The sequence below is a fragment of the Onychomys torridus genome, chromosome 6, assembly GCF_903995425.1.
Source record: "Onychomys torridus chromosome 6, mOncTor1.1, whole genome shotgun sequence".
In the NCBI taxonomy this organism is placed as follows: Eukaryota; Metazoa; Chordata; class Mammalia; order Rodentia; family Cricetidae; genus Onychomys; species Onychomys torridus.
In genome coordinates, this window is record NC_050448.1 from 80,947,121 (window position 1) to 81,091,299 (window position 144,179).

Sequence of the window (144,179 nt, forward strand, 5' to 3'; positions counted from 1 at the left end):
AGAGATGATGAGATTTCATTTATGTTGGAAATGTCAAAATGAAACTCATTTTATAAAATACTATATATTCCTAATAAAACACGAGCCAAATTCCACTAAAGCCTGTTTTACCTGCTTTCCCCTCCTCTCAGACTTTGTTTCTTGCACTCTTTCTTTCTTGAGCTATAAGTGGTTGTTTTTCCCCTTTCCTGTCCCTCTGCCAACAACAGATGCTTTCTTGTCTCTCTAGGAGAACCCACCATGTTAAACACAAATATCCCTTCAATTCAAGGCCACCGAACTCCCCACTCCGCTGTTATTCAGCCTTTTCAGGAATGTAGATTTTATTTCCTCACACTCCAATAACTTCTAATTTCATTCTTGGCCAGTTCCACCTCCATTGCACTACTGTCATTAATGGCTCTCCTGACATTAGTCTAAGTGAAAGCCTCAGACACCTATTAAAAATTCTTAAATTGTCAGGCAGTGGTGGTGCACACTTTTAATCTCAGCATTCAGGAGACAGAGGCAGGCAGATCTCCGAATCTGGGGCCAGCCTGGGCTACGGAGTACCAGGATAACCAAGGCTACATAGAGAGATCCTATCTCAAAACAACAACAACAAAAGGGTTCTTACATGTTTAGTGCAAAGAACAAGCACCCAGTGAATGTTTTTATCGTCACAGTAGGAGTGGACATGGCCAACTGTCCCCACCCCTTGACCAGAGGTCCTATGATATTCCCCAGCCACTGTTTCCTCCTTCCTCCCCAAAAGATGGACCATCCTGATTGCCCATCTATATGTTAGTTTTGTCTATTTTTAACTTTATGTAAATTGAAGCATCTCTTTGGGGTCCAGTAACTCTTGTTCAACATCATATTTGTACAGTATGAGCATTATATTGCACACAACAGGGGTTTATTTACTTTTATTGCTGCATAATACACAATTGTATACTTTTGCCATGATTCACCTATTTTCTGTTAATAACATGTGAGGTTGTTTCCACATTAAGGCAGCTTCAAATAAGTTTTTTGTTAATCTCTTCCTTGTCTTCTTGGTGCACATGTATTCTTAATCATCTGTTTTTAAAGGAAGAAAACACCATTTGGGCCAATTAAGACACAATAACATCAATACGTTGGAGGACAAGGTTTTCATGAGCAGTTCCTTCTCTTGTGAGAGATGTATACGCTGTGGGTCTCATAAGAAAAGGAACTTGGAGACAGCCATGTCCTTTCATGTTCTTTCACACAAGGATCTGAGGAATGGGGAACAAAAACAAACTATATACTTAAGTGTAAGTTGCTTGCACCCAGAGTAAAGGCAACTCATAGACCCTCTGCTTCGAGTAGTCAGTTTAATGTCAGAGTTGGCTGTCTAGTTCCTCATAAACTATAGAGCTGAGAAATGTGGAGTCACCTAGGGACAAGATATGGAGAGACTGAAGAGGACTGTGGATCCCAGACACATTTTTGTGGGTCTTCGCTTCCTTTTGCATTTAATTCCTGAAACCAAGGTGAGAAAGACCTTGGTAGACACAGAAAGTTCAAGCAGAGTCTGCCCATCCCTCTCTTACAGATACTTGCTCTGTCCTGGGAGTAAGATAGGATGCACCACAGAACCCCAGGGGGTGCTTATCACCGTGTCCTGGTTAATAACTGCAGTTTAAAATCTGGGCCAATTTAGAAGTCAGTGGAGGGGAGGAGAGAAGAAAGGCTGGGCTGCTGGGTAGGGTCGGTACCTTAATCCACCTCTCCAATCGCTTCTGATGAGTCTCCGGGAAGACACGGTAAAGGAAAGAGAACTAGAAGTAGCCAGCTCTCCAAAGAGTTGCAAGATCAGACATTTAGCTGGAAGTGGGGGAGGTCTGAAAACTCTGCACCTTCTCTGGTTAGTTTGAAAACAACTGGGAGGTGCATCTCCCAGTCCTTGCCCTGGAGGTAAGGGTCTCTTCAGGCACCTATCAGTACGTTTCCGAAAGTGGAGTTTCACAGAAGGTGGCAGTGAGATGGCACCGCCCCTCCCGGACTCGCGGTCTAGCGCCCTCTGTCACCCCAAGCCTTGAGGCGCAAGGGGGTAGGGTGGGGACCCGGGGAAGAACAGCCAGGCCAGGTGCACTAGGGGTTGGGCAGGAGCCCGGAAGGTGCGCTGCCCCGCCCCAGTCGCCCCCTTCCCGCGCCTCCCGCGTGAAAGTGAAAGTTCCAGGGCCCCCGCGAAGGTCAAGGATTGGGGGGCGGGGCCGGCGCGGACGTGGGAGCCGGCGCCGGGTACTGGAGGGGCCATGGATGGGCTCGGCCGCCGCCTCCGAGCCAGCCTGAGACTGAAGCGCGGCCACGGGGGTTAGTGCGGGCCACAGCGCGCGGGGGAGAGGGCGTGGGGACCTGGGCGCCAGGACTGTAGGCTCAGTGCGGCACTGGGGGCAAAGTTGAGGAGCTGTTTGGGCGGATCTGGGAGAGCCGGGCAGGAGGCAGGTGAGCTCAAGGAAGCAGGTAGAGATCAGCAAGTGGACAGACCTGCTGGGTCCGAGAAGAAGCCTGGTGATTAGAAACTTGCAATGGTTGCGGGGCTCTGGGTCGTGGGCCACGTGTCCTTCCATCCAGGAAGCTTGTGGTGCAGCCACTTTATGGCTAAAGAGTTTGGGCTGCCAAGCCCTCCGGGAGGCGCTTCGCTTCCTTACTAAGCTAGCTGCCTAGGACTGGACTGGCGTTTGATCAGTTCCTAGGAGCCAGCTTGTCCTTGTTGATAACCACGCAACAAAAACTCAGTATCTCAGCACTGGCCAAGGCGGGGGTGGGGTTGGGGGGAGCAGGTAGACCAACCAGCCCAGCTGTTTTCTCAATCCTGACCTTGAGTCCTGACCTGTGAGATGGGAATCTTTTCCTTGTTCCGGGTGGATGGTAGCAGTGAAATGAGATGTCTCATCATGTTTCCTTTCTTCGTATCTGGAGCACTGGAATTTGGAAGAAAGGCGATTAGGATTTACTAAAGTGTCCATTCATTCAACAAACATCTGTTGCTGTTTATGTCTGGCCAGGGCTATGGCTGAGCTGCCACCCCTGAGTTTGCACAGAGCCCATGCTTCTGAAAAGAGGACCGAACGGTTTTTAAGGGTCATCCCCACAGAGCTCACCCATTCCAGAATTTGCAAGTGAAGAGGTCAGTGGGCCCTCTCCTAATAGGCCCCAGAGTTGGAGAGCCCCAGAGTTGAGGTCATTCTCGGAACTGCAGTGACTTGTGACTGCTCTGCTCTTTGTCCTCTCTCACTTCTGCCACCCTCCCGCCTGCTCCAGCTGTGGCGCTCCAGCTGTGGTTGTCCCTTCCATCTACATGCAAAGGAGGGGTCTGCAATCGCTGGAGCAGTATGTAGGGAGATGTGTCTTTTCTTTTCTCTTCTCTTCTTTTCTTCCTTCCTTCCTTCTTTCCTTCTTTCTTTCTTTTTTTTTTTTTTTCCTGGTTTGGTCTTGGTTTTCTTGGGCTTCCTAGATCTGGGTAATCTGATGAATGGCTGGAATCTGCTTCCCGGGCCTCAAGAGGACACATTTCAGTTGTTCTCTTGCCCTACCCTTTAGAGCAGCATAAGGTTGCAATGGTATCTGGAGGGGCTTCCTTGTGGTTGAGGAACAGGAAGTCAGGCCCATACGTGCCTGTTCACAAGTCAGGTCATATGGGTGTGGCTTTTTCATCTTTCTTGCTATCCTCCTGCTTCCTGGGGTATTTCCCCTTCAGGCTCAGGCAGTTGTTTCTCAGAGGTGTGTGTGTGTGTGTGTGTGTGTGTGTGTGTGTGTGTGTGTGTGAAAAGCACTGGTAGGGAGGAACAAACAACAACTTTTCAGATCAAGGTTCCCCAAAGTCCTCTCTTTCCTTCAGGTGGCTGTGGGAGGGACTTCCTGGTGGAGGAAGGAACATAACCAGACTCTTGACTTCCCTAGAACGGTGGCTCCTTCCTCAATTAAAAATGAGGATAAATCCATTCCAGGGCATTGGGGATTAAGTGAGATGCCTTATAGTATGCAGGACTTTGATGCGTATTAGTTCTTCTCAGGCTTTTTGGCAATAACCCCTTTTGAAAGGGGGAGAAGGAGAAGGCACTCTTTTGTTAATCCTCTTGAGCCTCAGCCCAAAAGGTCTACTAGTTACTTTGCTTTGGTCTAGGATTTCTGAGTCTGCTGTTCCCTCATTTCTCCTGATAAAGCAGGAGGAAATGGTATGAAAATGCTGCCCCAAGGACTTAGGAAAAGACTTATTTCCTGAGGTTCTGGAATGATCAGGAAGATGATTCTGGCTCTGCAAGCCATTTGCTTACTGCCTCACCCCCAACACATACACACACACACACACACACACACACACACACACACACACACACACACACACACACACACACACACACACACACCATGGAATGTTGACTGTGTTATACACCAGAAGGCCTAAGCCTGGAACCCTTATAATGCCCATCTTCTATAGATCCTGATCATTTTAAATCACCTGAGTAATTAATGCCTCAGTTTTCACTTCTGTATTAGGCAGGTGCAGATTGTGTAAGGTGTCTATGCAGGGTACAAGAAAGACATAAAGACTGCCTGGGACATCCTGGTTCATCCCTCTCACTGATCCAGCTGTCATTCTATTTATGATTGATTGGGGCTTCCCCAACAAAGTCAGCTTTGGACCTCTGAGTCCCTACTTTTACTGGTGCCACAAAGGCCCATTTTTAGAGCTCTTAGGAGCAGAGTGACAGCCTTCCTACCATAGCAACACACTCCCTCCTAGAGGGCTGCTAATTCTTTGCAGGGGTGGCAGACATAGGCAACAGATGTTTTTGCTTCCTCCTTCTCCATTAAGCAACTCCCTGGCAAAGGCTCTTCCCTCTTATCCCATGCATTTCCTTATTCAGGACTTTCTGTGAGAAACCTGGGTTATCAATGACTAATTTCCCGCTGCTCCTCAACCTCTAGACTCAGCACTGGGTCTGCAGCTTAGGATGTTGACCTGGCCCAACCAGGAAAAAGGCTGAGCAGGAACTGTGGAGGGGTGAAGATACTCTGTATCCCTTCTGATGCTGACACAACCAATAGGCTAGGGACAATTTCCTGAGTCAGTGCTTCCTTTAGAAAGAGGGAATCTGCTGGAGCCCTGGAACAGTCTCAGGGAAAGAGTTCTCTGCCTTAGACTAGGACATGTTTCGGGTGGGGAGGGGGGGGGGCATTGCCTTTATAGTTTTTGTTTTTTTTTTTTAATCAGTATCAGAAACTCTCATAGGTGGGCTTTGTCCTTTCCTTCACCATCACGAGAGGATCCATGGGGTCTGTCAAGAGACTCCCTCTCTTGCTAGAAGTTATTTAGAGAATCATTGGGCAAGTCTACTTATCTGAATCAGGGCAAGGCAGTGGCATCTTGGCTGCAGGAAGTGTCCAGTCCTGTGTTCTTGGTTGAGATCCTGAAGTCCTGTGTTTTAGAATTCGCCAGTTGGTCTGATAGGCCTTTGCAGCTTCTGATGAGCAACTTGAGAAGTTAATGGAGGGCAATCAAAGATATGGGATGTAAAATACCTATGCTGAGATCCAGGAGGTGCTGGAGTCCTTGGTCTGATTTTTCCAGTTATCCCTCACTGCCGGAGGTTGTAAATAAACTCACCACATGGTCTGCGGCACGGGAATTCAAAGCCCTTAGTCCAGAAGCAGCTGTGCCTTGAGATGTTTGCTCATAACCTTTTCTCTTACCACACCCTGGGGCTCTTGGGAGGAGCCAAGAGCTGAGCTGTAGTGCCAGGATGCTGCCTCTGTCAGTGCCCACGTTAAGCTGCCTCGTGGGCCCTTTCACATCCTTCTTGCTCAACGACGGTGTACACAGGATGGAAACTGCTCTCTGCCTTTGGGAGACAGCACATGGTCCAGCTTATTAAAGCTGTGATTGGAGACCAAAGCAGAAGGCACTTTCTCAGGCTTTCTGTGGCCAGCCTGAAGGAGAAAGAACATTCATGCCCCCAAAGCCCAGAACGATGGAAGGACAAGGGGTAGGCCGAACCCTCAGGCTGCTCCGAAATCGCTTACCACGACTTGGAGCAGGTCAGAACTGGATTGCCTACTTCCTTTTTGGGGTGATCCTCTCATGGGCTGTTTCCTCCTAGAGTGCTCCTCCTTCTTTTTCCTTTACACGCTGAAATCCACATGGTCCCCATGTGTCAGGCCAGGAGGATTGCCTTATCAGTTGGCAGAACTAGTCGTGTCTACTGTGGAGCTCTTGGTATGGTCATAAGAAAATGCCCTATGGGCTCATCTGGTTGTTCAGTACGAATTTACTCAGGGCACATAAAATGCTACCAGAACGGCTACCGAAGGCAGGCCGTGCAGTGTCAGGCATCAGGCCTCCAAGAACCTACACAGCGTGGCTCCTCAGTTTCTACATCACTGCTTTCTTTTCTCCCTGCGTCACTCTGCAGTTTCAAGTTTCCCAGGACAGGTATGGAAACTGCCCACTTGGCTTTGGTCCTGCCCAGTGACTGGTGGTACCTGGTCAGGCTTGGGTATCAGCACTGGCAATGTGGCCTTGAGGCATGCAAGTTGCCCAGGTTCTCACACACTGTACAGAATGGAGGAATGGAATACTCAAGGGGCCCTTGCACCTCTGTTTTAGGACCTTCCCAGAACAATCCTGGGGAAGCTGTCCCAGAACCAGAAAGGACCCAGGAACATTCCCTGTCTAGCTTTGCTGGAGGCCAGCACTTCTTTGAATACCTTCTTGTTGTTTCTTTAAAGAAAAAGCGTTCAGGGGATGACTATGAACCCACGATCACCTACCAGTTTCCCAAGGTAAGGATGGAGGAGAGGTGGGGCCTGAGGACAGAGGGGGGAGGACAGAGGTGTGTTTAAAAGGCGGTGGAGTTCTACTGCGTACCACCCTGCCAAATCCTGAGCTCTGAGTTTGCTGCTCTCATTTCCTTTCTTGCCCAGCCCTAGCTTTCTGTTATCATGCAGAGAATCTAGGTCTGACTGCTTTGTGGTGATGAACAAACTGAACCTCTGGAGCAGGAAAACCAGCTTCCTGCTCTTGCCCCTTTGGGAACCTCCTAGGTTTTCCAAATTCCACCTCAGTCACCTTTTCCTACAGAAAAGCTCAGCTTCTGCCAGAACTCCCAAGAAGGCATGCCCTTCCTGGTTCTGTGGTAGAAAATCAAGCAGACCCAAGATGTAAACACAGGCTAAGATCAGACTCCTAATGTATTAGAGCCATCCTTGTCCGATTATGCACTGGGTGAGGTGCAGTGCACCACACTCATCAACCCCTCTTGTTAGCAGCTCAGTAACTGGATAGGTTGCTTCTTTTCTCTGATGTGGTATTTTTCTGATGTCACCCTCTCGGAGTCCAGCTGACCTGTCTAACCTCCTTTTTGAGTATGTAAATCCTCAGGATACTGAATTCCAGCCCAAGGTTATGTTGATGTGGCCTAGAACAAATTGTTCTCTCTTTGGGGTCATTCCAGCTAGACCTAGCTAGAATGCAGACAATGTGGTACCAGGCAAAGGCACCTGTGTACTCCATACTAGGAAAGAAGGCTGATAGCCTTCTGACCCCTGCCTCTCTGCCTAAATCCCCTTGCCTTTTCCTTATAGAGGGAGAACCTGCTCCGGGGTCAACAGGAGGAGGAGGAGCGTCTGCTCAAAGCCATTCCTTTGTTCTGCTTCCCTGATGGGAATGAGTGGGCACCACTCACAGATTATCCCAGGTAACCACTCAGCCTGGGGAGATGGGTATCAGATTTGGATGAAAGGACAAACGTGTGGCCCTTGTGGTCCCCTCATTGGATGAGGATACTGAGTTTTTGCCAGGAAAAATTTTGCCTAGGGTTCTTTATGCCAAAGATCTTAGTGGTGACTTGACCTCTATCCAAAGACGCTTAAGTGTCTCTAACCTGTCCTAGGAGAAGTAGTTACTATTTTTTGACTCTGCCACTGACAGAAGCTGGACTGGAAAGGAAGTCTTTGGGCTCTAATGAGAAGACAATATCAAAAAAAGCTCCTTACATCACGAACACTGGAAGTCGACTGTGTCTTCAAATTTTAGATAAGAAATAACTTCTCTGAGCCTTACTTGCTTCATCTTTAAAGTGCTAATACTAATTGAACTTCCTTCAGAGGGTTATTTTGAGTCTCAAATGAGGCGATGCATTTGGACCTGGCACCACTAAGTGCTTACTAAGTGACTGTGGTGATTATCCTCATGATTAATCAGCAGCGCCCCTTTGTCCTCCTCTCTACCTCTCTGATGCTGACTCCAGTCTTGTTTTAGAAATCCAGTGAGCAAATACACATGATTGGTTTGCTCTCTCTTAGGGAGACCTTCTCATTTGTCCTGACCAACGTGGATGGAAGCCGGAAGATTGGATACTGCAGGCGCCTTCTGGTTGGTGCTACTCAGAACCACCCCTTCCTCTCTGCAGACTGTTCAGCTCCACAGCTGGGCTTGCCGAAGCCTAGGCTACCAAAGTTCAGGCTCAGTGGCGGTGGTGGTTATAGGGAGAGTATAGCCCAGCACATGCTGCCATGTTAGTGTCCCTTCTGGAATCCCACAAGAACAAGGACATACTGTCCCTGCCCTCCCCTGTCACTAGGCTCTGGCCTGTGCTCTCTCAGCTCAAACATTTCTACACACAGTGAGAGGCTCCAGCTGAAGCCTCTTGTAGTCTTCTCTACCCAGACCTGTTTGCCTTGTTCCCTGGAGCCTCCCAGACAGTCTGAGATTTGAACAAGGTTTAATTCTTGGTTTTCAGGACAAGGATTCTCCAGACACCTTTCCAATGCTTTCCTCTCTAGACATTTCCTCGTGGCTATGACACACTAGTGTTTGTTCTCACTGACCTTCGGCTCATGTTGGTCATGAGTCATTAGTGTTTACCTTTGGGTTTCTGGCCCCCAAAGACTGCCACTCACACCTTCTTCCTCCTTTTTTTTCCTTCTCCTTCTCTTCTCAGCATATACCCATTGTATGAAAGTGTGTAATCCATGTACTTGAGTTGTCCGTACTTACTACCTGCATCACACCATTTCCCTTCCTCCTCCCAAATAGTCACCTTTCTAATTTCATGGTTTTTATTTTTTTCTTTATTTTTACTTATGTGTATGAGTGTTTGACTGCATGCATGTAAGTGCACTGTGTGCATGCCTGCTGCCCATGAAGGACAGAAGAGGGAGCTAGGTCCTCTGGTAGTTACAAATGGTTGTGAGCTACCATGTAGCTGGGAGCCAAATCTAGGTCTTCTGCAAGAGTAGCAAATGCTCTTAACCAGTAAGCCATCTCTTCAGCCCTCCTGTTTCTCTTTTTTAAAAACTTTACTTATAATTATATGTGTGCAATATGTGCATATGTGTTTCGGTGTGGGATATGTGCATATGCATGTATCTGTGTGTAGGATATGTGCAAATGTGTATGGGTGTCTTATGAGGCCAGAAGAAGGGATATTCCCTGAGCTGGAGTAAAAGGTGGCTGTGAGCCATCCAATGCCAGTGCCAGGCATTGAGTTTAGATCTTCTGGAAGAGCACTGTGTGCTCTTAACCACTGAGACATACCTCTAGCCCCTCATGTCATTTATTTATGTGTTATTTTTCTAAAATCCAAATCTTGCATATTTAATATAAAACACGTTTGTCTTTCTGTACATGGTTTCCTTTGCTTTAGATAATAATTACCAGCTACATCCACTTTCCTCAAAATGTCATAATGCCATTTTTCTTGTTAGCTGAATAATACTCCACTTTGTTTATATGACACATTAGCCTTATTTTTCATTTGTTGACAGACACTTAGGTTGGTTGCATAATGTGGCCGCTGTAAATAGTAATCATCTTTTGACTTTGGTGACTATTTTGATCCTTCTTCTGCCTGTTCCATGAAAAGAACCTCTGCAGGCCTTTCTCCATCCAGCCACTGACCCCATCCACAGCACTCTACCTTTTGCCCCATCCGTCTCCTGTGGGGGAACCCTGGTGGAAGCTGCAGACTGAAGGAAACTCTTGTCTCTCCCTAGCCTGCCGGTCCTGGCCCTCGCCTTCCCAAGGTATACTGCATCATCAGCTGCATCGGCTGCTTCGGCTTGTTCTCCAAGGTAGGGTTAGGACAAGATTCTTTGGAGCCTGTTAGGCAGGCCTGTTCAGCTTTCTGGCTCTGCCTGGCTGCTTGCCTTTGCAACTTGAGCCCATAGCAGAACGCCTTCCTGATAGCCCAGCCAGCATCAAGGATATTGGGTAAACCCAGGACAGGAGGGATCTGGGCTCAAACCTATTTAAACAAAATCTAGAAGGCAGTTTCCCCTGCAGAGAGAACTATTGTCCGTTCTTCCAATCTTCCTGGTTGGTATGAGGCGCAGATGAAGTATAACACGAGAAAATCCTTCATCAAAAGGAGGGTACCACGAAAGTCTAAAGGCAAATATACAGTGAAGATCCTGAGATTCACCCTGACTTTGATGAGGCTAGAAGAGAAATTGAGGATTTGTGTTGCTGGGGATAGGACCAAGGCAGAGTCCCTAATTCTGGACATGGTCTGTTTTGGTGGCCAGAAGGACTCTGGATGTAGGAAGGGAACTCCATGGGCTTCTGTCTGGGTGGATCTTACTTCTGTGAATCACTGTGAGGGCTGGTAGCAGCCTCACCCTGATGACAGTCCAGAGGAAATGGGACAGTAATACCCAGAAGGTTAGGCTTCTAGGCTCCTACTCCAGTCAGTGCTAACATGGAAGATTACTTGTTAGGCTTTGCAGTTTTTATGTCAGTGTTAAGAGAAGGAAGGTATATAAGAGACAATTAAAAAAAAATCTTGGGAAAGTAGGTTTCCATGAGATGGAAGCCAGTTGGTGAGAGCCTTGGGATATTCAGTAGAATCCCTCTAAGCCTTGCTTCCTGTGGTCCTTCCCCTGTAGATACTAGATGAAGTAGAGAAGAGACATCAGATCTCCATGGCTGTCATCTACCCATTCATGCAAGGTCTCCGAGAGGCAGCCTTCCCTGCACCTGGAAAGACTGTCACCCTTAAGAGCTTCATCCCCGACTCAGGCACAGAGGTGGGTTAACAAGTGTGGGACTCTCTCCCTGGCTGGAGAGGGTGGGCTTCTGTGGGACCTCTCAAAGCTCTTCTTTCATCAACAGGTTAATGTATAGGGAAGCTGAGCCTGGCATTAGGATTACTGGTAGATCCAAGATGTCACCCAAATTATGCTGCACCTTCTAACCTGATATCCACTAGTACCTACTTACTGTTCAGTCTACTGAATTTTGTCCGTGATCATGGATGGTGCTTAGTTTGTCCCTAGTGTCCAAACTCACAGTTGCTCTTACACCTTCCCCCTATTCTCTGTGTGTTCTGTATCTCTACCATACAGTCTCCATCTGTTTTACTTCTTATCATTCATCCCCACCCATACGTCCCCACCCATCTCATGAGGGACTATTGCTCCAAGTCACTAAAGAACTAGAGGCAAGGCAAGTGGAATTCCAGCCAAGATCTGTGGGACTTTGGAAATTCCAGCTGCACCTCTGAACCTGGTCATTCCCACAGAAGAATGAGGGAGTCACTAGGAATTTTTAGTTACTGGAAAAATAAGTATTAAAGGGAAAAACAAGTACTGAAGTGTCTGTCAAGATATGTGTTTTCTGAGTAGAGTGGTAAGTGAAATGAATCTGGCTCCTGATCTTGGGGAGCTAAGAGTCTCATGCAGAAGGCACACCAGTAAATGTGTACATTAGTAAACACACCAGAGAACATACAGTTAAAGATTAGGCAATCACACTGAAAGAAAAAGCAGTGTGTAGCATGAGAAAAAAGATGAGGAAGTCTTAAGATGACCACAGTGAGAATTTGGGGCTAAGGGAGAAGAATGAATTGAGGAGAACAATTCATGTGTGGCCTGGCCCATGCCAGGCTTTAGGAAGGAGAAGAGCTCTACTCCGGGACATGTACATGGTGAAGCATGTGGAGATGGCCATGAGTCCCAGGCTGGACCTCATGGGTCATACTGAAGATTCTACCCAGAGCAGAAGGAAGCCACTGGTGGGTGGGCCAGGATCAGATCTGTCCTGTGGGAAGAATGGGATAGGCCTGGAGTGGGTCTGTGACTTTGTATTGATGAAACCTTCCTTTCTGGTTGCCCCACAGTTCATCTCACTGACACGGCCCCTGGACTCCCACCTAGAACATGTAGATTTTAGTGCTTTGTTGCACTGTCTCCATTTTGAGCAGATTATTCAGATATTTGCCTCTGCAGTATTGGAAAGAAAAATCATCTTCCTGGCAGAAGGTCTCAGGTAAGCTCAGCCACTGGCTGACCACACTAAGCTGTGCCCCCAGATTCAAGGGATGATATTGGGGCTTCTTAAAGGCAGTCTGATTGTTGGGTCCGTGTGTGCATCTTCCAGCTCCAAGTTCCCGGATCTGCATTTTAGGCCTAGAGAAACAGGTAGTGCAACTTGTCTGGCCATCTCCAAACTTGATTGCTGCCTGCCTATAATCTAAGAAGGACATGGAGTGTATCTGGTATAATACAGGTGGGGCCAGCTAGGGTGAATGCAGACATGATTCTGCCCTTGCACGGCCAGGCTAAGGGAGGGAGGAGGGTGGAGAAGAGGACAGGAAGCTGTGTAATCGCATGGAGTACAAGCTCATCTACACATTTATGAACTCATTCAACAAATATTTATTGCATGTCAGCTGTTTGCCAGATGCCAAGCATTGAGGAGATAGCAAGGAGACTGTTTGCCCTGAAGGAGATGAAGGGTTATGTATTGGTTTTAAGCATTGGTATTGAAACCAGCAGACTGACTTTCAAATCTTGTTCTTCTACCTTTAGCTACAGTTTCGCTTAGGTCAGCTTCTTAACTTCTTCAAGTCAAGATCTCCTTATCTGTAGGATGAAAATGATTGGATTTGCTTTATATGGTTGTGATGAGGATTAAAGGTGATGATGCGCAGTGGTAGACACCCAGGATACCACCAGGTGCAGACTGGTGAGGACTACCTGCTACTCTCTGTCAGTTCACAGTTGAGTTTATACCTGTGTGTAGAAGCAGGAAGCTGTCGTGTGTTGATGGCTACCTTTGAGAGAATTGAAGTCTGGAAAGGATGTGGGGACACACGGGACAGGCAGAGAGGAAAAAGAATGTTGAAAAGAGTAGGGGTTGACTATGTAGCCCTGGGTGACTTGGAACTCACAGGGATCTGCCTGCCTCTACCGACTGAGTGCTGGGATGAAAGGCCACCACAGCAAGAAATAATAATTTCGAGCTGAAACCTGGTACTGTCCTTTGGGGAAGAAGGAAAGGAAGCTGAGGAAACTCAAAGGAGTGTCATGAGTTTCGGAAGAAAGGAAGTTCGGCAATGTGTTAAAAATAGTAATGTCAGCAATAACCAAAAATAAAAGCATCATAGGCTAATTCTTGTGAAAGGGGACATCATTTTTGTTTCAGAGGAGGCTCTTCTACTCCAGGCCTATGTGGAAGAAGTTTCTGTGGCAGCTGGGGCTCAGGCTCCAACTAGGTTCTTTCTGTTTTGATCAGTGTTTGGGGTGTGAAGGCTGCATGCACATTTACTTACCAAGAATGAACTTTCTCCAGGAAATATTAACACTTCCTACTTTCTTCCCACATGGAATTTTCAGAAAATAGAGGCTGGTGCAAGGAGGGGACTTCCAGACAGCCTCATTTTTTAGCAAGGCACTCAGAGACTTGGTCTTTCTAACTCAGGAAGTGCTAGCTTGATACCAAGGTTTCCGCATCTGTGTTTGTATTGGCCTTAGATGTGGTGCAGTTTGGCAGGAGAAGTTTAAAGCCATGAGAGCTAGTAGAGAAGAGGAAAGCCAGAGTGGGGCTGTGTATGATGGGGGTAAGGAAGGAGGCTGAATTGTGACTTCGATAATAATGACATGGGGAATCCTTATAGCAAAGTCTTGAGGCGTCACCTCTGTGGGACTTTCCGGAATCTCTGAGTAGTGGTTCCTGGAACCCAGGAATTTCCCAAACTAACTCAGGCACCAACCTGGTAGCTTTTAGTAACCTCAGATGGCTATAGGAAGCCATAAGGGGACATGGCTGTGTATGACGGTTCTGCCTCTTCACCAAAGCCTGGTGTTAGCTGGCTTGTTCTTCACTATGCTGTGAGTCCTTCAAAGAAGGGCCAGTGTTATTCTTCTAGTTATCTCTGTCCATTGCAGAGTAGAGGCTCACTCATATCCTGCTTACATGAAGACATGTCTTCTGAGCCACTCTTATTTTTAGCCAGTAATGATTTGGGAGAACTAGCTGGGAATAGAGATTAAAGGGGGCCCCACCCTGATTTCTACCCTTCTCCTCTTAGCAACAAGTAGCTACAAGCTCTATGATCAGCATGACTTCTAGACTTGAATTTTTCTTTACCGAGCATAGGAACATTGCCAGGAACTTCTGGAAGTGTGGGGCTCTGAGCCAGTGTATAGGAAGAGAAGCCGTGCTGACCCATTCTCTGTTCTGTGTTCCAGTACCCTGTCTCAGTGTATTCACGCTGCAGCTGCTCTGCTCTACCCCTTTAGTTGGGCACACACGTACATCCCTGTGGTCCCCGAGAGCCTTCTGGCCACTGTCTGCTGCCCCACCCCTTTCATGGTTGGGGTACAGATGCGCTTCCAGCAGGAGGTTATGGACAGTCCCATGGAAGAGGTAAGCTGCATCAGAGAGTACATGGTTTACAGCCAGGAAGGCTTTGATTTGTATCCTAGCTCTGCTGCCAACAGCTGTGTGATTCGGGACACATTACTTAATCTCTTTAAACCTGAATTTATCAGTAATATGGGAATAACTGTTTCCAGTTGCTAGAGACTGAGGAAAATGGCATGACTATGCTACTAGCCTGGCACTTGATACATAGCCAATGTTCAGTGAATGTTGGCTCTCTTCTCTTGAATGATTGCTTTTCAGACTTAGGAAGCAAGATGTTGCTTATTCTGAGTTCATGAGACTATCCTATTAGCCCATTATCCCTATCCGGCTGTGACTTAGGTGATCTCTCAGTTAAACGCATGATCACAGCTGGCTTGTGCAACACACACCACATTGGAATTCAAATTCCTTGGAAACAAGCCCTTTTGTAAACTGTTAAGTCTTGAAAATGAAGAGATTTGCAACAAGTACCATCTTTTTGAGTAGCTCAGAGCTCATTGGGGGTAATGATGATTATATAGATTCAAATCCCCTTTGAATTTGCTGCTTCTTGTTTCTTGGTAATAATCCTGACACAGAAAGGGGTTCAGCTGTGTAAGTGGGCACTAATCACATACATCTACCCCCAAAGCTGGACAAACAACTTGAAACATGTGCTCTGATCTAAGGGCAGTACATCACTATAGCTGAATACAGGACTGCTTGGGAAGGTCAGCCCTGGCTAACCATTAACTCACTGTGCAGAGACGGGGTTAGCTATTGAGGCATCATAATGCAAGCACTAAGGAGGCCCAGAGGTAGTCCTAGTGGGAGAATTTCCACTTTGCATAAGAGGGTGGTAAGTTCCAGCAAACCTACTTTGTAGATGAGGCAACAGTGGAACTCAGAAAGAGGCCAAAGCCCTTCTCTAGAAGGTGCTCCAGGGAGGGAGAGGAGTAGGCTGTTTGCTTTTGTTTCTCCAGCTCTTGTGCTGAGTACACATGCCCTGTGAACAACCCTTAGCCTTATGATTAACTGGAGCAGGGTATCAGCCCCACTTTAGCAATAAAACCTAAAATGTCTCAACTCCAGAAGTTATGTAACTTCCCTCCTCTGAAGCTGAGGCTCCTCCCACAGTCAGGCAGGAGGACAAACGAAGGCCAGTACAGCTCTGGGTCTTGCTAATCAAGAGCTTTTGCTTATTTTATTCCTTTGCAGCTGCCCTGAGAAATGGGCAAGACTGATAAAGGAGAAAGTCCAAAAGGGGTGCATGCACAAGTGCTCTTTGGGCATAATGCAAGGATCTCTGATTCTCCACATAAGCTCTCTGAAAGAAATTACGCTATACACAGTATGACCAAAATACTGAAAAGACTTCTGGGAACAACCTCAAAAATTATTTATGCATACATTTCTCCTCACTCCCAAATGAACAGCTTTCCTTGAATGAAGCATTCAAACCTATGTAGACATGTTGTTTCAGGCCTGGACTAGTTCAGCTTTTTCCCTCTGATGATGGATAATTACAGTGCAGGCTGCGTTTTGGCAAATTTTCCAGTTTCTCTTTCCTTATATTTGAAAGTAGGGAACATGTAGGGATCCTTCATTCTATTGTCAAGATCCAGGTAGGAAACTGAACTTAGGGACCCAACATAGTCCTTAAATGGCAGCACGGGATTTGGAGACCTATGATTCATTTGGTGACCAAATCCCTGTCAAATGGTAGAGGCTAATACTGTCATTGTTGCTGTTTTTGAATGTTAGTTTTAACAATAGTACCAGTTGGTTGTAGTATCTCTTGCTTATAGGAGGTGAAAGTGGGAGGATCAGGGTTCAAGACCACCCTGGACTATATAAGATCCTATCTCAAAGCAAAACCAAGGAATAATGATAGTGTTCATGAGTTTTCAGATGTCAAAATCTAATCATTTAAAATATTTTAATTTAAATATTGGAAGTGGTCCAATTACCAAAGAATACTCTGAGGAATCAGCAGCATTGTGTTGTGGGTCTAAATTGCAGGATTCTCAGGCTGTGTTATGATGGTCCAGGAACTTGGTTCTGTGCTGGTCTCATTTGCAGCTGGTACATGCATAATCCCCCTTGCTTCTTTTCCTTTTCCCTTCCTGTTGACCCTGGGCTCATGTTCTTCCCTTGCTGAGTTTCCTACTGAAAGGCTCAAGGCTGTTATTAAGCTTTTAATTAATTGAATCCAGGCCAACAGCATGCTAAACATGTTCTCTACCATTGACCTCCACTTCCAGCCACTCTGAGGGAGTTTTTAAGAACTCTAGGCAGTTGTACATAAGAGTTGTTTCAAGTATGAAAAGATCAAAACATGGCTACCTCTGTCCAGTACTCTGTTGAGTGGACCAGAGGACAGATGCTGAAGGAGAGCAGGAGAGAAGAGGAATGTGATCCCAAAGACCACAATTCAGGCTTGAAAACTGGTCTGCTATTTTTCAGCACCATGACCTCTGGGAACTGTATGCAAGGGGGCACACTAACGAAACTGCTGACGTGACTGCTCCATGGTATGGTTAATGATTTTATTGTAGATATGAGAGAACTGCCAGAGGCATCTAGAAGACTCCAGAGCAGAGACAGAAAGAAGTAGACTAAACAGAGTCAGCATATTGAACATAGGCAGGGCTAGGGAAACAGGAGAGAGAGAATAGTGGAGAGTGAGATGGCAAGAGATGGAGAATAGAACATAGCAAGACAGACAGATAAACACATATCCAGGACTATGGGGGTCCAGCCCCTCGATAGTTCTCTCCCAGGGTCCGGGAAGAATCTACAACCAGCTGATAATTAATCTTTGATGAAAAGAAATGAATCTATGTACAGGAGATTCCTTAGTTCATACACTTTATTATTCTGTGATAGTTTTCTCTCTACACAGCTTCTATTCTGCTCTCATGTCTAGCTCCTTTCTTGCCTGATTTCTCTATTTATCTACTGTCCCCTCTAGGTTCTATCTTAATTCCTTCATCTAGTTCTGTCCCTTCTAGGTTCTCATCCATCTAGTTCTTTCCCCTATCAGCTCCTCTCCCATCTCTTCTCTCATCTGGCTCTTCCTCATCTCCCATCTCATTCCTCTAGTACTCTCTTCTAGTCCTTCAATCTAGTTCTTCCCCATCTAGTTCTTCCATTCTCTTTTCTCTTCTCCATCCCATGCCCTGGAAGTCCCAGTATATCAAGGAAGGGTCCGAGGTAAATTGTGTAAAACTATTACTTAATGTCCACCTGACCTAGGCGGTGTCCCCTTCTGGAATTTACCTTAAGTCAGGAGACTTGTATGTGGGCTGCTATCACTGTTAGTCCTTGAAAGTTGGGCGCCCACCTGGGTGGTGTCTCCTTGTGGAATTTATGTTAAGTTAGGAGACTTCTATGTGGGCTGTTATTGTTAGTCCTTGGAAGTTGGGCGCCCACCTGGGTGGTGTTTCCTGTAGTCCTTGAAAGTGGCTTAGGGAGATATCTGATTCCAGAGAAAGCTTTTCCCGAGGCTATTCTCCAAATACCTGGAATGTGTATGTCCAGAGAGTGATCAGTCCACACTGTTAGCCCTTCTTAGGGAAAAGTCAATTGGGAAAACTATGAAAGCACACATGATTTTCATAACAGAATACATCTGCTATATAACAAGCCAAGTAACACCAAAAACCCCTTGGGATTTGCCTTCCTCTGGAGGAATTTCCTGATTCCTCCAGGTAGTGACTTTGCCATAACCAGCTCAGTTCTTAGGATATATTCCTGCGGCTGGCAGGACACAGACACAGAGCAAGAGCAGAGAATAGCTGGGTTATAAGAAGGATGAGTAGCTAGGGAGAGGGAAGCCATGAGCTTAGGCTAATGGTGAGAATGCTAGTATGTTAATGTGCAATAGGTACTTGTGATATGGGCAGCATGGTGTAGTTAGAGTTTTCCTGCCTGGCCCAGTCAGGACAAATCTCGGAATTGGCTCACTCCTTCTCTAAACCCAGCTTGATAATTTTGGGAATGTGGGCGTAGTTTCTCTTACTACTTCCTGCTGGAGGGGGGCGCTGTATCTTATGGGGACACAAAGCCAGTTGCCTTGAAAGCATTCTGGATGTCAGATCATCTGGGCCATGGTGTCATCGGAGACCTTTCAGGTGGTCTTGGCTGATCAAACCTGATGTATCTTAATGTGGAACAAATCCACAGCCTCTGGCTTTCTGTGGAAACAAAAGCAGAGACTCTTTTCCAAAGCAACATATCCTTATATCCAAATTTTGAAGTCAAGGTACCTTTAAAATTTACATATTTGTTTAACTCAACAGCTTTTACGATCAAATCTTTTTCTGTAGTTAAAAATTCCAAAGACAACATAAACCAGATTCTCTGTGTAATATACATCTTTGTAAGACTGAAACGCTGCTGTGGCTGCTGGCTCCGCCCACCTCAGTTTCCCAACATGGCGGTGGTACAGTTTACCGCCAGCTCTGGGTCTGGAGCCATATGTACCATCAACTATCAGAATCAGTTCTATCAAAGCAGTGAATAGACCAGAAACCTTTTTTTTTTTTTTTTTAAACTAGCAAAGGCTAAATCTACCATGCAGCAGAGTTAAGTGCCGCTTGTAGACTCCTCATTCCCAACGCACTGCAGGTCAGACGCACACGCCAGGAACCCGCCATAGTAGCTCAAACCCGCAGGCTGCCGCTAACTTAAGAAAGACAACTAGGAAGCTGTTTTTAGCTCTGGTTTAGAATCTTTTTTCTTAGGTTTTAGGTGAAAATTCTTGCCCCACGTTGGGCGCCATTTGTAGTTAGAGTTTTCTTGCCTGGCCCAGTCAGGACAAATCTCTCTTACCCGCCAGTCCCATAGTCACTCAGACCCAACCAAGAAAGCACACAGAAACTTATATTGCTTATAAACTGTATGGCTGTGGCAGGCTGCTTGTTATCTACTTCTTCTATCTTAAATTAACCCATTTCTGTTAATCTATACTTTGCCACATGGCTTGTGGCTTACCAGTGTCTTTACATGTGGCTTCTCATGGCGGCGGCTGGCGGTGTCTCCCTCAGCCTTCCACATCCCAGAATTCTCTTCTCTCTTGTCCTGCCTATACTTCCTGCCTGACCACTAGCCAATCAGAACTTTATTTACACAGAGCGATATCCATAGCAGCATGGGCTTTTGATATGCTGATAAATGCCACAGTTAGCCATTGGTCCCTTCTGCAGGAGGTAAGGGAAATGACTCCTTTTGGCAGATGGAAATGGGTTTCACTATTTCTTGAGGAATGCTGGCTTTTATCTAACCACCAGAAATCCTCCTCTAGTCTGGGTTGAGCTCATGTCTGGATATTTGGACTGACTGCCTTTTGGAGTTTGGAGTTCCTTTGGTTCGAACATGAACTTCTCTAGGTTTATCTCATCTACACAATGAGGTAGTATCCACTTCACAGAACCATTGCTAGAATTAAATAAAATATGCAAAGTGAGTATTATGTATATGCCATGGGCATGCTCTGCACTAAGGAAGCAGTTTCTATCATCTCTATAGTCAGTGTTATTTTTTTATCCTTTTTTATTATTAATATGATGATGATGATACAGGATCTCTGTGATGATGACAATAAGGATGATGATACAGGGTCTCTCTGTTTAGCCCATTCCAGGCTTGGAACTTAAGGCAATCTTCCTGTTTGCCTGGGATCCCAGAGTGCTAAGATTAAAGGTGTGCACCATCATGCCTGGCATGATCAGTGTTTTGAGTGAATGGCTATGGCTATGGTTTCCCCATATTTACTTCCCTTTTATCATGACTCTTTCCTCAGCTCCCTTTTTACACACACACACACACACACCATTTCCTACCTGGGGGATTAGATTTCTAGGGGAAATAAAAAAGAATGAGAATGCCAGGCAGGAAATGAGAATTACAAATGCTGATGTTGCTGCTACATGGGCTTCAGGTATAGTCATGGGCAGAAAGGGAGTTGGTAGTTGAGGTCCATGAAGAGATTAAGTCATTCTATGTTTACTTCAGGTCCTGTTGGTGAATCTGTGTGAAGGAACCTTCTTATTGTCGGTAAGTGTCTGCATTGAGGGCCCTGCAGGCCTGCCACCAACACAACCTTTTGGGTCTCATCATGTCCCACTGATCTCAATAGACACTTTGAGAAAGAACTTATGCTATGTCTTCCTCTCATGAGGCCACAGGCAAAGACCCAGATGCCTTGCTGATTGAGGCAGTCAGCAACAGTGTCTTTTGAGCAAGCAATAAACACTTGTGGGAATCCCTTGCTCATGCTTGAATTCAAGCTAGAGGCAGAAATGACTTCTGTTCTCCTCTGGAGCAGTGGTTTGACGTGGGGTAGGAGAACTCATACATTCCTCACACTCTCCTGGACCCCTTCCTAACCTCCTGACCAGAATGCTTGACCTTGATGTAGCTCTGTTGTTCTCTTCTAGGTTGGTGATGAAAAAGACATCCTACCACCAAAACTTCAGGGTGACATCTTAGACTCTCTTGGTCAGGGGATAAATGAGCTAAAGAGTAAGTTCTAGGCTCCTCTTTTATTTTAGGCTTTCCCAGGGAGTTTGAGGGAATTACTCTCAGTTTGTTTATTAATAAGCTCATTTAGTAGTTTTGTGTCAGGGTACTAGATCCTGAATATGAGACTTCATTTCTTTTCCTAGGGAATGGTAGAGAATCTATACCCAGTTCCTAGACTCCTATTTCTTCTTTTGTTTTGTGAGACATGGTCTCAAACTTGTGGCAGTCCTCCTATCCCAGACTCCTGAAATTTGGTATTATAGCTGTGAGCCATTCAAGTATCAGGCTTCCATTCCAATCAGTTATTTACTAAGCTGCCTCCCATGGGAACTTCTGGACAACAATGGAAACCATACTTTGAGGTGAATTTGGGCCATTTCATCTTTATATTGCTCTATGATGGGCCTTTCTGTCTCCTGCAGCTTCAGAACAAATCAATGAGCATGTTTCAGGCCCTTTTGTGCAGTTCTTTGTCAAGACTGTGGGCCACTATGCCTCCTATATCAAACGGGAGGCGAGTGGGCAAGGCCACTTCCAAGAACGATCCTTCTGTAAGGCTGTTAACTCCAAAACCAAGCGCCGATTCGTGAAGAAGTTTGTGAAGACACAACTTTTCTCCCTGTTCATCCAGGAAGCAGAGAAGAGCAGGAATCCTCCTGCAGGTACACACAGCCCCACCAACTTCTTTGCAAGTATCTCCTGTAAGGGGAGTCCTGTCAGTGAGGCAGTGAGGAAAAGCTTCAGGGGCTGTTAGAGTTGTCTATTCATCACTCAGCAGCCTGGGCCCTCTTTTGTTTTATTCTGAAGCTAATTATTATTTGTAGGTCTCTCTTTGGGTCAGACTAAATGTGGTCTAGAGATTCTGGCCGCTTATGGGTAGGGGAGAATGTGGGGGTCTTTCTGGATTTTTGATAAAAAAATTCTCATTAATAGCCTCAGCTTGCCAATAACTAGGATTGTAGACATGTAATTGTACACATCAGACTTCAGGCCTTTTGAGAGTACTTATTCCTAAGCTCATCAGTCTGCCTAACTAACACCTGTTTGAACCCACAGGCTATTTCCAAAAGAAAATACTTGAATACGAGGAACAGAAGAAACAAAAGAAATCAAGAGAAAAGACTGTGAAGTAAAAGCCATGGTGAGAAACAGTGTCTACAGCTACAGGTCAATTTGGACATTGGCCCTTCTGGTGTGACAGGATCAGAGAGCCCCTCAGTCCTGGAATCCCTGGCTTCCTTCCAACTGGTGACCCAGTCCTGCTTCAAAGTGGTGTCTGAGTTTGGGATCCTTGGTGTCAGGGTTTCTCAGAATGTTGAGAACTCTCATCCAAGCTCATAGAACTGTACTCAAAGCTGCAGTTTTAGCAGAATGGACACAGTGATAAACAGTAGTACAGTTGTGGGTGCTTGATTAGAAGTTGCCACCAATGCCATTTCCTGGGAACCACTGTTATAGAATCCTCAGCAGAGAATACTGTTGTGGCCCAACAACCCATGTACAAAATAGTGGTCTGTGAGGATGAGAATAAAGATGAAAACCTTATGTCTGTCAATCTAGGAGGCCCTTCACGGGAGAACAAACTAGACATGGAGAAGGACCTAGTCACACTAGGCTGTCCGGAATCACAAAATCAGGGGGCAGCATCTCCACTTCTAGTAGGAAGAGTAAGAAGTCTTGATCAGAGTGGCCACAGTATAGTAGTCTTTGGTACTAATAAGGTGTGCTTTCTAGCATCCTGAGCAGAGACTGCTAGGAGGAAGGAGGCAGCTTCGGCCTCAGACAAGTTAATGGAGAAATCCCAGTCAACAGAAGCCTTGGAAGCTATTTCATGACTTCCATAAAGAGGCTAGATTGCCCATAACAAAGCCAGGGATAGTCCTTTACCTTCAGTCTTAGGCATCTCACCTCAACTGCTTATTAAGGTTCTAATACCACTCTCTAGCTAAACGTGAAGAGATCCCTGCATTGACATTTTCCCCTTTTACAATCCAAAGTATTTAGTAGTTATCTAGGCCCTTCTTTTTGTATACCTCCCTTCACATTTTCTGTTTAAACCTATAAGAAAAATATCTTGTCTTCTAGAATTCTACCTTTGAAATGTTTTCCCTCCCTATTTTTTATTGTGTCCTTCAGAAGTTTCTGAATTCCATTCAAAGAATGCAAATCACGTGGGGCGTGAAGCAAGGGGCAGAGCTACAAAATGGAAGTTTAAGGGATACACTCTGATTTGGGGAACACAAACATCTACTACAGGTGGTAGATGTAGATGTCCACATGCCATGTTTAACTGTAGTTCTGCAGCTTCTAGGAATCATTATATCTTTTTAGATGGTTTATAGAAGTGGTTGCTAAACCTAGTTAGAACTTGAAAAGTTTCAGACCAAGAATCAGAATGCTGTTAAGGCTTTGAAAATACTGAGGCTCCAATATAAGTCTACCAAATTCTCTATAGTGTTTGAAGCTGGAGTATGTTATAGTGGCATAGCCTATAATCCCAGCATTCAGGAGGCTAAGGAAGGAAAACTGAAAGTTCAAGGCCAGCCTGAGCTACTATAAGACCTTGTCCAGAATCTACCTCCCTCCTCCTTCAGAAAATCCTGGAAATGTTTTCTAAAAGCATCCACATTGTTGAATGATTCTCATACTCTAGTAGGTAACAACCAGGGCCAGCTGAGGCTTTCTACAAAGCAAACACTGGCCTAATGATGCTGATGTTATCTAGGACCAAAGGAAGCACACATAAGACTGCTTTTCAGATTCCCTCTATGCTGAGAAAAAAAAAAAAAACATGTATTTATTTCAATTAGCCTTGAGTACCTCTGTTTATAGCTTTGGTATGGTCTAGAAAACACTAGCTAGAATTCAGAAGATAGCCTCGATTCCATCTGGAGTACAGCAATAATGTGTGACAACTGGTATTTCATTTAGCCTTTCCAGGCCTCAATTTCCACTAGGTATAAACAACTGTTAAATGTCTGCTGAAATAATCAAATAAAACAATAGATGTAACTGTACTAATGGAAGATTACCTGTCCTTTTCCCCCCCTGCTTTTTCTTAGATTATCTTTATATTCCACCCCCCAATATCTGAGTCTTGTGTAGCTCAGACTCGCCTAAAACTCCATAGTTGAGGATAACTTGAATTTCTGATCCTCCCCCTGCTTCTACCTCTGAGTGCTGGGATTCACTACCCTTTGTACTTCTTTATACTACAGAAACAGAACATCTGGATATAATGAAAACAAATGTGATTCACAGAGAGCATTCAAACGGTAGTCTAAATACCAAAAAGGAGAATGCAAAGTAAATCACCACCACCCCATTCTGGACAATTACTGAAATTTTGGTTGCAGTGACTGAAACATAAAGAACCTACAGGAGAGAAAATGGACAAAACATTTTTCTGTTTTAAAAGATTTAACAGTTTCTACAGTAGAGTGGTCAAAGGCACACCATGACAACACAGCTGACCATATTTCCTTAATTGTTAAAGAACAGAAATAAAATTTGTCTCAATTTAAAAAATGACATTTAAAACTTAGTTTACCTTTCCCTAGAATAAAACTGAGAAAAAAGGCTGGTTCTGAGATCATATATTTATTTAAAAAAATAAAATGGATTGACAAAGTTACCACATTATCTGCATGCTAGCAAGATTTCCCAAGCCCGTGAGAAACACCATTTCTTGATCAATAATAAAATCACTTCCTCAACAATGTACAGACAGGAAACATTTCCATCCAAATTTAAGGTCTTTATCACTGCTCTCACCTCACAAGCTAGTAGGATGTATGTCACAAGCTGAGCTCCTTATAAAAGAAAGTCTGAGAAGACAATAAACAAGGTGTTACTAAAAGATGATGATTTGTTAAAATTATAGAGCAACCATTTTTTGGCCTGCAAAAATTTTACAATAGAATCACCACCACTGGGGATGTGCTCCTCTGACCATGTTAGTCTGAATTCAGGATAATCACAAACACATGGCATTTTCCTTGCATGCTTTCTGGAGCCAAACCCTGTTTAACAACTTGTTCAGTTTACAGGATGGGACTTGAAATTCCCATTCTCAACAGGACAGTTAGGGAGTGTTACCAGTGACAAAGAATGAAAGTTATATAACATTGATTATTATAAATTACACTTGTTCTCATTCACTCCCATTCTCCTTAACACGTTTGGATTCTTTCCTGCAGAAAACATGAGCTTAACAGATCCCCAACCACATCACTAATGATGATTAGTGTGCGCTGCAGAGGCTTTAATTCTGAAAACATGTATGTGCAGGTGAGATGCAATCTGATTGCAGACACTGACACAGTAACGAATCAAATCAAAGAAAGAGAAGACCTGGAAAGAGAAGAGACGTTTGATTAGATTCTCAACATGTGCACAGGCCTTCCTAAACTTCCTAAGCAGACAGGAGGGTGGCTTCTGACTGTGTCTTCTCTCCAAACTCACCTTCAAATTCATACAGCTGAGTAACAGTTGTCTCCTGGTGTCCTTTATAACTAAGAGTTAACAAATCTTTCCTTAGAGAGACAGTAAATATATCAAGCTTTTTATTATTTATTTTATTTAAGACAGAGGTTCCCGTAGCCTAGGCTAGCCTCAAACTCAGAATATAGCCAAAGAAGATCTTCAACTTCTGATCCTCTGGCTTCCAATTCCCAAGTGCTGGGCTCACAGGCACTGCCACCATGCCTGACTTTTTAAATACGGTGCTGGGAATCAAACGGAAGGCTTCATGCAGGCTAGGCACGCACTTGACCACTAAGCTATAACTCAACACAATTATTTCAAGCTTTCTGAGTTGCATTCTCTGTCACAATTGCTCAACTCTGCCAGTATAGAATGAATGCAGGCACAATTTATACATGAGTGGCTATGGCTGAATACAGTCTGAACTTCTGTTACACACACAATCAGAAACTTAGAATGTTTGAGTCTTAATATAGGAATAGTAAGACTCACACATGCAGGCAAACACTGAAGTCATAGAGAACTCACAAAACATTACAAATGTGGGGTTTTGGCAGGCCTAGTCATTATCATCATCCTATGACCTCTTAGGACTGGCTCACCTAAATAAGAAAACAGGTAGCTTACAAACCACAAAATAAGACAGTATAATACCTACCAGAGCAATCCAAAGTACAATATATTCATCAATGAAGCTGTTAAAATACTGGTCCAGAAACAAAAGTGCTGGACCTATGAATGCTGTGTCATGCAGATGCATTTCACTTTTGGTCATGTGTGCAACCTGAGAGTAGAACAAAATCAATGAGATAGGTACTTTCATTTTAGAATTGTCAGCAATTCTAAATCATTCTAAATCAGTATCATGCTCAAATGTGAAGTTTCAAGAATGACTTAGCAATAGTTGAATTTGTAAAACTAAAAAAAAATCCGATGTTAAAACTGTTATGAGGAAGGGAATAAACATGCCAACTATTGTGGTAGAAAACACTTTTGTACAAAGGGTTTCAATGTGTGTCTAGGATGCTACTGAAGAATGCACATAAACTGACTGACCAAGTTACAGAGTGGACAAGACAGTAAAGGCTATACAGCTTCAAAGAACTTCAGGCAAACTTAAATGTAGTGTCAGGAGAGTAAAACAGCTCCTCTGTTGGTAAAGAGACTGATATTGCAAACTCTCAGACTACTCAAGAAGCCACAGAATGAAATCCAGGTCCAAAGTAAGATGAACATTAAAACAGTAAAAACTGAGGTGCTTACCACAAGCTTATTAGTGATTTTAGCCGACACAAAACCAAACGTCAGTATATAAAGACATGGATGCTTTTCAAACAGCTGAACTGCTGACTTCTTGTAGATCATAACAGCTAACGTGATCACTGATCCAATATGGAGAAAAGGAGAAAGGACACTTGTTCCCTGTATGGAGCAGAGGTAAGAGCATTTAATGCTATCAGATGCTGCATAGACCTACCACAGAATACTTTAACCCAGACTTTCTAGAACCTCACAGTGGCTGCCAGCTAACAAGTGCAATGAGCTGGATTCCAGACTAGTGAAACACAGCTGCATGAACTGGTAAAGCATAAACAGGACTGTGCTCAGAAGGTGTAACTTATTGCTACATAGCATGTCATACTTTCCAAAAATGTGTGCTGTGCCCATATACATGAATACTTATCAGCATTCAAAAGTATGTATAAATATATATTTTAAAGGCTCAATAGAAATTCCAAGTTGACAAATGATTATATGTCTTTTAAATGTAAAACAGAGTATTGGTTAGAACAAGTCTTAGTTTGCAAATCACTGGAAATCTTCAAGTATACTCACTGCTATGGTTGATCCATTTTTGCCAACACCACCTGTGAAGATTACACGGAAGTAATTTGTACAGGAAAATATGGTCCCTGCCACAGTACAAAGTGCAGGAAAAATTTTCATTTGAATATTCAGCACTGGAATCTTTAATAAATAGAGAGAAAGAACAATTAAAATATATACACATTGAAATAGCAAAGTAGTACAATCAAATATTTATTCATACCCTCAAAAACTCTCCGTTCCTTATAGTTAATACTAATGTAATGGACATTTCCTACTCCTCGCATTATTAATAATACAGTAAGTTTCAAAAGATGAGACTCACTTCTGACATGAAAACCCAGTGGGGACAGAGAGACGTCTCAGTGGTTAAGAGAACTGGCTGTTTTTCCAGAGGTCCTAAGTTCAATTCCCAGCACCCACATGGTGACTCACAACCATCTATTATCACAACCATCTGATGCCCTCTTCTAGCGTGCACACACACATGCAGATAGAGCACTCATACATAAAGTAAAATAAATCTCAGAGTCCAACAGGAATCATTTTTTAAAAAGAAGAAAATACAATGTTATAAAACTCTGTGAATGCATCTAAGGTGTTTTTTTTTTTTTTTTTTTTTTAAATAAAAGGAGTTGTCTTTACATTTCTTTGCATACTTTCTAAATTCTACCTCAAAATGTGTAGTAGCTTCCTAGTTGCTAGAGTATAGAGCATAATTAATAAAGGTATTTTCAAATTAATTCTGAAATCAGCATAGTACATTATGAAAGAGAAAAGTTCTATGTATAAGAATTCCAAACTCTGAACTATTGGGATACAATCAGTTAGTGAAAGCTGAAGGCAAAGGAAGTGGCATTTATGCTTAAAAAAGAAAAAGTCAAGTACATCTAAACTGGTGCAGCTCTTCAACTATACCCCAACTATCATATATAAAGCTTACTTTTCATTAAATAATAAATTGCTACATGACTGTACACTAAAAATGTGATTTACCTAAATAAGGTGAGGAGTAGAGTTGAATGGGTTGATAAAGTGCATTTAATCTTGCACAGCATAATATCCATCATTTAAAATGGAAGACATACTAAATGTTTGAGGTCACCAAAGAGTTCTAATTTTTTATATCCATTCTTTTTCTTTTCTGGTTTCAAAATTTGCCCAAAGGTAAGATGAATTAAGATATACAGAGGTAATTATAGGAACAAGGCTTTAAAAGCCCACAAGTCTTTGACAGGTAATGAGGTCTTACAATGAAAACATTTAAAACAGGGCCATTTACACTATTCAAGACTTGTGTGCCTATGTTTTAAAATCAAAACAGGATAAAAGATGTTCCATTTCTTCAAAACTCTCAAGAACTCACTCTGTTTACATAACTCTACCACCTCTTGCAAGACTGCAGCTCTAAAAAGAAAATGGAACCAACTATTTGAACCTCAAGTCACAATAAGCAGGACTTAATTTTCTAAGTGAAATATCTCCAACTACAGTTCAAAAATGTGTACGACCCCCCCAAACTGTTCTCCTCTTTGTCTAATGTCCTACCCTACAGCCCAAGTTCAAGCTTTTCAAGAGAGGAGATAATCAATAATAATGAAGCTTTGAACTATTGTAGATTTTTCTGTTCTGGGATATTACTATCTAAATCTGATTTATCTGGCTGGAACTCAATATTCTGCTCCTTTCCTACTTCCCAGTCTCCTACCATTCCCTCCACTTCCCCCTCTACAAAGACAATGGGCATTTTGGCAAAGGCAGAAATATTACAGTTGCCTAGTAGAGTATTGTACCATTACAAGGAGTATCCATATTATAAGCAGGGTATCAGTACCCTGAATGAGAAAACTGTATGTAACAGTCACTCATGCCACAACTAACCTGAACAAGCATCATTACTTGTTTTTACAATTTGGGCAAAGTGCTTTAATATCATGAAACTTTTGCCCTTTGGAAGAAAGAATAAACACAAATACTAAATTAATACAAGGCTTGGATCACAAAGCAAGCCAGCAACTCTGAAGCAAAGTATCCAAACATCCCCAACTCTCATCATGTCAGCTATACCCATCAGAATGCAAGTTCAAGTGTAGGGTTTAATTTAATTTTTCAAACTGTAAGTATTTATTGGAGGGAGGCAGGGGTCACGTGAAATCAACAGATAACTTGTCGAAATTGTTTTCTTTCTATCACGTGGATCCCAACATTTAAAGTAGGTCATCAGGCTTCAGTGCCAAGTGTCCCTACTGTCTGAGCCATCTCTCTCACCCTGAATTAATTCTGTATTCTCTTTGGGGCCCTGGTTACCATAGGTGACCAGCATGTATTTCTGAATGAAGATTCAGGTCCTGTCCCTTTCCTTGTGTGTACCAAATTCCTGTTTTGTGAGAATACACAGAACTATCTTCTTTCTACCTTATAATGGAAAAGGTAGTACATACAGTAAAGTGTGAGGCCAAGCACAAGGAATTCTCACAGGTGAGCAAATTGGTACCAATGAACTACTTAAAATAAAAAACAAAAAACAAAACCCATGCTGTGTTTTTACCACTTTTACCCCACACTCAAGATCAAGAACGGTGTGTACATTTTGTCTTTTCTAAGCCTTTTTCCTACTATAATCTCATTCATCACTATCACTACTCAGACTGCATTTACTCTATAGAAGTAGCTAAGGCGCTGTCTGAAAACACCTTCATCTCAAACTTGCCTACAATACAGCAATCTTCCAAACTTGGGTAGATTAAGAATTTCCTTAAGTTCTGATGTCGTTTCCATAGTCAAGGGAAAAAAGACTTGGCTTTGGAACAGAAAGTATATGTACCCAAATAATATCAATATATTACAATTTTAAAAAGGTTAGAGTGAAAAAAGTTTTAAATTCTCAATACTTTCTACCAGATACAATGCATGTGTTTTGGTTAGACTTCAAAGTAATTTAATAGGTTTTTGTGGAAATAAAAATAAAATTGTACGATTAGATATTTTATTGCAAAGAGAATAGAAATACTTGTTTGTAAATCATAGTAAAACTTTTATTTATTTCTTTAATTTAATAATGTGTTTATGTGTATTTGTACATGTGAATTCAGTGCTTGTGGAGGTCAGAAGATTCCCTGAAGCTGGAATTATAGGGTGATATCAGCTACCTGCTGTGGGTGCTGGGAACTGAATTTGAGTCCTTGAGCACATGCTCTTAACTAAGCTATTTCTCCAGCCTCATGAAAATTATTTTATTTTAAGTGAACTCCATGAAAATACTAAAAGTGTTAACATAGTCACAGCATCCAAGAAGACTTTACGGAAAAATCACTATATCCAAATTATTTAAGTATAAGGGCATTTTCCTTTTAAGTCGTCTAGCTCAAGAGTTGGGGATGTAGCTCATGGGTAGAGTGCTTGTCTAGCAAACCTGAAGAACTTAATCCCCAGCACTGGAAGAAAAGCCTTTTAGTTCAAGAAAGACATGAAACTACATGAAATATTCAGTCCTTCAAATAATCTCAAACAGTTTAGCTGTAGTAGCATTTATCTAGCTGCTTTAGTTGAATTCTAAAAGATTTATGAGATATTTCATCAATGACAGCACTTAAAAGAATCAAATGTAGGCCAAGCATGGTGGTGCACGCCTTCAATCCTAGCACTTGGGAGGCAGAGGCCGACTGATCTCTGTGTGTGAGGTCGAGGCTAGCCTTGTCCACAAAGTGAGTCCAGGGCTCTGTTACACAGAGAAACACTGTCTGGGAAAAACAAAAAACAAAACAAAATGTAACAAAAACAACCAGAAGAAAAAGAAAAAAAGAAAAAAAGAACCAAATGTAAATAACTACAAGTGAACTGCATGATTAATTTATTTACATATTCACATTCATACTCCCAGTGCTTTCTAAGAGAGTTCCAAAGGCAATACATTTTAGGAAGAAGCAATACACAAAAATGTAATTCTTGTTTCTTGAAATGTATATTAACTTTTGTGAATTAAGTATTCCTTTCCTGTTGTAGAATATTAGTGAAAGACATGTTACATTTGTTTATGCTGTGGAATATCTATTTAGTGATGCAAAATTTGTTAAATTCTTTTATGTTGCATTTGTTTAACTCTGTCTAAAACACCTGATGGTCTAATAAAGAGCTGAACAGCCAATATCTAGGCAGGAGAAAGGATAGGCGGGGCTGGCAGGCAGAGAGAATAAGTAGGAGGAGAAATCTGGGGAGAGAAGGATCAAGGAGCAAGAAAAGAAGGGGCCAGCCACCCAGTCACACAGCAAGACAAGGAATAAGAAGGAAAGAAAAGATACTTAGAAACAGAGAAAGGTAAAAGCTCAGAGACAAAAGGTATGTGATAATTTAAGTTAAGAAAAGCTGGCTAGAAACAAGCCAATTTAAGGCCAGGCATTCATAAGAAAGAATAAGTTTCCATGTGTGATTTATTTGGGAGGTAGCTGGTAGGCTCCCTAAAGAGTCAAAAGAATAAAGAGTAAAAACAAAACAAAACAAAACAAAAAAAAAACAATGCTTTCAAAACAAAACAAAATCCCAGGATATAGCAATAACATTAGCTATAACTTTTAGTAAAACTCATCTCTTTAGGGAAAAAAATGTGGCAAAGAATGGGTAATCCAAATGCAGTAGTTGTCAATCACTCACCTCCGTAAAATAGCTGATCTTCTGGAAACAAACTTATGAAGACATTTACAGTGTTTATGTTTGTTTTCTTTTATTATAAATGTGATTGCTAAATTTACAGTAAAAGCCTTATGATTTAACAAGGATTTGGAAAATACAGGCAATTTGCTTGAGGTTTTAAAAAGGATGCAAATTCCCTATGTGAGCCCTAAGTAAATATTTTTTTCTCCATTTGGGCACAAGTGACAGGACCACTAAATACAGTCAGTTTCTAAACCAAATAAAATGCAACTATAAAAAAAAAAAAAGTTAACCTATGAGCCAAGTAAAAAGAAAAATGAGGTGAACACTTCTAATCCTAAAATGGAAATGCTGCAAAATTCAAAACTTAATTCTCAAATTCAGATTTTGGAGCATTTCTGATTTCAAATTTCCAGATTAGGAACAAGTATATGCTGGTAAATATTCTGAAATCCAAAATGACCCGCAGTTTGCAGCACTTCTTTCTGATCCCGAACTTTTAGGATAAGGGCTAGTAACCTGCTGAGCAGTCTGAGATCAAAAACCACAAATAATTTCACTAAATCTCCAATTATTACAAGTCAGGTCCTTCCTTTTAGTTTAATAAACTAAACAATATATAGAAACATCACAATATATAGAAAATAATAGATCAAAGGCTGGGGATCTGTTTCCCTGACACATTCTAATCACAGCAACCATATTAATTCTGAATTTGGACTGCTAGGTCTAGGAATCAAATTTCAGAATACAGTAAGTTGGTTTCACAAATAGTTTAGAAAATGTCTTGATAAAGCTAGGCATGGTGGTGAGCTGATCTAATTCCAGAATTTGGGAGATAGAGGCAAAGGGATCATAAGCCTGGGCTATAGAAAAAGTAAGAACTTGCCTTAAATAATCAAACAGATGGTAATAAGAAAAGAATAAGACAAAAGCCACCTTCTGGCATGATAAAAACATGACTATATATAGTTATAAGTAAAGATAGGATCAATATTTGACTTTTTGTTGCTATTATGAGGCTGTGCCAAGTAGCCCAAGGTGACAAGGTTCACTGTCTAGCTGAGGATGACTTTCCACTTCTGGTCCACCTGCCTCTACCTCCCAAGTGCTAGGATTATTGGACCTTTAAAAAAGTTACTTATATAGCTTATTTGTACAAATTCTACTGAGAAAAGTAAAAGTATACCTGAATCAATTTATTAGCAGGGGTATAACACAAATACAAATATTTGAAATATATGTATATGTAATGTAGTACCATATTTAAGGATTAGTTCTATAAACCAGGAATTGAAATTAATCTTCAAAACATAAAGCCAGAATTTTCATTTTATGGATATTAAAATACTTAAAAGAAAAGAACCCTTAGGCTTTTTATATATGTTTAAGATATTCCAAATGGTATTTTGGAGAGTATTTTTATGTAAAGTACAAAGTCTGTAAAACTAATAATCTATAGCCACAAGTGAAAATTGGGATAGAATTTAGGTTTTTATGATGTAGTTTTAGGAAAACAAATCTACTTTTCCTTCCTGTTAAGATGAACCTTTGTTTTTCTAAGCCTGAACAAAACCAGTTCATCTATTAAAGGACAAAGGTAATAAAATTGTCTCTCTGCTTTAGTCACAAACACCAACAGTGTCCTCAGTGACATCTATGGTACACAAATGGTATTGTGCACTGACAGAATGGATTCAGAGTTTTCCTGGTGGACTGCAAATTATTTTTATTCCTTTTGCTCTTCTTTCTTTATATGTCCATCCCCTGAAGAAAATGCATTTAATTTTGGCAATACTCAGGGAAGTACCTAATTTACCATTAGGAAGTGAATTAAGTAAGGGGAAAGTCCGAATCAATTTCTCATATTTTGAAGTTAATCTGACTTTTAAGAATTATAATCATTTCGGCTTACTAAATTTTTTTTGTACACTCACATCAAATAACTACTGAAGGGGTAGTAGTGACCAGCAGCTAACTGATAACGAGGGAGTACTAACTACCCTACCCAGTCCTGAATAACTGAGCAAACTGTGAAGTGACAGTGCTCCCCATAAAGCCAGCACTGGGGAGACTGAGGCACAAGAATAATTCTTTAACAGTAGCCTGATCCCATCTCCCAGAATAAAACAAAGCAAAGCAAAAACAAAGCCCCAAACAGAACAGGAAGCCATCACACAGGGAGCAGCAGCTTTCACCGAGGGCTTCATTGTGTGACAGGCCGTGCTCACACACTACCTCGTTTGTGCAATGGGTGCCATCATTACTCCCATTCTGCAGAGGAACTAAGTAACCTGGACAGTTCCCCAAGAGGTAGACGCTTGAATATATTCCCTCAAGAGGCTCATGGGATGAGAGTGGGATTGGGGTTTATAGTATATTTCAGGGCAAAAAGAAAAAGTCACAATGTTTAAAATAATCCCATAGCACTGACAAAATTCAGCAGTACTTATAATGTTTTCTTTTTCTGTGCCAGAGTTAATTTACAATCTCAAATCCTAAATTTGTTACTCAGCCTCAAACACATGACAGTAAAGTCATACAGTACAGGAAAAAAGTGATTTAATTGTGTCACTACTTAACTTACTTGTCACATTACCTGTTGTTCCCTTGGTACAATGGTTGATAGTAAGGACTCAGATTTTCAGTGGCCTTCAAAACACACTTAACATACACAGAACTCCAAAGAATACAATTCTCATGCTCTAACAAGAAACTTGCTACTGTTTGCTGTAACTTCCACTCCCAGGAAGAAGAAGTACACTAACTTTAAACATTACCCTTTAACTTGATTATCCTATATTAAAAACACAAGCAGAAGATGACATGCATTGCACAGGCTACATGATGTGAACAAAATTACCATAGATTGCCAAAAAGGTGGTCCTCCAATCACTGCCAGCAAATGCACGATTATTATGAAGATTTGCACTTCAGTCACATCAATTCTGATTAGGTACAAAAAGCCAAAAAAGCAGAATTACTCAAAACACAATTTCAAGTTAATTTCTTGCAAGCAAAGCAGCATTCCTCTATCATGCACAACAGAAGATAAATTTCAAATACGGAGCAAAGGGGGAAAGGAGGTATCACAAATTTGTTATGAACAAAAATCACATAAAATCTAGAGCCTTTTAAGTTCAATTTGACAAATTTCAGAGCAATAAAAACCCTCTTCTCCAAAGCAAATTTTCTATAGCTTAGCCTTTCCCACCAAAAAAAAGTATATGTATGTATTAAAATTTGAGTATCAAGCAGAGAATTACATTGTATGACTACATAGTATGAAATCCTGAAGTAAGCTCTCTGCAGTAGTAACTGAAATAGTTAACTTTAACTGAAAGGAAAAAAACAAATGTATTGCCCCTTAGATATATTCATTTAATGCCTGCTATGCTACAGGTGTGAAAAAGAAAATCAATCAATTTTTAAATAGATTCTCATTTTCACCGGGATAATTACTCTCACATTCTGGAAAGGTAATTGAAAGCAGCTGAGCATTAGCTTTGTGATTACTGAAATCGACCTCATGGTCGAGAAGAGACAAACAGAGCAAAGGGTGGGAGGGGGTGTGGGCAGAAATCAGAAGCTGAAAGTCTGAGGGAAAAAAGAACATGGGCAAAAAGATTGACAAGCAATTCCTACATGGGTGTTCCTTTCCTCCTACAGACTAACACTTCACATAAGCTTGAGGCAGACATTCTTAGACCATGGAATCCAAACACTCTAATGAAAAGAAGTTTTTCTACGGGTACACTGTTTTGTTTTTTTAAACAGGGTTATCCATTACAGAATTAGATATAACTGATAGGAATTTTTTAAACCCCTTAATGAATTAGTGGTTAAATAAGTTCCACATAATGGAACAGTTTTCAGTTTTTCTGAACTGGCACAGCATTGACCTCAGTATTGAAATGGGAAAGTATCAAATGTTAAGTGAAAAACAAGTTGCAGTATGTATATAGGCTATATTTTGTGGAAACAATAAGACAAATAATACTTTCCTTTGATTTTTACCAGCAACTGCGCACCACTTTTGGACGTATACATTAGAAACTAAGAAAAGTGTTACCTATTTGGGGAGGACAATGTGGGGACTGTTAGGCTGCTGGGAATAAGGATGAGACTTCTTCACTCTATGCTTTTTTATGGTCTTAGTTTTTCTAAAAAGTTAGATAATTTATTAACTATGAAACTAAGAAAAGCCAAGTATCAACAGCAAGGAGGTTCAGTTTCTAGAGAATAAAGCCCTCCCTTCTACAATTGATACTTAAAGAAGGCAATCTGCGTGAGCTTGGAATATGTAAGCTCTAACACCCAGAAGTAATTGGCTTGAAACCAGTCTCTTCAAAATAAAAACTATTGATCTTTATTTGCTGGATACATGTTTTTAAATAAATGCATATTTAGCTGCAAACAGTAATGTAATCATTTTGATATACACATTTACTGGAAAAAAACTGGACTGAAGTAAGCTAAAAGACTCTGTAGAGCTGACCTGGTGAGTGGTGATGCCAGTAAGGGGGTTACACTCAGTAGCAGACTCAGGAGACTAAGCAGGTAGGTGTGTCAAAGATGATCGACTCTGTCTTGGGTGGGAGGTAGACATCTTACAACATTTCTGGATATATGAAGTAGCCTTTTGGAAGCGGAAGGGCCAGAAGTATAGAATTACAAAATTAAAATGGAAAAACCTCACACAATTAATCTTTGAACTATGGATGAGTTTGAGAGAAACAAGAAAACAGGAAAGATCTTTATAGTCTCAAAGCAGGGTTTCTAAGAAAAGTTTTGTAAGATTTTCCAAACTATTCAGATACTGTCACTGTATGTGGGAGGGCCAAGGAAAACATACCAGGTGGCAGGTATATTTTTCTCTATTCGCTTACTGGAGTGAGAAAAATGTCTAAACTGCCTAACATTACTCCTGGAAGAATTAAAAACAATCCAGTGCAAATCCAAAGATTTGTGAACTAAGAGAAGGAGGCACTAGAAATGATTAGTAATAAATTGACAGCTAATGATGGTGTTAGGAGACAGCCAGTCACGTGACAGTTTATTAAGTCAGTTTCCCAGGAATCTCAGTGTGGGCTCAGCTTACACTGACACTTAATAGGAGGGGCCTCATTTTAGTATTTTGATTCGGCAGGAAAGATCACTGTCTAGAAAAGACATCTGAATAGGTAGTGTCAGATTTTTGTAATCGTTTTTCTTTTGTTTAAAGATCTGTTTTATTTTCATGTATTTCTCTGTGTGACTGGGTAATGTATGCATGTTTGTGGACAAGTATGTGCAGAGTCCAGAAGAGTGCTTCAGATTCAGTTAGATACAGAATCACAGGCCTTTTTCTGACTTTGCACATGGGTGCTGAGATCCAAACTCATTTTTATGATTGAGTAGCAAGTGCTCTTAACTACTTAGCCTCCTCTGCAGTTCACTTGACTTATTTTAATTATTTTTAGAATGGAGACCAAGAGCTATGAATGTTCCCTAGTTCAATGGCTGTCTTCAAAAACAAGGACAATAACCATCCCTTGAGAAAAAAAAAAGTCTCTGAAGATAGAGATCTACAACATAAGAGCACCCAGAACAAAGAACTACATAAAAAAAAAAAAATTATTTTCTATAACATTAGTTTTCTATGGCCTAAAGCTTCAGAGGGAGAAAGTAAAATTTTCTTTAACCTTGTTTTGAGATCTTTATTAATACTATTATTTATATTAATTATTACAATCAATACTTTATTAGTATTGATTTGAAACAATTTACCCTTTCTACTTAATTTTAATACATTTTGAAAGGACAAAAAATTTTCCTGGGACTTTGAGCAACACAAAGTGGAAACTCTTGTCAGAGTATATCTACCTAAACTACTACAAGCCAGAGACAAATACTGTTCAGATGGGTATCACAAAAGGAGGATGGGGGAGGAGCTATGTATTGTGGAGTCCAAAGTGTCCTAGTCTTTGGACGGGGTGACTGGAGGGGTGACAGTTCCAAAGTCAAAACATGTTCAAAGTATACAGTAAGCCCTGTGGATCAATCGTTTAACATTTTGTCATTATTTTATATGTTTTGCCTGCATGTATGTTCGTGCACCATGTGTGTGCCTGCAGATAGTAGAAGAGGGTGCCAGATTCCCTGAAACTGGAGTTACAGACAACCATGAGCTGCAATGTGGGAACTGAACCAGGTTCATATGGAAGAGCAGCCAGTGCTCTGATCTGCTAAGTCAGCTCTCCAGCCTCAGCAAATCATTTCTACCAGCACTATTCTATAGGTATAGTTAGATACTGAGATGTAAGGGGAATAAACCAGGCATGGTGGCATTGGCCTGTTATTCAAGTACTATAGGCCTAAGCATGAGAATTGCAAGTTCAAGGTCAGTCTGGGATACATAGCTAGACCCTGATATAAAGGAAACAAAAGGACAAAAGGCCCTTAAATATATGTGTCATTTTAACCTCTAAACAAGGGAACAAGGAATTCTTTGGCTGACATGAAAATCTCAGGAGCCTTTAACACTACAGGTTAGCAGCTTAGAAAATTTCCTATCAGGGCAGTTATTGCATCAGAGATAGAAAATGGCCTTTAAAAGTAATAAGAGTGTAATAACCCCAAGCTATGTAAGTTTGCTAAATCTGAGGGAAGTTCTTGACTTCTCTTACTACAGTGCTGGGGATAAATCCAGGGTCTAATACAGGGAGACAAGCTCTTTACCACTAAGTTACACCTTAGCCTCTGAATATTTTCTAAGCTTCATTTTTATTCTCATCTTTCAGAGAGATAGTAAATGCACAAATGCACTTGGTTTGAGTTCCAATTCAATTTTTTTTTTTTTTTTTTTTTGTCAGAGCTGAGGACCTTGCGCTACCACTGAGCTAAATCCCCAACCTCCAATTCAATTTGTAATGAAGGGATCCATGAGAGCTGATAATCATACTTATCATCTTTCCCCAGAACTTAACATGGCTTTCCCCTCTGAGAAAATAATCTACTATTTCTATTATACCTTAGTAGTAAATACAATTGTTTTATAACTTGGGCTTACAACTGCATGATTAACATAGAACATGTAGTAGGGATAAATTCACAACAGAAAAACAAAACAAACAAAAAACTTCCCTAGTTTGTATTCTGACTTCTGAGCTTATGTTCAAAACAAAACAATAACCAAGCTTTTCCCTTAAAATCATCAATTTGAAGGACTCAGCAGTCATATTCAACGATGAGGATTATTATTAACTACAGATTCATTTGTAAATGGATATGAATGTCAAATGCTATGGGTAAGGTGCAGTGTTAGGAGTCTGTAATGAAGATCAGCCAAGATACTTGACTTCCTATCCTTGGTAAGTGGAAAATGGTGCACGAAAGCTTTGAGTAATACTAAATAGTGTTAACTATACAGCTCAATGATATCTCCAAGTATTTTTAATTCGAACACTACATACAGAGAAAACAGGCAAATCCGTTTATTTTTTAAATAAGCTGAATTATTATAAAATATTATTACCTACCACATGAGTATGGAGCCTCAGATTTTCTGAGAAAAATTAAAAGAGAAAGCCCACTGAAAACTTTAAGTAGAGACAAACATAGCCAAAGTCCTCTGAAGCAGAGGAACCAGGTACAGATTTAAGTGGCAGCTTTTCAGAAAGAAGAACCCAAGGTCTTTTCCACTCATTTAGCATCAAGTCAGTGTGCAGTTAAAGAATTACTGTCTTGCTTTTCTTCTCTATCAGTTAGTTCTAAGGGAAATCTATATAGTATTGGTAGTTGTTAAGGCTTTAAAATATGGAGATAAAGAAGATTCACTATATGCCAAGTATAGTGTCATTAGTGTGTTATGTGTTTTTAAAAACTCCCTATCTTTACAGCTAGCCTAAGAAGTGGGAACACTATTACCATTTTATATATGAGGAAACTCAGAAGTGTCAAGTGACTTTTCCAAAGTTACAGAAAAGATAAGTAGAACCTAGGACAAGTAAGGGGAGTGTTGTTCTTATGCAGTTGTAAAACTCTAATTTTTTTAATCTATCAATCAGTTGAGAGAACCATTTGTCTTAAGTTTGCACTTTTTATTATTATTTCAGGGTGATGTTTCTGTATTGTAATACAATTTTACCAAAAATTACTAGAATATAATAAACAACAGAGGATAATTTAAAGGCTAATAAATTCATTTAGGAAAAGATTTGTAGGAACAATTTTTTTCTAAAGCTTTTTCCTCCGACTTTGAAAAAATAATGAACATAACTGATGGCTTAATTTCAGTTATTAAAATCATTGATCATTGAAAGAATGATCAAATAAGACAGAGCAATACAAGGAGCAAAAGAAACTCTCTATAAGTTAGTACCCAATAAAAGTGAAAACAGTGTATCTGGAGTCAACAGCATATTTGAAAACAATTATTTTTATCATATTTAGATGTATTATTTTCCAAAAATATTTTAGCACAGCACAAAGGGCTCCATAAATTTAGGGTACATTTTTTAAAAAAATCTTTTTGTTGGTGCTGCAGATCGAAGTCATGGCTTTTGGTATGCTAGGTAAACACTCAAACACCGAGTTACAACCTCAACCAAAATGTCTGTTATTTTTATTTTCATAAACAAACATGGAAGTAAATAATACTGCCTATATTCTGACTGTTACTTTCAATGATAATACAGATGTGGTTAGCTCTAAGCAGTAATAACAAACAATGAGCTAGCAAAATCAATGTATCTAGACAATTTCATGAGCATAAAGCGGCAGGTGTTTGGTGAGAGAAGAATGAAGAAGGGCAGAATGCTGAAAAGTCAACTGAAAATGGTTTTTGTTTTGCTACTGGAACCTACTAATGTACTTCTCAGGATTTGCCACACCCCAACACTATCCTTACTGAGTAACTGGGTTGAGAATGCTGTAATGTGCCTTTCAGAAAGCAGTCTGCTAAAGTCAAAGAAAAGTAATGCAGCCTTGCATAGTCAGGAGGATTCGTCAAGTTTTCAGATGGACAAATGTCCCCCAGCATTTCTTAAACAGTAAAATAAGGTGAATGTAAGCTCTACTCCTGCTTGTAAATAAATTTTCCCATTGTAGTTTAAAGATTACCTGACTAGGGAAACAGTTCCTAAAAGTCACAAGGTCAAATTACAATTCTAACACTAGAGGAAACCCCAGGTATTAACAGTTAGCACTTCATCAGGGAAGCATACTGGAGGGAAAGGAGGAAGGGAAGGCATTCAAGGATGGTAGAGTAACAAGAAAGCTAGGAGCAGTTTCAAAAGCACAAGAAGAAACCGCTAGAAGAACAGAAATGAGACCAGATGAGACTAGCTTCTAGCATAAATTTGTGGAGTTACTGTTTCTTCTTTTTCTTAACACCAAGACTATTGTTAATCCAAACAGAACTAGAATAGTTAAAAGACATGCTAAGAAGTTAAGAAAATAAGCAGAATGTTTCCTATATGAACTGTTTTCTCTACTTATGTGAAAAACAAAACTCTGCTTGCTTTGTTTCCAAATATGTGTGGGTGTATAAGCAATCAAACAATACATATATATTATTTCTTTCATGTGCATGAAAGAAAAAGATAAAAATAATGGTGGAAAGGTATTGTAAAAAAATATCACATGGATTGCAAACAATATTAAGTACTTCAGGTAAATGGGAGACAGAATTGTCATCCACATCAAACCAGAGATACTGCTTTTTGAAAAGTTTTGTTTTATATATATGCATATATATGCATATATATGGTGGATTTTTATTGCCCTATTATATTTTAAAATAATTATTTTCTAGTAACATTTATCTATAAAATACCACCAGAAACACTTGAATTTTCATTTCTTCAATTATTCTGTGCATGACAAAGGTGCTGTCTTTATTGAATTCACGCCATTGTTCATTAGACTGCATGAATATTCTAGCAGTTACCGTGAAGTTCCAGAACCAGGGCCCCAGGGTTCCTGAGAGAAGCTGGCATAATATAATTATGATCTGGGACTCTGTAACATCGAATCTATGCATAAGGAAACAAACATTTCAAAATAACTTTACTCAGATATTTTTCTAATAAGCCCTATTAAAACAGGCAGTACAAACCAGACTTCAAAGGAAGCATTACCTTTATAAAGATACCCGGAACAAATGACACAATTCATGTGTTATCTTGCTATCCTTGTGCATACACAAATATTTCTTATTCATATCACATTAGTAGTTAAAAAGTTGAAATGTAACATACTAAAATAACTTATAAGTAGGCATTTAGAAACATTATTAGTACTAAAAATATAGTCAATTATCAAAGAGTAGCAAATGTTACTTGCTAAGTAATTTCATTAAATCACAGGTCCCTCCAGTAATGGAAATCATGCAGAGCTTCTTATAGTTTCATTTTTATTTCTGAGTTGAGAGAGACACCTAACAAATGCATTTGATTTGAATCTACTACATTATTTAATGAGATATGAAATAATTTAAATGACATTTTGTGATATGAAAGTTACTCATCTTTCCCCAGATTCACTTATTATCCCCAGTATTGGGGATCAAACCAAAGACCCTGTGCATGTTAAGAAGCAGTCTACCATGGAGCTGCTAATGCATCTTTGGTCCCTTTGCCTAGAATTTATTTCTTTTAGAGCTAGAGTCTACACAGCTTAGGCAAGCCTAGAAATTTCTATGTAACCCAGGCTGGCTTTGCTCTACCTACTTCTGTTTACCCAGTATTGTAATTCTACGCTTGTGGCACCACAAAAAACATAAAAAATAAAAAAATAAAAATAAAAAATATCAGGGTTCCTAGCCCAGCTGGCCTCAAAATCTCCACCTGAGGAAGACCTTAAATTTCTGCTCTTCTTACTCCCACCTCTAGAGTGCTCAGATTATAACCATGTCCTGTCAGGTCTGTTTATGAGGTTAGAGACAGAATCCAAGTTTTTGTGCATGCTAGGCAAGCACTATACCAACTGAATTACATCCCACCACACTGGCACCCAATTTTGAAAACATGTCTTTTCCCTGCAAGATCAGAAGATAATCTTTTTTTTCTAGTGGCCCCAATGAACATTTTGAAAAATCATAATCTTATATAATAATTTTCTTACCTCTTCTATTTAAAAAAATTAGGTAGGTACAAGTGGAAATGAGAAGAAAGAAAATAATATAATGAAGACAGTCTTCTCTTTTACTATGGATGGATTAAAAAATCAAATAGGCAAGCTGGATGTGAGAAATACTTGGCAGGTATAGACAGAAGTGCCAGGAGTTCAAGGACAGCTTTGGTTATCCAGTTTGAGGTTACTCTGTCTCAAAATCCAAACCAAATTGGCCATTTTGTTCTATTGCCTGAAAACCTCTAAATCTTCCTTTTCCTTCCTTTTCTCCCAAATTCCACACTAACATCCTAATTCTCAACTACAATAAATTAGCTATAAATAAAGTCACATCCAGTTCAATTATAAAAGAAGTTTTGAAATGCAACTAATCAAAGAAAAGAGTTATATAGATTACCCTTTAAATAAAAACTAAAATTAATTTTAATTAAGAACTGAGAATGCTGATGATAGAAATATGTTTTTAATTTTACTTGATAATCAAAGAACCCTAACTTTATTTTTACAATAATATAAATATTTGTCTTAGAAAAATATCTGTAACACTAGGGTCCAAATGAATGAGCCTAGCATGGTGGTGCATGTCTATAATTCCAGCACTTGTAGGCTGAGGCAGAACTATGAGTTCAAGAACAGCATAAGTCTAACGTGAGATTCTTGTCACAAGCAAATCATCACCAACGCACAGCTACACAGGCACGAAAGGGAAGATCTCTCACATCAGTGACATGTGACAAAATCTTAAGCACATACACAGAGATTGTTAACAGGTATTCAGTTGACAGCTTCCTGATTCTTCAACAGAAAATGGATTAGACATTAACATTAAGAGACTAGATATAGTACTAGAGAGGTGGTTCAGTGGTTAAGAGCATTGGCTGGTCTTTCAATAGACCTAGATTTGGTTTCCAGTACCCATAAGGCAGCTCACAACTCTCTGTAACTCCAGTGCCAGGGGACGTGACACTCTCTTCTGGCCTCTGCATGTACTGCATGAAAGTGGTGTACAAACACACATGCAGGCACTTGCATATAAACACAATTATAAAAATAAGTCTTTAAAAAGATTTATTTGTATTTTTAAAATTTTTAGTAGTGCTGAATATCAAACCTAGGGTCATGCACACATCTGGTAAGCATACTACCATTTAGCCACATTCCCAGTGTCAACAACAGTCTTTTATTATAAGTCTTTAATATATTATTTTTAGAAATTATTACTTGAATACGAAAAATAGAGTTTTCAGACTACCGGTAGAATATATTTAACTATGGGGGTAAAAGGTATAAATTTATTTAATAGAAATAAATTTTTATGGTATCATTTGTTGTTAAAATAAACACAAAATCTTAATAGTACAGACTGAAAAATGCAATAAAGATATTGCAGAAGCCAATCTTCCACCTAATTATAAGTACACTATAAATAATGTCATAAAATTAGTACACTCTCAGATTTTGTAAGTAATGAGAAGCTCAGAAATCACCTAATGTTAAACTCACATTAGGGCTGATGATGTAGCTAAGGACAAGAGCACTTACCTCGCATGAAAAGGCTCTGGGTTCAATCCCTAGCACCCAACAAAACAAGCAAGCAAGCAAGCACACACACAAACACACACACACACACACACACACACACACACACACACACACACAAAACCCCTCAGGAGCACTTGAATCAAAATATGCTGGCCTGTGTTGGTTAGTTTTACTTCAATTTGACGCAAGTTAGATTCATCTGAGAAAACGGAACCTCAATTGAGAAAATGCCTCTATCAGAATGGCCAGTAGAAAAGTCTGTGCAGCATTTTCTTGATTAAGGATTTATGCAGGAGGGCCCAGCCTACAGGGGACAGTACTACCCCTGGTGAGGTAGTCCTTAATTGTATAAGAAAGCAGGCTGAACAAGTGGCACTCTCCTACTGCCTCTGCTTCAGTCCCTGCCTCCACGTTCCTGCCTGACCTTGCCTTCAGATGGACTAAGTCATAAGATGAAATAGGCCCTTTCCTCTACAAGTTGCTTTTAGTTATGGCCTTTATCACATCAATAGAAAGAAAACTAAGAGATGGCCTGAGTTTAAATTATAACCCCTCCTCTTTTGTTTATTTGTTTCTCTGTCCCCAAACAATAATTCAGCAAATGTTCCGCCAACTATGGTGCTGCACTCCTGTAATTCTGGCACTTGCGAGGCTGAGGCAAAAGGATGGCCATGAGTTTGAGGCCTGACTGTTCACAGTGAGTTCTAGGACAGCCTGGGCTAGAGTGATACCCTATTTCAAACAAACAAACAAACAAACAAACAAACAAAAAACCCAACGAGTTCTGCCTTTTAGAGTATGGGGGATTTTTTTAAGGCCAATGCTTTGCATGTAGTTTCTATTAAAAGATTAAGGTAACTCCAATGATTTACAAGCATATTTCACTAAAAATGATTTTTCTGGGCATGATAGCACACATCTTTAATCCCAGTACTCAAGAGGAGGAACAGGTGGATCTCTGTGATTTTGAGTCCAGCCTGGTCTACATAGTGAGTTCCAGGCTAGCCAATGTAGCCAGGGCCATATGGGAAGAGCCTATCTCAATAAATATATAACTTTAATTCTATACACACATCTCTGTAGGGTATCAATCTAAAAACACCTAGATATAGAGGGTTTAAGAATTAGGAGGAGAAATAAGAACATGCATGTAATCTAAATCATAACCATTTAAAAATGATTACAAATGAGCTTCAATTCACAATACTTCTCTTTTAAAATACAATTGCTGTGATAAATGGGAAAGGAATACAATATATTTCACAGCACACAATGTTTCTTTGTCTCAGGATACAGAAAGAATTCCATTCACTTCCAGTACTTCTGTAGCATCTGGCACCACCTAACCCCATGTCATTTGCAGGGACTTAGTATTTCTGTTCTTCTATGTCAACTCAACACATTTCTTCTCTCACCAGCCTAGCTTTCCTATTGAGTTCTCTGACTTCATCTTTCCCCCCAATCCTTCACATCAAGGGCAATAAAAATGTAAAGAGCTAAGCTAATCTTGAATGAGTGTGAGAGAATAGCACAGTCTAAGAGGACTGTGATACAAGGGGTCTGTCTAGATGTTAGTGTCACTACCATTTTCTGTGGAAGGCAGATTTTAGCTGTGACCATGGCATTGAAAGATGTAGCTCATACATTTCAGAAATATGTGTCCAAAGCATGTTTTTTTCCTTACAATGCTAGATTTTAAATGGAAATTATTTAGTCACAGATGAATTAAAATCCTTTAAAAAATGACTTCTTATATTCAGAGGCCAGGAGAAGGTGTCAGATCTCATAGAGATGAAATAACAGGTGGTTGGTTGCAAGCTGCCAGGCAGGAGTGCTGGGAACCAAAATCTGGTCCTTTGAAAGAGCAGCACACACTTTTAATCAGTAAGCCATCTCTCTATCCCTGATGAACTAAAATTTTTTACTTATATTTTTTCAAGACAGTATGAACTTAAAACTGGAACTAAAAACATTAACATAAAAGAGACTAAAAAGAACAAAAATATCTTTTTATTTTTTGCTTAATTTTTTTAAGATAGATTCCCTGTATGTAGCCCAGGCTGGCTCTGAGCTTCCAATCTTCTTCCCTCAGCTACCCAAGTCCTGGCATGCACCATCATGTCCATCTCCCCAAACTTATTTGGCAAATATTTTATTTTATAAGGTTACTGAAAGCATAAACACCTGAATTTATTAAATGTAAAAGAGAAATGTTCTGGCTCCCACTCACCCAAGTATAAATGATACTGAAACAACTAAAAAGTATTCAAAAATAATATTTCTCATGTTGAGACTACTTTCATTTTCCCCAAGAAAAAGTAAAAACAAGCTATATCTAAAAATTTTACTTAAACTACAGATGAGAACTAACTTTGGCCTTTGTTAAGCAAAAAGAAATTATCTTTCATGTATACAAAATTGACTAAATTTAATCTAACCTACACTTATTATATATGGCCATGAGAAAAACATGTGAATGCTAACAGTACTTTGGAGAGCTTTATGTATTCTATATCCTCTAATTTACTGGTTTTTTGATGAGTAGCTCCTTATATGTAAATTATTAATGGCATTTTTCCATGAACGCTAAAGCTCATTTTTGCTTTGTAAAGGAAATTCAGTATTACTTCAATGTCGTTGTACAATTTCCCTTATGACATTTATTTAATTTAGGCATTATATCTACATTGACCTCAATACTACCAGGTATTTACTAAATTAATTTTGGGCAGTATTAGGGAATTGAACTCAAGACTTCAGGTATTCTAGGCAAACTTTCTACCACTCAGCGATATGTCTATCCTAGAATACTTGCAGTCTTGTATCTCGAGCTATCTTGCTCTACAAATCATTCTTATTTTCTCTACTTCTCAGTAATTCCATCTATGTTTTAGTGATTTCTTCTGCATGCTTAATTTGGTGTATATGTGTCCTTTGTCCTCTCTTTTTATTAGGCATGCATTTCATAAATAACATGGAGAGTGTAACTAGAAGTTAACTTGCTTATCTCACTACAATCTACCCCTACTCCACCACTACACAGAAACTACTATGGATAGCTCATATTGCCAAACTCAGCATTTACTTTTCTGTCCTCATTTTGAGTCCTAGCAGCACTGAGCATCATTCTTTTTTGAAATTCATCTATCTCCCTACTGTTCATTCCAACAAGAATCCTCCCACTTTGACTATTAACTTTCATAGCCTTCTTTCAAAGCCCTCTCCCTGTTTTCTGTCATTCTTATTCTATTCACATGTATAGCATCCCTTGCATACATTTTCTGGGTAGAATTTGTATATGTCTCTCTCCACTTTCCATACACCCTCCAAACAAAACGAAACTGTGGGGAAGTCATTGTAGTATCTGCCTTTTTATTCATTCCCTGCACCTAGTGACAGACTATATCCTACAGTGTCTACCTCTAAAGTCTTTCTCCAACCTGCCTCTTTCCCTACAAGTACATTGCATGCCGTTCTAGGCCAGCTTGGTCTACAGAGTGAGTTCCAGGACAGCCAGGGCTACACAGAGAAACCCTATTTCTAAAGAAAAGAATATTGCCATTGTGTTAGTGTTGGCTTTACAGCACCTCATATTAATGATGCTGATCTTACTAGAGGTCTCTTAGGGTCTTTTTGCTTTTGTCACAGCTGACCTTAGTTACTCTCCATCACACTACCAGACTGACCTTTCTAAAGGTACTTTTGTCATTTCCCAGCTTTAGGTTCTGCAAAAGTTCCCTGCAGATCCAGATAAACGCCACATTTCTTGGCAAAGCAGAAAAGGCAGAAAAGAATTTCTGAATCTTTGCCAGTCTTATCTCTGCTACTCCCTTACAGTAACCTTATGATCCAACCACATGGGACTGAATAAGTGTTTCCCAAATACGTACTTTATCACAGGAAAATCTAAGACTGCAAGATATAAAGCCATGATAGTAAACTCTTCCTAAGACCACTTTTTTTTAACCACTTTCATAATTCTTTCTCATTCTCATTCTCATTCTCTCTCTCTCTCCCTCTCTCTCTCTCTCTCCCTCTCCCTCTCCCTCTCCCTCTCCCTCTCCCTCTCCCTCCCTCTCTCTCTCTCTCTGTTCAGTTCCTACACTATAGGACTAGTGTTACATTACTTGAAAGGGAAAGAGAAAACTGAAAGGGACTGGTTGGTAAATAAGGTTACAGTTAAATCCAACTAAGATTCAGCACACAAATTACTCCTCCCCTAAATCCAAAGACCACCAAAATCCTGAAACAATTAGCAATGAAAACATTAATGATATGAAAGATAACACCAGTATCACTAAAACTTACAACTGAAATTAAGAAAAAAAAAATCAAATGATCTTGGAATTTTTAAAAACATTTTGTGGTTTTACCTAAAACAGTAAAAGACTGTGAAATATTTTAAGACAAAGATTCTGAAAACAAAGCAACTGTACACATTCAACTACTGCTTTCTTTAAATTAGAATTCGTCAACATTTTCTAAGCACAGATCATTTCATAATTGATGAATGCATACAAAAATTTTCACATTGACATTTATGCCACCTTCAGATAGACCTTGAACATAGTCTCTAAATCTGTTTACTCAAAGAATTTTCTCCTAGAAAATTAGCACCAAAATTATTAGTAACCATTTATTTTATTACGTTCTACTTAAAAGTTGTATAAGAATTTACTCTTACTGTGAGCTTGTACCTTAATCTGTTTAGTCATTTTTAATGGTCCCAATGGCCCCTAAGTTCTATTTTTAAGACAAAAATTGCCGGGCGGTGGTGGCACACGCCTTTAATCCCAGCACTGGGGAGGCAGAGCCAGGCAGATCTCTGTGAGTTCAAGGCCAGCCTGGGCTATCAAGTGAGTTCCAGGAAAGGCGCAAAGCTACACAGGGAAACCCTGTCTCAAAAAACAAACAAACAAAAAAAAAAATTTAGCAAAAATCACATGAACTGAGTTTGTAGTGAGCAACTGAAATTGTAACTAGTCTAGCCTTTTTAATGCCTTTTAATACTAATCCTACTGAGGATCTAAATAAGTAAGCAAGTAAATAAATAAAACAAACCATTAGGGATTCAGGGACTAGGTTAAAATGTTTTGTAGTCATCAGACTACTTTTATTTTGTATTCATGAATACAGCTTTTTCTCAAAAATTTTTTATTTATCCCAAACCAAAAAGAAATAATAAACAGGATTTATAATTAATCAATTAAAAACCAGATGGTGGGGACTGGAGAGATAGCTCAGTGGTTAAAAGCACTGACTAGTCTTCCAGAGGACTTGGGATGGATCCCTAGTACCCACAAGGTGTCTCACAACCATCTGTCACTAAAGTTCCAAGGGATCTGAATGCATGTGGCACACAGATATATATGCAGGCAAAACATCCCACAGATCAAATAAAATAAATAAATCTAACAACAACAAAACACAAAAACCTAGATGGTGAATGCCATCCTTAACCATATCCCAAGACTACTCATTAATCATTATGAAAAAGTACTGATCAACAGGTGGGCACTCTTCATTCAGGTCACAAGACATTCATCTATTCCTTTTTTAAATTCTCAGACATTTTGTTAGCAGCAAAAATAAATAAATAAAAGCCTAAATAGTGTGCTATCAAATACATTATTTTTGTACATTTGTAAGTAAACAGTATAAAATACTGAAACCTAATTAAACTATGACATTAAAAAAAAAAGACCTGTTGTTTACTCTCAAAAACTCATCCTTTTCTTCAAAAACTTTTATTTTTAGTCATGTGATGATGTGTGAGTATTTCCCAGAAGAGGGTGTCAGATCCGATGGAGCTGGAGTCAAGGTGGTTTGGCCACCTGACATGGATGGCAGGATCTGAACACAGGTCATCTAGAAGAGCAGTTCATGCTTTAACCACTGCATTAGCTCTCCTGTTCTGAAACTCTCTTGAAAACAATCTTTACATGTCAAAATAAAACATGGAATTCAGTGGAAAAAACAGAAGGATAAAAAAGTGAATTGGGAAAGAGCTGTGGTATTGAGTGCGGAGCTACTGCTTTTCATTCTACTTTAAAAATGCTGACTGGATGATTTTGGCACTTCTTTCCCAAAGGAGTACAGACAGACATACAACAGAGAGAAAACAGTTTTAAATAGCTGACTTGATCAATTCTTGATACTTAATATCTGTAAGCAACATTCTCCATATTTGAAAGCAAGGACAAAATTACCATTAAGTATTACTTACATTCCAAATCGCAATGTTCCAGAAACATATGTTTGCCAGTGTGCACAATAGAACATGAATGTCCCAGCAAAACAGCAAAAAAACATCCAGTCAGGATTTGTCCCGAGTTGCACTGCAATACAAGTTCCAAGAACCACAAAAACTGCAGAAGAAAAATGAAACTGAATGGCATCAATAATATCAACTGAGCTGACAATCATCTTAGGTGAGATAATCTACTTCTTTCATTTACATCTTTTACACCATAATTTCAATGTCTTTTTTTTTTCTTTTTTAACTAAATCACTCAGCTGAAGTGAAGTTCTCAAAGAAACTAGACTACTTCAGCATGTTTTCAAGAATCCCCATGTTTAGTTACAGTAGTATTTAATGAGTAGTAAAACATTTCAGGGTGCTGTCCATGCTACCAAGCACAATCCTACCTCGGCACTAGGGAAGCTAAGGAGGAGGATAGAGTTCTAAGCTGGCCTTAGCTACAATGGAATATCCTGTCTCAAAACAATAAAAATCAGGAACTGGAGCGATAGCTCATTGGTCAAGAGCACACACTGATCTTGCAGAGGACCTGAATTTGTTTATAATGCTCATTTTGGGTGATTCACAACCTAGCTTGAGGGGTCTGACACCCCCTTCTGGCCTCTGAAGGGAGCTGCGGTCTCTCACATACATATACATCCCAATTTTAAAAACAACATAAACAAACCCCACAAAAAAGCATAAACTCTTTAAGCACAGAGTCAAAAACAAACAAACAAAAACAACCAACCAATCCAGAGAGCTTCAATAACCATCAGAGGGATTAGAAAACTGTCTTTTCTTCTTTAGCAGCTATCATTATGTGTAATGTTTAGGAAAAAAGATTTTCTGTATGTCTGAAACTCAAACTACAATGTAAAATGACATTTCAAATTACAAAAATAAAACTTTTGGCATTCCATAATTTCTTCATTAAATTCTAATAGTCTTTCAAGTTACTCAACCAGTTTTCATTCAGTGGGAAGTTTGAGTTTTCCTTAATCTGACTTATTTAGCTGCTCTTCTTCCTTAAAAAGCAAGCTACCATAAGGACACACAGAAGTAATGATTTTGATACACAAATCTGGACTCAATTTAAGACTATCAAGACTTAAAAAATAGTATTTTAAATGTTGCGCCAAATGATAGAACTACTGAAGAATTAAAATAGTGAGGGAAATACCCCTGTTAGGAAGACTAGCTAGAAATTAATATCACTTTTTTGTTTGTGATTTTGAGATAGGACCTTGTTATGGAGTCCTGGCTGGCCTAAAGCTTTCTCCATAGTTCATGCTGACCTCATACTCACACTCTTCCTCTCAGGTGATGGGACTGTTAGGTGTATACCACAATGCCCACCTCAATTTCATTTCTAAACTTTTCCTCCTAAAAATGCACTCAAGTATTATTTTAAAACTTGCAACATACTATAAACACAGACTACAGACATATCACCTATACTTCAACTAGACTAACTGAACCCACTGCCAGCACTTTTCCTTCTAGCCTTTTAAAAAAATTGTATAACAGTATGTTTTGATATGTGTACACATTGTGAAAGGGTTATTAAAATTAAGAAAATGAATCTAGTCATTACCTTTGTGGTGTAAACACCTAAAATCTACTAGTAAATTATCAATATACAACACAATATTAATTGTAGTAATCATGCTATATATTATATCTCCAGACTTGATCACACCAGTCTTTTGATTCTGGCTCTTATTATATATTTATAATTCAAATGTATAATATACTCTTAACTATCAACACTTAGGATTCATTTAATTACAAGGTCATGGACTATCAGTCACCCACTATTGTACTTTTATCCAAAACCATGAGATATGGGACAATGATAATTATACTCTACTATTTTAAAAAGAAAAGGTCCTCAGCTAGAGGTGGTAGTAGAGGGCTTGTCTAGCCTAGCATATGTAAGGCCCTAGGTTTGAACTCCAAGCACTAGGGAAAAAACAAAAACAAAAAACCCAACCAAAATCAATACTTAAGAGTCAAAAATAAAAACAAGTAAGTTTATGTTCTAAATCTTCCAATAACATGAACAATGAACAAGCATTAAACAGAACCCCAAGTCTCAAAAATAAATAAATAAATAAAAAATAAACCACTAAAACTTAAAACCATCTGTTTGGGAACTAACTAAATTTATTCCAACACTTAACACATTGTTTCCATCAGTTAATAATTCTCAGAATTAAAAAGGAACAATACCTGTTGATAGCGAGTCACAGCCATGATCAAAAAGTTCTCCCAAAGGAGAGCTACTATTGGTTCTTCTTGCCTGTTTCCCATCTATAGCATCCAAAGACTGGTAGATGAAAAGGCCACATGCACAAGCAATGTATGCCCAGAGAGGTGCCTGTGAAATCAATGGAAACAGAAAAGCAACAACACTCAGATACTTCATTACCTAGGCTTTGCTAAAATATTTCTTTAACAGCAGATACTTAAATCTTCATTTCAATCACATTTACTGAGTGTGTATGTGACATGTGGAGGTCAGAGGTTCTTTCCTTCCACCATGGGAGTCCAGGATTTGAACTCAGGTCTTCAGACTGAGGCAACTGCTTTTACCCATTAAGCCCATCTTGGCAGCCCAATTTCTCTTCATTTCTAGAGAAGTACTCCTGGTTGAAAGCTGTGGGAGATGATGTGAGCACTAAATAATAAAGAACTTATTGAAGCTTGAAGTAACTGGGATTGTTAGAATTAAATTCCCTGTTTTTAAGAGTGCTCAAGAAGGTCTCCGTTAATTCAATACATCTCCCGTGTCTCTGGGTTCTGTAACCAAGGGATTCAACCAGCCAAAGTTCTAAAACATAAAAATCTGCATCTATACCCATTTGTCGTATTTTCTTAAGTAATACCACACATAGGTAGTCTAGAGATTGTTTACAGAATATGAAAGTGTGTGTGTAGATTATATGTGCACTCTACACAATGTTAGTAAGGGAAGGTACTTAAGCATCTGTAGACTGATTTCTGTGTGGAATCCATCCTTTACAATTCCCAAGGCATAACTGTACTTTGCAGGAATTCTACAGAACTCTCATGAGTTCTTTACTAAACTCTTCCCATTATTTAATCAATATACTAGCCTTGCATGGTAACCTGCCTATGACTAGCATTTGGGAGGTAAAAGCAGGAGAATCATGTGTTCAAGGTTAACCTTGGCTACGCGGTTAGTTGATGGCCAGCACTGGGCTTCTTGAGAATCTGTTTTCATTTTTGTTGTTCTGAAATAGGGAATCATGTAACCCAGTCTATTCCCAAATTCTCTGTGTAGCTAAGTGTGGCCTTGAATTCCTTCTGATTCTATCTTCTAAGTTCTAGGTACCTGTAAGTACCATGCCTGTAGTACCATGCCTGACCAAAATTTTTCTTATTTTTATGAGGAAGGGTCTCACAGTTCAGGTTGTTGGATCCAATTTTCTAGGTAGCCGAGGCCAGTCTAGAATTCCTGTTTCCACCTCTCTTGCAAAATCTAGGATTACAAGAGTATGTCGCCATGCATGGAAATGCTGCCCGAACAAGACACAACACCACAATAGAACTAGCATGATATCCCCTCACTTCATCAAGGAAATACGAGGTACAACAGTACTAAACACATTTCTCACTTCTCACTGAAGGACTTCTTGCTCCCAATGTGGTGAATACATACTGAAAATGTTCGAGAATGGCCAACAATACAAATATTTTTCACATTTTATCAAGCAACTATGTGGTCCTTTTAATAGCCTCAGTGTTCTAAAAGTATGGATCACCAAGAAAAAGTTTAAAAGGAGATCATTATTGTTTAATAACTAAGTTGTAAACAGATCTTTAGCAGAAAAAACCCTTTCCAGTATAGAATATACTGAATATTTTACAACTCTTGAGTATTAATACAGTGTAACTTGACAACGACTATCTATGAAAATACTGTGATGATAATAATGTTTTTCATGACCAAGACACAGGAAAATGCACAACATTTAAATCACTATTATTTTCTAAAAAAAAAAAAAAAGACAAAGTATTCTTTAAAAATATGACTACAAATATATGAAAAATAATGTTCAAGGCTTCTGTAAACCAGAGCATCTTTGCCATAGTGTTGTTCTATGAACCTTTATAAAAGCATGTTAAAAACAAGTTGCTCTCTGAAACCAGAGGTATAAACCCTAAAGGCAATATATGGTTATGTAAACACATTGAAACAGCCAAGGAACTCTTTGTGACTATGGATCTCTCTTTTGGACACAGGTCTATTGTTCCTTCTTCCGGAAATACTCAGCATTCTCTAAGTCCTATTGTTCCAACATAGTAGCCATTAGCCATATGTAAATATTTGGGTTTAAATTAATTATAATTAGGTAAAAAATTCAGCTCTTTAGTTATACTTTCAAATGCTCAAGAGTCAAGTGGCTTACTACCATCCTAGCCACATAAAGAACACTGCCACCACCACAGAAATGCTACTGAATAGCTCTGCTTTGGAGAACTAAAAACATAGGGCCTTTTGCACCTACATAGGATTTTAATGAGCTAGAGTGTTACTATGAAAACAGAGATGACTTCAACTATTACTATGAACACAATGTCAGGAAACAGCAAAATAACAATTAAATTTTAAAAAAGGACAGATTAGTTAAATATGTGAAAATATCTAACATTTAATTACTTTTTTCTCATTTCCATTATTTTACAGCTCTTGGGTATTTTTATTTTTAAAGAAAGCCTCCTATTCCAGGTGCGGTCTCGAGTAAGTTGAAAGCCAGGTAAAGAAAGGAACACATGTATCAGTCAAGTATCATTAACTGAGATATGTAGGTTAGGAAGGCAATTTGCAAAATGGGATAGAAATGCAAGGATAGTAAGGAAAGGTAGGTGTGAGAGTTAATTATCACTGTCAAATGACTGGATTTAGAATCATCCTGGAAACATATCCTTGGGTGTATCTATGAGACTGTTTCCAAAATGGTTAATTGAGGAGGGCGGACCAGATCCACCCCAGATATGGGTGGCAGTACCCCATGCACTGGGATCCCAGACTAAGAAGGAAATGAAGGAAGGTAGCTGGGCAACAAACAGCATTCACATCTCTCTGCTTCCTGGCTGCGGATGCAACGTGACTGGCTGCCTCACATTTCTGCCACCACCACATCAGACTTCACCTTTAGTCTATGTGCCAAAATAAGTCCTTTGGTTGCCTTTGCCAGGCACTCTGTCACAGCAATGAGAAAAGTAACTGATACAGCAAAGAGTAAGATTTTTACTTCTCCTTTACATCTTTTTTCTTTGGGTTTCTACTACTTTCTCTTCTCTTTTGAATAGCAATAGAGATTAACTGTGCAGAGATATTGTGAATGTGCTATCTTAGTTTTCATTTTTCTATGCTGAAAAGTAAACAAGTGATTTTAGTGAGTTAAATCAAAAGCACAAGACAGGAACAAAAACAAATGAGTAAAAGAAAAACCTCATGGTTATATGACAAAAAAACGTACTGAAATTCAACAAAAGTCTTGTTATTGTAACTGAAAATGTTCTCACTCCATAGCCCAGGATAGACTGGAAATGGAGACCCCCCTGCCTTCACCTCTCAAAGGCTGGGATTACAAGCACCACCATACTCTACAAATCGATATCTGGTTATTATTTATTCCTTTTTCTCTTCCTGCTCTTATAGCACTGCTGGCAACTCAATAAAACTCACTTGTAACAGGACAGCTCAATTTTAATTTTCATGTGTATAAAACAGGTAATACTACCTTCCTTTATCTGTCTTGCATGGCAAGAATAACTTAAGCATACTATCTACATAAAGCTGTAAAAATAACCCAGCATAAGTTCTGGCACTGAAACCTAAGCATGAGCTGAGCATGGTGGCAAGCACTTGCGATGGCAGCACTTGCCAGGCATGAGCGAGGGGACAACTGAGAGTGCTCAAGGCCAACCTGGTCTACACAGTGGGGTGAAACAAAGGGAGGCGCTAGCTAAAAAGCAAAAACACTTCTAAAAACACAATGTGAGACCCCCTGGAGCTGGAGTTACAGGTGGTTGTATGCTGCCAGATTTCGGTGCTAAGACCCTAATTATGAAAGAGTAATGTGTCTTAACCACTGAGCAACCTCTCTAGCCCAAAAATGTGAAATCAAAAAACAGCAGTAAAACAAAAGCCTAGTAGGTATGGTAGCACATTCTTGTAATCATAGTTATAAAGAATATTCTGTCTCAACAAACAAACAACCAACAACAAAACCTAAACCCAACAACAAAAGCTACTAAGCTACTAAGCTAATCTAAGCTACTAAGCTGATAAAATGTAAATATTTTAGTAACAAACAGGTCAAGGTAATATTTTGGTATTCCATTTATAAAAGAGAATTTTAAAAAAGATTAACTTATTTTCTTTGCCCATCTACCAAGAGTTTCCTTTTCCTAACAAAAGCAAGTCCTGCTAAAGTCATTCAAATGAACTTCATTTCTACTAGAAAGATTGATATCTACATACATGCAGAGGGTCTGGAGGGAAGAAAAGAAGAATTGATGTAATTTTGTTATAATTCCAAAAGAATCAAATACAACAAAATAAAACTTTTCTGGGTGCTAAATTTACAGAACCTTTGATTTTAAAATATGAATAAAACACAAAAACCTCAATAGGGACTTGGATGTTTAGTCTACATATTACGTACCATAAAAGAAATCAGAAATGGGTAGGGGTTGTAAGAAAAAAAGTTATAAACTTAACCTCTTTGGCCAAACAAAACAATACTCAGTTTTTATCCCCCTAGTACTGTATGCTGGACATACTGAATTCATTAATTCTCACAATGCTACAAATCAGATTCAGACAGATAAAGTGTTAAGAGACTTTTTGTATATTACTGACAATCTCGGGGATGATAGACCTGTCACAGAATAGCCACAACCTACTTTAATATTTTAGCTAAGTCTAATAAGTATTTCTACCATGCAGCTTTGAGGGACATTACCCCTCCATGCAAAACACAGAAAGAGTGCTGTAGTCATTTTCCACCTCAAGTCTTCCTCACAATAATTCTGAAACTTCCCTGGGATCAGAGGATTTCCTATTCTGTACTCAAGTACATCCAAATCACTTAAGAAAACTGTAACAGAAAAGTATCACAGGCAACCATGGTTACCTAGTACATTCTGTGGTGTTCAACAAATGATGAGTGTTTGAGTCACTTAAACCTTCTCTTACTCCTTGATCTTCTTTCTAGATCTGGTTTAGGATTATTAGACTCCTTCCATTGCAATCAACAACCTACTTGCTGTTTCTTTTAAGGATTCATAATCTAGACCCCAAACCTTTGGAATTAGGAAGTCCAGGCACCTCACATGAAACAGTTCAAAGGACAAGTGATATCATTATACAATTATATTGGTTTTCGCTCTATAAATATCCTGACTGAGATACAGCCAGCTCTTTGAGAAAATGAACCAGATATGGTAGTCTGTGCTTATGATCTCATCACAGAATAGGAAGTTATGGAGTCTGAAGCCAGCCTGAGTTTTAGAGCAAAATTCTGTCTTTAAAAAAAGGAGAAACTAGAAATATATTCACACACTGTGTATGAACCATGTTTGCATAATAAAAGAGGAGTTAAAAGAAAACAAAGAGACATATGTGGAACAAATGGCCAGGTCAGGCTTGCCTTAAACCTGCTATGGAGTGACGCTTGCTTCCAACTCATGATCGTTCTGTCTCAGCCTTAGTGTTGGGTCACAGGTATCTGACACAACACATGGCTGCGAAAAACACTTTTGCAAAGACTTTTGTCATGCCATCTCAAATACCTTTTCAAGTTTCTGATAAGCAACAGTAGTATACAAAGTAGGAAGGACTTATGCAATTCATTAAAGTATGATAGAATAAACATAGTTAACAAACAGCTATGAGAATATTTTGCCTTTATATAAAATGATCTAAGAATCCCAATTACAATGTTTCTGGACTATAACAAATATTACTGTTGTTAAGGCATTACCTCTTACCTGCTCTGTAGCTGTAGGGCAGTAGAAGACTAATAAAATAGTTGTACAGATATTTATCAATAGTCCAATGATGGTGATGAGATTTGGGGCAATCCATGAGGGTACTCTTCTAACTAGCCATTCCCAGTATCCTTGCATTAAAGGCTCAAGCAGGGACCGTCCAGCACTCTGATACCTGTGTTCTTCTAGTCGTTTTAATTGGTGTCTTGACAGTGGTGGTGTTGGTAACTGAAACAATTTATTTAATATACACCCTGTCGTACTCATATGCCCAAAGCCCACAGGGGACTCTGGGTGAGAGTCTCCACATCGTTTCCTTGTTGACCGATGCCCACTCATGGATCTTGGTTTTCTTTTACTTGGAGACAATGATTTATCTTGTTTGGTAGTCTTCTGGGCTATTTACCTGAGGAGCAGAGGAAGATACATTTATAAGTTGCTACCTATATATTACCAGTAAATTAAAAAAAAAAAAAAAAGTCAGCCTAAGACAGCTAACGGCAAACAGGAAACCCACCTAGGGACCTAATTTTAATTCTAGATCTTACTAATATGTATATAAACCTCCTTTAAGTAAAACTATGGGAATTTAATAGTCATACACTTCTATACCTTACAGCTTTTCTGATTTTGCAGCTCACAGTCCATCTTACACTGCTTCAGTTAACAATGGAATCAGATGTTAGAAACAGTCTAATCACTTTATACACAGAGGTACATACACATGTGTGTCTGGAAAATGAGGTGCTAAACTAGCAAATTAGTATGAATATTAGATGAATAACTTAGCTGAAATTATTTTTTACATGTGTGTTAGGATGCTGAGGATTAGACAGGGCCTTGCATATGCTAAGCAAGTGCTCTACCACTGAGTTACAATACGATCCTCTTAAACCACATTTTTATTTAAGGATAATAGATAATATTTATTAAGCATCTATACCCAAACTAAGAATCCTGTATAAATTAATTTCATCCTCATAAGAAATCTAGGAGGGTGGGAATGTGTGCTAATTATCCTAATTTTTACAGGAAAAAGAAACGAATATACAGAGCCTAATTAACATGTTCACACAGCAGTTAAGTGATGGTCAAACTAACACGGGTTTCCATCAAAGCTAAATTAAAAGATAAAACTTTTCCTGGTGGAAAGGGATATAGATTGTTTATAGGTGATACTGTAAAGAGAAACAAAAGTTTCGAGAACAGCACTATATACACATGTATCAGCAGGGTGCTCTGAGGAAGGGAACTAGCAAGAAAACAAAGGTAAGCGGACTATGTGACAGCCTCAAGGAACTTTGAGTACTCAGTCCCTGGAGTGCTGCACTTGAATTAGAAAAGACTACAGATAACATAATTACTATAATTAAGCATATAAGAAAATAATTATAGGAATCGTTTCAAGATTAATAGGATAGTTATATATTAATCATAATGGACAAAACAGTAAGAACAATTAAAAATTAGCAAATGATCTCAATGGTTTTAAGTGATGAGGGCTTATAGTAGGGAGATAAAAATGTCAGTACAAATGACAGTCAATTCTACTAGTAATTTCTATTTTGAAGGAACAATCAGCAGAAAGTTATTAAGGATTCAGTATAAGAGGTAGAAGAGAAGAAAAAATTCAGCAGCTAGAGATTCACGTCACTGATATCTAAAGGGGTAGCTGGGAAGTTTCTAACTTGTCATCTCTTGGGACAAGGAGTAAAAGGGGAACTGGGAACATTGGTAGTAAAGGAATACATACAACCTTCCTTTTCAAAGTCCTAGGTATTAAACTCAGAGCTTTCTACTTGATAAACAACCCTTCCACTGCCACGGTATACTCCCACCTATTTTTATAAATGGTATCACATTATGTGAGTGCAGTAGTGGCATGAATGTTGTAGTAGTAACCAACCACTCTTTGATTGGATTTAGGATCTACTCCATGAAATGGAACTTAATGCCTGGCACTGCTAGGGTGGCCAAGAACCTGAGACCAGATAGGCTATGGGCACAAGGAAAAACAAAGTACTATTTTCTGTTAAAGGAACATATCTATAAAATGACTCCTAATGACATTCCTCTATATTCATAGATCAGTGCCTTCTTCAGCCATCATCAGAGAAGCTTCTTGCAGTAGATGGGAGTTAACACAAAAACTGACAATTGGACAATGTGCAGAAAATCAGAGACTTTGAAGCGATCAGTCCTAAATGGGATGCCTTCATCAAACCCTTCCCTTTAGCTCAGAGATTTATGTGGAAGAGGAAGCAGAAAATTGTAAGAGCCAGAGGATTTCCTTGGTACAACAGAACTGATGCACATATGAATTCACAGTGACTGTGGCAGCACATACAGGGCCTGCACAGGTTCAAGCCAGATGGGAAAGTAGACATGGAGTCCCATGCCTAACGGAGAAGCTATCTGCAAAGGAAAAATTAGTTTTCTCCAATGGAGTTTCACTGGGTATATTAGTCAGACTTCAGAGTAGGCCCAGGAATAATTGGACAACACAAAATGGATGGTAGGTATTTTTGTAGACTTTTTAATCTCATTTTGCTTTTTTTTTTTTTTTTGTCATATTGGTCTACTTATATATTTTGGATTCTGTGTTTTTGTGGGTTTTGTTTACGTATTTAGTGTGAGTTTCCTGAATTTCTGTCTGTTTTTTAAAGAGAGAAAGGAGTTGGGAGAGTGGGGAGGATCTGGAAGGAGTCAGGGAGGGGAGGGGAAAAGTGTGATCAATATATATTGTATGAAAATAATTTTTTTCAATAATCAGATAGTATCTTGTTATGTTTAACTAGGTTAGTTGGCCTTGAATATACACATACTTTCCTTCCTCAGCCTCCAAAGTAGCTGGGACCACAGGTGTATGTCATTATGCCTAGTTGACATACAAAGCTTTTTGTTTGAGATGTTTTCAGTGAAATCAAGACTGTAGTTCAGGTGAGAGATGTAATTTCACTTAAAGCCAAAGTCTGAAAACAGAAAGTTCTTAAAGGGATTAAATATGGAGAGAAAGGGGAAAAAAGTAAGAATCTTGTGAGGAACCCATCATTACTGAATAGGAGCAGAAGACAAGAAGATTAACAACAAAACAAGGTAAGGATAATATTGACGGAAGGAAAACAGCAGCAGCAAAAACCCAACCGGACCTACCAAGAGGTATACTGTGATCTTCTGGTTTAAAACTATCCAAGAAGCAATATAAAGTTCCCAGAAACAGAGCACTATGGGAATTTATAATGTGATCTATGGTCTCAGGTATCTCAACAGTGGAGCTACTCAGTTGCTCTCCCCATGCCCTTCCTTTGGCAGGATCCACTTTATTCTGTCTTGGCTGAGAGCAGTAGGGGCTGCCTTATAATGGGGTAGAGAAGAGACTGAGCGGGAAGGTGGAAAAAGTTGAAGGTGGAGAGTAGCATAGACTGGAAGGACACCCTTGCACTGGATACAATGTTACTGTCACATACAGACCAGTGCCTCTTCTCTATATCCAAGGAGATATATATCTCAAATCCCAAAACTTTAATGTTACTTATGTGTTTAAAACCTCTGCCAATCCTTAATCGTGTATCTTCCATTTTTGTCTCAGAAAAAAATGTGAAGCAAAAAAAAAAAAAAAAATCTCCTCCAAAGAATAGATGCAATTTGAGCAACTGAGGTGGTGTACAAAAGCAATGTTTAAATAATGTTAAAACAAAACTATGTTATCACTTTAGATTGAAAGACAGACTAACAATCATCAAAACTCCTAGCTTTGGAGTAGTTAAACTTATTTCTTTATTCTCTGCCTCCTCCCTTCAAATTTTGACACGGGTTAGCACTCTGCATGTTCAGGCTGGCCTAGAATTTGCTAGGTAGTCCAAGTTGATCTGGGATTTTCAATCTTCCAGTCTCAGCCTCTTGAGTGTTAATATTATAGGCATCTGTCATCATGTTTGGCTATAGTAGCCAATTTTTGTATAGTTAAACTAGATGATACTTTTTTATATTTGGTAATCTACAATCAGCTCTTATGGAATTCCACTTGAAAGAAAAAGAAGTTTTGTTGGGCCCATTTTTACTTCATTGGCTCAGTGTGTTTCATTCTCATTTGTCGTTTGTTTATTGTCCTTTAAAGGCAGAACACAGAGGCTGCTAGCCTATTTTAGCACTGAACAGCTAGCTACAAGCAACTGATCCTAATGGTTTTAAGTTTAAGCATTTGGCAGGCCTAGCTGACAAACTGATAGGACTAGCTGACAAACTGATACTTTTCTTCTGAATTTTCCCATCATGACCTAATTTCTTTTAACCTTTTATTGTTCATTAAAAAAAAATACATTTTTGACAAATTGTTTCTAATTTAGCCATTATGTAAGCCATACATTTGAAAAAGGACAAAGGGTTTTTTTTAACATTTCAATTTGGCAACATTGTCTCTGTAAAGTTACTAGTAACAGCACTCTAAATGTGAACATGTGAACTCAGGTATACGCAGCCCCTGAGATACTGATGGCTACTTTACTTTCAACTCATGCCAACAACCAGAGAGGTTGCTGACACTGCTCCAGGTCACCTCCACCTTTCCTCCCGAAATCCCAAGGGCTATTGCCAATGGGAAAATAACAAAGCATGGGTTTCTGAATTAAAAGCTAACATAAGCCAAAGAATCAGATAGCAGCAAAAGGAAGTTTAGGAGAGGAAGATCAAAGAGCACGATAATGGAAATTGGGAAGACATTACAAATATTAACAAAAGGTATCTGAACTGCTTGAAATTTCTGTGTACAGTCAGGCCTATGTCCAAAAAGGTATGCAGAAAGCATCTTTTCTTACTACATAAGAAACTAAAATCATAACAAAACAAAACCCCAGCAAAGTAAAAGTTACTGCTGGTTAGCCTACAAATATACCAGTCAAAGTAGTGTTTACCACAGACAAGTTCTTAGTTCCAAATATGTCTACTACTATGTGAGTATAGTGAACAAGACACACATGGTCTAAGCTCCCACACCCAGCCAATACTAAAACCTGGTAACCAAGCAGTAACACACAAAGTATGGCAGACATACAGAAAATAAAGTGCTGAGGCAGAAAAGAGCTGGAAGTACACATTTTAAACAGTGATGGAACTCAGCAAAGAAGGAGCTGTTAGACCCAGCTCTGAAGAAAAGAAGGAACTAGGTATTTTAAGAGCAGGATAAAGAATAGTCCAAGAAATGGAGAAGGGGGCAGTAAAGTGTACCTTGTTCAGGTAGCACAAAAGGCAGCACAGAAGTATAAATCAGACAGGAAAATGAAGTCGGAAGCATCAATGACTGCGGAGGTTCATAAGCTATGGTTAAGTACTAAGATTTGATGGAAAACTACCAATGAACTTGTAACAAAACCTCCAATTTCAGAGTACTGCCTGTTAACTGAGAACAGGTTTTCATAATTACTAAAGTAATTTTAAACTATATAAAAAAAAATGGCTGCCTGTGGAAACTCAGTTTATAACATATAACAGCTACCGAAACCTTTCCACTAGTACTCAGTAAACACCCTCCCTCGAGTTACAATCTGGCTCTAGTGCCCTGCTTTCATGCAGCCCTTATCTTTCTTTGAAAATTTTTTGTTTGTAGAACTTCGTCTTTACGCCCCCATAATTCTCTCCAAGTCCCATGACCATGGAATCATTCCTGTTGTCTTAACATTCTTTTCCCCCCACAATCTTGTACTTTAGTTGACATTAAAAAGAAAACCAACACTTACTGAATATCACTCTGCTAGTATTTAATGAGCACTTGGCTGTTCTAGATCTAGAAAGATATGCCATTCTACATTCTCAAGAAGTGCAAAGGCTAGGTGAGTGGGTCTTGTCCTCAACTAAGTTGTATCATGTGGCAGGCAATGAACTTTTTGGAAGCATAAAGGGGACATGATCTGACAAAGCCATTTTTCTTGAGTAGGCATGGATATGTATGTTCAACAAAGGAATGATACTTAATGAATACATTTACTAAATTAAACCACTTTTTAAGTTTTCAAGTCTCTCACATAAAATAGCATCCCACCCATCTAATCCCTGCCATGGATGAGTGGAGTATCTGATAAATACCACATTTAAAACAACAAATGCAGAAACAGAAAACTCAACTGCTGAGCAGACCAAAAGGTAAACTTACACAATATCCAACTTGTGTGAAATTCTAGAACTTCTCTTCCTCCCCCCATGTTTAAGGGTGCCAAGTTCTTATCTGCACTGATTCAGCAGTATGTTTACAAGCTTTTCAGGGGAATCCAGTAGTAGACAGCTTGCCCACCTCTGCCACTACTAAAGAAAAATACTAATAGTGAGGCTATTAGGGAGGGGACCCTAGAACAAAGGACAAAGGAAAGAGAAAGAAAAACAGGAGCAAGAAAAGAAAATTAATAGGCTCACAAGATTAAGCTCAGCATTAACAAATAATATATTTGCTCTGTATCTTTTTTATGTATTTTATGCATCATAAAATTGTTGTTTAACATTTAACAGATGATACATAAAACAAGTTTGGAGGGAAGCTTTTTCTGTACACTTGGAAGCAAACAGTACTGTAAAACACAACTTCGATCTGGTGTTTTTCAAAAGTGAAATCTCGTGTTCCTTAAAAAGGGAAATAACTTTCATGGGGGGGGCGGGTAGGGGTGAGCCTAGAGTCTTATTCATTTTTCTGTTCTCTTAAACAGAGTGAAGCACGACCCTCAAAATGAATACCAGCACCATTTCTAGCCAGTCTAAAGAGCAAAATATGTAGCCTAGAAAAGAAAGTTCTAGACAATAAAATATAATTGGTGGAAATGCGAGAGGCAGATTTACTTAATTCGATTCTTACAAGGAAGGACTGTAAAGACCAATTGTACAGGGAATATAGTTTCTCAGCACAGAATAAATACACAGCAAAATGATTTTATAATTTCAAATTTCTGGAATTCTACAAATGCCAATAGTCTTAAATTGGTAATGTTCCAAATGTCGTATACGGTTTACCTTGTATTTGAGCCAGTCAATTCGACACTCGTATTTGACCATATCTCTGACAGTTCTAAAGTAGGAAGGAAATATTCTAACTACTCACTGATAAATAAATGTTGAAAAGCAACTACGGATTGTTGCCTGATGAGTTAGGAGTTTCAGCAAAACCATATATTCAATGGCAATGATACAACATGGCAAAAACTGGTAACAAAATGCCAAGCACTGAACTGGAAAAAAAAAAAAAATCAAACTCAGTAAATACAAGGCTTGAGGTTCAGCCAAGCGTTCCTGGGAACACAGGCAAACCCCGGCAATCTCCTTCTAAGAACGCGACTGAAATAAACTCTAGTTGGCAATCTCTGGGCTTGTCAATATGGGCTGAAATTTCTAGAAAAGTTGCTGAACAAGAAGCGTGGCCCAAGCCAGGAAACATCACCACCGCCTTCCAAAGGCAAGGCAAAGACGGCACAGGATGCTGCACGGTGCGTAGACTTGGCAGCACCGGGCCAGGAGGGTGTGGACCGGCCAGGCAAGGTCGGTTCCGCGGGGCCAGCGCCCCGGCCCTTTGCTCGCCGTGGGCCGCCCTGGGGTGCTGCCTCCCGCGACCCGCGGCTCGCAAACCGCGCAGGCGCCCCTCCACCTCCGACTCTAGAGCTCTCAGGACAGCCGGAGTCGCCCCCGCCCTCCCCACAACGCCGCGCGCGAGGCCACCCGGCGCCAGCAAGGACGGCATTTGCCTCAACTAGTCTGTCCGCAGCCACCCAGTTAGGTCCAGCCCACAGCCTCCCTGCCCTCGCTCCCCTCTTCCCGGGAGAAACGCACCCCACCACGTCCGCGACATCCCCGCCGCTTCCCCAGGCCGGGCCCCCGCAGCCTTACCCCGACCCAACCAGCACAAGCCTAGAAATAGCAACTCCGAGCCCAGCCGACTGAGTGACTGATAGGCAGCCGCACGTTCACGACACTTTCACGATTGCCGTAAAGCGCTGGCTGAGAAAAGCCTGCTGCGCGTCTCCGTGCTGCTTGGGAGCGCGCCCCGGGGCTCCACCCTGACTCCTGCAGCGGGCTGGGTCTGCATCCTGAGGCTGGAGCTGGCGGGTCCTGGACAGGAAAGGAAGACCCAGAGGTGGGTGGGGGAGACTGGCTGGCCTAGCCCTGAGCAGGTGTGTCTAGCTGGAGGCTGCATCGGAAGATGGGCTCTCAAGTGTCAGGCCAGGGCGTAGCGCGAGCCCCTAGCGCCACGCGGGGCGCGCGCCTAACCTGGCTCCGTGAGCTTCGTGGTGCACATGACCCTTCGAGGAACCCACGGAACCACCTCCGGGAACCCACGTTTCGTGGTGGATGACAACTAGGCTGAGGTTTCCGCACCGCACTTTTTCTCTCTTCGGGACCTCTACCAGCAGCATGTCCCCAAGTGGTGCTTCGGGCCAAGCTTGGCGTTGCTTATGTTTTCCTTGTCCCAGGCACAGCGAAGCGCTTGTACTTCAAGACTTGGGAGGAAGGCGGAGTGAGAGGGAGAAAGAAAATTTTAAAAAGTGTCTTAAACACTCTGCTTTTATTGAAGCAGCTAAGGAAACCTTTGAGTACCTTTTGTCATTCCTGAGCCCTTGTTTCTAGTTGGTGGGGGCTGGGGAAATTCAAAACTGAGATGTGACCTTGTGTTTATACAGAGCTCAGTCTACAACCCGCGATTGTGTTTCAGGGAGTGGTCCCTGGCTGAAAGGAAATTACTAGTACTGTGAATCCTAACTGCCTCGATCCTTTGAAAAACAGTGAAACAGGAATAAGTTCTCCAGATTTTAATTTATAGAGAAGTACCCAAATGCAGCAAATTCGTACTCATTTCTCCACCCTGTCACTAGATGATTTAGGATTAGCCATTAGAAAATATTACATTTGTCAAGAGTCATTTTTATGCTTTGGGACCTAATGGTCCTGTGTACCTCTGAAAAAAGCCTGGGACTGCCTGTTTGTTCATTTGGAACATACAGAGTTTACATTTTTATTACTCTTTAGCTGTCACCACTTAGAAAGGACAACATAACGAATTTCATTTTATTACCAGTGGCTCTTATATGTTTGTGGGAAAAAATGTAACTGGATTTCTGATTCATGGAACTTCAAAGAAAACAGAGAAGATGGGTGAGAGATGCAAACCAATTTGTTAAAATTCTTACTGTTGTCTAAAGTTGTATGTTTTCAAGTCATTTTAAAGCTTTTTTTTTTTTTTTGGTATTGGAAATTGAACTTAAGCCCTCTTGTTTGACACTCTACCGATGTCTTTAAAATGGTTCTTGGATGTTTTAACTCTTAAAATGGTGAACCATTAAAATTCTCATCTACTTTGTCCAAAATTGGTCTCCTACTTCAGCTTTTGGAGGTGAAGGTGTATGGACAATTAGTAGTCCTTCCTTTCCCAATTGTCACTGGCAGACAGTTACAGTATTTTAAGCCTTGCCTTGCCTCTAAACTTTAAACAACTAGAGTCTTCAAAGCCTAAACATATAAATACATCATACCTTGAAGAAATTCATACACAGCCAATATAGGTAGTTATGACTACAAAATTGATAAATCATTATAGTATTTTATACTTATATTTCAAATTAGAATACTATATCTCAGAAATGAAGTAATTTGCGTGAAATCCAATAACTAGAAAGTCATAATTGTAGGATTAAAAAAAAAAACACATTGTGTTTAGGGGTTAGAGAAATATGTCTTCTATGCCAAACAATAAGAAAATTGACTTCCTACAATTAAAACATCTTCTTAATTACAGCTTGTACATCACTGATATTAAAAATTTCAGGCATCAGCTCTTTAATGAAAAGCTTTTTGCTTATAATACTACATTCTAATGTTCAGGCTACAGATACTGTTTCTTCACTGGCTAAGAACAGTGCTGCTTAAAATCATGTGGTTGAAATAATGACATTTTCTGTGTATATAGATTTCAGGATTTGCAAAAGGAACAAGTTTGGGCAGTTCTGAAGATTGAAATTTTGTGAACTCATAAAATAGGTAATTTATCTTTCACATTGTGAAAAGGAGCAAATATTTAATAACTGCTTATAATAGTACCTAATATTTATTATCTCATTTAGTATTTTAATAAACCTCACTGAAACAGCTATTCTTTCAAACTGTTTAACAAATAGTACTGGGGCTTTGGGATGGCTCAGCATGGAACATAATCACCAGCAACTCTGAAGACCTGAGTTCAATCCCTCGGACACACGTAGTAGAAAGAGAAAACTGGTTTCTGAAATTCATTTTCTGGCCATATGGCATGTACACTCCTACACACACACACACACACACACACACACACACACACACACATGCGTACACACACACACCATATAAATAGATGTACTTTTAAAGTATTTAACAATATTAAAAGCTACTACTGATTATATATCACCAGTGTGTTGAGTTCTTTTTCTTTTGTCACAGTAACTTCTGGAATAACTATCTAGCACAGTCTGGTAGGACATTTCCATGGTAAGGAAACATTCTGTACTTTTATTGTCTTGTTGCTAGCCACTAGATTGGCTCTGAGCATCTGAACTGTGATGAATACAACATAGGAACTGAAATTTGGAATTTTATTATATATTCATTTGAATAACTGCATGTCCTAGTAACTACTGCATGGATGGGCAATCTGTGCTGAAATAATTTCCAATTTTCAAAGGAGAAACTGGCTCAAATGAGTTTTGAGGCTTGCCCAATCTCACATAGTTTTGCTTTTAAAAAACTGTTACATAGGGGAGTGGTTAATTTGGAAATGCAGATTGTATGGATGGAGAGGGGGAAAAAAGCAGTCCAGCCAGGAATGGAGAATCTAAACAAGAGTGGCTCTACTATATAATGAGTAGAAGGATGAAAAAAAGGAGTAAGTGATTTACAGAAGTAGAATTGCCATTATTTAGTGATAGCATGTGAGATTTTGGAGAGCGCCTACTCTGCAGGAGTTACTGTGAAGTCCAGGAATCTAAGAAAAATGATAATTCTGTTTATTGAAATAGAAAATACAAGACCAGTTAGTAGAGTTAAGATGATTTGGTGTCAGTTTTTTGTTCTTTCAACAAATGTTAAGTGATGGTGGGTGAGTCCCTGTGTTTGCAGTTGGTGACGTAGAATCTCTCATTCACTTCGCATACCTTCATAAATGTTCATACTATAGAAGTAAAGACCTAGAGATGTGAAAGTCAAATTTTCTCGGCTAGTGCTTTTTCATGCAAAGAGATTAGCAAAGGTTGTGTGTGTAGAAGATAGTATTTCCGCCGTGTGTGTGTGTGTGTGTGTGTGTGTGTGTGTGTGTGTGTATGTGTGTGTGTGTTTCTGTGTGTGCTGGTGTACATGTATGCAAGTAGTTGTTGAGGACAGAGTACAACCTCAGGTGTCATCTACTTTTTCAAAGATAGAATGTCTCACTGGCCTGGAATTTGCCATGTAGGCTAGGCTGACTAATGATCCCCAGTAACTGTCTCTGGATTACAAGCACTCTGCCACACCTGGCTTTTATTTACATGGATTCTGGGTTAAACTGAAATATCTTTCCAGCCCTCTGCTGTGATTTGAATATTAAGAAAGATCTAGAAGTAAAAAACAGTAAAATGGGGAGGAGGCCATCCTACTTGTAGTGGGATGAGCCAAATGTTTTGAGCATACCTTTTACCCACACACCTCAATTCTGAATAGTTCATGTTAGCTTTTTAAATGCAAAACACATTTTCTATGAAAGAAAATGGAAGTCTTCAGCCAGGCATGGTGGCTCATGCCTATAATCCCATAACTTAGAGGTAAAATGGGAGGATTTGAAGTTTGAAGTAACTCAGATAATAGTGTATTCCAGGCCAACCAGAACCGAATGGTAAAACCTTATGTTAATCAACCACACTTCCTAAAACAAGGAAAGGGAAATGTTCCAGACTGAAAAGTCAAACAAGGAACTGAAGCAAGAGAGATAAACTAGTTGTTATCCTCCTTGTAAGCATTTGGCTTACAACTTAAAAAGAACAGTGAAGGACAAGGAATACAATTCTGCCTCCTACTGGAACAGGAAGGGAGGATTCATACCTGGATCTCCTGGTTACATGAGCTACACAGCATGCTTACGGTTTATGCAAATGGTATTGAGATTTCAGTGAGTAATATTTTCATAAGATAAAATGCAAACATTTCCTCATAATTACATAACTCACAACCTCTGAACTACCTTTTAACAAATTTAGTCAGGTTCTGTGTGTACACATACTCGGTGAATGGAGGGCCAGAAAAATCTCTCCCTCTTGGCAAAGAGAGATCACTGAAATTTGTCTGTTTTCTTCACACGTCCAGGTGGAAGAATAAAGACACCATCTGAGGACTGGAAACTGTGTAAAGCCTACCGTCACTGACTCAAAGTTCAAGCTCGCAGTCTACATGGTCTGAAAAACTAGAAGCCAAGAATTAACACAAATTTGGCCCAGGTTAGTAATAAGTCCATGTGCCTAGCAAAATCAAATACAGACTCTCCTTGATAATTCATCCTTAATTTCTCTCTCCCTGAAACAATTCATCCTTAATTTCCCTCTCCCCACCCCCGTGTGTGTGTGTGTGTGTGTGTGTGTGTACATGTATGTTCCTGCTCAAGTGTGTCATGTTGCACATGTGCAAGTCAGAGAACAATATATAGGAGTCAGTTCTTCCCTTCTGCCATGTGCATTCTGGGACTCAAACTCACCATTAAGCTTCTTAGAACTGGTCTTTTCAAACTCTTTTCACTCATAACTCTTTCTCACCAGAGGAATTTTTACATGATGTTGAATATATAGATACATGAACTAGATAAATAAATCAGACATTCATGATAAAATCATAAGAAACTTATTTTAAAACAGTTCTTTGGAAAAAATATAGTTTTAGCATTTATGAAAGATCATAGCAAATTTGAATGCAATATGGCAAATAAACTTGTTTAATTTTATTTATTAAATCACTGAATATTTGACACTCTAGGGAAGTGTTTCTCAACTTGTGGGTCATGTCCCCTTTGGGGTCAAACAACGCTTCCACAGGGGTTGTGTAAGACCACCGGAAAACACAGATACTTACATTCCAGTTCATTATAGTAGCCAAATTACAGTTATGAAGTAGCAGAGAAAATAATCTTATCGTTGGGGCTCACCACAAATGAGGAACTGTATTAAAGGGCTGCAGCATTAGGAAGGTTGGAACCACTGCTCTAGGGCAAAGTACATCCTCTGTGTTTTTCAGAGTTGATAGACTTTATTTTATCCTATTTATGCTCCTTTCCATAAATATGTCATGCTAGGTGGTAGAAGTCATTTAGGACCATTTCATTTGCTAGCGATATTTTCCTAATGCCAAACTGAAATCATTTAATGACTTTTTGTTTGTTTGTTTGTTTGTTTGTTTTGACTCAAATCTGTAAATCTGAAATTTTAAAATCAAATATTCAAACCATTTCAATCAAGATATACTACACACTGAGGAATGACAGGAAAATATGAAAATATTTGTTTTCTCTAATTAAACCATTATGCTTCTTTAAGAACAGAAAACTTTGTATTTGCACTAAAACCTGATTCCTAACACACAATAGCTTTGAATCTGATTGAGGTGTTTCAGGCAGTGTCCACTGATAGTGAGTACATGGTGCAAAGTGTACCTTGTGAGATCTGAGCCGAGAATGCACAGAAATTGTGTAATACACACCCAGACAAACACCCTCTGTAACACACGCCCAGACAAACACCCTCAGGTATTTCTGGGCTCATCACACTGTTGAATTTAGATTACTGTTGCATGTTCAGAAACCTTTCCCTGTTACCAGATTTTTTTCATGACCCATAGTTTAAGAAGCTAGAGTTTAGAATAGTTTCAGATTTAAGATCCCACAAATACAAGCTTATAGTTGGAACCCATAAAACACATGGAAGAGGTTTGGGAGGGTAGTTCAGTTTCCTAGCATGCAGGAAACACTGGGTTAGATTCCTAGTACTATATAAACTGGATGTAATGGCACATACCTATGAAATCATAAATCTTCTTGACTACATAGGGAGTTCTAGCCAGGCTAGGATTAAAAAAAAGAAATCATGTAGATTTTTCTCATTTTGAAGTTTTATAGTTAATATAGTTTTGTCATTTCATAGGGCATTCTATGATCAATTTTGAGTTAATGATTTATAGAAGTATAATGTATGGCTTATTATTTCATAGATAGGACAAGTTGGTCCACTACCTTTTGTGTACATGATAGCCTTTACTTGATTATGTTGCCTTTATTCCTTTGCTAAATAAATATTAGTTGGCTTTAGCTAATTGGTTGGGGGGGGGGGGACGGGAGAGAAGAAAGAAAAAACTGTTTCAGAAAATATTGGAGACTATGTACTAGCACATTGCAGGTTTCTAAGAGGTCAAGCTCTAAGAAAAGCACACATAAGACTTGACAAAACCAACAAATAATAGAACTGGATTCCTACAGACTTGAGAGAAGAATTATTTGGAAACAGGAATTAAAATAGCATTTAAGAGCTGACTAAGGAAATATAACTATCAGGATTATTCTCTCAAAAACCTACTCTAGAAAAAGTACCTAGAGGATGTTGGCAAGGAATTTTCAAGAAGAATAAATAGATAAATGAAGATGCTGATAGAACATTAAGGACTGGAAGAAAAGAGAAAAACCCTAGGAGATTATGACAATTCAGACAGGAAATTACTGGAATCAAACTTATACTGGTAGCTTTTTAGAACGAAGGAAAAGAAACTTACTTTAGCAATACAAATATACTTATTTTGCAACTAGTCATATGATTGAAACAGATGACAAGTTGCGAATGGCTGAGATTTCATCATTGGGAAAGTCAGCCTGAGACAAGGAAGTAGGAGATTGTAGAGCAGTATTCAAACTCAAGGAATTTGATTTGGTATTTACAAAATTGATGGGAAATACTAGGAACAATTACTTTTAATTTTAAAGTATTTATATTTTTAGCAATTAAATTTCTAAAACTTTAAGTAAATGAAGAGGTAATTCACATTCTTGACTTGTTAGTACATAACATCTTCAGTCTAGAGTTTAAGGAGAAAATGGCATGTAGTATGTATTTAAGTGATTTTTTTTTTAACTCTTCGTATAGGAACTGGAAATATAATAGTTTCTGGCTTCTAAAACAACTGTTTCTTGTTCTTCTAAAATTGAAGTTTAGTAAGAAAGGAAAACCAAACAAGATGATACTGTTCAGTGTGATTGGTGTCGTTGTTGGTGATGTACAGAGTGCTGCTGGAAACAGCAAGGACATTGAGCTTGAGCTAGATTTGAAAAATGTGTAGAGATTGGAGCTGGAGAGATGACTGCTGTTCAGAGCACTGGCTGTTCTTTCAGAGGAGAAGAGGACTTAGGTTCAATTCTCAGCACCCACAGAGCAGCTCACAACCATCTAACTGTAACTCCAGCTCCAAGGGATCCAACACTCTCTTCTGACCTCTCAAGGCACTGGGGACACATACACAGACATATATGCAGGCAAAAAACTTATACACATAAAATAATTTAAAATAAAAATGTGTACAGTAGGTGTGGGGGAGATGATAGCCTCAGGTAGGCAGTATGTTCCTCTGTGGTGTGCCTGCAGGCACCGAACCCACGCTTCTGTATAGTTGTATTCTTCTGACACTTAGTTTACTAAGCACCTTGGGGCCCAGGTGGCTCAATTTTGTACCATCCATGGACATATTGCTTACAGGCAGGTCCAGCAAGTAGTTCTTCTCTCTGTGTAGGGAAATAAAGAAAAGTTCCTGGAAATAGCAGAGCAGCTGCATCTCAGTCATGGGAACTCTGCTGTCATGCAAATATTCCTCTACTTCCCCTTTACCATCAACATAGGCTTTTGCAAGCTTTCTGCCTATCCATCTTCCCATGTTCTCCAGGCTACTGTAGATCACAGCGGAAGCCCTGGTGCTTGGGCAGATTTACTAGCAGCATGCCTTCCTTGTCATCCTGTTCTGGCTGCAGTGCTCCCACTCATTGGTCTTAAGGAAACCAGAAAGCCCTAGGCTGGTCTTGTCACCCTGGACTCCCTGTATTTTTGCATTCTGAAGCCCTACTGTATTGGTGAAATTACTAGGGCGACTCCACGTACTTAAAAGGGAGGTTTATTTTGTGGCGTAACTTACAAATGAAGGGAGAGGTAGATTGTAGGGTCTGGCAAAGGTATGGTGTTCTCTGGAGAACTCTGCTGGGTCTACCTCCAGCGTCCAGGGTCCGGGCACCAAGAGATCCTTCTCATTTGGATGCTGGGTCTTCAGCATCCTCTCTCAGCCCTGCCTTGTAGGCGTGACCGTTACAGAAGCCTCAATGGGGGTTGGAACTTCCAGGCCAATGCTGGAATGGCTACCCACTACATCTCCCCCTTTGTCTAAATAAGAAGGTTCAGAAGCCTGCCACAGCCATACAGTTTGTAAACAATGTAAGTCTCTTGTATGCTTACTTGGTTGGGTCTGAGCGACTGTGGGACTGGCAGGTAAGAGAAATTTGTCCTGACTGTGGGCCAGGCAGAAAAACTCTACCTACACTACTGTCCTTTGCTGTCTTCTCTCTACCATCCATAGTTGCAAGTCAAACTCTGGACTGTGGTGGTATTGTGTTCCCCAAAATATTGTGTGTTCCCTGAAATAAACATATCTGGGGTCAGAGAACAGACAGCCACTAGAACAAAGCCAGAAATGGTGGCTAGAAAATGGTAAGAGTAAGCTATAGCAGAAGTTGGGCGGTGGTGGTACACACCTTTAATCCCAGCACTTGGGAGATAGAGCTAGCTGGATCGCTGAGTTCAAGGCCACTTTAGAAACAGCTAAACATGGTGACCCACGCCTTTAATCCCAGAAACACAACCTTTAACCCCAGGGAGTGGGGGCAGAAAGAAAAGGTATATAAGGCGTGAGGGCCAGGAACTAGAAAAAAAAAGCATGTAGTGAGTAAAGCATTCAGCTGGTTAAGCATTCCGACTTTCAAGCACAGTTCAGCTGAGAGCCATTGGGATGAGGATTCAGAAGCTTCCAGCCTGAGGAAAAAGGATCACCTGAGGAACTAGCAAGGTGAGATAGTTGTGGCTTGTTCTGCTTCTCTGATCTTCCAGCAATCACCCCAATAACTGGCCTCAGGTTTGGTTTCATTAATAAGACCTTTTTAAGTTTCCTATTACACTGGCCCCTATCTTCTTGAGAAGCTGATATGGCTCAGTTGGTAGATAACTTATCTGGTATACCCGAATCCCTGGGTTTGATCCTCAGAACCTGAGCAACCAGGTATGGTGTGGTATACACTTGGAATCCCAGCAATTGAGGTAGCCAGCTTGGAATGCTTGAGACCTTGTTTCAGAGAAAGAGTAGCACACTGACACATACATAGGCAGGCAAGCTGAGGCTGAGGTAGAGAGTCCCTGACCTCTGGATTTCAAGGTTTTAAGTGTTACTTGGTTGACAAAGGGGAAAAAAATGTGTTTGGCTCCAAATACCACATTTCTTATTTACCATGAGGGCCTGCTTAAGAGGGATGAGGTCCAAAAAGCCTGACCAGAGAGACTATGGGTCTGCTGTAGAATATAGTGCAAATTGACAATCTCCACCTACCCACTTCAGCTCAAGAGCCCTTCCCCTCATCTAGATGTCTTATGTGCTGGCATTTATACTGTGGATTATGGGCATCCTCCACTACTTCTTTTGTTCAACTGATTTGTGTCTTTTGGATTTTGTATTGAAACTGCATTATAGAGGTATGATCATATGAAATGAATGAAAAATCCCAATCTTCTCATCATACCTAGGTCTTTCCTTCTAAGGGTGGTTAGGGGCTACACTGCCCAGCCAACTCATCAGTCTATAAGACATTTGCCAGTCTACAGATTACAAAGATTTTAGTAGTTTTCTTTTCCCCAGAAAACAGAAGACCACATTCACTGATTTGACCAATTATAGGTTGAGAATATTAGGGAAAAAACTAGCTGTGTTGTAGATGTAGTAGGGGTATTTTTAGTGTCGGAATAATACATTTTAACAACTGCCTTAATTGATTTACATTATTGTAATATAGACATGACCTAAAGTATATGGGGTATATGTAGATTATAGGCAGATCCTATGCATTTTGTATGAAGGACTTGAACATTTTTGTATTTTGGTATCATTGAGGTACTTAGGAAACAGAAGGGTAGCTTTATACTTAATAGCATTACAAGGTCCAGTTAGAAAGTTATTCTAATAATCTGCCCAAAGATGTAACAGTTTAGGTAGAGTAGTAGCAATGAAGACAGAGAGAGAAGGTAGACTGCAAAGAAATAATAGGAGAAGAATCAGGATTAGGATTTAGTTATGTGTGAAATGATGAGGTAAAAAGCAAGTTTCTGGCTGTGGCCAATGGGTGAGTCTTAGTTCTGAAAAAATGAAGAGGTGGTGCTGGAATGGTATGGTGAGGAGGCTTGTGGGATAAGAGCACATACAGGTGTGGGGATACTTGCACATCAAGAATACAAGTTTTAGGGAGTGAGTGGCTAACAACGAGTGGGAAAACTTATCCATTACTGTTTCTCATTTGTATTTTCTGCTGTAGACAACCTGTTTGAAATGTGGTGGTTTCAGCAAGGCCTCAGTTTCCTGCCATCAGTACTTGTGATTTGGACATTTGCTACCTTCGTATTCTCATACATCACTGCAATAACACTCCACCATGTTGATCCTGCATTGCCCTATATCAGGTCAGTGAAACATATTGGTCATTTAGAAGTAACCCCCAGCTGGAATTGGAACACAGGTCCAGGTAAGTGCCCTGCCACCAAGCTACTTTCCCAGACCACAGAGAGTCTTTATGACTAGTTTGTAGCTTTCATTGAATGTGGCCTTTCAATTTCCATTTGAAAATTCAAGTTTTTATGCTGCCATCATAGCAAAGGGAACATAAAATAGAACTTGCATTTGCTTTTCTCCATACAGTGAAGAAAAATGGGAACAGTGGGATGAGTCATAGATGCTAATCTCTTAGTAACTTATCTTTTAAATAAGTGCTTGAGCTTGGTTCAGAAATTAGAATTAGAATTACTTTCCTCTCAAAGTTCAGAAATGTTGTAAACAATAGTAGTACTGGCAAATAGTTATTGATTTATTATGTGACAAGGTAATGTTCTAAGTCCTCTTCATTGCCTTGGGTAATTGAGTCCTTATATCATCCATGTGAGGTAGAGAAATTTATCCCCATTTAAGAAGAAAAGCCCTGTAGTCATCCTCTGTTACTGTAATATAAATCTGAAATAACCAACTAAAGGAGAAAAGGTTTGCTTTGTCTCACAGTTGTAGAGGTATCAGACCATGATTAATCAGTCCTGTTTGAGCCTGGGACAAGACAGATGTCATGGCAATAATACATAGGGAACAGAAGCACTCACCTCATGACCTGTAAAACAAAGCAAGCAAGAAGGAGGCCAGAGCTTTGTATTTCCCTTTAAATGTGCATTCACAATGACATAAAGACCTCTTACTGGGGCTAACATCTTAAAGGGCCCACCAACTACCCATAATGCTTCCCTGTAGACTAAACCTCAAACACCCGCAATAGCTATATCACAGAAGGAAGGTCCTGGAAAGGTATGTGTTTTGCTCAATGATACACAACTCATTCAGTGATTTAGACCTACAGTTTTACTCTAGGCACTGTGTTCTTACTTTTCATGACTTGCTGGCTAGATATTTCTGACAAAATAGATATCAATAGTTATATTTTTGAAATTTCAAAACTACTAACAATTTAATTATGGGTGTTGCATGTACTGTGTTTATAACCACTTTTATTATGAGTGTTTATCATGCAATGTATGTGTACATGCTTGATGCCAGCCAGGTTAGTGCATCAAAGTCCTTGGAACTGGAGTTACAGAGGACTGGAAACAGCCATGTAAGTGCTAGAAACTGAACCCAGGTCCTTTATAAGAGCAGCAAGTGCTGTTAACTTCTGAGCTACCTTTCTAGCTCTGCTCATCCCATCTTTTTAAATTGAAGCAGTGAGTAATGTAGTTGGAAGGTTTCTCCGGTCTTGCCCCACGATCCTCTGGTCCCTCCCAGGCCCAGCAGTCTCTCAGCCACTTCTAAAATAATCATTCAGGGGCTTAATATTATTTACAAACTGTATGGCCTATGGCAGGAGTCTTGCTAGCTAGCTCTTATATCTTAAATTAACCCATTTCTATTTATTTATAAGTTGCCATGTAGCCATGGCTTACTGGCACTTTCACATCTTGCTTCTTCTGGCGGTGCTGGTGTCTCTCTAGACTCCGCCTTTCTCTTTCCTGTCTCTCTCCTTGGATTTCCTGCCTGCCTCTAAGCTGCCTTGCCATAGGCCAAAGCAGCTTATTTATTAACCAGTGGAAATAACACATATCCACAGTGTACAGAAAGACACCCCCAACAAAATAATTATTGCAACAAACTTAACAAGGTGATATTGCTTATAAACAGGAAGTCAGTGGGGCTGAGCTGTTGCAAAGGACCCATGTGTGGTTCCCAGTGCCCACATAGAGTGGCTCCCAACTACCTGTAATTCCAGTTTCAAGGAACATGATGCCTGCTTCTGGCCCACACAGGCACACACACACACACAAACATGAATTCAAAATGAAAAAATTTTTGAAAAGTCAAATGAAAGTCCCTTCTTGACTCCTGAAGTTGCTGCCTCTGAAGGAGACAGATGGTTGACAGCTTTTCTTTCAGAGTTTGTTTTGTAGTCCATGATTTTAAAGAATTTTTTCTCTCTTTTCTTCTTTTCCTCTTTCTTACTGTTAATAATTTTTTACTCTGTAATTTTCATTTTTAAAAGTAATAAGATGTTATCTCCCTCTCTGGCCTTTAGAAATAATATGATAATAAAGACCCATCGCACAACTTTCCATACTGTGCTGAAATGTATGTATATTTCTCTGTGTGGTATTGCTGGATAGACAAAATGGTAAGAAGGCTTTGAATTTGACACTGCCAGACATGTTTATGTAGTCACAAAGAGAATATGAGAAAAATAATAATTATGGTTTCTAAGATACTAAAGTTTAAAAACATTTTTAAAAGAAAAACATGAATTAAATAGGGAGAGAAGAAGAGTTAAAGGAATTAAATAGGGTTAGAGGTGCTAAAAAACACCATCATCAAGTACAGCTCAGCAGGCCCTGGTGTTTTCAGCCAAATGATTCCACCTGGAATATAACAGAAGCCTTTGGAACATCTTAGAGACACTGAATGAATTGCTTTTCTTTAACCTTTGCCTAACCTTTGTGTTTGTTGCAGTTGTTTCATTTCCTCATTTATTTCTGATAGATAACCCTTATAACACAGAAAACATCAACTTCAAAAAGGTGATAAACCAGAAGGTTCAGTTGAGCCATTCAAACAGATGAGTTTTTATGCTTTGGCAAATAAGTGGACTTCAGAAGGGGTACCTTATGGCTATGGTTTCTATAATGGCAATAACACACAAAGGTCATACACAAATTGGGTGCACTTAGAGACGTTTATAAAACCGACAATTTTTTATGATTTCAAGAGTTCATTTCTGGTAATAATTTGACAATTACCCTTTTGTTAGAGAAGCATACAGTCAAAAGAGCCAGACATATTCCTTGTAACTCTGCAAGAAGGTGCATATTTGAAATTGATGAGGGCCTGTCAGCATTTTTTATTTCCCCTTCTGAAAACTTATCTTCTTGCATTCAGAGCTTTCTGTAACCTAGGAGCTAATGAGTGTCTTGAGTGTTTCAGTTCTCTGTCAGTCTTGTATGTGATCTTTCCAAGTTCCTGGACACTCTCCCACCCCACACTCCACCCCATTTCCTTCTGCTTTTATTTTTCTGATAAAAAGCTCTGTTTTACTGCTCTTTCTCTAAAGTAAGATATTTAAATTATACCTATAACCTACTCAGACTCATTTCTTTGATCTGCATGATGCATAACTAAGTTAAGCTAAATACGCCACAAAAGAATTTCCTTTTGGTTTGTGAGTGCTATCCAAACAGTTACAGACAGCCCCAAAGGGCATAAACAAATGCAAAATTCACTTCCAAAGTGAATTTATAAGTGTGTGCTTCAGATGGGGTGCCAGCCATTGGGCTGTATAGCAAAGGAAACAGTCAGTCCAGGGAAGGGGAGTACACACAGTGGGAGTGAATCCTGGCCAGCCATACATCTGATAGAGGGTTAATATTCAAAATATGCAGTGAACTAAAAAATAAAGAGCCAAGAAAATGATCCAATTAAAAATAGGCTATAGATCTGAACAGATTTCAAAAGAAATAAAAATGGCTAAGAAATATCTCAAAAAGTACTTAACAACCTTAGCAGATAGAGAATGCAAATTAAAACTCCTTTAAGATTTCATCATACAGCAGTCAAAATGGCTAAGAACAACTGACCAAAAATGCTAACAAGAATGTAGGGAAGGTGAACCCTCATTTACAATTCATGGGATTGCAAAAACAATGTATACAATTCTTACAAAGTTAGAAATAAATCTTCTGTATGACCCAGCTATACCACTCCTTGGCCTATTGCTCAAGGATTTGACATCCTGCTCCACAGATACTTGCTCAGCCATGTTTATTAACAATCTATCCACAGGCACTAGGAAATGGAAGCAACCTAAATGTCCTTCCACTGATGAATGGATGGATAATGGAAACATAGTACAAATACACAATAAAATACTATTAAGCTGTAATGAAAAATGAAAGTATGAAATGTTCAGGTAAATGGATGAAGCCAGAAACGGCTATATTGAGTTAGATAATCCTGACCTAGAAAAAAAAAAAATGCTGCATATTCTCTCTCATCTGCAGTTCCCAGCTCCAAATCTTCAGATGTGAGTACATATCCTGGAGCAATTGCAGAAACCAAGAAAGTGAAAAGGACTATGGATGGGAAGGAAGAAGCTCGAGAGAGGGGAGTAGCAAGATACAGGTCCTGTGGAAAGGGGAAAAATGGTATGGGAGAAATACAGAGAAGAGAGGGAGGAAGTATAAAAGACTTTGTAGATGTTTGAAAAAGCCATATGGACTCATTAGTTTATGACTATCTGAGCTTACATATAATATATATAACTGTGTGTATATACCAATATGTAGTTTAAATGAAAAGTAGCCACATGGAGTGATCGAATTCTCCCTGCAATAGCCATAGACTACCTAGCAAAAACCCAAGAATAGGCATGAGAACCTTCCTTTGTGTTGCTGGTCAGGGGATTCTAAGCAACTGCCCAACGAGTACAGACTATTGCTGTTGCTCTGGATTGCCTCACAGAATGTGAAAGTAAGTCCCCGTTGCTGAAGACCCATGCACTTTAGACACAGGACTAAGCACTCAAGCTGAATCTGACCTGGGAGCCGCCTCCCTGCGGACTAGCTCTCTTAGTACTAGAGTGTGCTGTGCAAGCTGCAAAAGGAGAAAAGCAATCACTGTACTTGCCTAATTGTGATGCCTACAAACTACAATGACCAACATGGCAAAGATACCCCCAAAGGTGCAGTAGTGGCTGATATATCAGGGCAGTAATAATCTGTAATACTTTATTTCAAGACTAACAACTTTGTCTTTTTAATCTTTGTAGTAGTTTTAGAGAAAGGCAGAAATGCTTATTGGATGTTTCTGCTCTGCTGGACCGTTTACATGCATTACCTCACATTTTATTTCATCCTTGTGTTGATCTAGCAAAGCTGGGAATAAATGCTAGTTCCAATTAGCAGATGAAAAAAATAGTGTTAAGGAGATAAAAGAATGTATTGAAAGATTTACAGTTTTTAAATGGCTTGTTTCTATCTTGGTCTGTGCAGTAGTCCACTGTGCCCTGGAGGATAAGAGTGTAAAAAGATCTGTTGAAATGCATTGTAGTAAGTGGTTTTGAGGATCCTGGACAGAGTGTTGTCAGTTATGGTTTACTAGAGGACTGGTCAAAGGTTAAAAGTAAGAAGATGCTCAAAATGGGTCCTGAATATGAGTTCCATGAGGGTGGAGGTTTTGTCAGACTTTTTTATCCTCTCTACTCCTGTCCCAGAAATGATAACTACAGTGGTTTAAATGAAAATGGCCCCCATAGGGCCATAGGGAGTGGCACTACTAGGAGGGATGACCTTGTTGGAGGAAGTGTGTCACCAGGGGTTGGCTTTGGGGTTTCAGAATCTCAACCCAGGCCCAGTGTCACTCTCTGCTGCCTGCTGATCCAGATGTAAAATCCTTGGCTCCTTCTCCAACACCATGTCTGCCTGCATGTTGCCATACTTCCTGCCATGATGATAATGAACTGAACCTCTGAACCTGTAAGCCAGCCCCAATTAAATGTTTTTCTAAGCTGGGCGGAGGTGGCGCACGCCTGTAATACCAGCACTCAGGAGGCAGAGGCAGGTGGATTTCTGTGAGTTCGAGGCCAGCCTGGTCTACAGAGTGAGATCCAGGACAGGCCCCAAAGCTACAGGGAAACCCTATCTCGAAAAAACAAACAAACAAACAAAGTTTTTCTAAGAGTTGGCCATTGTGTCTCTTCACAGCAGTAAAAACCCTGACTGTAGAACAATAACTGATGAATGGTGTTTGATAAGTATTTTTAATATCAGTTGATGAACAGGCATTAATTGAAGTATAGGCAATCAACAACAGGTACAAAGAGACAAGAGCTATGAAAGAGCCAGTGCTGCTTACAGAATATTCTGGTGAAACTAATGCATTGATATATTTGTGCCTAATTTTAGATAAGTGCCAAATGTGCATTCAACATTTTAAGAATAATCCTTTTTTAAATTGGTTTTTGTTGATTTCTGCTATATGGAAATATAAAAAGAGCTGAAATGATAGAAAAAGGGTAGGCAGATATTTATAAACTCAAATTATGTTCCCTTATAAATATATGAGTTGAGTTGAGGGGCTTTTAAAAGAAAGGGTTTTAAAATAGCTCTTGTTATGTATGGTAGGATAATTAGTGTAAGAAGCCTACGTACTTTCTTTTTGTCTTTCAGTGACACTGGTACAGTAGCTCCAGAAAGATGCCTCTTTGGAGTAATGCTAAATATTGCTGCAGTTTTAGGTAAGTAATGGAAGTGAGAATGGTTTTAGCCCTCAAATGAAGAGTCAAATTGATGTTTTCTTTAAAAATTATGTCACTGCTTACTTTCTATTTATAGTTCAGAACGTGTTACTACTAATTTATGGGTTGTAGTTATGTTCTTAAAAAAAAGAAAGAAAGAAAGAAAACTCTTTGTTATATAGTGGTAAGCATTTCTGCCTTCCAAGAAAAAAAAAAAGGTACAAATATCAAACTTTAGAAATACACTTTGAAGAAATATTATATGGTTATTTGACTTCTTATCTAAACCGAGGTTCCAGATACAACCAAACATTCCTTTGGGCCTCTTAGATAGCTTTCTTGAACAACCAGTGTGAAATCAAGAACTGTAAGTAAGCTGGGCGGTGGTGGTGCACGCCTTTAGTCCCAGCACTCGGGAGGCAGAGGCAGGCCGATCTTTGTGAGTTAGAGGCCAGCCTGGTCTACAGAGTAAGATCCAGGAAAGACGCAAAGGAAAGCTGCACAAAGAAACCCTGTCTCAAAAAAACTAAACAAACAAAAAAAAAAGAGCTGTAGGTAAAATTGATGGCTACTAAGTTCTTTCATGAAAAACAGTTTAAAAGTAGAGATGGAATTATGTTTTCACTTCTGATTAATATTCTAATGCCATGGAGTTTACTGTAGTGTATTATATTCAAGCTCTTTTTGTGAGCCATATTATTATTAATTTAGTAAAATATTTTATCAAATTTGATCATTTAGAATAATTTCATCTGTCAATTCAGTCCATATTATTTTCTTGTGTGAAAAAAGAAATTAGGAGTCATGAGATGGCTCAGGAGGTAAAGGTACTTGCTTTCCGATCCCTAGAACCTACTTAGGGGAAGGCGAGAATCAGCTCCCAAAGACTGTCTAGTGGAACACACACAAAATAAATAAATAAATGTAGCAGAACATTGAAAAAATATAAGAAAAATAATTTATAAAAATGTTTTCTCTTTACACTCTTCAGAACCACATCCACAAAGCATGTGTCTGTTGTGTTTATTATACTCCTGAGTTGTTTGGCAATAGCTGTGCGATAGAACATTTGATTGGCCCTTTCTTGAAACAACAGTATGTAAAGCAGCCTCTGTCTTCTTGTGCAGCTGACTGTTGTGCCTACATGAGCCACCTATGGTAGCCTGAGCTAAAACAGTGCAGAAATAAGGAGGGAAACTTTTTATTTGTTTTATCTATGCATGTCCCATATGGATTCTACTGTTGATTTTGATGCTGAACCTAAAAATATTATGGGTTTAATATAATAAGAATATCATAAGAGCTTTTTTCAAAATACATCAAATTTATTTTCAAAGCTTTATACTAAATAGCTGTAGACATGAGGTCCAGGGAAGGCTCAGGTATACAGAGATTCAAATAGTTCTATGGTATGACTATAAAAGTTCTTTAAAATCTACACCTGTTTTTGTGTTCTCCTTTCAAGTTAATGTTCAAAGGACAAACCGTGTTTCTGGATAGCAGCTGACCTTTGTGAACTCTTCTCTGGAATTTTATTCCCCTGGTTACTCATTACTTCGTTGTTTTTCAAATTCTCTTTTCCCAGGTATTGCGACCATGTATGTTCGTTACAAACAAGTTCATGCACTGAATCCTGAAGAGAACCTTATCATCAAATTCAACAAAGCTGGCCTTGTACTCGGGATACTGAGTTGTTTAGGACTTTCTCTTGTGGCAAATTTTCAGGTTTGTTTTTTAACCAAGCATGGGTATTTTCCCGAAATGCTTGGGTGTCTGTGGGAAAATGAGAAGCCGAGCTGTTCAGTCATATGCTGCTCCTGCCTCTTCACCTAACAGAATTAAGATATATTTGACTATTTTAGAGACAGCTACTTTTACTATTATAGTAACCAATATTCAGTGATCTGAAAAAACATAAATACTTAGAACTGTGTGTCAATACAGTCAGGATAGTAACTAGATGGACTTTATTATACTTCCTGGGAGGTTACCTCAAGATCAGACAGAACTAATATACATTATAAGTGACACATTGTGGATCTAAACTTTGTTTTGTTTTCTGTGTTCATTCTTATTCACATCACCATACCAGACCTCTTGGCTTTATTATTTCGGATAGGATCACTCTCTTGATTATACCTCCTAATTCAACTTTGGACATCTTGAACATTCTGACTTTTACTCATAACTTCCTTTCTGGCCTCTTCATCCATAGACTGTACCTTGAATCCTAATTGGTCTTATTAATAAAAACTCAGAGTCAGATATAGGGATAAATGCTGAAAGATCAGAGAGACAACGGAGCAAGCCACAGCTACTTCTTACCTCACCAACTTCTCAGACTGTGTGGGGCCTGAGCTCCTGTCTCCTCCCGTCTTATATTCCTCTCTCTGCCCAGTCATATCACTTCCTGTCTCCACTTCCCTAGTGCTGGGATTAAAGGTGTGTGCCACCACTGCCTGGTCCTATGGTTAACTAGTGGCTAGCTCTGCCCTCTGATCTCCAGCTTTATTTGTTAGAGCACAAACAAAATGTCACCACAGTAGATACTAGCATTATCCAAATATCCACCTGCTCCCCTTCTTCCCTATGTAAGGTCTTGCCACTTAAAGTGGCGAATATTATCACCTACCTTTTATCCCTCCTTTATGATATTTTTAGGGGTGGTGCTTTGAGGAGAGTTTAGCACTATTTTGAATATGGTGATGACTGACTGATTTCCCTCATAAATATTTCTTAGGTGCTTCTGCTTCTCATTATTTTCATTTCTCATTCCTTTCCTGCCAATTCCTTTTGAAGAAATTGTTCATCTATATTTACTCTTACTTTCCTGTACTCAATTCTCAAAAAAATAATAAAGATTCTCTGTTGTCTTGCTTAAAGCTCCAAAGAATTTATATTAAGAAAGAATAATTTGATAAACTCAGATATTGAATCTGATTAAAAGACCTCTCTAATCTCTAGCCTCATTTTTATATCACTATGTTCTTAACGTTGCCATTGTGTATAATGCTGGCCCATTTTGTTGTTGTTCCTTAAATAAAGCAGGTTTATTTAACTCCTTTACATAGGTACTTGAGCATGCTACAAACCTCAATCCTAAGATCTAGACCTCAGTGTAGATTACTTTTTCCTAGAAAATCTTTTTCCTGGGTTCTACTGCAATATATTCTGAGTTTTCTCTTTTTATATTCTCTAGTTTGAGAAAGCTCTTCCTTTATACTTCTTATGGGGAGGGGGGGGGCTAGTTATTTTTTAATCAGTGGTTGTTTCCATTTTCTTCTTCTTCTTCTTCTTCTTCTTATTATTATTATTATTATTATTACTATTATTATTATTTGGTGTATGTCTCACTAATTGTAAGTGCAGTGGTTTACTCACCACTGTAACTCCAGCACCTAGCACACTACTTAGTGCAGGTAAGCTCTCATTGGTTATTTAGGAACTTTTTGAGAAACACTGAAAGTACTAAAAAGGTTGGGGAAAAGATCTCTTATCATATAGTTGCTTGTATTCAAGAGAAAGCCCAATAATTATTAGAATGTGGTACTTGAAAATATAATTTAATATAAATTGAATGTCTTTGAACAATGTGTATGTAATATTCAACAAAATGGATAGTGAGTGGTAAGAGTCCTCAATGTCCACTTACAAGAATGTTTCCCTTCTGGGAGATTTATCCTTCAGGAGGTTTGGAAAGGATTGGTAAACAGGGAGATACGGTTTAGCTTTCTAGGGTTGTCATATGAAATACCATGACTTGGATAGCCTCAAAAAGAAACTTAATCTCTCAAAGTCAAAGTATTTGTAGGGTTGATTCTCTTTCATGCTCTTCTTTTTTTTTTTTTTTTTTTTTTGTCTTTTGAGACAGGGCAGTTTTGGTGCCTTTCCTGGCTCTCACTCTGTAGACCAGGCTGGCCTTGAACTCACAGAGTTCTGCCTGGCTCTGCAACCCAAGTGCTGGGATTAAAAGCATGAATCACGACCGCCGGTTCTTTCATGCTCTTCTATACAACTGGCTAGTCCAGAGCTTTTGCGTCTCATCCCAGTGGTCTTCAATAGCCTTAAGCTCTTTTTCCTTTGTTACCCAGTTTCTAAATTATGAAACTAGATATAACAAGCTGTAAGTTTATTTTTTAATATCTAGTTTATTTGGACAAATAAGCCGAAAACTTCTCGTGTATATTGTTGAACTTTTCAAAACTAAAAATAATTTTCTTTTTATACAACATATTCTAACCACAGTTTCTCCTCCCAGATCTTCCCCACCTCTCCACCCATCCAACTAACTCCACACCTTCTTTCTTTCTGTAAAAAACAGACAAAAGAAAAAACAAAAACCAAATGAACCAGAATAAAACAAACAAAAATTCAGAAAAAGTAGGAGAAACACACATATACATACATACACACATGTACACACACGTGCCATTTAAACACACAAAACTATTTAAACACAAAATTGGGAACCAAAACAAAAGAGCAGTAAGGTAAAAAATGTCCAAACAAAGCATTTTGAGACAAAAAAAATCTCCAAAATACCATTATGTTTGTTTTGTGTTGGTCATCTACTGCTGAGCATGAGGCCTGCCCTTAACTGTACTTTGTATACCTAGCAGAGACTCCACTGAAACTCCATTGGAGAAAATTAACTTTTCTTTTGTGAGCAGTTGTTAATTTGAGATAGCTTTATGGTTAAGGATGGGGGCACATGTCTACTTCCCCTCTCAGTGCTGGAACTCCATCTGGCTTGGACCTGTACAGACCACATGCATGCTGCTAGTCTCTGTGAGTTGCTGTGTGTCAGTTCTGTGGTATCTGGAAAACACCATTTCCTTGATTTCTTCTATCCCCGCTGGCTCTAATGCTCTTTCTATCTCCTCATCTACATAGTTCCCTGACCCCTGAGGGAAGGGGTTTGATGAAGACATCCTACTTGGGACTTAGTGTTCCAAGGTCTCTTACTCTCTGCATATTATCCAATTGTGGGTCTCAGTATTCGTTCCCATCTCCTACAGGAGGAAGCTTCTCTGATTATAGCTGAGTGAAACACTGACCTATGAATATACCAGAATGTCATAAAGAGTCATTTTTATTGCTATTTGGTTTTCCCCTAGGTCCATGACCTATCTGTTCTCAGGTTCTTGGCCACCCAAGCAGTGTCAAGCATGGGTTCTATCTCATGAAGTGGGCCTTAAATCCAATCAACTAGTGGTTGATTACTCCTAGAACTTTGGTTCCACAATTGAACCAGTGTATCTTGCGGGCAGGTCACCATTGTAGAATGAAGGGTTTGCAGCTGGATTGGTATTTACGTCTCTGCAGAGTACCGTTCAGTACCATGAACATTAGTCAGTAGGTGTAAAAGCTCTAGTTAGGTAACAGCATGGTTTCTCCATGTTTAGTGAGACTTGCAGGTGTTGTCTTCAGCAATAATAGGCAATAATAATCCCTGTGGCATAATCAATACAAACCTTGTGCCATGAAGGCCTTAAATTACATTTAAATTTAAACTCCCTTCCGCTGATATGCCTAGCTCTCTGCTCTTTAACCTACTTGCCTTTTTCTATTCGTATTACCATTTTGTACCTTACTATGGGATGTCCTTATTTCTGAAGCTTATTATTTGTTTTTGTGTACCTTCACCAGAATATAAACTGTGAGGGCTACGTGTCTATTTCATTCATTTGCATATGAATGGCTTTAAAAAATATTTGACACTTAATAGGACCCAATAAAAATGTTAAATAAGTAAAACAAAATAATACATGGACACTTGTTTCCATTTTTATTGTTGGCAAATGAAGTCATCTGGTTTCACTATAATCTTCCAGTGCTTTGGGGAAGTAATTTGTGAAATCCCAAGTTTCCCCACTTGGCCCGATTGAATTATCTGGCTTGTGCTTTTAAATGACATGTTGTTGATGTGTTCTGAGTTTCTCTCATTGACTGACTTCGTTTTTCTGCTTCTCAGAAATCAACACTATTTGTTGCACATGTATGTGGAAGTGTGCTTGCCTTTGGTATGGGTTCATTATACATGTTTGTTCAGACCATCCTTTCCTACCAAATGCAACCTAAAATTCACAGCAAACAAGTCTTCTGGGTCAGACTGCTGCTGGTTATCTGGTGTGGAGTAAGTGCACTTAGCAGTATCCTTTGTTGTAAAGTGTGGTTTGCATTCAAAGAGAATGGAATAACAAGACGAGTATGACAGGTGCAGTGCAAGTACCAGGTTGTTAATTGTAATATCTTTAGATTGTTTTATATGTATGGGTTTTTACCTACATGTATGTATGTGCACCATGTATAAACCTAGTAGCGACCAGCATCCGAAGAGGGTGTCAGATACCATGAAATTGAACTTATGGATGGTTGTGAGATACCATGTGAGTGCTGGGAATCAGAACTTGGTCCTCTGCAAAAGCAACATGTATGTGTTTTTAACTGCTGAGGCATTACTCCAGCACCCCACACCCCTTTAAAGTCACTCTAGGCTAAAGACTGTTACACAGGAAATTTAGTCAGAAATTAAGTAATTGAGCCAGTAACAAAAATAATGTTTAGCATAGTCATACTTCAGAGAAATCAAGGAAGAGTTGTTATGCTCACTTGAGAAAAATTATTCAGTGGAAATTTATGGTAGAGCTGCTAGGTTTTGATCAAAGAAGGAAGGGTGTGATGGTATAAATCATTTCCTGGGGGCCCTCTGGATAGATCTTTAGTTTTAATACTGCCATGTGATATTAATTCTTTAAAGAAATAGGATTGAACCATAGCAACAAATGTGTAAGCTAACCTTTAAAGTGTTTTTTTGGGGGGCGGGGGTAGGATTTACAAGTTTAAACCTTCAGAACTCTGAGATTCTTCCTTGACTTTTTTATAGTGCTGACTTGCTCATCAGTTTTGTACAGTAGTGATTTTGGTGCTGATATAGTACAGAAACTACACTGGAACCCTGAGGACAAAGTAAGAGTTTAAAGTCTACAAAACGTGTGTGTGTGTATGATATTTTTAAAGGATTGATTTTTCATTTTAAATTTATCTTTATTTGTATGTTTCTATATGTCATGTATGCACGTGCCTACACAGACCAGAAGAGGGCATTGGATCCCTTTGAGCTATATTTACATGCAAATAGGAACTGCCCAACATGGGAGGTGGGAACCAAACTTGGTTCCTCTGGAAGAGCAGCAAGCATTCTAACCACTAAGCCATCTCTCCAACCCTGCATCATATGTTATAAGTTAGTATACAAACTCTAAAAATAGTCCTTATGAAAGTTTATAGTGAGTATTCTTGAACTTTTCCTAGTGTCATTTTTACGAATTTTATGCAGATACATTCACACTCATGCACTGTGTGTGTGTGTGTGTGTGTGTGTGTGTGCGTGCGCGCGCGCGCGCGCGCGCTCTTGCACATGTGTGTATACACCTGAAAACTAGAGGACAATCTCAGGTGTCAGTCCTCAGGTGCTATACAGCTCGTTTTTTGAGACAGAGTATTTCACTGGCCTAGAGGTCACTGATGTGTCTGGCCACCAAGCTCCAACAATCTGCCTGGTTCCACCTCCCCAGTTCTAGGTCTCAGACGCATGCACCATCACACTGGCTTTTTGTGTGGTTCTGGTGAGAGAATGAAGGTCCTCACATTTACACAACAAGCATTACCAACTGAGCATCTCCCCAGACTCCCTCCAAATATACTTTTTAAAGACTTACAGTGTTGAGCATCAAACCAAGGGTCTTGTAAAAACTAGCCACAACTTGTTTTGTTGCTTGGTGAGGGGATATTTAATTTCACTCTGTGGTCTAGCTGACATTAAATTTGTGATCTTCCCTCAGCCTCCTAAATGTCAGGATTACATGTGTTGATTTATAAATCTTATGGCTCAGGGAGAAGAAATAACTCCTTGGTTGTACAGTGTAGATTATGTTTTGTTTTGGTTATTTAATGGAAATTATATTTGTTCTAAGTGAAACTCAGACATCTAGTATTGTTTAGGAGGTATATTCCTAACAGCTACTGCAATTCTCAAAACACATTCAAAACTCAAAGGTTGATTTTCAGAGGGAAGATTGGCCTATAAGAATTTGATGTGCCGGGCGGTGGTGGCGCATGCCTGTAATCCCAGCACTCGGAGGCAGAGGCAGGTGGATCTTTGTGAGTTCGAGGCCAGCCTGGTCTACAGAGCGAGATCCAGGAAAGGTGCAAAGCTACACAGAGAAGCCCTGTGTCGGAAAAAAAAAAAAAATTGATGTTGCTTAATTTGAGAAATACTATAGATTATTTGAATAATTGTGAATAAAACTTCACAAAACTCTGCTGTTTCTCCTCTTTGACTCAAGGGTTATGTGCTTCACATGGTCACTACTGCAGCAGAATGGTCCATGTCATTTTCCTTCTTTGGATTTTTCCTGACCTACATTCGTGATTTTCAGGTAAGAAATGGTTTCAATTTTATTCAGTAAAACTTCATATGGAATAGCAGGATATGTCATTGGCAGATTCCCTGTCCTTTTTTAAAATGAGCAGTTTAAAATCTGGTACCAGAGACAGTGATAGAAGAGTAACTCCTGGTGAAATTATTTCTGGATTTGAGGAAGTAGTGTGTTGTGAGTACATTTCAGCTTTGATAATGGAATTGCAAAGCATATCTGAAGAAATTCTTTGATAGATTTCAATAATCTGGTACATTCACATAGGCCCAGCCCTAACACATAGTTTCACAAAAAAACTACAAAAGAAAAACAGGAAACTTATTGAGGAAAAATACTGTGATATCCCCATTTCACTTGGTGATGATGCTTGTGGCAGTGACTTCCTGTTCCCCATTAGATCAGTTTTTATCTCTGACTGCATAAGGGAGCCTGTGGAGCATAGTGAAGAGATGGTCTCTCATAAGCACCAAACTTCTCTCTATAATTTTCTTTTCTGTTCCAGAAAATTACTTTGCATGTGGAAGCCAATTTACATGGACTGACTCTCTATGACACTGCTCCTTGCCCTGTTAGCAATGAAAGAACACCACTGCTTTCCAGAGACTTTTAATGAAGGGTAAAATACTTCTGTGATAATTATGATTCTCAGGGATTTGAGAAAGATGAACAAACGTTGCTTATTATACTCTGAAGATTTGAAATAGTTAATCAAGGCTGGCAGTGACATTAATGAAAGTGGTAATCAGGAGAAATGTAATAAGCCATCTGATAAGTTTTCTTAAAAGGATGCCATTAAGAAGATTATCTAAAAACATTTATGCCTAGACTTTTTTTTAATCTCAGAAAATAAAACCAAAGGATAATACCATTGTAGTGTTTGCTATTTTATTGAAGAAAAACAGACTGAAGTACACCAAGTTGTCTATATAACTGGCCTTAAATATTTTGTAAGTCATTTAAAAACATCTTTTGTTAGGAGCACTTTTATGAGACATTTTCCATAACCCATAATAATCAGCATTGGTCAGCAGATCATTTAGAATCAGGGTTTGAAGTTGAAGTTTTACCTTATTAATACATTTCTTATAGTGCTTAAATATGTGTCACGTTGTTGTTGTTGTATAACCCCCCTGTAAATAAGACCTGGCCTGAGTTCATATGAGTTCTTTGAAGGCTTCAGTTTTGCACACAAAAAAGTCATTGGTATTTATTTGATTCCAGACACATGAATACTAACAGATCTATCATGTGTGCTTGCAATAATTTCATAGAGTCTAGTCTCTGAGATTAGATTTTTAATTACCAGTAAAAGAAAGAGGTATTGTTGTAAACACTTCACCATCTTCTTCTCTATAAAAATAAATGTTATGGCTGATGACATTGGCAACCTGATGACCCGAATTCAATACATAGGACCCGCAGAGTGGGAAGGAGGAAAAGACTCCTCTGACCGTTATCCTCTGACCTCCATATGCACACACACAATGAAGAAATGAATGTGATAGCTGATAATACACAAACGATGGTTGACATTCCAAAATAAGATTGCAAAGTCGGTAAACCAAAGTAGATATGATTAATAACAAATAAAATTACTCTACACTCCAGCTAGGAGCTTCTTTGTTTTTCATTTATAGAAAACTATAATTACTAGTAAAAGTAGTTTTGAGTAGATATTTAGCCTTTTTACTGGCATTTGATCTTTTTAGAACCTAGATCTGAAGAGACTGAAGTCCAAAATAAAAACCTACTCTAAGATGATATTGTTATATGAATCTTTTTCTCTCGTCATGCAAATGCTTATAAAGTTTTTATTTAGATCTCTGTGTGAATAAAGGATAGTTTCTAGATCCCCACTAAGATTTAAAAGGGAGGAAATAGTTGACATAGAGTCTAACTAGTTTGCAAATGAGTCTTTGATGAATACTCACACAATTTATATTTTTAGAAGAGATGGGGCTGAGACCAGAAGAAAAGATAGTGATAAAAAGTTTTAAATGTATCAAGTAAACTGTCTATGTGGTGGAACTGCAGACTTCAAGTTGTTAAATACAAACATTAGTAACTATTTTTGAAGAAATTTTTAGACTAATAGAGAAATGTAGTATTTACCTGTGCCAAGCAATAGTGGACAAGGGTGACATTTCAATAAATGTTGATTGACTGTTGCTACTACTAGAACAAATTGCATACAAATCATGAAAAGCTGTTAATGCAGCTGAAAACTGAACTGTAACCACACATGGAAAGTATCTTTTCTTGTGGTTTCTCTCTACCAGTAAATCAAGTTATGAAGTATCCATGATGAGAAGGAAAGTGATAGCGTGGAAATTCATGAAGGTAAATGTGGGGAAGGTAGTTAAGAAAATTCATGAAGGTAGTTAAGAAAATTCATGAAGGTAAATATGGGGAAGGTAGTTAAGAGAAAAATGTAAGACTTGTTAGAATTACCCTTTCTCAGACTATTAAACTTAGAGATATAGTTCATACAATAAAGAAATTGTTCTGCTGGGTGGGGGGTGGCACACGCCTTTAATCCCAGCACTCAGGAAGCAGAGGCAGGTGGATCTCTGTGAGTCCAAGGCCAGCTTGGCCTACAGAGTGAGTTCCAGGACAGGCTCCAAAACTACACAATGAAACCCTGCCTCAAAAAACAAAACACAAAACAATACAGAAGGAGAAGAAGAAGGAGGAGGAGGAGAAAAGAAGAAGAAGAAGAAGAAGAAGAAGAAGAAGAAGAAGAAGAAGAAGAAGAAGAAGAAGAAGAAGAAGAAGAAGGAGGAAGAGGAGGAGGAGGAGGAGGAGGAGAAGGAGGAGAAGAAGAAGGAGAAGGAGGAGGAGAAGGAGGAGAAGGAGGAGAAGGAGAAGAAGAAGGAGGAGAAGGAGGAGAAGAAGGAGGAGGAGGAGGAGGAGGAGAAGGAGCTGTAAACCAAGAGAAATGTATTGTTTCCTAACCTTAAGGCTGAGGTGATGATAGACAATGGCTCTCTTCCTCAGTATATCATCCCTTCCAGTACTGCCAATTACAAGTATGGATTAACAGATCAGAGAGATATTTTCCTTTAATCCTCCTTTTGTATGTGTGGGGTGTCCAATGTTTACTTTTCCAATTAGGAAAGCTTAAAGTAATAAACTTGGCAAGTATTGAGAATGAAAAATCTTATTTCTTTTTTGTCTTGGATACACAGACAGACTACATTCTGTAGCTACCTCATGATTTTATGTAAGCATGAGATTGAATTATAGAAAGTTTAATGATTGTATTTTATAATTAGATTTTAAAACATCAGGAATTCTCTTTCCTAGTGTTTTGTGTCTGTTTGATATTGTTGACAACATTGTAAAAGATGACAGAATCAGAAGGTATAAGTAGCCTAAGCTGCTTTACTTTTTTTTTCTTTCATTTTTTTTACATCATTTCTCCCTTCCCTTTCCTCTTTCCAGACTATACTATGTACCTTCCTTACTTTCTTTCAAATTCATGGCCTTTTTTTTTCATTAATTGTTGTTACAAGCCTGTGTGCATGCATGCGTGCGTGTTTATTCCTAAATCTTTAAATATAACCTACTCTTGTACATATGATGTTGTTCTTATGTATCTGTTCAGGGCTGACCATTTGGTCAGTCACTGTGCTTTTCTCTAGGGAAGACCATTTCTCGCATTCTCAGCAAATTTACTGCTGATCAAACTTTAGAAAATTAAACTTGAGATCTAGTACTATTTAGGACATTAATATTTATAATAAGGTTGTGTTGTATGTTTCCTGGATGGTGTCATACAGATGTTTCATTGATGTATAAATGGAAAGTTTTCTTATCTCTTTCACAGTGACCAGTAACAGGCTCATTTTGCTTACTGCAAAATGGAAGGTCAGAAAATATTGGCTTATAAGTAGCCATGGAACTCTCTTCATGTACATGTACACTCTTTATAGGTTATACTGATTTAGTAGGAAGGAAATAATGTAGAACATACCTAAAACAAAGAAAAAACAAACCTGAGCCTTTTTGAGACAGTCTTGTAGTGTATTCCAGCCTGTTCTTGAACTCATGATGTAGCCCAGGCTGGACTCAAACTCAGGATTTCCTTAGTCTCCCAAGTAAATAGGATTATTGGCTCGTACTACCAAGCTTGTTTGTTAAGGTTCTCTAAGCAACTGTATCCAACTTACAGCTTGTTAAATGACTGAAAAAGAAAAAGAAATAAATTGTCCTGAGGTACTTAAAGCCAAAGACACAAGTGGAATACAAAGAAAACACCCCAGGTATCCCAAATTTTGCAGTAATAATACAGTGCACAGAGAAAAGTATTGTTTAGAAAACTGACAGGTCACCTGAAAAACATAAAGATTCCAATACAGTCACACCAGTGCACAAAGGAAGCCCAGAGTAATAGAAGCCCATAGCTGTAATCACAGAATAAGGTGAGGCCATCTGTAGCAACACAGGCCAACTCTGCACCTGCAGTCAGATTGCTTTTGATCTCCATACATTGAAGCCTGACAATAGAAGGGCACACTGTTCTCTCGAGGTAACAATAGATCTTTTTTATACTTCTGTCACTTGTAGAAAATATCAGACACAAAGTAAAAAAAAAAAAAATGCAAGGCATATAAAAGAGCAGAAAATGATCTAAAAGGACTCTGAGTAGAAGAAAACTGTTAGAGTATTGATGGTAAAAGTATTAATGAAGTATGAAGACATAAAATTAGCAGAGACATGAAAACTTAATGCAGTTCTAGAACTGAATATGATCTAAGACAACACAAGAATGACCAACAAACCTTAAGACAGAAGAGTTGAAAATATATAATGTAATTATCACAAAGGAACAATAGTAAAAATAAAAATGCAGTATCTGAGGTTTGAAGGTCTAATCAAATACCTTACCATCTTTATGCTATAAGAGAAAGAAATGGAAATAATGATACAAAAAGGTTTTCAATAGCTGTTAACTAGGGACTTTGTGGAAATTAATGGGAATTGATAGATACAATTTTTATGATTAATACTATATCAGTCTCCTCATCAGATCCAGTGGTCACTGTCCTTAAAGAAGACAGGCAGATATAAGACATAGAAAAAAAAAGGTCATGTGAAGACAGAGGCAGGAATAGGAACTAGCCAAGGAGTGCCTGAGAGTTTACCCTCTATAATTTAGAGAAATTTTTATGATTTAAGTCACCTGCTTTATGGCAGTTTATCATGGGGTCCTACTGAGAAAACACATCAAATTAAAAAAGGAAAACAAATTATTAACATCAAAAATCAAAAGAGGCAGTCTTCCTCAGAAGAACAGAACCTAAAATGTATATAAAACATGTAAAGGTTACTTAGAACCAAGCAACAAGGTCTAGATAGTAAGTAAAACAATGGCTATCTGCATGCTGAAAAATCCATAGTAGGTCCCTTTAAAGGAATGAAAGATTCATGGAGACTCATTGGTCTTCAGTTCACATTGGAAGCCCAGAGAAATTGGAGTCTGATGTCTATGAAAGTAGGTTATCAAGCAAAGCTACACAGAGAAACCCTATCTTGAAAAAAAAATTGATTAATCTTAGGGGGTATGGCAGTTTGAAAGAAAATGGCCCCCAAGGGGAGTGGCACTATTAGGAGGTGTGGCCTTGGTGGAGTAGGTGTGGTCTTAGAGGATGTGTGTCACTGTGGAGGCAGGCTTTGGGGTCTCATATATACTCAAGCCATGCCCAATAAAACAATTCACTTACTGTTGTCTGCACAAGATGTAGAACTCCCAGCTACCTCTCCAGCACCATGTCTACCTACATACTGCCGTGTCCCACGTGGCATCATGATAATGGACTGAACCTCTGAACTGTAAGTCACCCAATTAAATGTTTTTCTTTATAAGAGTTGTTGTGGTCATGTCTTTTCACAGCAATAGAAACCCTAAGACAGGAGGACATTACCACATAAATTGTTTATATTAAAGATAGTAAAGATAAGTAATGAATCTTTATACTGATACACTGAGTGACTTGGGTGGATTGAACAAATGCCCTTTGAAACACAATTTGTCACTGCCATGCAGAAGGAAATAGATCTAAAAAGTCTATACTTCCTGAAATACTGATTTGGTATAAACCTTGCCAATAATAAAATTTTCATTGTTGCACAGAGAATTCTTCCAAATATTTAGGTTACAAGTAATATTAAACTGTACATAGACACTTTAAAAAAAAAAACCACACACAGTCAACTGTGGTCTAAATGCATTAAATGAAACATACCAGAATTCCACAATTGGTAAGTTTTAATTTCTTTACTATCATGAGCCACTTGATGAAATCTTGTACCATCTCACCTGGCAGATAAATCATCCCCTTTCCCTGAATCATGTTCTGTTTTTTACCTTTAGTGGATGTTCTATTTGTCAAATGCAGTCCTTGAGATTGAGAAACTCTTTGTTTACTGGGTGTGGCTCAAAACCACAAGTGCACTAGTGCTGAAAATTTAGATATGTTAAAGAAAAGCTATAAATTAAAACCTTTATGTAATAAAATGAAAGTTCATGTCTTAATGAGGAAAGAAATATGCTGAGGTTGGTAGGAACAAGTGTATTGATGATACTGTGAAGAAAAACTCCTGCCAGTTTTAATTTCACTTCAAACTAAAAGTTATAGCTATGGTACGTGTCTTTAAGTAGAAAAGACTAAATTTGTGTATGTAGTAGATAATTTTTATATATATATAATTTCATTACTGTTTTAAAATATTCAGTGGAGATCTTGGAATATATTACTAAAAGGTGGAGATAGTTACTAATTAAAAGGTGAAGATGGCTTTTACTTTGTTTTGTGTTTTCCTTTATTTTGAACTTTCTGTTTTCAAATAATTATGTATATTGTAGTAAGTCACCAAACAGTATGGAATCCCATTTACTTTTCACCTGTTTTTTTCTGAGTCGTAATGTTTCTGAGTGTAACAAAGTCTTAATTATGGTTTCTATTGCTGTGAAGAGACATCATGACCACAGCAACTCTTATAATGGAAGACATTTAATTTTGGTGGCTCTCTTACAGTTCAGAGGTTTAGTCCATTATCATCATGGAGGGAAGCAAGGCAGCATGCAAGCAGACTTGGTGCTAGAGAAGGAGTTGAGAGTTCTTACATCTTGACTCACAGACAATAGGAAATGGTCTGAGACACTGGGTGTGGCTTGAGTGTATATGAGACCTCAAAGCCTACCTCCACAGTGACATACTTCCTCCAACAAGACCACACCTACTCTACCAATGCCACATCCCCATCAGTGTTATTGGCAATGGCTCCCTTTTGGGGGCCATTTTCTTTCAAACCATCACACTATAGTAAAATATTAGAATTAGAAAATTGCCTATGACAATATAATCTTATCTAGGTTACACATCCCCATGTTTTCCATGTATGTGTATTTATAATTCTGTGATATATTATCTCATGTATAATTGTTTGACCTCATTTAAGATACAGAACATTTGCCATTGGAGAATATATTTGGGTTTGGGTTGTTCTCAATTTCCAGCTCTTATTGATACAAGGTTTTGTGTTAATGTCAACTTTAATTTTTTTTTAAAGAAAATACTCAAGACTGAGTGCTGGATCACATAACAAGTGCACATTTAGTTTTATTTTAAATTGCCAGAATGTTTTCCTGAAAGCTATGATGATACCATTTTATATTTCCACAACTCCCAAGTTTCTCTGTATCTTCAAATGCCTTCAAAGACATTAGCAGTTTTTAAATTTCTGATGTTTTGGATAGTTCTGTAGTGTTATCTACTCTTGGATTTAGTTGGCATTTTCCTCATGGATAAAAGATATAACTATTTTCCATTTATTCTACTGTTCACGATGGTTTTTATTTGGTTGCTTTTTGCCTGTATTGTATTTGTATTTTACTACTTCTATTGAGATTTGCAATTATCTACAATGACTGGATTTATAGTGTCTGTTTCTTTGCTTAATCATCAACCAGATTGTCTTTCTTTGTGTGTCATATAAATTTAATGTTTGTATTGAAGATGGTAGACAGCTCTCTGTGTCTCAGGACAGCCTGATCTACATAGCAAGAACCTGTCTTGAAAAAAAAATCTACAACTACCAACAAAAACAATAAAAAGAGCTGGGATTTTAGATGTGTCCCCACCATGACTACCTCTATTTGGTTTCTCTTTTGTTTTTATATTTAGTAGTTTTGAGACAGAGTTCTATTCTTTACATGTTGCCTGTGACTCAGTGTAGCCTATGCTGCCCACCCCTCTTCCAACACTAGAGTTACAGATATAAATGGCCATGCACAGCTTTTATATTAGTGCCAGGGATTCTTGTACTTGTACATCAGGCACTGTATATATAATAAGCCCCTGAAAGGTAAACTTAACAACTTCTAAATTTTTCTAAATTTGTGCCCTTTGATACACATGTTGGGGATTTGCTGACTTTAAAAATGAGACACCACCCTCAACCTCTTCACCTAGCCAGACCTCTCCCACACTTCCTTCTTCAGGGTTTAGCTCTGTGAGTCTCCCTGATACTCACCATCCATTCCTTCTCCCCAGCCCAACAGATCTAGCCTGTCTGTCCCTACATGCAGTGCCTGGCCTAATCTTGCCACAGCCTGCCTGCACCACAGCATAACTCTAAGTGGATATCTACCAGGACCTGCCTGGCTGGCCCTACATATAGAGTGTAGCTGGAGTTTTTCTGGACAAATCTTTCACACCCACCAGTCCCACAGCTGCTCAGACCCAACCAAGTAAACACACAGAGACTTATATTGCTTACAAACTGTATGGCCATGGCAGGCTTCTTGTTATCTACTTCTATCTTAAATTAACCTTTTCTATTAGTCTTTAAGTTGCCATGTGGCTCATGGCTTACCAATACCTTACATCTCGCTTTTCATGGTGGCAGCCGGCAGCGTCTCTCTGCCTCAGCCTTCCACTTCCCAGAATTCTCTTCTCTGCTTGTCCCGCCTATTCTTCCTGCCTGGCTACTGGCCAATCAGTGTTTTATTTATTAACCAATCAGAGCAACACATTTAACATACAGAATACCCCACAGCAATAGTGCCTGGCCTAATCTTGCCACAACCTGCCTGCACCACTGCACATCTCTAAGTGGTTATCTAACAGGACCTGCAACACTTGCCATCACCCACAGATCTCTTCTGCCCTGCACCTAGTCTCTCCATTCAGCTAACTTTCTCATATCATCTATGGCCAAGCCCTGTGAGTCTCCTTGACCCTTCCTAACATACCATATCTAACCCAGGTCCCACAGCCAGTATCCTGCCCTAGGCAAGCCTTGCCACTGCCACAACCTGCTTCTAGTTTCTGCCAGAACCCTCTTTACCTATTCCCAAACTTACAGACTCCTCTCATACTACATCTGACCTTTTCACCCAGTCAGATCCAACCCCACATTCCAGGTTTGGACCAGAAGGCACATCCTCAACATGAGCCCAATCCAGGCTGACTACTTAACTCCATTCCACCCAAGCCATTTCCAGCCTGTAGGCCCAACCCGCCCACACAAACAGAAAAGTCTGCATTCCCATATCTCATCACAATAAAAAAAATACCAACAATATGAAAGATCAACCCTTTCCCTTCTCAAAAGCTTACCAATCCTGTAAAAATGTTTTCCAATGAGAATTGCCTAGATGAGATGGAGTTCTCAAAAGAAGAAAAAGAATAGCTAAAACCCATCTGAAAAAATATCCATCATCTCTAGCAATTAGGGATGCAAATCAAAACAGATTTGAATGCCTGCCAAGGAATTACCTCTCCCACCACTTCTTTGTCTCAGCTGCCAATTCTCTGGGCACACTCAGGCCACTCCAGCCATGGCATTAGAAAGGCAATCTTTCCTTTTTCTCCTCCCCTCCAATTCCAGTTCCCCAGTCTTACCTACAGTGTTGTAGCAGACCACATGTGGTCTCGCCTTTCTCCCTGCTCTATTCTCAGGGGTCTACACAGATTCTGGTGACACACCCAGATGCTTTCTTTCCTGTCAACCTTCTCATTCCCTGTCCCTTCTAGCCTGTCCCCATTTATTACATTCTGTTCCCAATACCCAGAAACACATTCTACCAGACCCCCAGTGGCCACACCTGGCAGGATCTCATGCCCTACCCAGTAAGCCATAGCCACCACACTCAAGAACCAGAGAAGGCAAAAGAAACCAAGGAACAGAATACCTACCAAAGAGGAGGGAAAACCCTACAAGACCAGATATTAGCACCTAGAATTACAATCCTTTCCAACCCAGATTCCTAGACACCAGCATAAAAATACAATAACAGCCAGTGCAACGTGTCTTCACTAAAGCCCAACAATCAAACTACAGTAGACCCTAAGAAATGAAATATAGCTAAAGAACAAGATAGGGACTTGAAAATAGCCCTTATGGATATGTTAGAGGTGCTTAAGGAGGATATGAATAAATTCACCAATGAAATCTATGAAACATAAACAGTGGAATGAAATGAAGAAAATGGTTCAAGGCACAAAACTGGCAGTTGATTCAATAAAGAAAATGCAAAATGAGGGAAAAGTTGAAATGAAAAATTCAGAAACTCAAATAGGAACATCAGAGGCAAGCCTCATGAACAGAATACATGAGATGGAAGAGAGAATCTTAGGGACTGAAGACAAGATAGAAGAAATGGATACTTTGGTCAAAAAAATGTTAAATATGAAAGTAGCCAGGCACTAAACATCCATGAAATCTGGGACACTATAAAAAGACCAGGTCTATGAACAGTAGGAATAGAGGAAGGAAAAGAAACTCAGGTCAAAGGCACAGAAAATATTTAACAAAATCACAGAAGAAGATTTTCCTAACCTAAAGAAAGTGTCTTAATAGGGTAAAAGAAGTTTACAGAACACCAAGTAGGCTGGACCAGAAACAAAAGTCTCCATGGCACATAAATGTATAGAAGGAAGAAGGAATGTTAAAAGCTTCAAGGGAAGAAGACCAAACAGCATATAAAGGCATACCTTTTAAAATAAATCCTCACTTTTCAATGTAGGACTTGACAGATATTCTACAAACTCTTAAGAGACCAGAGATGCCAGTCCAGACTACAATAGCCAGAAAAACATTCAATCACAATATAAAACATTCCAAATAAAACCAAACTATAGCAGTGTCTATCTATAAGCTAGCCCTACAAAAAGCCCTAGAGGGAAACCTTCAACCAGAAGAGATTGACCACACCCAAGATAATAAAAGGAATAAACAATAACAGACCAGTAAATTAAAAGAGGAGATAAAACACAACACAAGAATATAATGGAAACCAGGAGCACTGCTGATTGGTTACTCTCAACATCAGTGATCTCATGATTCCCCAATAAAAAGACACAGACTAACAAATGGTTTCCATAAACAGAACCCATCCTGTCGCTGCATTTAAGAAACACCTTAACATCAAGAATAGACATTGCCTGAGAATAAAAGTATGAAAAATATATTCCAAGCAAATGGATGTCAGAAGCAAGCTGCTGTAACCATTTTAATATATAACAAAATAAACTTCAAAACAAAACTAGGCAAAAGAGATAGGTAAGGGGATAATGTACTTATCCAAGCAAAAGTCAACCATGAGGATTTTTTAAATTTATACATCTGTGCACGAAGTACAAGGGTATCCACTTCATAAAAGAAACACTACTATAGGTAAAATCACATATTGGCTCTTACACAGTGATAGTGGGTGACTTAAATACCCTGCTCTTAAAATGGACAGAAAAATGCTGGAGATTAATGATATCATAAATCAAATGGACCTACTATATTTACAGAACTTTTCATCAGCTCATGAACTTTCTTCAAAATTGAGCATATACTTGCACAAAAACAAGTCTCAACAATGAAGATTGAAACAGTACCCTGTATTCTATTTGACCACTACTGATTAAAGCTGGATATCAACAATAATAGAAAGCTTAGCCAGGCAGTGGTGGCACATGCCTTTAATCCCAGCACTCAGGAGGCAGAGCCAGGCAGATCTCTGTGAGTTCGAGGCTAGCCTAGTCTACAGAGCGAGATCCAGGACAGGCACCAAAGATATATAGAGACACTCTGTCTCGAAAAACAAAACAAAACAAAACAAAACAAAACAAAAAAACGATAATAGAAAGCTTACAAACTCATGGAAACTGAAGAACTTGCTACTGAATGAAAAATGGGTAAAGACAGAAATTAAGAGATGAATTTTTAGAATTGCATGAAAATCAAAACAAAAAATATTCAAACTTATGAGATACAATGACCTGAACATGGTCCTAAGAAGCAAGTTCATAGTACTAAGTGCTTCCATTGTTGTTGTTGTTGTTGTTGTTGTTTTTTTGGAAATGTTCAATTAGTAACTTAACAGCACAACTGAAAGCTCTAGAACAAGAAGAAAAAAATGTGCAAAAGGAGTAGATAGTAAGAAATAATCAAAAAGAGCTGAAATCAATAAAGTAGAAAAAACAAAAATATAAAAAGAATCAATGAAACAGAGAATTTGTTCTTTAAGAAAAATCAATAATTGACAAACACTTACCAAATTAAAAAAAAATAACATAAAAGATTCCAATTAACAGAATTGGAGACAAAATGAGTGATGTAACAGCACACACCAAGCCCATGCAGAGATCATCAGGGCATACTTTCGAAACCTGTATTTCACCAAGTTAGAAAATCTAAAGGAAGATGTATAATTTTTTAAGGTTTACCTGTTTATTTAAAGGTTTTTTTCATTTTATACCCACCCATTATTCCCCATCCCTTACTTTCTCCCACTCCCCTCCACATCCCCCCATCCCAACACCACCCACTCCAAAGAGGGGGTAAGGCCTCCCTTGTATTCAACACAGGCTGGCATACCAACTTGGGGCAGGCCCAAGACGCTCTCTGCAGCATCAAGTTCATGCACTTAGGATGAGTCCTGGTCTAACTGCCAGGGGACTCACAAACAGATCATGCCACACATGTCACCCTCATTCAAGGGGCCTAGTGCAGACCCATGCAGGCTTCCCAGCTGCCAGTCCAGAGTCTGTGGGCTCCCACTAGCTTGGGTCACCTGTCTTTGTGTTTTTTCCCATCATGATCTTATCCCCCATTGCTCTTATAGTCCCTCCTCCCTCTCTTCAACTGAACTCCAGGAGCTTGGCAAAGTGCTTGGCTGTGGGTCTCTGCCTCTGCTTCCATCAGTTGCTAGATGTAGGTTTTATGATGACAATTACAGTAGTCACTGATGTGAGTACAGGAAAAGACTTGTTCAAGCACCTTCTCCACCATTGCTAGGAGAATTAGCTAGGACATCCTTGTGAGTTCCTTAGGATTTCCCTAGTACCAGATTTCTCTTTAACTCCATAATGACTCATTCTGTCACAGTATCTTTCATTGTTCTCCTTCTCTATCCCATTCCAAACTCAGCCATCTCAAGCTTTCAAGTTCCTACCCCCCACCCTGCAACCTCTACTCTGCCCTCACAGTTTACCCAGGAGATCTTAACCCTTTGCCCTTCCTGGGGCGATCCATGCATGTCCCTCTCAGCTTCTCTATGGTTGTGGGTTGTAGCCTGTTGTATCCTCACTTTGTGTCTAACATTCACTTATAAGTGGGTACGTATCATATTTGTTTTTTGGGTCTGGGTTAACCTCATTCAGGATTTTTTTCTAGTTATACCCATTTACCTACAAATTTCATGGTGTCATTGTTTTTACTTCTGAGTAATACTCCATTGTGTAAATGTACCACATTTTCTTTATCCATTCCTTGGTAGAGAGGCATCGTGGTTGTTTCCACGTTCTGGCTATTACAAATAGTGCTGCTATGAACATAGTTGAGCAAATGTCCTTGTGCCATGATTAAGCATCTTTTAGGTATATGCCCAAGAGTGGTTGGTATTGCTGGGTAGATTGATTCCCAATTTTCTGAGATACCACCATACTGATTTTCAGAGTGGCTGTACAATATTACACTTCCACTAGCAGTGGAGGAGTGTTCCCATTGCTCCACATCCTCTCCAACATAAGCTGTCATGTGTTTTTAAATCTTAGCTATTCTCATATTTCAGAGTCATTTTGATTTGCATTTCCCTGATGCCTAAGGATGTTGAACACGTCCTTAAATGTCTTTTAGCCATTTGAGCTTCCTCTGTTGAGAATTTTCTGTTTAGCCCTATACCCCATTTCTTAATTGGACTGTTGGGCATTTTTGATGTCTAATTTCTTGAGTTCTTTATATATTCTGGATATCAGCCCTCTATCAAATGTGGGGTTGGTGAAGAACTTTTCCCATTCTGTAGGCTGTTGCTTTGTCTTGTTGACCATGTCCTTTGTTCTACAAATGCTTCTCAGTTTCAAGAGGTCCCATTGATTAATTGTTTCTCTCAGTGTCTGTGCTACTGGTGTTATATTTAGGAAGTGATCTCCAGTGTCAATGCATTCAAGACTACTTCCTACATTCTATTCTATCAGGTTCAGAGTAACTGGATTTATGTTGAGGTCTTTGATCTACTTGGAATTGAGTTTTGTGCAGGGTGACAGATATGGATCTATTTGAAGCCTTCTACACATTGACATCCAGTTATGCCAGCACCGTTTGTTGAAGATGCTTTCTTTTTCTCATTGTACATTTTTGGCTTCTTTGTCAAAAATTATATGTTCATAGGAGTGTGGGTTAATATAAGGGTCTTCAATTTGATTCCATTGGTCCACATGTTGGTTTTTATGCCAGTACCAAGCTGTTTTTATTACAGTAGCTCTATAGTAGAGCTTGAAGTCAGGGGTGGTGATGCCTCCAGAGGTTTTTTTATTGTACAAGATTCTTTGGCTGTCCTGGGTTTTTTGTTTTTCCATATGAAGTTGAGTATTGTTCTTTCCAGGTCTGTGAAGAATTGTGTTGGTATTTTGATGGGAATTGCATTGAATCTGTAGATTGCTTTTGGTAAGATCGCCATTTTTACTATGTTAATCCTGCCTATCTATGATGTGAGAGATCTTTCCAGTTTCTGACATCTTCAATTTCTTTTTTAGGGACTTAAAGTTCTTGTCATACAGGTCCTTCACTTACTTAGAGTTACCCCAATGTATTTTATATTACTTGTGGCTATTGTAAAAGGTGTTGTATCTCTGATTTCCTTCTCAGCCTGTTTGTCAATTGTATATAGATTTTTTTTTTAGTTAATCTTTTATCCTGCTACATTGCTGAAGGTTTTTATAAGCTGTATGAATTTCTTGGTCAAATTTTTGGGGTCACTTATGTATACTATCATGTCATCTGCAAATAGCGAAAGCTTGACTTCTTCCTTTCTAGTTTTTATCCCCTTGATCTCCTTATGTTGTCTTATTACTCTGGCTACAATTGCAAATACTATATTGAATAAGTATGGGGAGAGGGACAGCCTTGCCTTGTTCCTGATTTTAGTGGAATCACTGAGTTTCTCTCCATTTACTTTGATGTTGGCTGCTGGCTTGCTGTAATTGTGTTTATTATGTTTAGGTATATTCCTTGTATTTCTGATCTCTCCAAGACCTTTATCATGAAGGGGTGTTGGATTTTGTCAAATGTCTTTTCAGCATCTAGTGAGATGATCATGTGGTTTTTTTTCTTTCAGTTTGTTTATATGGTGTATTACATTGACAGACTTTCATATGTTGAACCACCCTTGTATTCCTGGGATGAAGCCTATTTGATTATGGTGGAAAATTGTTTTGATATGTCCTTGGAGTCTGTTTGCCAGTATTTTATTGAGTATTTTTGCATCAATGTTCATGAGGGAGATTGGTCTGTATGTAGTTCTTTGTTGCATCTTTGTTTGGCTTGGGAATCAGGGTAATTGTAGCCTCATAGAAGGAGTTTGGTAATGTTCCTTCTGTTTCTATTGTGCGGAACAATTTAAAGAGTATTGGTATTAAGTCTTCTTTGAAGATCTGGTAGAATTCTGTACTGAAACCATCTGGTTCTGGGCTTTTTTGGTTGGGAGACTTAATGACTGTGTCTATTTCCTTAGGGATTATTGGACTATTTAAATAATTTATGTGGTCTTGATTTAACTTAGGTATGTGTACCTATCCAGAAAATTATCCATTTCTTTTAGATTTTCCAGTTTTGTGGATTAGAGGTTTTTGAAATAAGACCTGATGATTCTCTGGATTTTCTCAGTATTAGTTGTTATGTCTCCCTTATCATTTCTGACTCTGCCAATTTGGATGCTCTCTCTCTGCCTTTTGGTTAGTTTTCTCAAAGAACCAACTCTTTGTTTCATTAATTATTTGTATTGTTCTCTTTGTTTCTATTATATTCATTTCAGCTCTCAATTTATTATTCTTTGGCATCTATTCTTCCTGAGAGACTTTGCTTCTTCTTGTTCTTGAGTTTTCAGGTGTGCTGTTAAGTCACTAGTGTGAGATTTCTCCAACTTCTTTATGTGGGCATATAGTGCTATGAATTTTCCTCTTAGCACTGCTTTCATAGTTTGGGTATGTGGTGTATTCATTTTCATTGATCTCTAGGAAGTCTTTAATTTTTTTCTTTATTTCTTCTTTAACCCATTGGTGATTCAGTTGAGTGTTGTTTAGTTTCCATGAGATTGTAGGCTTTATGTAGTTTTTGTTGTTGTTGAAACTGACTTTAAACCATGGTGGTCTGATAAAACACAGGAGGTTATTCCAATTTTTTAGTTTCTGTTGGGATTTGCTTTGTGGCCAATTATGTGGTTCATTTTAGAGAAGGTTCCATGGGGTGCTGACAAGAAGGTATATTCTTTGTTAGGATGGAATGTTCTGTTGATATCAATAAGTCCATTTTTTGAGTGATAACATCAGTTAAGTCCTTTATTTCTCTGTTAAGTTTTGGTTTGGCAGATCTGTCCAGAGGTGAAAGTGGGGTGTTGAAGTCTCCCAGTATTAATGTGTGGGGTTTTATATGTGATTTAAGCTTTAGTAATGTTTCTTTTACATATGTGGGTGCTCTTGTGTTTGGGGCATAAATGTTCAGAATTGAAACTTTATCTTGGTGGATCTTTCCTGTGATCAGTGTGCAATGCCCTTCTTGACCTCTTTTGATTGATTTTAGTTTGAGGTCTATTTTGCTGGATATTAGGATGGCTACACTTGCTTATTTCTTAAGACTGTTTGATTAGTAAAACAGTCCCCAGCCTTTTATTCCTAGGTAGTGTCTATCTTTGAATTTGAGGTGTGTTTCTTGTATGCAACAGAAAGATGGGTTCTGCTTTTGTATCCTTTCTGTCTTTTTATAGGTGAATTAATTCCATTGATATTAAGGGATATTAATGACCAGTGATTGTTCATTCCTGTTGCTATTTTTATTTTTTTGGTGGTAGTGTGTGTGTACTTCTCTTCTTTGGGATTTACTGCTGTGGTATTATCTATTGCCTGTGTTTTCAAGGGTGTATCTGACTTCCTTAGGTTGGAATTTTCCTTCTAAGGCTTTCTGTAGGGCTGGGTTTGTGGATAAGTATTGTTAAAATCTGGTTTTGTCTTGGAAGGTCTTGTTCACTCCATCTATGATGATTGAAAGTTTTGCTGGGTATATTGGTCTAGGCTGGCATCCATGGTCTCTTAGCATCTACATTACATCTGTCCAGGTCCATCTGGCTTTCAAAGTCTCCATTGAGAAATTGGGTGTTATTCTAATGGGTTTGCCTTTATAAGTCACTTCCTGCCCTTAAAAAAAAAATTTTTTTTTTTGGTTTTTCGAGATAGGGTTTCTCTGTGTAGCTTTGCACCTTTTCTGGAGCTCACGTGGTACCCCAGGTTGGCCTCGAACTCACGGAGGCCTCCTGAGTGCTGGGATTAAAGGCGTGCACCACCACTGCCTGGCAATATTTTTTCTTTATTCTGTACATTTAGTTGTTTAATTATTATGTGGTGAGAGGACTTTTTTGGGGGGTCTAGTCTGTTTGGTGTTCTAAAGGCTTCTTGTATCTTCATAGGCATTTCCTTCTTTAAGTTGGGGAAGTTTTCTTCTATGATCTTGTTAAATATATTTTCTGCGCCTTTGAGTTGGTATTCTCCTTCCTCTATCCCTATTATTCATAGGCTTGGTCTTTTCATGGTGTTCCAGATTTTTTCGACATTTTGTGTTATGATTTTTTTTTTTTTTGGCATTGGTATTTTCTTTGACTGATGAATCCATTTCCTCCATTGTATCCTCTACACCAGAGATTCTCTCTTCCATCTTTTGTATTCTGTTGGTTATGCTTGCATCTATGTTTCCTGTTCATTTACTCAGATTTCTATTTCCAGCATTCCCTCTGTTTGTGTCTTCTTCATTGTTTCTATTTCCCTTCTCAGGTCTTGAATTGTTTCCTCACTTCTTTCATTGCTTTTTCATGGTTTTCTTTAAGGTATTTATTGTTTCCTTCCATTTTTTTATTTGTCTTTTCCTCTAGTTCTTTATAGATTTCTTCCCATTTTTTCTTTGACTTTTTCTCATTTTCTTTATTGATTTCCTCCACTTTTTTGTTTATATTTTCTTCAATTTCATTTTTGATTTTTTTATTGAAAGGCCTCTAGCATCCTCATGATGCTATTCTTAAGGTTGCTTTCTTTTGCTTCTTTCACCATGTGATATTCGGGTCTTGCTGTTGGAGGAGGGCTAGATTCTGGTGATGCTGTATTGCTCTTTAAGTTGTTGTATGTACTTCTGCCTTGACATCTGCCCATCTCCTCATCTTGTAGGTATAAGAAGTGCCTATGTCTGAGTGAGTAGTTGTTGGTCCACTCTGTGTTTGTTGTGTCTCTGTCTCAGGGGGCCCTTCTGGGTCTAATCTTAGCTCTTGGTCTAATTGGAGCAGGTAGCTTCTGTGTCTCAGCAAGCTGATCTTGGATCCATTCTTGGTCTTATTAGGGCTCTTGGTCCAGTCAGAGCTGACAGATTTGGTGTTTCGGGAAACCTCTCTTGGTCCAATGAGAGGTGGCCAATTCTACTTCTCAGAAAGCCACTCTTGGTCTAATCAGGCCTGGCAGTTTCCCTGTCTCCTGAGTTTATTCTTGGTTCAATAATGGCTCTTTGTTCAATGAGAGCTCTTTCTTTCTCTGGGCTGGATGGGAGCTCTCTGATCTGGATAGGAGCTCTCTGGGCCAGATGGGAGCTGGGGTTTGGTCTCTAAGTCTCAGGAAGTGGAGGGGGTCTCAGTGTATGGGTGTTGGGGCAGGGCATGTAGATTGCAGGATCTTCTGGGGTGTCTTGAAGAAGGGGAACCTTCCTGCAGGAGCCCTGCCTGCTGGCCAGCAACTGGGGCCAAGTTGGGCAGGTCTTCCCCAGGAATGGCTGGGGCCCAGGATGGAACCTAGGGGCAGGCCTCCCTGGGTATGAACCCAATCTCTCACCTCTGGTCTGGATGGGAGTTCTGGGCCAGATCTGTTTTTTTTCTTTCAGTTTGTTTATATGGTGGATTACATTGACAGATTTTTGTATGTGGAACTATCCATGCATCTCTGAGATGAAGTTTACTTGATCATGGTGAATGATTATTTTTATGTGTTCTTGGATTCAGTTTGCCAGTATTTTATTGAGTGTTTTTACATCAGTGTTCATGAGGGAGATTGGCCTGTAGTTCTCTTTCCTAGTTGCATCTTTGTGTGGTTTGGCTATCAGGGTAACTAGTCTCATAAGAAGAGTTTGGCAATGTTCCTTCTGTTTCTATTGTTTGGAACAGTTTCAGGAACATTGGTATTAGCTTTTTGAAATCTAGTAGAATTCTGCACTGAAACCATCTGGTCCTGGGCTTTTTTTAGTTGGGAGACTTTTAATAATTACTTCTATTTCCTTAGAGGTTATAGATCTATTTAAATAGTTTATCTGGTCTTGATTTAATTTTGGTATGTGGTACCTATGCAGAAAATTGTCCATTTCTTTTAAATTTTCCAATTTTGTGGAGTTCTGGTTTTTGAAGTATGACCCAATGATTAATTGGATTTCCTCAGTGTCTATTATTATGTCCCCTTTTTCACTTCTGATTTTGTTAATTTGGATATTCTCTCTTTGCTTTCTGGTTAATTCGGATAAATGTTTGTCTATCTTGTTGATTTTCTCAAAGAACCAACTTTTTGTTTTGATTCTTTGTATTATTCTCTTTGTTTCTATTTCATTGATTTCAGCTCTCAGTTTGATTACTTCCTGTCATCTGCTCCTCCTGGGTGAGTTTGCTTCCTTTTGTTCTAGAGCCTTCAGTTGTGTTCTTAGGTTGCTAGTGTGAGATTTCTCCACTTTCTTACGTGTGCATTTAGTGCTATAAACTTCACTCTTTGCACTGCTTTCATAGTGTCCCACAAGTTTGGGTATGTTGTGCATTCATTTTTGTTGAATTCTAGGAAGTCTTTAATTTCTTTCTTTCCTTGATCCATTGATGATTCAGTTGATCATTGTTCAGTTTCCATGAGTTTGTAGGCTTTCTGCAATTTGTGTTGTTGAATTCTAACTTTAAGTCATGGTAGTCCCGTAAGTTATAGAGAGTTATTCCAATTTTTAAGTGTCTGTTGGGATTTGCTTTGTTACCAAGTGTGTGATCAATTTTGGAGAAAGTTCCATGGGGTGCTAAGAAGAAGGTATATTCTTTTGTGTTTGGGCGAAATGTTCTATAGAGGTCTGTTAGGTCCATTTGAGTCATAACATCTGTTAGTTTCCTTATTTCTCTGTTAAGTTTCTGTCTGATAAACCTGTCTAGTGGTGAGAGTGGGGTGTTGAAGTCTCCCACTATTAGTATGTGGGGTTTGATGGGTGATTTAAGATTTAGTAATGTTTCTTTTACAAATGTAGGTACCCTTGTGTTTGGGGCATAAATATTCAGAATTGAGACTTCATCTTGATGGATTTTTTCATGTAATGATTATTAAATGTCCTCTATCTCTTTTGATTAACTTTAGTTTGAAGTCTATTTTGTTAGATATCAGGATATCTACACCAGTTTGTTTCTTATGTCCATTGGATTTGAAATGTTTTTTCTCAACCCTTTACTCTGAGGTAATGTCTGTCTTTGAGGTTGAAGTGTGTTTCTTGCATGCAGAGAAGGATAAATCCTGATTCCATACATATTCTGTTAGCCTGTGTCTTTTTATAGGTGAATTGAATCCATTGGTATTAAGGGATATTAATGATCAGTGATTGTTAATTTCTTTTATTTTTGGTTTTGTTGGTGCTGAAATAGTGTGTGTGTATTTTCCTTTTTGGAGCTTTGTTGGTACTGGTATTGTGTGTGTGTGTACTTTTCTTTTTTGGGCTTTGTTGGTGTGAGGTTATCTATTGCCTGTGTCTTGGTAGTTGCAGCTAACTTCCTTGGATTGGAGTTTCTCTTCTAGTACTTGCTGTAGGGCTGGATTTGTGGATGTATAATTTTTAAATCCTGTTTTTCATGAAATATCTTGTTTTCTCCATATGTGGTGATTGAAAGCTTTGTTGGGTATAGTAGTCTGGGCTGGCATCCATAGTCTTAGTGTCTGCAGAATGTCTATCTAGGAACTTCTGGCTTTCAGAGTTTCTGTTGAGAAGTCGGGTGTAATTCTGATAGGTCTGCCTTTATATGTAATTTGACGTTTTCCTTTGCTGCTCTTAATATTCTTTCTTTATTCTCTATGTTGTTTTGATTATTATGTGGTGAGGGGACTTTCTTTTGGCCTATTCTATTTGGGGTTCTGTAAGCTTGTACCTTCATAGGTTTGTCTTTCTTTAGGTTGGAAAAGTTTTCTTCTATGATTTTGTTGAATATATTCTCTGTGACTTTGAGCTGCAATTCATCTCTTTCTTTTTTTCTCTTTATTATTATGTGTTTTAAATTTTATACATCAGCCATGGGTTCCCCTGTCCTCCGCTCTCCCACCCCACCCCCACCTTCCCCCCAGCCCCTCCCCTCCATTCCCATATCCTCCAGAATCAAGGCACCACTGGGGATTCATTTAAACCTGGTGGATTCAGTACAGGCAGGTCCTGTCACCTCTTTCCAGACTGAGCAAAGTGTCCCTGTGTAAGCCCAAGGTTTCAAACAGCCAGCTCATGCACTAAGGACAGATCCTGGTCCCACAGACTGGGTGCCTCCCAAGCAGATCAAGCTATTCAATTGTCTCACTTATCCAGAGGCCCTGATCCAGCTGGGGGCTCCACAGCCTTTGGTTCATAATTCATGTGCTTCCATTCGTTTGGCTATTTGTCCCTGTGCTTTTTGCAATCTTGGATTCAACAATTCACACTCTTGCAGACCCTCCTCTTTCTCGAAAATTGGACTCCTGGAGCTCCACCTGGAGCCTGGCTGAGGATCTCTGCATCCACTTCCATCAGTTATTGGACAAGAGTTGCAGCACAACAGTTAGGTTGTTTAGCCATCTGATCACCAAACTAGGTCAGATCAGGCTTTTCTTGACCATTGCCAGCAGTCTACAGAGGATGTGTCATTGTGGATTTTTGGGGACCTCTCCAGCACTCTGCCTATTCCTGTTCTCATGTGGTCTTCATTTATCATGGTCTGTTATTCCTACTTCTCCCTTTTTGTTCTTGATCCAGCTGGGATCTCCTGCTCCCTTAAGCTTTCTTTCCCTCAAATCTTGCCCTTCATTACTCCCACTGTCATCCAGGTTGTTCATGTAGATCTCATCCATTTCTCTGTCATTGGGTGATCCTTGGGTCTTTCCTAGGGTCCCCTTTTCTAGGTAGTCTCCCTGGAGTTGCGTAGCAGTCTAGTCATCTTTGTTTTACATCTAATATCCTCCTATGAGTGAGTACATACCGTGTTTGTCCTTCTGAGTCTGGGTTACCTGACTCAGGATGATTTTTTCTAGATCCACCCATTTGCCTGCAAACCTCATGATGTCATTGTTTTTCTTTGCTGAGTAGTACTCCATTGTGTATATGTACCACATTTGTGTTATCCATTCTTCAGTTAAAGGGCATCTAGGTTGTTCCCAGGTTCTGGCAATTACAAATAATGCTGCTATGAACATAGCTGAGCAAATGCCCTTGTGGTATGATTGAGCATTCCTTGGGTATATGCCCAAGAGTGCTACAGCTGGGTCTTGGGGGAGATGGATTCCCAATTTTCTAAGGAAGTGCCATATTGATTTCCAAAGTGGCTGCACAAGCTTGCATTCCCACCAGCAGTGGAGGAGAGTTCCCCTTGCTCCACATCCTCTCCAGCATAAGCTGTCTTCTGTGCTATTGGTCTTAGCCATTCTGACAGGTGTAAGGTAGTATCTCAGTGTCATTTTGATTTGCATTTCCCGGATAATTAGGGATGTTGAGCAATTCCTTAAATGTCGTTCAGCTATTTGAACTTCCTCTGTGGAGAATTCTCTGTTTAGTTCTATAGCCCATTTCTTAATTGGACTGTTGGGCATTTTGATGTCTAATTTCTTGAGTTCTTTATATATTCTGGATATCAGCCCTCTGTCAGATGTGGGGTTGGTGAAGACCTTTTCCCATTCTGTAGGCTGTTGCTTTGTCTTGTTGACCATATCCTTTGCTCTACAAAAGCTTCTCAGTTTCAACAGGTCCCATTGATTGTTTCTCTCAGTGTCTATGCTACTGGTGATCTCCAGTGCCAATGTGTTCAAGAGTACTTCCTACTTTCTCTACTATCAGGTTCAGAGTAGCTGGATTTATGTTGAGGTCTTTGATCCACTTGGATTTAAGTTTTGTGCATGGTGACAGATATGGATCTATCTGCAGCCTTCTACACATTGACATCCATTTATGCCAGCACCGTTTGTTGAAGATGACTTCTTTTTTCCACTGTACAGTTTTGGCTTCTTTGTCAAAAATTATATGTTCATAGGTGTGCGGGTTAATGTCAGGGTCTTCAATTCAATTCCATTGGTCCACATGTCGGTTTTTCTGCCAGTTCCAAGCTATTTTTATTACAGTAGCTCTATAGTAGAGCTTGAGGTCATGGATTGTGATGCCTCCAGAGGTTGATTTATTTATTGTACAGGATTCTTTTGGCTATCCTGGGTTTTTTGTTTTTCCATATGAAGTTGAGTATTATTCTTTCCAGATCTGTGAAGAGTGTTGGTAATTTGATGGGGATTGTGTTGAATCTGTAGATTGCTTTTGGTAAGGTCGCCATTTTTACTATGTTAATCCTGCCTATCCATGAGCATGAGAGATCTTTCCATTTTCTGACATCTTCAATTTCTTTTTTCAGGGACTTAAAGTTCTTGTCATATAGGTTTCTCACATGCTTAGTTAGCATAACCCCAAGGTATTTTATATCATTTTTGGCTATTGTAAAGGGTAATGTATCTCTGATTTCCTTCTGAGCCTGTTTGTCTACTGTATATAGGAGGGCTACTGATTTGTGTTGATCTTGTATCCTGCAAAGTTGCTGGAGGTTTTTATTAGCTGTATCAGTTCCTTGGTTGAATTTTTGGGGTCACTCATATATACTATCATGTCATCTGCAAGTAGGGAGAGCTTGACTTCTTCCTTTCCAATTTGTATCCCCTTAATCTCTTTATGTTGTTTTATAGCTCTGGCTAGAACTTCAAGTACTATATTGAATAAGTATGGGGAGAGGGGAGAGCCTTGCCTTGTTCCTGATTTTAGTGCTATTGCTTTGCGTTTCTCTCCATTTAATTTGATGTTTGCTGTTGGCTTGCTGTAGATTGCCTTTATTATGTTTAGGTATGTATCCTGTATTCCTGATCGCTCCAAGACCTTTATCATGAAGGGGTGTTGGATTTTGTCAAATGACTTTTCTGCATCTAGTGAGATGATCATGGTTTTTTTCTTTGAGTTTTTTATATGGTGTATTACATTGATGGACTTTCATATTTGGAACCACCCTTGCATCCCCAGGATGAAGCCTACTTGATCATGGTGGCTAATTGTTTTGATGTGTTCTTGCAGTCTGTTTGCCAGAATTTTATTGAGTATTTTTGCATCAATGTTCATGAGAGAGATCGGTCTGTAGTTCTTTCTTTGTTGCATCTTTGTTTGGTTTAGGAATCAGGGTAATTGTAGCCCCATAGAAGGAGTTTGGTAATATACCTTCTGCTTCTATTGTGTGGAACAATTTAAAGAGTATTGGTATTAGGTCTTCTTTGAAGATCTGGTAGAATTCTGTCGTGAAACCATCAGGTCCAGGGCTTTTTTTGGTTGGGAGACTTTTAATAACTGATTCTATTTACTTAGGGGTTATTGGACTGTTTAAATGGTTTATCTGGTCTTGATTTAACTTAGGTATGTGCTACCTATCCAGAAAATTATCCATTTCTTTTAGATTTTCCAATTTTGTGGAGTAGAGGTTTTTGAAGTATGACCTGATGATTCTCTGGATTTCCTCATTGTCTGTTGTTATGTCCCCCTTTTCATTTCTGATTTTAATTTGGATGCTGTCTGTCTTTTGGTTAGTTTGGATAAGGGATTGTCTATCTTGTTGATCTTCTCAAGGAACCAACTCTTTGTTTCATTAATCTTTTGTATTGTTCTCTTTATTTCTATTTTATTGATTTCAGCTCTCAATTTGATAATTTCCTGGCGTCTGTTCCTCCTGGGAGACTTTGTTTCTTCCTGTTCAAGGGCTTTCAGGTGTGCTGTCAAGTCAGTAGCATGAGATTTCTCCAGCTTCTTTATGTGGGCATTCAGTGTTACGGGGAATTCATCTCTTTCTTATATCTCTATTGTTCTTAGGTTTGGTCTTTTCATGGTGTCCCAGATTTCCTGGATGTTTTGTGTTAAGAATTTGTTGTATTTAGCATTTTCTTTGACCAATGAATCTATTGCCTCTATGGTATCTTCAATGCCTTTGATTCTTATGTTTTCTTTATAACCTCTATTTCATGTTTCATGTTTTGAACTGTTTCCTTCACCTGTTTTTTTTTTTTTTTATTTCTTGGGTTTCTTTAAGGGATTTATTGATTTCTTCCTATTTTTGGTTTGTCTTGTAACTGGGCTATCCAGTCAGGAGATGGGGCCTTACCTCTTATTCCCAATGGGTGCAGGAAGGGTGTGTTGTATAATTTTCTTGATAGACAGTATTTACTAAAAGTAAATCAAGATGAGATTAGCATTTTAAACAGGCCTATAGCCTCTAGTGAAATAGAGCACTGCAAGTCTTCCAAACAGAAAAATCTCAAGGCTAGATTGATTTAGCTCAGAATTCTACCAGACTTTCAAAGAATTAACATCTAAACTCCTCAAATTATTCCATGAAAATAGAAATAGAAGGGATATTGCCCAGTTCTTTTTAGGAGGCCACAGTTACTTGATAGCTCAACTACATAATGATCCAACAAAGAAAGAGAATTACAGATCTATTTCCCTTGTTCTGTAATGAGAATGCAAAAATTCTCAATAAAATACTTGCAAACTGAATACAAGAACACATCAAAGAGATCATCCATTGTCAGAACACAGTCCAGGAATGGAATCATGTGAGAATTTTGAACGCTTGCAAGAACACTCCAAGATATCAAGAATCGTGTGACCAGGTTCCTTCAAAATGCTTAATAGGAATGAATTTACCTCATATTCCTCATCATTGCTTGTTATTCAATAAAATGTTTAAATTATTCTTTATATGCCTCTATGGAAAAGCATGTTTGTGCCACATGAGACTTGTCCTTGTGATTGTATACAGCTTGAACTCATGATAACTTTTCTCATGTGACATTTCTTAGCCCTCAATATAAATTGTCTGGGTCTAAAAATAAATTTAGCTATTGCATGATATTGTCATCTCCCTCATTTATTGGCTTCATTCTCCCAGGTCCTGCCGCATGTAGAGCAGTGAAAATCCATCATAATTAAGTGTGTTTTATCCTAGAGATGCAGGGATGGTTCAACATAGGTAAATTGATAAAAGTAACACTGTATGTAAACAGACAGAAAGACAGAAACCACATGATCAACTCATTTGATGCACTAAAGGTCTTTGACAAAATCCACCACTCCTTTAAGATAAAAGCATTGGAGAGACTGGGAATACAGGGGAAGTACCTCAAAATAAGAGAGGCAGTTTTACAGCAAGCCTATAGCCAACATCAACCTAAATGGCAACAATCTCAAAGCATTTCCACTAAAATCAGAAACAAGACAGGGTTGTTCACTGTCTCTATCTATTCACCATAGTATTTGATGTCTTTACTAGAGCAAGAAGACAACTTAAGGAGATCAAGGGGGCACAAATAGGAATGGAAGGAGTCAAAGTATCATTTGCAGATATGACTATTCACAAGTGGCCCTAAAAATTCCACTAGAAAATTCCTACAGATGATAACACTTCCAGCAAAGTAGCAGGATATAAAATTAATGCACAAAAATCAGTTACACATCTGGGACTATACCTTTCACAATAACCTATAAGAAATACAGTATCTTGGAGTTACTCTTAACAAAGCAAGTGAAAGACTTAAATTTGACAAAAACTTTAAGACACTGAAGAAAGAAACTGAACATATCAGAAGATGAAAAGATCTCTCATGCTCATGGATCCATAGGATTACTATAGTGAAAAATCACTATCTGACCAAAGCAATCTACATATTCAATGCAATCCCTGTCAAAATCCCAACACATAACTTGAAAGAACAAATTTTAGCTTTGTATGGTTTCTACTTAGGGTTACTATTGCTATGATAATGATAAACAGCATCACCAAAACAAAGTTGGGGAAGAAAGTTTATTTGGCTTATTTTCCATACCATAGCCCATCACTGAAGGAAGCCTGGATAGGAACTCAAGCATAGAAGGAACCTGGAGGCAGGGCCTGATACAGAGGCTGTGGAGGCATGGTGTCTACTAGCTTGTTGCACATGGTTTGCTCAACCACTTTCTTAGAGAACCCAGTACCACTACAGCAAGGGTGACCCCACCCACAATGGGATGCCCCCCCCACATCTATCATTAAGAAAAGCCCACAGGCACCTATAGCCAATATTTTGGAGACATTTTCTCAGTTGAGGCACCCTCTACTCTGATAACTCTAGCTTGTGTCAAGTTAACACTAACAAACATATGTGGAAACACAAAAACAAAAACAGTATTTAAAACACTCCTAGTAGTGTTTTAGTACTCCAATTGTAAAAGAACTGTTGGAGATATCACCATCCCAGACCTCAAATTTTACTACTAGTAAAAACAGCATGATATTGGCACAAAACAACCATGTTTTTCAATGGAATAGAATTTTAGACACAGACCTAAGTTTATTTACCTATGGATCCCTAATTATTTTTATAAAGAAGCCAGAAAAAATACATCAACAAATTCACTAGTCTACTTGAATGGCTGTAGGTAGAAGAATGCAAGTAGATCCATTCTATTACCTTGTATAAAACTCAACTCCAAAGGGATCAAAGCCATCAACTTAAGACTATTTACACTGGATGTGATAGAAGAGAAAGTGGAGAACAGTCTTCAACTCATTGGCATAGGAAAAGACTTCGTGATCAGAACATCGATAAAACAGGCACAAAAAAAAACCCAATAAACATGACCTCATGAAACTGAAATGTTCTGTACAGCAAAGTACACCATCATTCAGACAAAGCACAGGCTTCAGAATGGGAAGAGATTTTTATGAACTATACATTGGATAGAGGGCTAACATCTAAACTATATAAAGAACTCAAAAAGCTGGACCTCAAGAAAACAACCCAACTAAAAAATGAGGTACAGATCTAAGCAGAATTCCAAAAAGAAACAGAAATGGCTGTGAAAGACTTAGTAATAAATTTTTAACATTCTTAGTCATCAGGGTAATGCAAATCAAAGCTAGCTTGAGATTCCATTTTACACCAGTCAGAATGGCCAAGATCAAAGAAATAAATGACAGCTTTTGCTGGTGAAGTTGTGAATTAAGGGCAACACTCATCTATTGCTGGTGGAAGTGCAAACTTACACAGCCACTATGGAAGTCACTGTTGCAGTTACTCAGGAAGAAGAGGTTCAATCTACCTCAAGATCCAGCTACACCACTCTTGGGCATATATCCAAATGGTGTTTCATCCTATCACTTGCTCAACCACAGTCTTTGCAGCTCTACTCATAATAGCCAGAAATTAGAAATAGACTAGATGTCCATTGATGGATAAGTGAATAAAGAATATGTGGTATATTTGCATAGTGAACTATTACTGAGATGTTAAAAATTAAATATGAAATTCTCAAGTAAATGGGTGGATTTAGAAAAAAATCATCCTGAGTAAGACCGAGGCCTTACCCACTATGAAGAATGGATGTGAGTAAGATGGGGGAGGTAGGGGGAGCAGGAGAAAGGGAGGGAAGGGGAACAGTGGGTGATACATAAAATTTTTAAAAAAATCTTTAAATAAATAAGTAAACCTTTAAGAAAAAAAAGACCTAGAAAGACAAATATGACATATGGTCTCTTATATGTGGACGTTAGCTATTAAGTCTTCAATAAGCAAGCTACAATCTATGTAACCATAGAGATTAGGTACAGAGTAAGGTACTGGGGAAAGGGAAGAATCATCCTCAGACAGGGAAAATAAAATTTATAATTGTGGATGGAAGAGGAACTAGAGAAAGGAATGAGAGGATTAAATGGGAAGAGGGAAGGAAGAGAGGGTAAAGGAGGAAATAGAGAAAGGGACAGCTAAAACTAGGGCCATTTGAAGTATCATATAGAAATCTAATAAAGCAGAGGCTTTGGAAAATATATATGTGTAAAAAGACTATCTAAATGATATTGCCAAACAATGGGGGAAATGTAGCTACCAGGGACATCTCTCATCATCAAATGAAGCTTCTAGTTTGGGGAATGGTTTACATCTCAGTTGTCCAAAATCATTTGCCAAAGGGGTCTCAGGGAAAACCTCGAACAGCCCAGGCTGTTGCCAAGGCTATTAGTTGCTCTGTACAAATTAATGATAAGGGCTCATTGCTAAAGTGTGGGGCATTTACCCACCAACCCCACAGCTCCCTAGAGTTTTCTTGAGTGTGAGTAGCAGGAAATATTAGAATGATTTATAGTACGGAGATAAACAGAATATAAAGGGTAGCTTCAAGAGGGCCTGGAACCTTTTCCAATGGGGCCTGACTGTCTCTGTCCCAGGGTATTTATAGAGACGCCAAGGGGGTGGAGCAAAAGACCTCCTCCCCCAGCACAGCCAAGTGTAGACCATTTCAGACACCTGCACTCAGGCCCCTGGCCCTAATCATCCTCTATGCGGACATGCTGGGTAAAGCCACAAGGAACCGGAAAACAGGCTCCCACAGGTCCCCCTTTCTTAATATATAAAAAATAACTCATTATTAATAGCTTACAGCAATCTCCATAGCTGTTACACCTCCCAGTATAGGAATAGAGGATGATATAGATGGCATTTCTTTTTTGAATTAGGTCCAAGGTGACTACAGCAGTCTTTAGCTGCATCAAGCCCATTCTAAACCAAAAACTTAATGCAATCCCAAACTTAAAGAATCCCTTAACTTCATCATTACCATTAACAGGTTAACATAAATATTGCTATACATAGTCACAATTCTCCCAATTTTACAACTCAAAGCAAACACTTTACTTTGAATTAACATAAATGGTGCTATATATAGTTAACAATTGTCTCAGTCTTACAACTTTAACTGTTAATAGAATCATTTGAATTTTCTTGCTAACAGAACATAGGAAAAACTTCTGATGTATTCACATCAAACTTAAATATTTCCTTAACTCCACAAAACCAGGGTGCATTAATACCACTAGGTTTAACATAATTTCTGCAAATATAATCAACATTAATTCACTCATAACTCCTCCTTTTCTTTATAATTTTTTAAACAAAATCTCAAACCTGGTTAGAAATAACCAAAACTTATACAATTCCTACAAACCCATATTGAAAAGCAATATTCTCAATCTAACCATTAACTTTGAAAAATTTAGCAAAACATCCAAAAGCAGGCTTTTTTAAAACTTTTTTTCTTTCTTTATTATTATGTGTTTTAAATTTTATGCATCAGCCATGGGTTCCCCTGTCCTCCCCCCTCGCACCCCCAACCCACCTTCCCCCCAGCCCCTCCACTCCATTCCCATATCCTCCAGGATCAAAGCACCCCTGGGATTCATTTAAACCTGGTGGATTCAGTACAGGCAGGTCCTGTCACCTCTTTCCAGACTGAGCAAAGTGTCCCTGTGTAAACCCAAGGTTTCAAACAGCCAGCTCATGCACTAAGGACAGATCCTGATCCCACAGACTGGGTGCCTCCCAAGCAGATCAAGCTATTCAATTGTCTCATTTATCCAGAGGCCCTGATCCAGCTGGGGGCTCCACAGCCTTTGGTTCATAATTCATGTGCTTCCATTCGTTTGGCTATTTGTCCCTGTGCTTTTTGCAATCTTGGATTCAACAATTCACACTCTTGCAGACCCTCCTCTTTCTCGAAAATTGGACTCCTGGAGCTCCACCTGGAGCCTGGCTGAGGATCTCTGCATCCACTTCCATCAGTTATTGGACAAGAGTTGCAGCACAACAGTTAGGTTGTTTAGCCATCTGATCACCGAACTAGGTCAGATCAGGCTTTCTCTCCACCGTTGCCAGCAGTCTATAGAGGATGTATCATTGTGGATTTTTGGGGACCTCTCTAGCACTCTGCCTATTCCTGTTCTCATGTGGTCTTCATTTATTGTGGACGCCATTACAAGATGGCGCTGGGCAACCAGCCAACAACACGTGTTGTTTTTCTCTCGTTCTGCGGTATACACGTAATCAGCCTAGCAACAAGGACTAGCCAATCCCGAAAAGCCTGGTGGCGCCCTACCTTACATAGCCTATCACAGCATGACCCGTAGTTCTTGAGCAGCATATAAGCAGCAGCAATTCCCTGCTTCGGGGCCCTGCGCCTCAGCTCTCCCCTCAACCGAGTGCCTCAATAAAGCGTGATAGACGAAGAATCTTCGTGTTGCGCGTCTTCCTTACGCGGGCCGTGGGATGGCAGGCAACAGCTGGTGCTGAAACCCGGGAACTCCTAAGGCACCAGGCACAGGGCGGGCTGAAGAGGATCCAGAACGTCACACGTGGAGGTGAGTGTTAATCAAAGGTATGATCTTCTCTTCAGATAGGGACGCTATCATTTTTATCCTAGCTATAATTGTTTGGTTTTTGGTGGTACTAGGTTGTTGTTTTTTTCTGAGGTGTCATCAGTCAGATAGAGTTTGCCTGTGCTGTTGTGACCCGATTGAAAGGGAAAACGAAAGTAAAATAAGTCCTTTGTAAATAAAGAGGCATTACTAACAGCCGCGTGTAGATAAACGCGAGAAAAATGGGCAATAATCAAGGGGTGAACATGAAAGAGTGGCTTACACCACTACAAACTCTATTAAATAGAGAAGGACTATCAGTAAAGAAATCAGTGTTAGAAAAATGGCTGAAAGAAATAGATACGGTAGCACCTTGGTTTGCAAAATCAGGAGATTTGAATTTGACCTGTTGGGAAAAATTAGGAAAGGACGTATCTTATCCCTCCTGGTTTGTAAGTAAAGGGACATTGACTTTACATAATATAGTCCTTAATAATCTAAAGGAAAATGCAAATCAGGATGTATTAAAAACAACTAAACAATTACTGAGTAATCATCAGGAAAGCATGTCAGAGAGATCTACTAATGATAAAACACAGTCGAAAAGAAGGAAGAAAGGCCTAAATAAAGAAAAAGAACAGAAGCGGCAAGACGTGGCCAAAAGTATTTACCCTACCCTAGCTCAATTAGAATTGGATACTGAGGAAGAATTAGATTATGAAGATGAACAAGCTTTAGAAGAGGAAGCCGCTAGATATGAGCAAGGTAGGTATGAATTGAATTCTGTAATACCTACTGCGCCACCTCTAGAGGGAGGCCCAAAAACTGGCGGATGTCATTTCATCCGTGCCAGCGCTTGGAGACAGCTGTCACTTGCATTTCCTGTTTATGAAGATCCGCAGACTCGAAATAGAACATTTGAGCCCGTCCCTTTCAAACAGCTGAAAGATGTGGTGGAAGCCTGTAAAGTGTATGGCCCTAATGCTAGTTATACACAGACTCTTATATCTAGATTTACTCAAAGTGCTCTTACACCATCTGATTGGTTTGAACTAGCTCAAGCTTGCCTTAATCCTGGCCAATACCTGGATTATAAATCCATAGTTATGGACAAAGTACAATTTCAAGCAAGATTGAATGCACAAAATGGACAGCCACACTGGAATATGGACATGCTACTAGGTCAGGGACAGTGGATTAACAATCAGACAGCATATCCAGTGGAAGTATATGGACAAATAGCCACACTCTATAGTGAGGCATGGAAACATATCCCTAATAAGGGAGAGGTCTCTGGAAATCTAACAAAGATTCTCCAAGGACCAAATGAGCCATTTGCAGATTTTGTAGCTAGAATGTTAGAGGCCGCAGGAAGAATATTTGGGGATCAAGAGACAGCCATGCCACTTATACAACAATTGGTTTATGAACAATGTCCTAATGAGTGTAGAAGAGCTATCACTCCATGGAAAGGGAAAGGTCTAGAAACATGGTTAAAAGCTTGCAGGGAGATTGGTGGTCCTCTCAGTAATGCAGGATTAGCAGCCGCAGTCTTATCTGCAGTAAAAGCACCAGGTTCAAAAGGAGGGTGTTTTGCCTGTGGTAGACCAGGGCATATCAAAAAGAACTGCCCAAAAATAAACACTTCTAATGGTTTCAAAGACGCCTCAAAGAACTCAGTTTGCACCCCAGGTACGTGTCCAAGATGTAAGAAGGGAAAACATTGGGCTAATGAATGCAGATCCGTTAAAGACATAAATGGTATGCCCATCCCTAACGCAACTTCAGGGTCAAAAAATGGGAGGAAGGGCCCCCGCCTCCAGGGCCCACAAACATATGGAGCACAGGAAGTGACATTAGACATGCGGCCGCCTCAGAGGCAGAACCAAGGAGAGCCACAGAAGGATCTGCAGGGTTGGACCTCCGTGCTGCCTCCGGTCTGGTAATTACACCAAGAATGAAGGTACAGGCTATCAGTACAGACCTGGATGGGCCTCTCCCCCCAGGGACCGTAGGCCTCGTTATCGGCTGCTCTTCCTGTACTATGAGAGGGTTGATTGTTCTTCCAGGAGTCATAGACCCTGACTATACTGGCAACATTAAGGTTATGTGCCAATCACCCTCTGGGCTTTTTTCAATAGACAAAGGGGATCGGCTTGCACAGCTACTGATTATCCCCTCTTGTCATCAAATGTTCCCTTCAAGAGAAGCAACTAGGAAAAATAAAGGCTTTGGATCCTCTGGGATAGATGCTAGCTATATTAGCCTGGATTTAGATCAAAGACCTATGTTAACGATTGTCATTGAAGGAAAATAATTTGTAGGATTATTAGATACAGGTGCAGATCGTAGCATCATCAGGGAGGAAGATTGGCCTCACAAGTGGCCTCTAACCAAAGCTTCAGGAACCCTCCAAGGTTTAGGGTATGCCGAAACGCCTAACTTAAGTTCAAGAGAATTAACTTGGACTGCAGATGGAAAAACAGGAAAATTTCAGCCTTACATAGTCTCTCTACCCATTAACTTGTGGGGAAGGGATATTCAACAACAACTAGGAATGCATTTAGCCAATGACTACTCTACAGTGAGCAAGAATATTATGAAGAGGCAGGGCTATATCCCTGGTAAAGGATTGTGTAAGAACTTGCAGGGAGCTGTAGAACCTATTCAGCCCTTTAATAATCAATATATATAATCATCACCACTCAACGAGGAAAACTCACAAACCACATAACTAACCTCCAACCATCACACACACGAGAACTATCACTTATAACCCTACACATCCTACCTTTAATTTTACTAACAACTAACCCCAAATTAATCATAGGGACAACAATATGTAAATATAGTTTATACAAAACCCCAGACTGTGAATCTGGAAAAAGGAAATTAAGCCCCTTATTTACCAAGAAAGTATGCAAGAAGAACAGGATTGGGTTTTTGATGGGGGCCACTGGGGAAGCTCTAGCCATACCATGGAACACATCAGCAAGTGTGTGGGTTCCCCAGTGGCCGTTATCTTTGGAAAAATTGCAAGCAGCTACTGATTTAGTTAAACAATTAGATTTAGGGCATATTGAGGAATCTCAATCTCCATGGAATACTCCTATTTTTGTTATAAAAAAGAAATCAGGAAAATGGAGATTGTTACATGATCTTAGAGCTATTAATCAACAAATGCAAATTATGGGCCCTGTGCAGCATGGTTTACCCCTATTATCAGCAATACCTAAAGGATGGCCAATCATCACCTTGGATATCAAGGATTGTTTTTTCTCTATTCCCTTGAACCCGGCTGATAGGGTTCGCTTTGCTTTTACATTGCCATCCATTAATCATGAAGAACCTGACAAAAGATATCAATGGAAGGTTTTGCCCCAGGGTATGGCTAATAGTCCTACTATGTGCCAATTATATGTAGACCAAGCATTGAAAGAAGTGAGGAGCAAATACAAAAGGGTTAAGATAATCCATTATATGGATGATATATTATTGGCAGCTCCCACAATAGAACAATTGCATAAAATGTTGAGTGATACTAGCAAAGCACTTGAGTCTTTCGGCCAATACTTAGCTCCAGAGAAAGTGCAACAAGGAAAGGCGGTAGAATTTCTTGGATCTAAATTAGAAGCTGCCCATATTTCACCTCAAAAAATTCATTTAAAAACTGCATGCTTAAAAACCTCAAACGATTTCCAAAAATTATTGGGGGACATTAACTGGATTAGAGGGTATTTAGAAATTCCAAAACATGTGCTGACGCCATTATATGCCATCTTAGAAGGGGATCCTTGTATAACCTCTCCCCGTCATATTACCTCAGAAGGCAAGGCAGTATTACAAATTATTGAAACCGCCCTTGAAGGGAAACAGGTTCTTAGATATGATCCTAATCTGGACTTACAGCTCCTAATTCTTAAAACTCGAGAGACACCTACTGGAGTGATCTGGCAAACAGGCCCCATTTGGTGGCTACATGCTAATAATGCAGCCACGCCCCGCAATATAACGCATTATCCATCCCTGGTTGTGCATATGGCGATTGAAGGATTACGCTACTGCTTGACCCATTTTGGGAAGTACCCTGATAAAATCATTGTTCCCTATACTAAAGATCAGTGCATGGTACTGACTGCCACTGTTGATGAGTGGGCAGTATTTACGTGCAGTTTCCCAAATGTTATTGACAATCATTATCCTGCTCATCCCTTGTTTAAATTTGTTGAAGAAAATTTGCTATATTTTCCCAAGATTACACAAGAACAACCCATTGTTGGAGCCTGCACAGTCTATACAGATGGCTCGAAGTCTGGTATAGGAGCTTACTTAGTAGAAGGTGGTGAACCAGTACAGCTGTTTTTCCATCCAAATGTACCACAAATTGTTGAATGTCTAACTGTGCTAGAAGTTTTCAAATGTTTTTCTGAACCTCTTAATATGGTTTCCGACTCCCAGTATGTGGTGAATGCCGTGCGCATGTTAGAAGTGGCAGCAAAGATTAGAATTACCAGCCCTGTCTCCAATATTTTGTTAGCTATAAAACATGAAATCCTTACCCGCAAACATCCATTCTTTATAGGGCATATTCGGGCTCATACTGGTTTACCTGGCCCTATGGCAACTGCTAATTCTCTAGTGGACGCTGCCACTAGGCCTTCTATTTTCCTTAGCCTCAGCCCATTGGAAAATGCTATTCAATTTCACCGACAGTTTCATGTCCCTGCCAACACACTGAGATTGCGTTTCGGCATCACTAGAGAACAAGCAAGACAAATCATAAAAGCCTGTGCAGAATGCGTGACATTTCTTCCTGCCCCTTCCTTAGGAGTCAATCCTAGAGGATTGAGACCTGGTATGCTGTGGCAGATGGATGTCACTCATGTTTCTGAGTTCGGTAAACTTAAATATGTGCATGTATCCGTAGATACTTGCTCTGGCATAGTACATGCCACACCCTTAACCAGTGAAAAAGCCAGTCATGTGCAAACCCACTGTCTACAAGCATGAGCGGCCTGGGGTAAGCCGCAAAACCTAAAAACTGACAATGGTCTGTAGTTAGAGTTTTCCTGCCTGGCCCAGGCAGGACAAATCTCTCTCACCCGCCAGTCCCACAGTTGCTCAGACCCAACCAAGAAAGCACCCAGAAACTTACATTGTTTACACACTGTATGGCTGTGGCAGGCTTCTTGTTATCTACTTTTTCTATCTTAAATTAACCCATTTCTGTTAGTCTATACTTTGCCACATGGCTTGTGGCTTACCGGTGTCTTTACATGTTGCTTTTCATGGCGGTGGCTGGTGGTGTCTCCCCAGCCTTCTACGTCCCAGAATTCTCTTCTCTCTTGTCCCGCCTATACTTCCTGCCTGGCCACTGGCCAATCAGAACTTTATTTACACAGAGCGATATCCACAGCACTTCCCCTTTTCTTTTTTTTTTAAGGAAGGTTTTAACTTTTACATAGTACGATTACATATAACAAAACAATTATCAAGCAAGAATTACAGTTACAATATTAAAGAAGATATCCTATCTATCTTATATTTGTGAGACTAAGGCTTTATATCTAACTTATCTTTTATCATAACTGAGGAAATTATAACTATCTAATCTTCAACCACATCAAAGACCTCAGAAGGATATAATATTACCTGAGAAACAGGAGAAGGATGTAAGCAACTTTCGGGAGTCTTGCAGGGTAGACAGAGACAGCTGGCAGCCTGAACAGTCACCTAATGTTCTTTTGTAATGTTGGGGCATTTGTCTTTAGCCCACAGGGCTAGAGTCTCTTGGTCACTTCTCTCAGTGTCCTGTAGAATGTCTGGCAGTTTCCTATGCGAAGCAGGAACCTGAAGGACCATTTTGTCAAACAAAGTTCAGTGGTCACCTTTTTATGGGTCCTACATGTCCAGTTGATCAAGCAGTCCAGGCAAGAACAGTTTCTTGCCCAAATGGCTATTTTTGTCAAGGTGAAGATAAGATATGAAGTGTCTTCAATGCCCATCGTTGTCTCTGAAGTAAATCGGTGTTGCCAGGAGCAGACATGTCTCACTGTCCAGAAAGTCTAAATTTCAAAAATATTTTAAATGCCATATTCTGAAGGTCTTTGAAGTATTTGAAGATTACCTATCTATCTGAAATATGTCTATGTATATCTAGAAGACTTAACTAACATGGCTACGAGTATGATCATCATAGATGACTAATTATTAATCTATTTTTAATTATCCATTACAATTTTAAATGAGCTATATAAACATAATACCTTAAACAAGAGTAGAAATATACACACAATATAACAAAATTAACTAAGTTTGTATCAATAGACTAAAATCTAAACCAATGTAAAACATTTTAAACAAGTTGTTGCTCTTTAGAAGTAAGTTCCTTAATCTACCCTTTTATCCTATTATATCTATATCATATCCCCCTTTCTTCTTTAGAAAGAGATCTCATTTATAATCAACCTGCTTTAAAGAAAAATATTGGTTTTTCTCTGTCCCACACCAGAGGGTTCTTCTGATTTGGGACACAAGAATCTCTTAACCTTTTCTTTTAGCAATATGTCTGGGTTTAGAGAAGGAGTGAGCCAATTCCATCTCCAAAGCCAGCTTGATAATTTGGGGAATGTGGGTGTAGTTTCTCTTACTACTTCCTGCTGGAGGGGGCGCTTTATCTTATGGGGACAAAAAGAAAATTTTAGGATTATGGAGTAGTCCATCAGGGTGAACCTCTGAGCCAGTTGCCTTGAAACCATTCTGGATGTTGGATCATCTAGGCCATGGTGTCATCGGAGACCTTTCAGGTGGTCTTGGCTGATCAAACCTGATATATCTTAATCTGGAACAAATCCACAGCCTCTGGCTTTCTGTGGAAACAAAAGCAGAGACTCTTTTCCAAAGCAACATATCCTTATATCCAAATTTTGAAGTCAAGGTACCTTTAAAATTTACATATTTGTTTAACTTAACAGTTTTTACGATCAAATCTTTTCTGTAGTTAAAAATCCCAAAGACAAGACAAACCAGATTCTCTGTGTAATATCCATCTTTGTAAGACTGAAATGCTGCTGTGGCTGCTGGCTCCACCCACCTCAGCTTCCCAACATGGTGGTGGTACAGTTTACCACCAGCTCTGGGTCTAGAAGCAGTTCTATCAAAGCAGTACATAGCCCAGAAACTTTTTTTTTAAACTAGCAAAGGCTAAATCCACCATGCAGCAGAGTAAAGTGCTGCTTGTAGACTCCTCATTCCCACCACATTGCAGGTCAGAAGCACACGCCAGGAACCCACCCGCCATAGTAGCTCAAACCGGCAGGCTGCTGCTAACTTGAGAGAGACAATCAGGAAGCTGTTTTTAGCTCCGTCTTAGAATCTTTTTTCTCAGGTTTTAGGTGGAAACTCTTGCCAACACGTTGGACGCCATTTGTAGCTAGAGATTTGTCCTGACTGTGGGCCAGGCAGGAAAACTCTAGCTACAATGGTCCCTCTTACACCTCTCAAACTTTTAAGCGATTCTGTGCGCAATTTGCAGTACAGCATTCCACGGGTCTGCCATATAACCCCCAAGGACAAGGTGTGGTGGAATGTGCACATCGAACACTTAAAGAATTGCTTCAAAAACAAAAAGGGGGAATAGCCCATAGTGCTACCCCGGGACAACAAATATCTATAGCCCTTTTTACTATGAATTTTTTGAAATTGGACCTGCGAGGTCAATCTGCAGCTGACAGACACAGTCTGAAGGATATGGTCAAATCTGTAGAGGCCAAATGGAAAGATGTGCTAACAAACAAATGGAAAGTCCCGGATCCCATTATCGCCCCATCCAGGGGATCTGTATGTGTTTTTCCACAGGACGCTTCTGACCCAGTGTGGATCCCAGCTCGATTGACAAGGATTATCCAACCATCGCAGATACATGATGGTCAACCCGACCAGGACATGGAGCTCGAGCCTGCTGCTGATCCTGGGGGCGTTGCTGATACCTAGGATCCTGGGAACAATGGAGCATTTTGGGGCCATCACAAAAACTTGGCCCATACCCATGCCATTACATAATCAATCTACCATATTCCCAAAATTCTTCTCTACACTATGCCAGGCAGAGGTCACCTGCAGGAGATCTACTAAAGAGTTGACAAAATATCACTCTTATAATAGCTCTAGGTTCAATTTATCCCCAACTTTATGTTTCTCATTCAATGACAGTGCACCCTGCATACGTTTGAGGACAGGGTCATTATGGGCATTTTCAAATCCAATGGAGCATCTACAACCTGGTCTTAGCATTGACCTAGTGATAGCAGCACTAAGGCAGGCGAGTACAGGATGAACGGAAGGATCAGGCTCTGTTAACGCTACCAGGCACGGGGCTATAAATATCACGACCCTTCTATTGGGAAGTAGAGGAGTTTTTGTTATAAAAGATAAAAGGTCTACTGAAAATTCTAGCCATTTGAGAACTGCCCCCCGTTGTCTCTATAGAGAAAATTCTTTTATATTTCCCCCCGAATTTTATGAATGCATGGATAAAACAGGATATAGAGCTGCTATGAAACAAAATTTTTCCTTTTCCCCCCAATCTAGACACATTCGCTAATCAGAATCAAAATTCCACCAAGAAAGGTTGGCCCTTTTTTGCCTGGATGTTGGAGAATAACATGGGAGCTTTTACAGATTTATCCCCTTTTTTCTTTCTTAAAGCAGAACAGGCTACTCTGTATAATGCCACTGGTATCTATAATGATACCACTAAAAAGTTCTCATGGAATTGGAAAGAGTTCAAAAGTCAACTGAATTACACTAGCGCCCCAGTGTGTGTGGATTCACCTCATCTTTTTCTTATTTTTAACTTTAGTTCTGTTGAGCTCGATTGTAGCCAGCAAGTGTTGGAATATGTCATTAGGAAATTCAGCGGTAGTGATGAAGCTACCAACCATGGTCACTATTCCTGTGAAGGCTGACCTGGAACACTTTCCAATTGCCTGGCTTTTTAGAGCAAAAAGAGATTTTGGCATCACTCTTGCTCTGGTTACCTCAATTGCCTTGTCAGCTACAGCAGCAGTTACTGCAGGTATTGCCATGGCCTCTCAAGTAAAAACAGCTCAGGAAATAAATGAGGTCATACAACACACCTCAGAAATTTTTGACTCTCAACAGTGAGCCAACCAACATTTGGCATCTGGTATTTTACTTTTGAATAAGAGAATAGATTTAGTAGAAGCAGAATTGTCAAGGTTATTTGAGGTGGTGCAGCTGAGCTGTGTAGATAATAGAAAAAATCATTGCATTACCCCATTGAAAACCAACCTTAATATGAGTCATAATATTGGACAACTTTTAGCAGGTAATTGGTCCATGGAATTTGAAAAAATGCAGGCTGATATGCGGTTCCAGATTATCCAATTAAATACTTATATCACCCCGGTCACTATAGAAGGCCTTACTGACTGGGTTAAATCTGTGCTATCCTTCTTCAAAGAGTGGGTTGGCATAGGTATATTTTTTGCCTGCTGTATCCTTGGACTATTTTTCTTCCTGTGCTTTGTGTGTAGGATGCGTGTCACCAGAAGGAAAGAAAAGGTGGTCCTAGCTAAGGCTCTAACTGCCCTTGAGCATGGTAGTTCCCCCACAGCTTGGATAGCTATGTATAAAGATCTCTAGGAAAGGATGCCCATGCACCCGTGGGATCAGTAGTATCCATTGCACACAGTAGGGATCCAATCCTTGAGGGTAGACAGTTAATTCTCCAAGTAGGATGGACTGTCCACCCTGAGATCTGGTGTGTAACTTGCAGATGCAACTGCATCGGTCCATCTAGCCGAGGTATGATGATACTCTGCATATGGGTGTTCCTCTGATCCCCCCATCCCCCCAAAAATAGAGGACAGCATGGCTCGGGGGAGTGCCCACTCATACCAGTTACCACACCTTTCTTTAAAACAAAAAGGGAACTGTGGACGCCATTACAAGATGGCACTGGGCAACCAGCCAACAACACGTGTTGTTTTTCTCTCGCTCTGCGGTATACATGTAATCAGCCTAGCAACAAGGACTAGCCAATCCCGAAAAGCCTGGTGGCGCCCTACCTTACATAGCCAATCACAGCGTGACCCGTAGTCCTTGAACAGCATATAAGCAGCAGCAATTCCCTGCTTCGGGGCCCTGCGCCTCAGCTCTCCCCTCAACCAAGTGCCTCAATAAAGCGTGATAGACAAAGAATCTTCGTGTTGCACGTCTTCCTTATGTGGGCCATGGGACTGCGGGCAACAATTTATCATGGTCTGTTATTCCTTGTTCTCCCTTTCTGTTCTTGATCCAGCTGGGATCTCCTGCTCCCCTAAGCTTTCTTTCCCTCAAATCTTGCCCTTCATTACTCCCACTGTCGTCCAGGTTGTTCATGTAGATCTCATCCATTTCTGTCATTGGGTGATCCTTGGGTCTTTCCTAGGGTCCCATTTTCTAGGTAGTATCTCTCTGGAGTTGTGTAGCAGTCTAGTCATCATTGTATTATATCTAGTATCCTCCTATGAGTGAGTACATACTGTGTTTGTCCTTCTGAGTCTGGGTTACCTCACTCAGGATGATTTTTTCTAGATCCATCCATTTGCCTGCAAACCTCATGATGTCATTGTTTTTCTCTGCTGAGTAGTACTCCATTGTGTATATGTACCATATTTTCTTTATCCATTCTTCAGTTGAAGGGCATCTAGGTTGTTTCCAGGTTCTGCCTACTACAAAGCTGATACAAACATAGCTGAGCAAATGCTCTTGTGGTATGATTGAGCATTCCTTGGGTATATGCCCAAGAGTGCTATAGCTGGGTCTTGGGGGAGATGGATTCCCAATTTTCTAAGGAAGTGCCATATTGATTTCCAAAGTGGCTACACAAGCTTGCATTCCCACCAGCAGTGGAGGAGAGTTCCCCTTGCTCCACATCCTCTCCAGCATAAGCTGTCTTCTGTGCTATTGGTCTTAGCCATTCTGACAGGTGTAAGGTGGTATCTCAGTGTCATTTTGATTTGCATTTCCTGGATAATTAGGGATGTTGAGCAATTCCTTAAATGTCTTTCAGCTATTTGAACTTCCTCTGTGGAGAATTCTGTTTAGTTCTATAGCCCATTTCTTAATTGGACGGTTGGGCATTTTGATGTCTAATTTCTTGAGTTCTTTATATATTCTGGATATCAGCCCTCTGTCAGATGTGGGGTTGGTGAAGACCTTTTCCCATTCTGTAGGCTGTTGCTTTGTCTTGTTGACCGTGTCCTTTGCTCTACAAAAGCTTCTCAGGTTCAACAGGTTCCATTGACTGATTGTTTCTCTCAGTGTCTGTGCTATTGGTGTTATATTTAGAAAGTGATCTCCGGTGCCAATGTGTTCAAGAGTACTTCCTACTTTCTCTACTATCAGGTTCAGAGTAGCTGGATTTATGTTGAGGTCTTTGATCCACTTGGATTTAAGTTTTGTGCATGGTGACAGTTATGGATCTATCTGCAGCCTTCTACACATTGACATCCATTTATGCCAGCACCATTTGTTGAAGATGACTTCTTTTTTCCACTGTACAGTTTTGGCTTCTTTGTCAAAAATTATATGTTCATAGGTGTGCAGGTTAATGTCAGGGTCTTCAATTCCATTGGTCCATATGTCGGTTTTTCTGCCAGTTCCAAGCTGTTTTTATTACAGTAGCTCTATAGTAGAGCTTGAGATCAGGGATCATGATGCCTCCAGCTGTTGTTTTATTGTACAGGATTCTTTTGGCTATCCTGGGTTTTTTGTTTTTCCATATGAAGTTGAGTATTATTCTTTCCAGATCTGTGAAGAATTGTGTTGGCAATTTGATGGGAATTGCGTTGAATCTGTAGATTGCTTTTGGTAAGGTCACCATTTTTACTATGTTAATCCTGCCTATCCATGAGCATGAGAGATCTTTCCATTTTCTGACATCTTCAATTTCTTTTTTCAGGGACTTAAAGTTCTTGTCATATAGGTCCTTCACCTGCTTAGTTAGTGTAACCCCAAGGTATTTTCTATCATTTGTGGCTATTGTAAAGGGTAATGTATCTCTGACTTCCTTCTCAGCCTGTTTGTCTACTGTATATAGAAGGGCTACTGATTTTTTTGAGTTGATCTTGTATCCTGCTATGTTGCTGAAGGTTTTTTTTAGCTGTATCAGTTCCTTGGTTGAATTTTTGGGGTCACTCATGTATACTAACATGTCATCTGCAAATAGGGAGAGCTTGACTTCTTCCTTTCCAATTTGTATCCCCTTAATCTCTTTATGTTGTCTTATAGCTCTGGCTAGAACTTCAAGTACAATATTGAATAAGTATGGGGAGAGGGGACAGCCTTGCCTTGTTCCCAATTTTAGTGCTATTGCTTTGAGTTTCTCTCCATTTACTTTGATGTTGGCTGTTGCCTTGCTGTAGATTGTCTTTATTATGTTTATGTATGTTCCCTGTATTCCTGATCGCTCCAAGACCTTTATCATGAAGGGGCGTTAGATTTTGTCAAATGACTTTTCTGCATCTAGTGAGATGATCATGTGGTTTTTTTTCTTTGAGTTTGTTTATATGGTGTATTACATTGATGGACTTTCATATGTTGAACCACCCTTGCATCCCTGGGATGAAGCCTACTTGATCATGGTGGATAATTGTTTTGATGTGTTCTTGGAGTCTGTTTGCCAGAATTTTATTGAGTATTTTTGCATCAATGTTCATGAGGGAGATCGGTCTGTAGTTCTCTTTCTTTGTTGCATCTTTGTTTGGTTTAGGAATCAGGGTAATTGTAGCCTCATAGAAGGAGTTTGGTAATATACCTTCTGCTTCTATTGTGTGGAACAATTTAAAGAGTATTGGTGTTACGTCTTCTTTGAAGATCTGGTTGAATTCTGCAGTGAAACCATGAGGCCCAGGGCCAAAAGCAGTTTAATAAAACGTTTTACACTTTAAAAGTAGTCTCTTAATATACCCCATTTGCATTTCTTACTACCAAAACATGACAATAATCCACTCAAACAAGAAAATATTTTTTAAATTAAATGGACTAAGGAATATTAATTCTTCCTTTTCTTTATAACTTTTTAATCAAAAGTCTCAAGCCTAGTTAGAAAACCCAAACTTTTCCATTTAAACAGTTTCATTTGTAACACAAAATCAATTCCCTAAAGTAATTCAATTTTACATATACAGTTCCATAAAACAATTCATGAATCACCAGTTAATAAAGCATATATACATACCCAAAATTGCATCTTTAGTATAGGTAGAAACAATAAATGTCTTCATTTAAACAGCTCCATTTTCAACAAATTCCATTAAACAGTTCCCAGATCGTTACTATAAGTAAGTTTAAAATTATCCCATTCCCGTGAAATCACTATTGTTCATTTCTTAAGTCCCAAAATTCAAATGATAAATTCTGGTACTTGCTTTCCAAATATGAGGAAATCCATAACCAAAATCTTTTTGTAGTTTTATCTCATTATTTTAAGTTCAAAAAGTTAAAAAAGTTAAATTGTGGTATCAGGCTTTAACTTCCAAATATGAAGACACGTTTTACAACCAAAACTTTTTGCAGTTAACAATTTTAGTTCAAACATGCATCTCTGCAACTTTGTTCTCACAGAGATCCTTTTTGTTGCAGTAGTATTCTAAACCACACCATTTTTTATGTTAGCTCAGGTTTTTCTGTGTTGCGTTGGTTTTCCACAATCTCGGCTGCAGATACCTTGTTGTGCTGGTTCTGGCGTCCACCATTCTTAGATTCTTAGCAGCTTCTGGAGCTTTTGAAACCATTCAGATTGCCTGCTTTTCAGTCTACTACCTTCTGTGTCTCAGGTTCTTTTACCATATACATTAAGCATATATTCACACTCAATATTTACACTTTTTCACAAACTCACATGTAACTTCTGCTTAAGCATAAACTCACACTCAATATTTACACATTTTTACAGACACATAACATTGACATATACTTATTTGTAGTCTTTAAGGAAACTATAGAACTACTTTAGTAAATATATTTCCTATTACTTCTTATATACTTATATTCATCCCATCTTATTTCTTATTTAAACTTACATTTACAACTAGCTTCTTTACTTCTTACAAACTTATTACTACATGTTTTAAGACTACCTTAGATACTTCTTGCAAGCTTATATTCTTAAAGGAACTCTATAGATCTATTTTACAAACTTATATAGGGCTACCATTAGCATATATTTAACTTAGCAAACACCTAAAGATTTCTTAACACAGATCTAACAAGACAGAAAAATTTCTACAGACTCACATCTTATTTATCTTTTTCTACTTACTCTTAATTATCACGATCTCTAACTAGACAGGAAGTGCATACATCATTTCTAAAGTCTAGAGTTTATAGTCAGCTTTGCTATATAACACTGGGATTTAGTGAGTGATGTCGTTATAGAATTGTGATACTAGTTGTTAGGGAACTGTAACATTCTCAGGACGAAGCCACACCCCAAAGTTTCGAGTTCTCTCAGCCGTTCAGGAACCCGCAGAGATGCACTATCAGCGGTAAACGGTTTTTAACTAGAGGCTGTCCCTTCACCCAAATTCATAATAGCTCCCCACGTGCTTCAATTCTGACAAACGTTTCTACTGCAGCAGTACTTTTGGTTTGTTCTACCAAAAAACTTCACTCTGAGGGTGAAATTACCATATTTAGCTGCTGTAAAGCTCTTTGTAAAATACTGCACAGCTATTAGGGGATATAAAGTATTTTTCTAAAGGAGCTAGTAAAGCCAAAAGCAGCACAGCTCTGAACTCTATTTCCAGTGACAAAACCTCAGAAACACTAATGAAGCCACTTTCATTCTGGTTCCTTTATAGGAACGTCATTGGAGCTGACCTTCCTTAGTTCCACGCTCCTTACCAGATGCTCAGTAACCACCGAGCTTCATTCTCCTCTTGTGAAAACACAAACATGTCCTCAACCCCACATTAAAACAGGATCAAGACCCTTCCATAATCCCGAGCAGGGATCTTTCCATTTCACTTAAGCAAAAGTTGCTTGTGTGCCACTGTGCCAAAATCTATCTGCGGCAGACTGCTCACGAACATCCACATTTTAAAAGTTCAGAACAAAAAGAGCATGATTTAATGCATTATGTGGCGGTTGAGAGTAAATTTCTATTTTTATTTTTTGAATTGTATTTTAAGATTGCTATGAGCCCTTTCCACAATACCTTATCCCTGAGGATTATAAGGAATATTTGTTTTATGTATGATTTCCCATTGGGTACAAAATTGTTGAAATGCCTTACTATTATATCTAGAACCATTATCAGTTTTAATAATTTTTGGTATACCCATATAGGAAAAACACTTCAAGCAGTGCATAATTACATGTTTTGTAGCTTCCCCAGGTTGTGCACTAGCCATTAAAATTCCTGAATAAGTGTCAGTGGTCACATGTACATATTTTAATTTGTCAAATTCTGCAATATGAATAACATCTATTTGTCATAGATGGTTAGGAAGAAGACCTCGAGGGTTTACCCCTAAGTGAGGGACAGGAAGATATTTTGGATATACCCCACATTGTTTAACTATTTGATGAGCTGCTTCTTTGATAAGATTGAAATGCTTTCTTAAATTTTTGCTATTTTGATGATGAAGAGAATGTGACTGTTGAGCCATTTCCACTTGGGATAATGCTACTATCTTTGTTAACTTATCAGCCATTGCATTACCCTCAGCTAAAGGACCAGGAAGATTGGAGTGAGCTCTAATATGGCCCAAAGCATGGCAGCTTTCTTTTGTGAATAGCATCTTGAATTTGTTGAAACAACATTTTGACTTGGTTGTTATTAGTGCCAATATAGGGAAGAGTTTCTATGACTTGAAGAGCTCTATAAATATATTGACACTCTCTCTCTCTCTCTCTCTCTCTCTCTCTCTCTCTCTCTATCTATATATATATATATATATATATATATATATATATATATATATATATATATTTCAATGATCTGTCTACAAGAACCTGAAAAACCATGTTCACTGCCTGTAATTCCACTATCTGTGCAGAAGCTGGGGTTGTTTGTACTACATAACTTTCCATTAATAACATAAGCAGCCTTTCCATTAGAAGATCCATCAGTGAAAACTAGCAGAGCATCTTCTATGGGGTCTTTCATAACAATTTTAGGAAATACAAAGGAATGCATTTGAATGAATTGCAATAATGGATCATCTCGGAATTATTATCAATTGGGCCTGAAAACTGAGAAAAAGCAATCTTTTTCAAAACAGTGATTCTTGGGCAATCAACTTGCTACTTTGTAAAAGGAACACTAATTACCATAGGTTCTTTACCAAAATAACATCTAGACTTGATTCTGCTTTTTTGTACCAAGCAAGCTACAGACTCATAGTATGAATTTAATGCTTTGGCTGGTGAAACAGGAAGATGTAGCCATAAGAGAGGATTGTTTTGCCATAATACTGCTGTAGGAGTATGCCTAGTGAGCAAAATATATGCATACCAAGGTAGGGCGTAATTAATGTAATGTACTTGCTGGTTTTTAATAGCCTTTTCAACTTGCAGAACTTGTCTACCTTTTTCAGCTAACTCTCTGGATGAATTAGGGTCATTATCTCCTTTTAAAATATCACTTAAAGGTTTTAAATCACCAGTAAATACTTGTAAGTAAGGGTGCAAACATTGAATATCCCCCAATAATTTTTGAAAATCATTTAAAGTTTTTAACTCATCCTTTCTTATTTCCAATTTTTGAGGCTTTATCACCTTAGGGTATAATACATGTCCCAGACACTGAAAAGGCGAGTGTCTTTGCACTTTTTCTGGAGCAATAATTAACCCTGCATGGGGAAGACAGTGCTGAAGCAGTCCAAAAGTGTCAAGCAAAATTTCTACGTCTTTATGTGCAAGCAAAATATCATTCATGTAGTGAATAATATAAGCCTTGCTCTCTAACTCTTTGGATAGCTTGAGCTACAAATTTCTGACAGTGTTGGGCTATTAACCATTCCTTGGTGCAAAACTGTCCAATGGAATCTTTTCTTGGGTTCTTTGAAGTTGACTGAGGGAATACCAAATGCAAATCCTTGACAGTCTTGGGGAGCTAAAGGAATGGTATAAAAACAATCCTTCAAATACAAAATAATTTTATATGTATTTTCTGGTATAGCAGTAGGGATAGGCAATCCAGGCTGCAAAGCTCACATTGGTTGTATGGTTTTATTAATCTTTCTCAAATCCTGTAATAATCTCCATTTCCCTGACTTCTTTTTGATGAGGAAAATAGAGTTCCAGGGAGAATTAGAAAGTTCAATATGACCACTATCCAGCTGTTCCCGTACTACCTGCTGGACAGCCTGTATTTTTTCTTCTCTTAGGGGCCATTGATCTATCCACACAAGCTGATCGGATTTCCAGGTTATAGGATCTGCATGGAGTACAGGCTGCTCAATGACCCTTCCTAAAAATGCTCCATACCATCCTTATTTGTTTTTTCTTTAGGAGTTAAAGATGACATTTCCATTAACTTTTGGTCAGGAACTTCTTGTTCACAGACAGTTGTATCAGGACTATATAAACATACTCCCATATGGCTCATAACATCTCAACCCCACAAATTTACCGGCAATTGAGGGACAATTTATGGCTGAAAAGTCTCTTCATGACCCTCCTCATCTCTCCAGGAGAGCTCATTGCTGCTCTGCTCAGGACACCGAGTTTGGCCAATCCCTTGCAGCTGTGTAATAGTCTCCATTTTTGGCCACATAGCTGGCCATTGACTAGCAGATATAACAGAAAAATCTGCGCCTGTATCTAAAAGACCCAAGAAATTTTTACCATTTATGACTAACGCAAGTTCTGGACGTTGTGGTCCTATGGCTTGTAGGACAGAACCGAATCCAGCCTCTCCTCTGTTATGTCTTTTAATTGGATTTTTTGTTTGTATTTGAGGAAGTAAGATTAATTGTGCAAGTCTCTGACCAATCTTTATTATTGAAATTCTTGTGGGTGAATGAGTCATCACCTTTATTTCTCCCATATAGTCAGCATTGATCACTCCAGGGGCGACTAGAATTCCTTGCATGGTAGTACTACTTCTGCCCAACAATAACCCCACAGAGCCCCATGGCAAAGGTCCATAAAACACCTGAAAGGAGGGCTTGCATTCCCATGTCAGGGGTCAAAACTGTAGATGAAGAACTGAGGTCTAATCCAGCACTACCTGGCGTTGCTCTATAGAGGTCTTGAGTATATTTCTTTGCCAGAGGATAGACTGCTGAATTACCCCAAAGGTCTATTTTGTCGGGGCCTGGGGTGAGCCCCTCCATCTGTTTCCCTGAAACGGACTCTTCTGGGTATTTGCCCTTGATGTGCAATCACTACTCCGGTGTTTCCCTCTCTTACATCTTGTGCATAACCCAGGCTCTCTATTTGATCTGAAGCCCCTTCTCTTGCCAGGGCAACTTCTAATATAATGTCCCATCTGTCCACACCCAAAACAACTTCCAGGAGGTCCAATATCTTTCCCTTGTCTGGAATTAGGGTGTGTTTTCTGGTACAGAACATCCTTAACTGTTTTTCCTTGTAATGCTGCGGCCATGATTATCCCTTGATTGTATGATGGTCCTATATCAGAACAAAGTTGGATATAGTCAGAAATGTTTCCCTTTTTTCTAGAAGGGCATATTGCGGCCTGACATGCTGCATTGGCATTTTCATATGCAAGTTGTTTTACAAGTAAAAGTCCAGCTTCTGCATCGCTAATCTGCTAGCCGTTTGCATTAATCTGGAATCAAAATCTTGAAATAACTCATCAGGCCCTTGCCTTATCTTAGACAGATCCTGTTTGTCTTCCTGATGTCGGAAGCGTATTCCAAGCTCTTTTGGCAGTAGCATGAACCTGAGCGTACACCATTATGTCAAAGTTTAACTTGATAAGTGCCTTCCCCAGCGAGCATATCAAAGGTGATAGGAATCTGTTGTGCCTGATTTATTTCAGCTGTGACCTGACACTGTTCCACGAACTCACTTTTCCACAGCAGATAGTCATCTCCAGATAGACATGCTCGAGCCATTTGTTTCCAATTGCCCGGGGCCAAAACTTCTAAAGCCAGGCTTTCTAACAATACTGATGTGAAAGGAGCAGTCCGGTTATATTGACTACATGCTTTTTTAACTCCTTAATCTGTTTGAAAGGAATGGGAACATGCACTCTTATGATATTGCCCTGGCGGTCCTGCTTTTCCAGGACAGGGAACATTTGAATGCCTTGAATTTCTTCCCCCTTACTAGCAGCTTCCGGAAGGCTAGCTTGAAGAGGAGATGTAGTGTTGATAGAGAGGGTTCGCATTGCCTCAGAGGATCTCTGCACTATGGCAATTACAGGTGGCTTTTCCATTCTAAAAGACGCCTCCCCAGGTGAGTCTAATTCTACCCCTATGGAGGGAAGAGGAGAGACTTGGAGAATTCCTGTTTTTTTGAGTGAGAGAAGTTACTAGGCTTTTCAAGTTATTCCAAAATTTTTGTTCCTTAAACTTAGTGTCATGGCCTAGAGAAACCGGACCCTGTTT

General features: G+C 39.3%; 3 protein-coding genes across 11 annotated transcripts; 2 read left to right on the top strand and 1 right to left on the bottom strand.

Moving 5' to 3' along the window:
* The first annotated feature begins 2,199 nt into the window (after positions 1-2,199).
* Positions 2,200-23,334, top strand: Dennd2d (DENN domain containing 2D). 2 transcript variants are annotated; one of them, XM_036190719.1, is made up of 12 exons: positions 2,200-2,322; positions 6,620-6,795; positions 7,597-7,709; positions 8,317-8,386; positions 10,009-10,086; positions 10,900-11,040; positions 12,132-12,280; positions 14,485-14,662; positions 20,660-20,701; positions 21,085-21,169; positions 21,592-21,831; positions 22,226-23,334. In XM_036190719.1, exons 1-12 carry the CDS (start codon positions 2,265-2,267, stop codon positions 22,300-22,302), a joined length of 1,407 nt encoding a protein of 468 aa, XP_036046612.1. In that variant the 5' UTR covers positions 2,200-2,264; the 3' UTR covers positions 22,303-23,334. The 2 variants fall into 2 exon arrangements, with proteins under 2 accessions (XP_036046612.1, XP_036046611.1); XM_036190718.1 differs by lacking the exon at positions 2,200-2,322 and adding an exon at positions 5,964-6,051.
* A 1,416-nt stretch (positions 23,335-24,750) lies between these two features.
* Positions 24,751-66,992, bottom strand: Cept1 (choline/ethanolamine phosphotransferase 1). Of its 5 annotated transcripts, XM_036189651.1 has the most exons (11): positions 66,915-66,992; positions 66,136-66,262; positions 65,203-65,393; positions 59,058-59,463; positions 53,262-53,409; positions 51,012-51,153; positions 34,992-35,076; positions 27,491-27,622; positions 26,918-27,076; positions 26,313-26,438; positions 24,751-25,522 (listed from the first exon to the last, which is right to left on the bottom strand). In XM_036189651.1, exons 4-11 carry the CDS (start codon positions 59,394-59,396, stop codon positions 25,403-25,405), a joined length of 1,251 nt encoding a protein of 416 aa, XP_036045544.1. In that variant the 5' UTR covers positions 59,397-59,463; positions 65,203-65,393; positions 66,136-66,262; positions 66,915-66,992; the 3' UTR covers positions 24,751-25,402. The 5 variants fall into 5 exon arrangements, with proteins under 5 accessions (XP_036045544.1, XP_036045545.1, XP_036045546.1 ...); XM_036189652.1 differs by lacking the exon at positions 66,136-66,262; XM_036189653.1 differs by lacking the exon at positions 65,203-65,393.
* Positions 66,993-67,034: 42 nt separating this feature from the next.
* Positions 67,035-94,201, top strand: Dram2 (DNA damage regulated autophagy modulator 2). 4 transcript variants are annotated; one of them, XM_036189656.1, is made up of 12 exons: positions 67,035-67,161; positions 68,101-68,177; positions 68,989-69,059; positions 69,495-69,542; positions 71,385-71,515; positions 77,662-77,806; positions 84,086-84,153; positions 85,739-85,878; positions 90,128-90,305; positions 91,040-91,122; positions 92,502-92,594; positions 93,097-94,201. In XM_036189656.1, exons 6-12 carry the CDS (start codon positions 77,676-77,678, stop codon positions 93,202-93,204), a joined length of 801 nt encoding a protein of 266 aa, XP_036045549.1. In that variant the 5' UTR covers positions 67,035-67,161; positions 68,101-68,177; positions 68,989-69,059; positions 69,495-69,542; positions 71,385-71,515; positions 77,662-77,675; the 3' UTR covers positions 93,205-94,201. The 4 variants fall into 4 exon arrangements, with proteins under 4 accessions (XP_036045549.1, XP_036045548.1, XP_036045551.1 ...); XM_036189655.1 differs by lacking the exon at positions 68,101-68,177; XM_036189658.1 differs by lacking the exons at positions 68,101-68,177; positions 69,495-69,542.
* The last annotated feature ends 49,978 nt before the right edge of the window (positions 94,202-144,179 follow it).

Bases quoted from the DNA above. Each gene is read 5' to 3' on its own strand.
- Cept1 (XM_036189649.1), bottom strand. From the start codon at position 59,396: ATGAGTGGGCATCGGTCAACAAGGAAACGATGTGGAGACTCTCACCCA. The intron at 51,154-53,261 runs GTATTGTTCCTT...TTTCTTCTGCAG, and splicing joins CTGTGACTCGCTATCAACAG to TTTTTGTGGTTCTTGGAACT. The intron at 27,077-27,490 runs GTGAGTATACTT...TGCTCCATACAG, and splicing joins AAAATGGATCAACCATAGCA to GGAACAAGTGTCCTTTCTCC.
- Dennd2d (XM_036190718.1), top strand. From the start codon at position 5,964: ATGCCCCCAAAGCCCAGAACGATGGAAGGACAAGGGGTAGGCCGAACC. The intron at 12,281-14,484 runs GTAAGCTCAGCC...TCTGTGTTCCAG, and splicing joins TTCCTGGCAGAAGGTCTCAG to TACCCTGTCTCAGTGTATTC. The intron at 21,832-22,225 runs GTACACACAGCC...TTGAACCCACAG, and splicing joins GAGCAGGAATCCTCCTGCAG to GCTATTTCCAAAAGAAAATA.
- Dram2 (XM_036189656.1), top strand. From the start codon at position 77,676: ATGTGGTGGTTTCAGCAAGGCCTCAGTTTCCTGCCATCAGTACTTGTG. The intron at 77,807-84,085 runs GTCAGTGAAACA...TTTGTCTTTCAG, and splicing joins CCTGCATTGCCCTATATCAG to TGACACTGGTACAGTAGCTC. The intron at 85,879-90,127 runs GTTTGTTTTTTA...TCTGCTTCTCAG, and splicing joins CTCTTGTGGCAAATTTTCAG to AAATCAACACTATTTGTTGC.